This window comes from Mustela erminea, chromosome 14 (assembly GCF_009829155.1).
Source record: "Mustela erminea isolate mMusErm1 chromosome 14, mMusErm1.Pri, whole genome shotgun sequence".
Taxonomy (NCBI): Eukaryota; Metazoa; Chordata; class Mammalia; order Carnivora; family Mustelidae; genus Mustela; species Mustela erminea.
Window position 1 is genome coordinate 3361870 of NC_045627.1, and position 143808 is coordinate 3505677.

Sequence of the window (143808 nt, forward strand, 5' to 3'; positions counted from 1 at the left end):
GTCGGGGCTGCCGGTGGTGACCGCCATAGCGCCACGTGGCCAGTTGTTTGACAAAGGAAACTTTTCTCCCTCGGAGGAGAAGCCGGATTTAGGACCGAGCCACTCGCCGCGTCCTTCCTTTCCGGTCCCTTTCCCTGAGGAGCCTGGGGAGAGAGAACTAGCGTCGGGGCGTTCGCGGAAAATTAGTTCCCGCTGCTCCTAAAAGGACGGAGGAGGGAAACGAAGTGCCCGGTGACTCGCGGCGCCTTTCCCTGGAGGGACTACAGGACGAGCTCAGGGCCGGCGGCCGGCGCACCTGCACCTGGTCTTCCCGCGCGCGTGGAGGTTTCCCCAGGCCGGCTGCGCGGTCGTAGGCATGCTGCCAAAACGCAGACGGCGGGACAAGATTCACTCTGGAATCTCAAAAATCAGCAGCAGTTCCATGTTCGCAAACGCTGAAAGAGGGCAGAAAGTTTTCATAGGCAGAGAAGCAACAAACATCCCAACAATACTGGGACCGGGTCTGTCCTTTTGAAGTCTGTCCCAGACCACAAAAATTAAAATTACACAGAGCCCTCATCTCATTGCTATCAGGTTGGGGTTTTTTGTGTGTTTTTGTTTGTTTGAGATTTTATTTGAGAGAGAGAGAGAGAGCATGAGCAGGGAGGGGGAGGGGCAGAAGGAGAAGCCGACCCCCTGCCCTGGCCCCGGGTAGGGGGTCCATCCCAGAACTCCAGGATCATGATCCAAGCTGAAGGCAGATGTCTAACTGATTGAGCCACCCAGGCACCCTCTCAGGCAGTTTTGAACAGGACTGTAAGGTCTCAGATGATGACCTCCACTCTTAGAACAAAAAAAGTTGCATATCAAATTTTACTTAGGGTCTTTGCCTCTAGAGTAAAACTTTGTTAATTCTGAACACAGTCCTAGAAATCACTGGCAAATAACTTGTTTTAAATGTGGGATAGCCTTTCATGTTCTGGCCCAGAAATCCTAAGAAAATATTTTTGGAATGTCATGAACTTGTCAAGTTTACAAGAAAAGATAGTGCTATTGCCAGTGTTACCAGCATAATATACTGAAGCAGTGGGAACAGCCACCAGATAATGGCCTGGGCTACACAGTATGGAGGACTATTTATGAAGCCACCAGATTGAGGAGAGTTTGATATTATTATTCTCTATTTAAACCAGTGCTTGCATATATGCTAAGTACACTAACCTGAATCAACCGAACTTCAGTGTCTTGTTTACTGCTGGGAACAAGAATGCCCAGCTCCGAGTGAGTGCTCAGTGACTTTATTGAATGAATCATGAATAAATCCATGAATGTAACATAGTTTGCATTATTATCCCTCTAATCCTCGTTTCATAAAGGGTGTGGGTCCTGTTTAAAGATGTTTTCTGGAAATTTAACTAACTGCTTCTAACTTGCTTTGAAATTCACACAGGAAGGGTGTCCCTTGTGGTTTACCAAGCAGTTGCAAAAATAAATGTTGCTTTTATAAAAGCACAACCTGATTAAGTATACTTCAGATCAAATATAACTTATTGCCGGAGAAGTCATGATCTTTTTTTTTTTTTTTTTTTAATTTGTCAGAGAGAGAGCGAGCGAGAGCGAGCACAGGCAGACAGAGTGGAAGGCAGAGTCAGAGGGAGAAGCAGGCTCTCCACGGAGCAAGGAGCCCGATGTGGGACTCGATCCCAGGACGCTGGGATCATGACCTGAGCCGAAGGCAGCTGCTTAACCAACTGAGCCACCCAGGCGTCCCGGAGAAGTCATGATCTAAATATGATATGGCATAAATCAGGGACATCAGCCCCAGTAGGTGAAGTCCGTGACCTGGGTGATCAGGCGTAACTAAAAGACAACTTCTTCCAGATTATAAGAAGAAACTCATGGGAATTAAAGCTTTCTGGCAAAGACTTGCCTGAATCTGGGGGTGGGGTGGACTTTATATACATATTTAGCTATGTTTGTCATATTTACCTACATAGAAGTTCTGTTGCTGTTAATGTGCGGCTATTTCAAGACTTTGATCTTACTTGAGGTTAAGGGTAGGGTTCGTTTCTGTCGCTCATCCCATGGGACCTCCTACACAGGTGAATGTCGGCTAGGCTCTCAGCACGATGACTGTTGAATGAATTTGTTGTCCCAAACAAGTCACTTGAGTGCCCACTCTCCCCGCGGAGATGCCCCACAAGGTACTAGAAAACCATAGGGCAAGCCTTCTGTTTCTAAGAGTTGATGGACCAGCTGTAACATGTAGCAAGTCGGTCGCCAAACCCAGTGGTGAAATTCCAGACACTGTGGCAAACAGATGACCGTTTGGGGAAGGGATCCTTTTGATGACGCGGCGATGGGGCAGGGTACTGGCTGGTGACGCCAGCCTTCCTTACACGCTTCCAGCCTGGATGCAGGCAGGCTCCCTGAGTGCGATGATTCAACCCTGCATCTGTTACTGGTTATTCCAGCTGCTGCCCTGGAGGAGGATTGTTCTCGGCTGTTCACTCCCTCACCCAGAGAGAATGAGCATGGGCCAGAGTGAGCCTGGTTGATTTAGAAGTCTGGTACCCTGACCATTGAAGGGCAGCCTTCGTGACAAAGACAAGGGAGAAAGAATATAAAGAGAAGGAGATGAATGTACAAATCTCCTCTTGGCAGAAAATGTGCTTTGACCACTTTGAGGAGTGGGTTCTTTTTCTAGTTGGAGGGAGTGCTTTCGCTGAGATAGCCATGGTCTGTCACCAAGTCTGGGCAGGTGTGGGGCACTCCCTGTGCCTCCAGGAACACAGTCATCTCCTCTGAGCAGAGCCACATGACCCACATGAGGCTCAAAAGTGGGTCTTTCTCCATTGACATCATATTTTACGTAGCAAGGATGACCAGCTTAGCTCAGCTCTGTGAAAATGCGAAAAGGCCTCTTGAAAATTCCAAAACTCTTCTACCTGCCTGAAAACTTACCAGAGAAAAGCCTCCGAGATTTTTAGCCCTCTATAAGAATCTAAGTAAGTCTCGAAGCAATTGTTCATTCTTTTTTCCCTTCATCTGAAATTCCCACCCCCCCCCCAGCTCCAAAAATAGGAACCTCATCCTTAATTAAGCCCTGGCTCAAATGCCCCCTTCTCCGTGAAGTCCTTGTGACTGCCCACGCTCAAAAGAAGTAAGTAGGCACAAAGGAGACAGTTCCCCTCCTTTACAGCTTGATCTCAGATAGACTTCAGTGTCCCGGAAGAACAATGCCAACATGTTGTGTCCCCCACCCCCGTACCACCATCCCCAAGTTCATGTGTTGAATTCCTAATTCCCAGTGTCTGGCACTTGGAGTTAGGGCCCAAGCTCCCACTTGGGAGGTGATTGGGTCATGAGGATGGGGCCCCCATGATAGTAGGTTGCCTTCATAAGAAGATGGGAGATCGTGTGCCTCTCTCGTTGCTCTTTGCCCCATGGGGGAGGAGGCAGCCATCTGCAAAAGGGCTTCAAATTCATGTCAAGTCTTTGGTTTATTGAGAGTACATAAAGGTAGCTAAAGGGAGAGAGAATGGGGAGGGGCGCAGATAAAAGTGGCTGTTGGAGAGGAGGGTGTGAAAGAATGGGCAATGATTTATGGGCTGAGAAGTCAAGGGAATTCCTCTCTCCGCTGAGCTGTTCTTGACTTCTAAGCACTCCTTGATGTGGAATGCATTTTCCTGCCTTCTGTCCCTCTCTTCAGGCTGCCCTGACATTTGTGAAATGGGCTCCTGGTTCTCGGCTTCTCAACGTAGACGGCCATCCCAGCTGTCTCGGGGAGCTTAGTGGAATCCACTAGAGCTCTCTGCTTGGCAGGAGACACGAGTCTGTTTGTTCCCAGACCGCTTTCATCATTAGCCAGAGCTCAGGGACCGGGTCAGAACTTCATGTGGTAGAAAAGACAGGCTTCCGGTTACCATAATATTTTCACTCTATGCTCCCTGCAGGGATTGAATCTATGTCCTTAAACCCCTTGAACCTGAAATGCCACCGAAATACCAAGATGCTCTAAAAAAAAAAAAAGGAAACAAATATGGAAAAGTGAAAAGAGTTGTCTGTTACGTTTCTGGAATTATATTTTACATTTTAATTCCTGTAAAAATATTGATTTAAATTCTGTGAAAATATAGAAACATGAAAATTGGCAAGGGCCGTGAGTCATTCACGTTTCCGGAGGGTGAGATGCTACGGCACACTGAAAATAGGAACGGTGCGCGCTGGCATCAGCGAACCGGTCACCTCTCTACTGTCCGGCTGGAAGGGAGGTGCCTCGCAGCTCTTCCGAGGGCCCCTGCTTCTGAGTAAGTGAAAGTCACTGGCCGGTACCCAAGGGGAGCCCTCGATAAATACTTTTTTAAATGAGAGGTGGCTGGAGGGGAGCATCTTGCCGACAACTTGGCCTTCACATTTCAAGCTGCGGTCCTGCTCACCACGTCTTCCTATAGGACTGCGCAAGAAGCAACTTGTGTCACGTTTGCAATGCTCTACGCCATCTCTCTTGTCCACTTCCGCCCCGGCCACCATACAACGCCAGGTCTTCCCGTCCATCCTGGCGCAGCGGACCTTCCCACCTCCGCGCCACTCCCTCGGAGCCCATCCCTGCCAGCTTCTGCCTCCCTCCCTCCCAGCGCATCACCGGAGTCTCAGATAAGCAGGTCCGTCCTTCCTTCTAGCTCTGTGCCCATCAGTCCATTCAGTTGGAAAACTCTTCTTCCTTGTGTCCACTCATCCAGATTCTACTGACTCTTGACCCTTTGGCTTAAATGCCATCTGGATGGAGGTCACCATGTCCCGTCTACACTGGAGGCTTTGGCATCCGTGACCACCAGCACAGTAGAAAGTATACCATAGGTGTTAACTGCAGATAAGGACAAGGTCAGGTGGCTCCAGGGACATCCATGAGACTCCAAGGAAGCCATGGTGGTCATGAGGTGGCTCTGTGCCCACCTGTGGGCAAGCTGTCCCCAGGGAGCCTCTCTGCCACCTCTTTGTCCCTCCTCCCTGCTGATCTGGTATCTCCAGCCTGGCCCCCTGCACATGGCCAAAGTCAGCTCCCTGTCCACAGGGTAAGGCGGAGCTCCTCTGCGTTCCTAGAAGAAGTGCTGCCCTAGAGACGCAGAAATATGGGCAGCTCTGATTAAGCTGTTAGGAAAATGCCATAAAACAGAGACCAGCGAGCTCAGGATAGATTTCAGACACATTACTATGTTCCTACATTAGTAACCAAGAGCTGGACGGCATCAGCCAGGGACAACGTCTGCACTCTTGCCTAAACCAGTCCCAAAGGGCAAAAGCCAGGCTTTCCGTGTATCATATACGTGGGGGCAAAGTCGAGGAACTTCTCAGCTCTTGCAAGGCTCTCCGCTCGTCTGGCTCTGCCCCCCTGCACCACCCCCCTCCCCAGCGCCACCTCCTTCTGGGACAAAGGAGCCAGGGCTGGGGGACAATGCTGGGGCTTGTCTTGCGAGATCCGTACATACAGCGTTCGCCTCATGACGCGCAGAGCCGAGTTTCGGACACAGAACTAAACACTCTCTTTCTCATCTGGACACTTGGAGCCTGGTACTAATAAACCAGAGCATCTTGGTTATCAACTTGTCTGCTTTTCCTCGGAGCTTGAAATGTGTGGAGAAAGACAAGTGGCCCTTTGTTCTGCTGGGTACACTTGGAGCTGGCCGTCCTTGGCGCCAGTCTTTTCCCAGCTAGAAGGCTGCGCGTCCCTCCGGGAGGGGTTGGGGGGTGGGGAGTGTCTCCGCAGAGCCATGATGTGGGCTCTGGAGCCAGACCACCAGTGCTTCCATCACTGTGCACATGCCGGGATGCAATCGCCCCCCGTGCCTCAGTTTCTAGATGTGTTCAGGAAGGAGAATGATTCTGAATCAGCTACTGCAGAAAGTCTGTATTTGGGTTTAAAGAGAGAAACCATGTATATAAAGTCCTGAAAAAGAGTGCCTGGCAGGGATGCCTGGGTGGCTCGGTCTGTGAGGCATCTGCCTTCTGCCGGGGTCATGATCTCAGGGTCCCAGGATCGAGTCTGGCATGGGGCTCCCTGCTCAGAGGGAAGCCTGCTCCCCCCAACCTCTGCTGCTCCCCCCACTTGTGCGCTCACTCTCTCTAATAAATAAAATCCTAAAAAAAAAAAAAAGAGAGAGACTGTTTGTTTACAAGGAGATTGTCACCCCCCAGCCCTGCCCTAACTCCCCCCACTCTTGGGGACCGGAGAGGAAGCATGGGAACTGCTTCAGATAGGCTTTAAAGGTCTCAGATAAGCTATAGAGTGGCCCTCAAGGGTGGAGGAGTGAACGTCCAGGACACTGCGATCCTGGGAGGAGGGTGGGGAGGGAGGGAGGGAGGAAGAGGAGGGCTGTCCCTTGCAGGGGAGGAAGGTCAGAGCAGAGGATGGGTGCCTGGGGGAGCTTGGTGGGTGGGAGACGGCTCAGCGCTCCAAGAGGGGCCCTGGCTTTCCCTGGGAGAGCTGCTGTTGCCCCAGGCCTCTCCAGTCTCAGAACATTAGGCAAGGGAAGGGGCGCCTGGGTGGCTCAGTCTGTTAAGCGTCGGACTCCTGGTTTCTGCTCAGGTCATGATCTCAGGGTCCTGAGATGGAGCCGTAGGTTGGGCTCTGGCCTCAGCGGCAGTCTGCTTGAGATTCTCTCTCCCTCTGCCCAATCACCCCACCATGAGCTCACACACATTCTCTCTCTAAAATAAATAAATCTTTTCCTAAAAAAAAAAAAAAAGAAAGAAAGGAAGGAAGGAAGAAAGGAAGGAAGGAGAGAGAGAAAAGAGCTTTAGGCAAGGAGTGTGGCCCCCAGAGAGATCCTCGGGCGGCACCCACCTATGAGAGCACAGCCTTCTGCCGTGGGGCCCATCCTAAATCCCTCAGACCAAGAATGTCCTTACTAGCCCAGGCAGGCTGGCCAGGGAGGAAGGCCCTCTGTGGCTTAGCTAGGGGCACCTCTCAAGGCTCAGGGGCCTGGGCCCAGGAAGACAGACACCCGCTGTGGACAGGGCAGCCCGATGTGGGCAGAGATGTGGGGCACACAGGGTTATTCTGGGAAGGCCAGGCATTCCGGCCTTGTGAGGGACCAAAGCTGCCCTTCTCTCTCCAGGCGACCAAGATTGTTGGCTTGACCCAACTTCCATCCGGCTCCTGAAACTGTGGCCTGTCTTCAGCAAGAATCCTGTGAAATCTGTGCAGGCAGACCCTCCCCCACACCCCAACCCCTGATGTTTCCTCTTCCTTAATTCACACCTATTTAGTTATAGATGCTCAGCAAATATTTTTTTAAGAATTTAAAGGACAGGGCCAGAATGGGAAATGTTACCTGCCATCCTTTCCGTAAGCATGTGTCCAGAGTGAGTGTGAGAGATGTATGAATCGGCTGTGCTCTTGGTAAACCTTGAGGGGCGGCAGAATACACCAACCTCCAAAAAACCATTTTGGTATAAGGATTATTTTGAGCTGAAGATAACTGAAAAGAAGTGAATGCAAGAAAAGTCCCCTGGTCTCCCTCTATGTGCCTAAAAGCAGGACATCAGTTTACAAAGGTGTCCCTTCTACCACCTGGTGAGGAAAGACAAAGGCTAATCGCCTGAGACAACATTAAGTCCTTATCGATGGAAATGGTATAGACTCTGATCTGCAGGACAAACCTTACTGTAGATTTCCATACTTCTCCTAGTACTCTCTCAAAACTCTCTTCCCCCACACTTTTTTCCCTTGTTTAGTGGAAGATGGTATTTTAGCCAGAGTTCTAAGCCACCTCAGAGTATCACTCATTTTTCCCCGAGTATCTTCCATGTATACGGGACGTATACATGTCAATAAACCTGTTTCGTTTTTTTCTTCTTAGTCTGTCTTCTATTACAGGGGTCTCTGCCAGGAACTAATAAGGGTAGAGGGAAAATTATTTTTCCTCTGCTACAGTTTCAATTATTTCTTGTTCACTTTTCACAGAAGGAATATTTAAAAATACATCTGCCCTTCCAAAATGAGTTCTAAGTACAAGCCAACTACCTTGTGTAGTGCTGGACAGAAGAAAGCACCATCTATACCCTGCTAGAAGAAAAAAAAATTATATCTTATTATTGTTGTATTTGGAACACTTGGGTGGCTCAGTTGATTAAGCATCTGACTCTTGTTTTCAGCTCAGGTCTTGATCTCAGGACTGTGAGTTCAAGCCTCACATTGGGCTCCACACTAGACATTAAAAAAAAAAAAAAAAACACTTCATTGTTGTTGTTGAACTTTTAGAGAGATGGTTTGTCAGACCTCAATATAGGATCTTCCTAAGGGACTTTCAAAGGTAATTTGAACCATGCTTAATATCCACCTTATACATGGCCCTCTATAATTAAGACAGAATAGAAACTATACCAGAATAGGACCATCCAGGAGAGCCACTGGAGACCTGGAACACTAGCTGGGATGCTGTTGGTCCTATAACAGAATTGGGGGGTGGGAAGGGTCTCAGATAGGCTGGCTGCAGTTGGACTGGGAAGCCACAGATGCCAGAAATCACAAATAAATCTTGACAAACTTGAATATGGGTTGAACATGAGGGCCAAAGAAAGGTGGAGGTAACATCCAGCAAACTCTGAGCTCAAGTAGCATGGAGAATGGTTGGGGGAAAGGCAGAAGTCAAGAGTCAGGGGGAAAAACTGAGTATTGGGAAAAGGAGTTGAATTTGGCTACACATATTGAGTTTGAGGGAATGGGGGTACACAGGGTTAGCATCTACCTGCAAACGCAAGGCTAGGGTTGACAGGGAGGTCGGCACCAAGAATTGTGTCAAGATGAGGGTTAAAACCATGAGAACAGATGTGGGACAAGAAAAGGCCAGGACAAAACCACGGAAGAACACAGTCCCTGTTAAGGATCTGACTGGGCATGGGAGGGCCCAGGTTGCAAAGAGAGTCAGGGATGGGGGTCGTGGGGGCCACCCTTTTTCAGCCATGCTTGGTGATGCAGCCAAATCATCTTTTAAAATGAATCTAATCAAGCCCTTCCCATGCTTTAAAATTTTCCTTCAGCAACTGCAAGATTCTCCAATTTCTTCTGCTCCACGCTGTCTATGCAGCCCTATCTATAAGCCATCCCAAGGATGCCATGTGCTTTCTCATCTCTGGTTCTTTTGTCCCAGTTTTTCTTCTTCTAGGAGGCTCCTTCCATCCTACCTAGCAAACTCCTACTTACCTGCCAAGGTCCAAAAAACTCATCACCTCCTCTGGGTAGCCAACTCCCAGTAATGCACCTCAGGTGTAAATCATTAGGTCCTTTTGGTTTTCTCACAGCACTTTTTATGCTGTTTTTTAAAGTTACTGTCATTTTGTATTGTTATTATTATGTCTTCTTTCTGAATCAAGCCAAAGATCCAGCCGTGCAGGGTAGGGAAGCAAGAACAGGTACCAAAGTGGAGAGCAGAAGCCCTGCCAACACCAGGACCATGGACAGAGAAAGAGAAGGCATCAGAATGGGGGCTAAGAAGGAAACAAGAGACCGTCTGAAGCCGATGTTGGAGCACACTCTATAACTAGCAGATCTGGGAGTGAATGACAGCATGTGGACTTTTAATTGCCTTGATTAGCTGGTGAGAAGGGTTTCCGGAAGTCCTCCCTGGTCTTCTAGAAGCTCTGCCTTCATAGGTTTGGGGAACAGAATGAAGGCCTGACATACTAGTCTCACCTGAGATTTGATAAACATACTTTTCTAACCCATGTTGACCCTTCTTGTGACTTTTCCAGGTTTGATCACACCCCCAAGACTCCTAGTAAAATCTTTACCAAAACCTCTTGTAGGATGCTCCCATCAGTGGCTTTAGTCTTTTTAAAGCTTCAAATTCCAGTTAAGTAATGGGAAAGGCTCTAACAACCTCTCTGTTAGTTCTCATTGAGTGAGAAACTCTCTGGATGTTTTTCTCGCTTCACCGTAAAGAAAGAAAACCAGTGGTTTATGTGGAACAATGTGATTGTCCTCTTACCCTCAAATATGTTTCTCTTTCTGACTTGCCCACATTTTTCAATAACACGTATCACTAGAATTATTATTCCCAAGTTGAATGAGATGTTTAATTATGTCTTGAACAGCTTTTCAAGCTGATATGTAAAACAAGGTGACTGCAGGCTGGGAGCTTTTTCAAAATCTTGACTTTAAAGGAAGCATTTGAAGGGGATGTTACAGAAGTTTAAAGTAGTTATTTCCCTAAATGATGCCTAAAAAGAGCCACTTTAGGTAAACTTTATTGCACTTGTTTTTATGATTTTATAAATTATAAAATATCTGATTCAGGATATAAGAGGATTCTTTTTTCATTTCCATTTCATGTAATTTTAGTTAATTTGTCAATCAAAATTAACTTTGATCATAGTTAAAAATTTAGTTTAAAAATTAACTTTGATCATAAAGATAATAAATTTCAACATAAAATATTTGAAAAATAGAGAAAACTATATATAACTATGTAAACATAGTTTAATATAACTATGTAAACATTATATATAACTATGTAAACATTCGATTTTGTTTTTTACATGCATATGTGTGCAAACGACAAATATTCATAAAGCTATTTTCATTACATAATAAAGTTTTTATTATATAATTAAAAAATTGACTCTAACTTGCCCCTTTTACTCAAGAATGTTATGAACATTTTTCTAATTTTGTTAAATATTCTAACACATGATTTTAATAGTCATCTAGTATTCCAAAATAAGGGAATACATAATTTATTCAACCAAACCCATATGTTGGAACTTTAAAAAATACCAGAAGGAAGGTCCTTAGTAAGATTCACTGTTCTTGAAACAGAATCTCCCTCTCCCTCAGTGGGTGGGCGTGGTTCTGTACCGGTGATCCTGTCTCCCTGGCAACGGGGCAGGGCCAATCAGAGCACTCTACTTAAGAACCCAAGTAGAGACCAGGGAGACAATCTCTGGGCAGAGCACGCGCATGAACACACACACACACACTCTTATTCTTTCACAGTGTGATTTGAGGGACAGAATATAAACATCCTGGTTTCTTTCCAGATGGCCCCTCACTTTGGGTCCTTTCCTGAGGCCTGGCTTTAGGAAACACAAGGACCAGGCTGTCCTTGTAGGAAATTCTCCCCTTTCTCCTAAGTTAGCTTGCAAGGGTTGCCTTTGGAGGGTTCTGTGTAATGATAAAGGAGTAAACTTAAAGGAGTAAACTTTAAAGGAGTAAACATTTTTATGGGTACAGACTGCAATGCTTTTCTCCAGAAAAGTCATGTCTGCCTGTGAGTTTCTTGGATTTTGGCACGGAGGCTCTTCACTGGAGATGGATCTCGCTAGGAAGCATGTGGGCTGTTTAATATTACGTGCTAGCCGAGGGAAAGATGCAAACATATCCATTTGCAAGGTATCAACAGAGCCTTAAGTTGCATTCCCAGGGGTGCACATTGTAATCACAGTTGACATGCGTGGGCACAGGACTCAGTACAGTGGAATTTTCCTTTAGGGAGGCCGAGGCTAGGGTAATTTTCCCGACTAATTTGGAGCAGAGAACTATTCCTGTAAATGGTAGTAATCCAAGCCCATTTGCCAAGAGGCAAGGACTTATGGGCTTGTTTCTGTCATCTAGGCTCATTTTAGTCGTGAAATGTTAATTTCTGGCTCCCTGGTAAGGGGGTCTCTCTGGAGAAGGACCAGAACCCAATAAAATGGAGGAAGGTCTCTGCAGAATATTCCGTAGCTACACCCACTGTATGGACTGTAGATGTTATGACCCCGTTCTTCACGAGTCCTCACAGTCAAACCTTCCATGATTTGCTCTTTTCACTTGCCATCTTGCTTCTCGTTATTTCCAACCATTTGTTTCCTAGCTGGGTACTCTGCCTTTCCACCAGGGCAAAGTGAAAAATCTTAAGGGAAAGGACCTCATGTATTAATCAGGGTCTGGCTGGACCCTACAGCTCAGGCTACTTTCCTCATGCTCCTTTATAAGGAGAGATTCCTCAGTGTCTCTTCGGGCTCTCAGGTATCTGCTAACGGACACCTAGACAGGACCACCCCATTTTACAAACAGGGAATCTCTCTGGTGAGTTCCCTGAAGTTAGCAATTGGCCCTTTCCCCAGACTTTAAAATTGGCTTGTTTATAATGCTCCAACACCAAAGTAATGAAACTAAATTAAGGCCAGAAGTGTCTATCAAGGCATGGACTGAATCATTTGTCTACACTCAAGACAAGAGCTCCCTGTTGCTCTGGAGGGCATTTCATTGAACCCCACTACTGAGCCACTCTCGAAGAAGCATTCCAACATGTCGGTGTCACCTCTCCCATTGCCCTCTGTCATTGCCCTCTCCTATTTGGTCATAATTACTCAAGAGATGACTGTTGAGGTTTAAAGACACAGGCTCTAGGTCAGTCTGGCAAGGTTCAAATCCCAGCTCCATCGTCTGGAGGCTGTGTGATCTGATGTTTTCTCTGCTTCCATTTTCCCACAGGTGCTATTTGCTGTCACACTCCGCATGTCTCACATAAGGACTAAATGAGGTAATACCAGCAAGTGCTTAACGCAGTGCCTGCCAAATTGTGAATGCTCCACAATTCAGAGCTATTATTATTATTTACTTGTCTATTTTTTCTTTATTAAAGATTGTATTTATTTGAGAGAGACAAAGAGAACAAGTGGGTGGGGAGAGAGGGAGAGGGAGAACCAGGCTCCCCGCTGAGCAGGGAGCCCTGCTTGGGGCTTGATCCCAGGACCCTGGGATCATGACCTGAGTGAAAGGCAGAGGCTTAACCAACTGAGCCACCCAGGTGCTTCCCTACTTGTCTATTTTTTTTTCTTTTTTTTTAAAGATTTATTTATTTATTTGACAGAGATTACAAGTAGGCAGAGAGGCAGGCAGAGAGAGAGAGGAGGAAGCAGGCTCCCTGCTGAGCAAAGAGCCCGATGCGGGACTCGATCCCAGGACCCTGAGATCATGACCTGAGCCGAAGGCAGCGGCTTAACCCACTGAGCCACCCAGGCGCCCTCTATTTTCTTAACTTGGCTGTGAATGTGCAGAGACTGTGTCTTCGTTGTTTTTGTTTCCCGGCATTTAGCTCAGTACGTGGCACCCATGGTGGGTTCTCAATGAACATTTGTGGGTTGGATGGCTGGGATGAATGACTGACGGAATGAATGAGCTAGAGACGGACACATTTTTGTAAGCAGTGTCCATGTCCCATCTTGTTCCTTTTTCTTCTATTCTGTTTTCTTGTATCGGAAGGACAGGTGTAATGCTGCAAAAGGAGCACAGAGAAAGGTTTTCGTGGCACATGCTCTTCCTCATCTCTGTCAGGCAGACACCACGTCCCTTGTCTACTATGTGATGATCTGAGAGCCATCTTTTAGCCATTGTCACCAATGGTTTTCCCGGTCTTCATGTATAATGAAGAAGGGAGACTAGATATTGAGCTACAGGGATTAGGCTATGTCATGGAAAGCGTGGTTCTTCTATAGGATCTGTTTTCTAAGGATGCAAATTGCTACAGATACAGCCATAAGCAAAAAGAAATAGTAGAAAAACACATACATGGAGTAAAAATAGAGATGTACGGGCCATATGATCTCATACCTGAGGGTCAAGGTTACCTCTTGGGTAAGGCAAGGGCTGCTGCTGAGATTAGGGAAGAGTGCACAGTGGGTTTCAGCTGCATCTGATGGTTTCTGAAGCCAGGTGGTGAGCCCCTAGGTGTTCACGTGTCTTTTTTTATACTTTGTAGGTTTCACATATTTCTTAATAAATCAGAATTGACAGCCAAAGATCACGAAGACAGTTGAAATACAAAGACTAATAAACGCAAGAAGAGATGTCCAAGTTGGATGGGAGAGGAAGAGATATCTACCGACCTGTGTATCATCGACATAGATGTAGATATATGGGGGTGGGGAGACAGAGATATCAAGCAGAAAGAAACCCTAGGCGAAGCAGATAATAGCGCTACCAGCAAGGGAAGTACCCCTGCAGGGACAGCTTTCCTCTTATTGTGCTTCTGGAGGGCGCCTGGAGGTCCAGAGGACAAGGCAATCAGTCAGACTCACACAATTTGCCTTCAGCTCCCAACACTAAGGACAGAGAGAGGGATTTCAAAGGCTCTCCGGAGAGTGTTTGAGTTTTGCTTGTCTACTCCGAAGAGGGAGAGGAAAAAGCAAAGTTGTGAAGCAGGGGAGAAAAAGCCTCAGTGAGTCCCTGGTACAAACAGGGCGCGTGGCTGGCCTGAGGAGGAGCATGTGACTTGGTATCAGGACTGTGGGTTCAAGCCCCACACCGGGTGTAGAGATAACTAAAAGAAATAAATTAAAAAAAAAAAATAGGAGGAGTGTGTGGTTAGAGGCTATGGGTTTCATTTTAGGGCAGTGAAAGGCCAGGAGGGATTTAAGTGCAGCCGCAAGAAGACAAGCCCGAGACTACAGAAGTGATCCAGCAAGAGTGCAATCTGGGGAGGTAGCAATGCTGCCAAGGAAGAGTGGGGTGCAGTTTTGTAGGAGGGACGTTAGAGCTGCCTTTAGCAAGGACAGTGTTGACCTCGAGGAAAAGAGTTGAATTCTGGGTGACATTTCTGGACGAATCCACGGTCCCCTCTAACACGTTTCAAATTCTCCAGTGGATAAAGGGATTCTGAGACCAACAAGTAGAGGTAGATGAGTTATCTGAAGTCCCTGTATTGGTAATAGCTGTAGTGTGAGAGAACCAACCCCCACGCACACAACTGAACCGACCTGCGTTGGGAACACAGCCTCTCATGCTCGCACCTGACCGGGGCAGAGAGGCAGCCCTAACGCGGGGTTTCTAGATTCTTCATCACAGAGCCAGAGGGGGAAAGAGGCTGAGGAAGTCACCCACGTACCAGGAGGGCCTTAACTCTACACCATAAAATCAAACGGGTAAGGGTCGCTAGCAAGGCAAAAACCAAACACAGACAAAAGAAACATGGTGGTCTTGTTTCCTCAGAATGACCAGAAAGTTTTGATATGAAATTTTAAGGGTAAAAGCGAACTAAATTCTAATTTTTAAGAAATAAATTAATGTTTTTTTAAAAAGCTTTAAACAGGGGCGCCTGGGTGGCTCAGTCGGTTAAGCATCTGCCTTCAGCTCAGGTCATGATCCCGGGGTCCTGGGATTGAGCCCTGCATCAGGCTCCCTGCTCAGCGGGGAGACTGCTTCTGCCTCTCCCATTCCCCCTGCTTGTGTTTCTTCTCTCGCTGTGTCTTTCTTGGTCAAATAGTAAGTAAAAACCTTAAAAAAAAAAAAAAAAAAGAAAAGCTTTAAACAGAGAACAGCTTGTATGATGAAATGTGACTGTTTTTTATGTGCAATTTTTCAACTTAATACTGAAGAGGTGATGAGAAACTTCAAATATCATGATATAAAAACACATTTCAGATCTTCCTGTGACAAGAGCCCTCAAAGACGGGAACGGGAGTGCCAGTGGTTAGTACCTTCTTGGTCACCAAACAGAACTACTTGTAATATTTTGTTCAGACCACCGCCAACTGGGCCCGAGCATTTTGGGACTTGGGGCAGAAGATGGAATGTTCTCTGAAAACATCTTGAAGTCATAGAATTTGGCATGTTAGTATATCTGATGATGTGATGATCACCTTATCTGAATGAGGAGAAACTGGGCTATCTAAATAAAAATTGAAATGTAGGAATTTGGAGATGGTTTCAAGAAAAATATGTTCTAATTCTGGGGTTTAGACATTATTGTCATATTTTAGAAAAGTCAAGGGGCGCCTGGATGGCTCAGTCGGTTAAGTGTCTGGCTCTTGGTTTCGGTGCAGGTCAGGATTTCATAGGTCGTTGAGAGAGCAAGTGTGGTACGGGGCTCGGCACTGAGTGGGGAGCTGCTGGGAGATGCCCTCCTCTGTCCCTCCCCACACTGATGCAACTAGGCACTCTCTCTAAAATACAGAAATCTTAAAAAAAAAAAAAAAAAAAAAGGAAAGAAAAAAAAGAGAAAAAAGGATGGTAGCTGCCATGTTGCTTTGCCATCGCGTACAGCGTCTCTGGGCACAGCCCTTTGGTGGTTTCGAAAGTCGTCAGCCACATCAGTTTGGTCAAAACAGCACAAAGCTGAGAGCACAGGGAGAAGGGACAGACAGGAAGGCGCCCTGTCATGCGTTCTCTGAGTCTTGAGAAGAGTCTGTGATTGGAATCTTTGGTCCTGGAGGCCACAGTGGGGCAGGGCAGGCCTGGGCAGAGTGGCCTGGCTGTGCGGCTGGAACCAGCACCAGGGCATCAGCAGCCCGGGGGCCTGGAGCGTCAGTGCCCGCCTAGAGTCTCAGCCTTCTCCTCTGTGAAATGAAAACGGACACTTGTCTGCGGCGAGCATCAGGCTGGGCTCCAGAGGAAAACGGACCTGGGGGTGTGCAATGTGTCATCGGGTGCGGTGTGCCTGACACGTGGGGTCACTATTCCCCTGCCTCAGAGGAGACTAGAGCAGCGGCTGCACGCTGGGTGTCCTGGAGCCTGTGTCAGGAGTCGGGTGGGCACAAGTCCGAAGGGCAGGTCGTCGCAATCAAACAACCATGGTCTGGCAGGTAACTGCTCCCGTCCAGAGGGGACTATGCTCGGCATGAGCCCCGACACCCCGGGACACTGGCCTGCTACTCTTACGTGAGATTTCAAGAGCAAAACCAAGTAGCAGAAAGCAGCGAATAGTTTAACTCTTTAACGAAAACCAAAGAAAAATGAAAGTGACTTGGAAATGGCAACGACTGAACGAACCCATTACTCACTGTCATTTACCCTGTCTTGGGGGAAGAACAATCAGTCATGTTCTGGTGGTTCTTACACCTGAAACGGAAACCAGGTCACAGAATAAAAACATACATAATCCAGTGTCAAAAACTGGTGATTTATAGCAATCACCCCTCGTTTATTTTTTCCAACACAGAGAAAAAAAACAAACAAACATGGTTCAATAATTCAGTGTTTGGGTCACTGGCAAATACTGTCAAATACTGTCATTCAAATAAACGTTGCCGGGGGTGAGCTCTGCGGCGCGTGGTGACGGCGCGTGAGTCTTCCATCATTCAAACACAACGGAGAACCCACTCGTGAAGATTATGTGAGTGAGAAACATGATGCCTTATCCCAATGTGCATAAAAAGGCCTTTGAAAAATATCCCGCTCTTTCAAGGAATGAAAACACTCCGTTTTGTTGTTGGTTTCATTCCTTTTAATGATTACTTTTTGGTTTTTGAAGTCAACTTTTTTGCTGTGAGAGAGGAGTTTTAGGGCTTTGTAAGTGGAAACCAACAAGGCCACTGGCCTCTGCACACACTTTCCTGCCCCAACATAGAGCTTTCTCGCCCCCCTCCAAAAAAACCCTCTTCCATGATTTTTGTTATGGTTCCAAAAGTAAAGAAAATGATTTCAAGTATTCAATTCCTATCAAAAATTGGTATCAAAAGTAATAAAGGACCTAGTTTCTTTATAATTCCATGTTTTAAAAAATAACTTAAGAAGCAAGAGGTCCGGCCCTTTACTTGTATAAATACCACAGCGTAACTAGAGTTTCTTAAGACAACGTGGAGAGGAGTCTGTGTTTAGCACCTCGATCATTGATCTTAATGTTGGGAACGTCTCTGACACGGATGGGAGAGTCTTATAAGAAGGTGAAATACTGGAAAAGAAAAACACAAAGAAGGAATATGAAGATAACACAATTTCACAAAAAAGGCATTATTCCTATTTTAATATTCTCTTTCCAATGACCCCGTGTGTACGCTGTCAGACAATTCTACAAAAGCAGGGAGGAGCTGTGAACAGAACAGATGCCCATAGGGCCGGGGACTTCTGTCCAGAGGCTCCCATAATGGGCTGCTGGCCAGTTCAGCCAGAATGTTTGCAAAGGAAAATTCAGCACTGCTGTACGTGTGATTGTTCACACATGTCCCGCCAGGGAGCCACTGGACTTGAACCAGAGACACTGGGTCCAGGCCCGCCTCGCTCCGTATTGGCTACAGCCCTTTCCCCGCCCCCCTGCCCGTATCAGTAGCACCAGCACAGTGTTCTTAACTCACAGAGGGGCCCTGAGCCCAGAACAAGATCATGCATGCCAGAGGGCGGTATGAAATGTACCTGCACAGCGGGAGGCAGGCTTTTATTCATTCTTAAAGAACTGTTGGAAGGTTCATACTGTAAAACTAAGGAAGTGACAGAAGCAAGATGTTTGACGCTATGGTCATATTCCTAAAACACACGTGAGCCAGTAATCCCGAAACAGGAACACACTGCAGCGAGATGCGACTGTCAGAAGAGATCGTTACAAGGCTAGTGGTGCACTCACACACTGAACAAGAGTACACGACAGACCTTAATTTCTCTGTTTTAAACAGAGCACAAATTTATCTGGCCATTCTCAGAGCAGTTGCTGTGTCCTATAGACGGGAAAGGCAAAGTTGGAGGGGGTTATCATGGAGAAAACATGGAGGAGCAAGAATGAAGGTCAGTGGCGTGTGCTTGTTCTTTATTAACTATTAAAGCATCTGAGCATCTCTCTCTCCCAGTCAAAGAAATAAAATCTTAAAAAAAAAAAAAAGAAAGAAAACCATCTATGGGTTTAATTTCATCCCAAAATGAAATTTTGGACTCACGTGGACTCCTCGTCCACACTACAATGAAGTACCACCTTCTGAAAATCTACCGTGCGGTAAAAATGTGCTCCCACTCAGAGTAAGTTCGAAATGGGTCCAGCTCACAGTTTTCAAATTCCTCCCTGAATACTGAACCAAAGAGTTTGGGATAAAGGGTAAATTAGCCAAGAGTGAGAAATGCCTGATTGTACAAAGAGGACGTGTGTCACTTTCCTTTCACAAACCTTTTTACTTGTTTATTTTTATCCGTAGACTCACCCTTTCAGGGGTTCTTTCTTTCTCTCTTTTTTTTTTTTTTTTTAAAGATTTTATTTATTTATTTGACAGAGATCACAAGTAGGCAGAGAGGCAAGCAGAGAGAGAGAGAGGGAGAAGCAGGCTTCCCACTGAGCAGAAAGCCCGATGCGGGGCTGGATCCCAGGACTCTGGGATCATGACCTGAGCCGAAGGCAGAGGCTCAACCTACTGAGCCACCCAGGCGTCCCTCTTTCAGGGGTTCTAATTGACAGGAGAACACCTCAGCCTTGGAAAAGGATTGCACTCCTTGCAAAGTAAGAACTCAGGGAAGGGGGCGTACTCCCAGAGTCACACAGCGAGCTCCAAGAGCAATAGGATGTCCCCAACCCCCTTTACTGACCGTCACCAAGTAATTACCTTTTTAGGTTCATCCAGCTTTTGGCTATTTTGCTAAAGGCCTCTGAACCAGGGGCTGTCATAGCTTCAAAGTCAACTAACTGAAAAAGAAAGAAATTTAGGAATGAGATTAATTTGGAGGAGAGAGGCTCACTCTGAGAACAGTTTCACCTCTGGGTCTTAGCACAAAAATCCAAGGGCTGGGATTTGAACACACAGCCAACTACCCGCCCTTCCAGCTTCGACGTACCTTCCCTTTGGGGATTTTTCCTGCTACTTCTTTTCCACTTGCCATCAGCGCTCCCACGATCACTGAGTACGCTATTACACTATGCAAATAAAGAATAATTACCAGTCAGTCCTGGTTTCTGAGCAGGGGTCATATGAAAAGCTCATTATGGATTTTCTATCATAAAAGATGAGATTTTACTTAAGAAGTCCTTAGAAATTAAACTAAAAAATATTTTCGTGTCTTAAAAATATTTACTAACAAAAATATTTAGATTCATTATTTTAAGGGTAAATGTGACCCAGAATGTTCTTTTTTTGAGGAAAGAAGGTGTTTCTTTTAATTAGGAGTTTTCTTATACTTGGTTTTTCTATTCTTATGAAATAATGAATTAGAAGATCAGTCTGCTTCTATTTCTAGCAACTTCACAAGGCTTGGCTTTTAAAATGCACGTATACGATATACTTTGTAATACAAACATATTAATCTTATTGTTTAAGCATTAAACACTGCGGTCCCCAGAGAAGAAAAGCAGAATGCAGTCTCAGAAGCATCAAGAGACTGGTTTGAGGACTGAGGTGTTATATAAATTCCCCTCTTGGCCTATAACAAACTCATTCCTGCTTCTGACAGACCAACTACACACCGGCCGTGTGTGCCCGTGCAAGGCCCTCAGTGTAAAGATAACCGGAGGCGCTCACCTGAGAGCAGGCTGGCCGCGGAGGCAGAAGCAGGCACGCCGCCGACAAAGCCTGCACATGCAGTGAGTCAAGCCTGGGGGGGCGTCCATGGAAAGACCCCATGGAGGCCAAGGGCACGCGAGCTGCGTCTCCAGGGCCCAGGTGGGGCCCGGGGGGTTCGAAGGGAAGGAAGGGAAATGACTGGAAGGGAGGTGTCCTGGAGGACCAATGGGAGGGCCTTTGAGAAGTCCCAAGACAAACCAGGACAGGACACAGACACACACTGTGCCCGCTGTCCCTGAGCTTGTACCTGACGCACCAGGTATGAAGAACTGGGGCAAAGTTCCTGAATCTCTACACTGTATACCCGAAGCCGATATAACACTGTATGTTAATTATCCTGGAATTAAAAACAAAAAACAAAAAACTGGGGCAGAGAGGGGAGGGAGAAAAGCTTAGAAGCAGGGAGACAAGTCAGAGAGCACGGGGTGACACGGGTCTGAACTATGGCGGTAGCTCTGAGCACAAGAGGACTGAACCAACAGGACCGGGGACTGTAGAGCCGCAGGCTCTTAGGGAAAGAGTGCGCGGGACAAGAGCTGCTCTTCCTTCCCCTTCACCTCCTTCCTCCTCTGTCACCAGGAACCAGCAAAGGTGCAGTGACGACCGACAGGAAACTGCTGGGTATCCGCACGGCACCTGCCTAAGTGCTCGATCAAAGGGGGCGCGCGGAGGGCGTGGGCACATCAGAAACTCCACGCCTGCGAGTAACCGTTAGGCGGATACTGCAGTGTTTATGCGCCTCGCTGGTTTCCAGGCCTTTTCACTGTAACAACATTTACTACCACGTTGAAGAGAGTTTTACTTTTCAAGCGTTGAAGACAAGAACATTAGCTCCAACATCTTAAATTCAAATTTCATGATCTATGGCTCATCGTACTGGCTGACAGAGAACAGGCAGAAACCCTGGTGTTGACGACACTGGGAAGTTCCTGATGGCTTCAGCAGCAGCAGGAAGGGGCTCGTGGCAGCGCAGGCGGTACAGAGCGGCTGCTGACTCGAGCGTATGAAGTGTGGGGGCTGGAGGTCGAGGGATGGACAAGAACCGGGGGCAAGGGGAGAAGAGTGCAGGGTGACAGTCTGGGCCGATCAGGGAGGGCGACGCATGCACACAGTAGGCCTTCAAGCCACTTGAGCTGTCGAATGAATGGACCCCAGCCTGTAAAACGTTTCATAATTCCTTTGACGGTGTGGTGGGTCAAGGACGTAATTTCTGGGTGGATTTTGAAAAAAAGCAAAGGGGATTTCTTACGATTGCTTGGGGTACTTTTGTACCCATGGCCACAACCAGCACTGCAAGCAAAAAAGAATGTGTTCTTCAGTGTAAAAACTTTCAGATTATAGGTTATCACTCACCTGGACCCTCGAGAGAGTGGCATTAGGTTATAAAAGTAATAAACTAAGGATAAGATTAAGTTGCAAACAGCATCGGCCTCCTGGAAAAAGAGAAGATACACGCTCATGAGTTTAAAAGCTAGATTATAAACTAGTTTTTCACAAGGTGACAAGACATAAGAACTTACCTTGGGAAGAGGACTAGTTCACTTTTCTCCTATGGGAACCTCCTTTCATATTCCTGGATATTTTATACTCTGCGCTACCATTTATTCCCTAACAAAAGGGCATATATGCGGTTCGGTTTAGGGCAATGTCTTCCGAGCTGTTTTTAAAACTGAAACCTTTTCAGGCACCGGGGTGGATTGGTCAGCTAAGCACCCAACTCTTGGTTTCGGCTTAGGTCTTGATCTCAGGATCCTGAGATCGAGCCCCGCATCGGGCTTCCTGCTCAGCAGGGAGTGTGCCTCTCCCTTATACTCTGCCTCTGTGCATACACTCTCTCTCGCAAAGAAATAAAATCTTTAAAAAAAAAAATAAATAAATATGGGAATTGTTTCTACAAGAATGTTAAGAAGTCACTGAAAGCCGATCTCAAGCGTCAGATTCATACTACCCACGGACGGGTAGAGGCTTTGCAAAGGTTACTGGTGAATGCTAGGAAGCAGGGATAAAATGGAAAAAAACAAAAACCTACCCCAAATTCTGATGAAAGAATCAGTACTTTTCCTTTTGCTGTGAGGTCTTTATAAAGTGCGTCTATCTCAGCATGATAGAATTGTGTTCGTTCTTCTGTGGTTTGCGTTTCCACAGAAAACAGTATGTTGCCAACCCTAAAAATACAACAACGTGTGTCAAAGGCACGTATTATACAATTCAACAAGCCAAACACAGGGAGTAAAAAGAAGAAAGGAACTGGTAGGCTGATGTGGCACAAAACATAGCTGAGAACGTGTCCCACCTTTCTAACCACACACACTGAGGTATGTTCCGTACATAGGCAAGTTTTCCATAAAACACGGTATTTTGTTCGGTCTAAACATGCGTACATACTACAGGAGCTTAAGCTACTACAGAAGTTAGTAACTACACATGGTCAAGAATGAATGCAGAGTAAAGACTTTCTCAGACAGCCACCCTGCTATAATTGAAGACCAGAGCCAGAACTGTGTGTAGAAGTACTTCAGGGACTCTACTGTGTTTTTTTAAAACCTCTGCTGCATGCTTAGCTCCACTCCAGGCTCTACAGAGGAGACAAAGACGATGCAACAGACATTACTATACAAATAAATGGCTCTTAGATCCTATAAAGAGTGTGGCAGAGCTGCTACGTTTACCGAGGAAGGAGGGAGACCTGAGGCCATGAATTATTTTAAGACCACGCACAAGGCGATCACACAGCACGTCAGGGTTCAAAAGCAGCAGATCAGGTCCAGTTTGGAAGATATTTAAGACAACAGGAAATGCTTCACAGGGGAAGGGGGAAGGGGCCTGAATGTGAGATTCAGGATGGAGGAAGAGAGGCTCAGAAACAGGAGGTGGGAGGTGACCTCAGGGAACAAGCAGTCCAGCCGAGTTAGCAGGCCAAATTCTGGGAGGAAAACAGCGTAGGCAAGCAGGAAATGTTGCAAGGGCCACATTATGAAAGGCCTTGAGTGCCTGGCAAGGGAGCTGGTCCTGGTATCCACGGGCATGGGGAGGGTGTGGAGTGGGGAGTGGTTTAACAGTCTGTGGAATGGGGTCTCAGGGACACTGACAAAGCACTGTAAGCCACCAGGAGATCGGGGACAAAGGCACCAGAGACTACTCGAGAGGACCCAGGGCAGGAGGTGACAAATACGGTGAGACAACAGGGAGAGAAGCCACGTTTCGCAGGGAAGGAACCTGACGTACTCTTTCATACCACCGTTCCTTTCTGCCTGGAGATACCATCTGATGAGATCTGTATCTCACAAGTGGGTGGAAAGGCAGGGGAGTCGTTTTTACATTACTAGCAAGCCCTGGAATTCCTTCCGGGGTAGAGAGGGTTGGGAAAAGTCACAAAATCTGGAAGTTACTAAGCTGATGCTTACTCATGGAGGCCTGGGTATGTTCTGACAAAGAACTTGACAGAGAGGCTCCTGTGGTTTGAGAGTAAAAGCATATAAGAAAAATTTAGCCCCGGAGGCTGAGGCAAGTCACAGCGGTACGATGGAGCCGGCATAAATCAAGCTGGAGGTCCCAGTGCGGGAACCCTGCAGGCGGAGCAAACTGAGGGATGCCTGCTGTGGGGGAGGGGCGAGCATCCTGCCCGGATTCAAGGGATATGGAGGCTCCTGGATGAAGCTTGGGCTTCAGAGACAAATCAGACTGGTTAATGAAAAGTCACTGCGGGGCTATTTATAAAGTGAAAAATGAGAAAGACTCTAAAATGGTCAATGTCAAAAAATGTATAGGAGAAATTCTATAAGACCCACAAAATGGAATACTACACAAGCATTACAAACACTTACAACAATAAAGGAAAATGTTCATGATAAAGTAACTGTAAGACACAAGAGGAATAGATTATAAAACAATATGTGGCGTATAATCTGTTTTTAAAGAAAACAACTCAGTGATTTTATTTTCTATCTCTGCTTATCTGTGTATTCTAAGTTTTCCATAGTAAGGCTGCACCGCTCTCAGAATATACTAAAACCTGTATTTAAAAACTTACAATGGCCTTCAGTCTGCCAACCCCTCATCTCTTTTCATTTTATTACTAAAAGTGTTGCCCACAAGGAACGTGAAGAACCCGGAAGAATGCTTTCCACGTTCGATATGATACCCGGTATCTAGAAAGCCATTAGATCCAACAAGGTCAGAAAACGTATCTGCTGGCAGAGTAGCCTACAAGTCACATTAACAAAATGAGTAGTTTATAGCTACATGCTGGACCTTGGTAATTTTCGTTTCAGGATAAAGCAGAAGCCGGTGTGTCCAACCTCCCGGGGCAGTACCGGACGCCAGCCCGCCCTTATACTCCCACTTAGGAAGCATACATACTTGTCTCCTGTAATGGTGATTGTGAACCCATCGTATTCCTTCCCTTGCTCTTTGAGGCTGGGAACTTTTGTGTTCACCGTGAACCCATCCTTCGTTTTAGTATTAAACTGCTTTCAGGGAAAAAAAAAATCACATTACTAGTGTGAAATTCACTGTAAACCCCCAGGAGGTCATCTGTAGCGGTGACTCTGCCTTCCACATCTTGGAGAAGCGTCACAGAAGTTCCTGCTTCCAGAGGCCACGAGCACGCACGCCTGTCCGGTGACCGAGGACGCCTCTGCCTGTCCCCAGGGCCCCACACGAACTCCAGGCCCCCACCAGAGGCCGGCACAGAGCCTCAGCCACGCGCTCCCTCAGTCAGCGGGGTGCCGGCCCTTCTGAGAGTGCCCTTTGGGTTTTCCTCATGGTCTTTATTGGCAACTTGGATTCTTAGCAGAATGGTTGCACCCCAAATCCCCTAACTCCAACACCTGTGCTCACGTTCGTGGTTCCTACAAGGCAGTCTCATTTGTTCTGAGATGTATTCAGACTTATATTGTCAACTGGAGAATCACACACACACTCCAACTCTGCGGACCACAGAAATGTATGTTAAAGGAATTACAGGGAGCCAAGAATGCCCTTCAGGGGTGACAAGTATGAAGGTAGTTTCGGATGCCAGCTTTTTGTTTAAAATACTTTTTGACAGGGGCACGTGGGTGGCTCAGTCGGTTAAGTATCTGTTTCACTCAGTTCATGATCTCAGGATCCTGGGGTCAAGTCCCCGGCTCCTTGCTCAGCGGGGAGCCTGCTTCTCCCTCTGCCTCTGCCTGCTGCTCCCCTAGTTTGTGCTCTTGTGCTCTCTCTGGCAAATAAATATATAAAAATCTTTTAAAAATAAATAAATAAAGATATTTTTGACAAAGCCAAGATGCCAGTAAATAGATTTTGTCATTACTCCAGAAAAAAAATCCTCCCACATTGTTTAATGTTGCCGACTTTTTTTAAAGGACGGATAGACTTGAATAAGAGAACCAAGGATAAAATAAGAGGAGGCTGTGCTTCACGTAAGCCACGACTGGGGGAAAGGCTATCTACAACCAGTAAGACCCAGCGGGTGCCATAAACAGTCCAAAGGACCAAGGACCAATGGACATGAGGCACAGGTGACCAGAGCCAGCATCAGGAGCTGGGACAGCAACATCTTCCACGGGGAAGGGGTTTCTAGAGGAACACGTGTGAGCCCTCTATGCCAATTCTCATCTGATGCTCACACCATACCAGTAAGACAGGGCATGGTCTCCATGTTACAGAGCAGGAGACCAGCTGGGAGGGCAGGTCCTGTCTGAACCGAGCAGGGAGTGGCAGCGTGGAAACATGAACCCAGGCTTTCATGACCTTCAGCCACATTATTTGCCCGTAAGCTGACTCAAGGGGAGCTGAGGTATATGGTTGACCTTGACCCACTTGAGGGGTAGCTGAACTCCCCTGCAGTAAAAAAAGCCATGCATAGCTTGACTCCCCCAAAACTTAACTGCTAACAGTCTATTGCTGACTAGAAGCCTTACTGATAACATAAAAGGTTAATATTTATTTTGTCTGTTGTAAGTATCCTATACGGTATACTTAAAGTAAAGCCAGAGAGAAGAAAAGGTTACTAAGAAATCATGAGGAAGATGCACCTCCAGGACTGTACTGTATTTATTGAAAAGAACCCACATATAAGCGGACCCATGCAGTGCAAACCCATGTTGTTCAAGGATCAGCTGTATTTTAACGTGGTTTTTCACCGAAAGAACATTTCAGTGGGAGCTGTCATCACATCATACTGCACCAAACGCTTTAGAATGAAAGGTCTTTATATACTTGTGTGTGTGCCTTTAAAAATATGAGTATGCCCTCACTCCGGGAGAAAGCCAGGTGTCCACTGCAGCTGGTCCAGTGTGCAGGAACGGTCACCTGCACACCACGGCTGGACACACAGTGACCTTGCACCGGGAAGGTGGCCCTAGGGGGGCGATGCCTGGCCTCGCAAGTGCACTGAGCCACCGCAGGCTGGGAGCCCACTAGGCTTTTCTTTTTAAATGAAGACACACACAAAAAGGTCAAAACCCCCCTCAGCTGACTTGGCCTCTGCTAACTTTACCTAGTAGAGTAAATGTAATGCTTAAAATACCATCAAGAAAGGAGGACATTAAAAACTGAGACACATGCTAGTTTTCTTTCTGTAGGTTTGTCCCAGGGGCCCTCTGTGGAGCGGTCCTGCCCTCTGGGGGGCATCTGGGGAATTTATGGGAGAGCTTGGTGGCTACGGGGACAGGGTGGCACGGAAGGCTACCATTGGAACTTAGCAGGTGGGGTCGAGAACACCAGACACTCACATGTGACACATGACTGACTGTGAATGCCCTGCTGGGCTTTCATGTCCATGAACAACCTGTTTATAACTTAATAATCACCAGCACCTGGAACCAAACTCCATTTCACACTTAGACACTAAATATTTTACATGTTTTTTTGTTTTTTTTTTAAGTTTTCTATTTAAGTAATCTCTACCCCAATATGGGGCTTGGAACTACACAGTTTTAATATGCACTGAATTTTCTATGAATATTAAATTGAACATCTGAGGGAGGAGGGTGTCAGGCATTGTTGGGAAGGTTACTGTTTCAGAAAACCCTGGGGCCACTAACACTATAGCTCATGATTCTTAAGTCAGCAAGTGACATACAGATACAGGGCCGCGTCTGCCGCTGTCAGGTTCAAATGTAAACAGGTGTAAACAACCAGCTCCTTCCTTACGGTTTCTCATGAAGACCAGCCTGAATGCTGACATCCTGAACAACACACACGCTGGTCTATTACAGGTGATCTACCTGCCAGACCTCCTTTGTGGCAAGATGGTGACGTTTGGAAGAGTTTTTTGAGAAGGTGTGATATATTCTCTGTGAGTTTCATCTGAGTGCAGGAAAGGGGTCATGGAACATGGTTACTGAGTCAACACCAGTGTGGCTCTGAGAAGGTTACCTTAGTTCATCAGCCACCTTAGTTCATCAGACACTCGCTATAGGCCCCTGAGGTGAGGTCCGGCCAGAATCATTGCTCCTGGCAGACAGAGTCTGGGGTCTAGACAGTGGAAAAGGCTCAGCCAAGCCCAGTGTGGCAGAGGGGGCCCTGGCATGCAGAATCCTAGCTCGCTGCTTTGTTCACGATGTGATGCTTCCTGGTTATTCCTCAGAAATGGACAAGCTCTGGTCCTACCCGTGTCTTAAATGTTGTTTGATGGAATCAAACCTCTCTACCAGAGCTGCAAGAACACTGATTCAACTTTTACATTAAAGTTCAAAGCAGGAGTTGGAAAAAAGAAAATCCCCCTGCTGATGGCAAATATTTGAATAGTTCTACTCCAAGGCAGAGAAGAGGTTCCTAAAATTATAACTTCTTAAAGGATTAGACTTTTAAACAACAAAACTTCTGTACCTTGAGGTCTCCACCTTGAACTACACTGTTTCTGATATAAACATCACCACACCTGCGCTTCCTTCGCCTGGTGTACTTTTTTCCCTTCTACTTTTTAAATGTTCTCTTGTTAAGTGTGTCTGCTGTAAACCCCATGTAGCTGGGCTTTAAAACACCAGTCTGAGATCCTCCATCCCCTGCGGATTGATCATAAAGCCATGCTGACTTCTCATTGCCATTACACCATTTCCTACCCACCCTCCTTTTTTCCCATTCTCTTTTCGTAAGCTCTGAGCGAAACTGACTTTGTTGTCTTTACGCCGTTTCCCTACCTTCTAGGCGTTTATTTTTTTTTTTAAGATTTTATTTATTTATTTGATACAGAGAGAGATCACGAGTAGGCAGAGAGGCAGGCAGAGAGAGAGGGAAACAGGCTCCCCACTGAGCAGAGAGACTGATGTGGGGCTCCACTCCAGGACCCTGAGATCATGACCTGAGCCAAAGGCAGAGGCTTTAACCCACTGAGCCACCCAGGTGCCCCCCTTCTAGGCGTGCAGAGGATTATACATCCCACCACTGTCCTTTCAGTGTTGCCTTTAAATTTTTAATATAAATATTTAAACCTGTATTTTCCTGTCAATATCATGGGTCAGCCAGTGATTATATTCTCACTGAAAAAAAACAAATACCTTAGTAACAGTTTTACTTCCTCTCTGCTTTCTTCAGACTCTGAGGTTGACATTAGCTGGTACTTTAATTTCAGACATGTATTTTTTAACATCAGACATTAACAATTCATGCCAGTGGCTTATTTGTTCACCATGATTTCTTGTCTCTCATGTTTTCTTCTTTCTTGGGCTTCTTTTGTGAGAGTACTCAGGTCCTTCAATCATTTTGACAAAGAAAATCTAGGCTTGATGAAATTCCTAAATGACTGTTTGAAACAGTTTTCATTTGACCTTCACACCTGAACACTGGAAGAGTGGGTGCAAATAAATTTCCCTTAGTTGTCTTCTAGAATCCGCTATTGCTGGAGGGAAGTTGGGCATCTATGGAATTCTCCTTCCTTGGTATTTGTTTTTTTCTGGAAGCTTCAAGATGTTCTTTTTAATTTTTGTGTGTGATAAAATATACATCATATAAATCTGCCACTTTAACCATTTGTGAATGTAGAGTTGATAGCATTAAGTACATTTCCACTGTTTGCAACCATCCATCCACAGAACTTCCCAAATACAAACTCTGTCCCCATTAAAAACTGACTCCCCATTCTCCCTCCCCCAGCCCCTGGCAGCCACCATTCTTCCTTCTGTCTCTATGAATCTGACTCCTCTTGACACCTCACATGACTGGAATCATAGGGCATTCGTCGTCTCGTGACTGGCTAATTTCACATAGCGTTATGTCCTCGGGCTTCATCCATGTTGTAGCCAGGGTCACAATTTCCTTCCTTCTCAAGGCTGAATAATATTCCACTGTATGGCTAGACCACATATGACTCATCCATTCATCCATCGGTGGACACCTGAGCTGCCTCCACCCCTTGGGACCATGAACAATGCTGCCGTGAACACAGGTGTACAAGTATTGTTCAAGTTGCTTCTTTTGATTCTTTTGAGCATACCCCTAGAGGTGGAGTTGTTGGATCATATGATAAGTCTCTGTCTAATTTTTTTGAGGAACTCTCTTTCACCTTGAAGTTCCCAAATTTTATCAGAATATGTCTAGAAGTCAACGTTGAACATCATGTTGAATACCCAGGGGGCCCTCAACCGATCTTTTCATCTCAAGTTTTCCCTTCTATTGTTTTGTTGACTAATCGCTCTCCTTCTTTATCTTTCTTCTCTCCTTTCAGATTTTCTATCAGATAGTCCATTCTTCATCTTCTGTGTTCATTGTCTCTCATAGTTCGTATTTCTTTGTCTTTTACAAACTATATTCTGGGAGACTTTATTGGTTTGATCTTCTCACTCATATACATATGATATTCAGTTTTCTTTAATGTACTAGCTTAACTGAAGTTATATTTTGATTTATGAGAATTCTATTTTTTTATAACTAGAGCCACCTATCTAACTATCATAGTATGCTGGCTCAAATCTCTCAGGACATTAATTTATGTACTTTCTATTGAAGTAAAATTTATAACCAATAAACTTCACATGTATAATCTGATGCATTCTGACAACCGTATACACCCATTTGCCCATGTACCCACTATTCCATCAAGATACAGTGTACTGCCGTCATTCTGGAAAGCTTCCTCCTACCACATTAAGGTCAATCCCACTTCTCCTAAGCCTCCATTGTTCTGATAACTCTCCCTGCAGATCAAACTTCTTAGAAATGGAATCAGACTCTTCTGTATGTGGCCTCCTTTGCTCAACATCATGTTTTTTCTGAGGTTAAGCCCAGCTGCTGTGGGTGTAGCAGTGCCCTTTCTCTGTTTTGTTACTCAGTAGTGTTCCATCACTGGCCTCCCCTGAGAAACGATGGGGGCCCCTTGTAAAACATTCTGATCGGGAAGATGGCCTCAGAACAGGGAAAGTGGGGAACCCACACACCAACCTTGGGCCATATGCAAAACCCAAGCAGTGGCTTCTCTGTGAGGGTGGGCACCAACCTTGACTTCACTCACCCTATAGAGAAAGGTGGCAGGACCCATGTCTGGGTCCCTGCTGGGCCTCATGATGAGACTGAGGATGCCACAAAGCCTCGTTCTCTGTCCAGCATCCTGCTAAGTGAACCGAGTGCTGGATTACAAACAACACGTCTTGTGAGCTGGTTACCCATCTGAATCTTTCGGGTCCTCCAATTTTCTTTCAGTCTTCTCATAGTTTCTGTTTCCTCGCTGCAATTCTTCAGCATTGTGTTCATGTTTTCCTTTAAGTCCTCGAATACGTTTATGAAGCGAAGACTGTGAACCAATTCCCATTTCTGGATCACGTGGGGGTCTGTTCCTGTCAAATGGTTTTGTTTTTCTTGGTTATGGGTCACACTCTCCTGCTTCTTCATTTGTCTAATAATTAAGTCTAGATTGTGTTTCCTCCTTTAAAGGGTGTGAGTTTTGCTTGGGGAGGCAGTCAAATCACTAGAAGATCCATTTAATCCTTTCAGACTTTTTTTTCTCTTTGAGGATGATCTATTTAGAAACTGCCCTTTGTCCTAGGATGTAAACCTCATTCTAGGGGGGTCTTACACCTACAGTGTGTCCTTTCTGGGGTTGTAATGAGACAGCCGAGGTGCTCACAGCCCTCCATCCTGGCAAGGCCACAACTCCAATGTCTGTCAGTGGTGTCTAACCGCCGATATCTCTGTCCAGCTCTCACCCCCACGGCGGCCACACCCTGCAGAGCCTCTTGGCCTCACTGCACGCCCACAGTTGAGCTCTTAGCCCAGGATGTCAAGGACTCTCACACTGACCTCCAGGAAATCCTCACCTTGAGCAGCTCCCTCCTCTTCTGCACTCCGCCTTGTAAACTCCAGACACTTGAGCAGGTCCCAGCTCCAATCTCTGCCTCCTTAGCTCAGTAAGGCCTCCAGACTCTGCTTATGCTCTACACACACAGTGGTTTAGTAAATAATCCCGGGTAGAAAGCTGGGGTGAACATGAGGCTCACCTCAGGTGTTTCCCTCTTCTCGAAAAGCACAGTCTTATAATTGCTGGTGCCTGAAAATAGTTGCCTTGTATTTTGTCCTGTTTTAGAATTGCTGTGGTGTTGGAAAGGCAGTCAAGTACCAGGTACTCCACAGTGGCCAGGAGCAGAATTCAATGGCAGAGAATTTTAAGTTTCCTTCTGTTCCCTGTATCAACTGCTTCCTCACAGATTTGCTTCATAGTTTGAGACTGATGCCTGTGTCTTATTTTGGTTCTTATTCAGAGTGTGTTTCCATTAGTGTTTTCAGGTAGAATGCTTTATAAATTTTAAAATGCTTATAAAGCACAATATTAATAAACATGCATTTAAAGTTATGAATTCTTTTTAAAAAGGGCTCTAGTTTATTTGTTTTTTTTCTAAAAACACCTCCCGGGATTTTGATAATAAACTTACCTTCATAATCGGAAGGAGGTCTTCTACTTTGTGTACTTTTTCCAAAGCTTCTCTAACTTCCAACAATCCTTTAGGATTATTAGCTCTTAAAAAGAGAAAGAGCGAGAGACAGAGAGAGAGGGAGATGGCAACTAAAATTAATACAGAAATGTAATAATCACATTAATTGCTATTACCTTTAATTTAAATAAATCATCCCCAATTGTGAATAGCTCAATATTTAAAACGTTGGGCCAGAACAGAAGTTTCTAAATAATGGGGTGATTTAATCCTCTTGAATTTGGGGCTGCAGATGATAGTTAAGAAAATACCAGCCCTTCCAGAAAGTCAAACAGGGAAAGGCAGAACAGACTCTCAGTCAGTGTTTGTGTAACACGTATGGATCTTGGTTTGGCCACGAAACCTTGATTCTCCTGTGCCACCTCTGAAATTAGAAGTGAATTTTTTTTTTCCTTGCTGAAGTCGCTCAAATGGAAGTATCCTGCTAGGTTTTCACATGTACTGGGTAAGAGCTTTCCATTTAGAATTCTTTTTCCCCAGTGTTTTGTTCAGTATGGTATCTATGCCATATGGCCTTTCATGGGAGGGAGAATGAATGTGATGGCTGAAGTCCCTAAAAAAGAAACTCAAAGAAATGTCCTACTCTCTGGAGGAAAGAGATGAGAAAAGTCACAACACTGTAAGATTAGAAACACCCTGTGGATTCTGAGAAGCTGTTCAAAGAAGGATGCTAGGTCATTACGGAGAGACTCTCTGATTTCGAACACCATGTAAACAGCTGATACACTTTGTTTAGACTGTCAGTGGGCTTAGTGTCCAAGTTTCACAAATATAACTAAAGCAAAATAGACCACAGCTAGCAATTAGCATGGGAAAGAAAACCAAAGGGTTACCCGTGGTAAACAAGAATCCGATCTTTAATGAAATGAAGAATCTTCTCAAAATACTCCAGGTATCTCATGTTAATCACCTGACCCCTGTAAGGAAAAAAAAAAAAAAAAATTAAGGCTCTTTTTACAAAGTGACGTATCTGAAACAGCACCGGATTGACAGGTTAATTCAAGAAAACAATAAGACAGCCAAGACAATAATGCAGCAAAACTTTGGGAACTTCGCTTGTTTGTAGCCCATGAACAGAAACAGCAAAGAACTGTCTTAGCAAGACTGCCGGTGAGCTCCTGCAGCTTCTTCTGGTAGGAAAGGCACCAAACTCAGCCCCGCAGATGCCAAAATGAGAAAAAAAAAAAAACCCCAAGTACTTGCATGCCAATGTCCTGCTCGGAATCCCTTTCCTTTTCCTCCTCTCCCTTGGTTCTCCCCGTAGCATTACCCGTTCCCACTCCTTCTTGCAGTCCAGCTCACATGCGGCCTTCATCTCCTCTGCCCGCTCTAAATATAATTTTGCTCACACTTCTATCCCTGCCTTCTAGTTTTAAAACTCCCAGAACTTCCTGTAAAGCCCACACGCTGATGCACACGTCCCTCTGGCATACATGTGTCTAACGGAACCCACCCAGCTGCACCCTTATGCATTCCCTATAGGCGTCTCAAACGTCAAGTTCCTAATTGTGAGCAGGAAGTCACTCCCGTACCCTGCACTGCCCCCAGCCCCAGCCCCACACATGGCCACCAACTTTTTGTCCTAGTGTCACCTGGCCTACTAGAAGGACCACGCACCCGAGCCAGAGAGGGGGCTGCCTCCCACGGCTCCCCACACTCTCCCCAATTTCCAACCTGCCACCTGTGCTCCTGAGTCTACATTCTTGATATCCATCTCGTCCCCTCCCACTCACCTCCACACAGCTCTCCGGACCTGGTATCCACTCACCTGATTTATTGCACAACTTTCCAACCACCTCCCTTCCCTCCCGGGTCACCGCCTTCTCTCCCCTATCCTGGCACCTACAGCCCAAGCGACCGTCTGAATGTGCCAATCTGCTCTGCCACTTCTCTGCTTACGATCTCTGACCAGTTCTCCATCATCCTTGGTGGGGGTGGCGGGAACATTAAGTGGCATATAAAGTTATTTATATTTGGAAAAAAAGGTTTTATATTTTTATTTCTGCCTGTCTTTTAAGCCTCAATTCCTGATGCTACTCCCTTAATTATAAGCTAATCCGCAGTCCTAATGAAGGAGTCATCCTCTCCTGACCATGCCTGACTCACTTGTGTGGCCATGCCTCACCCACTTTTCTGCTTCCCACCCTCCCGAACAGCTCAAGCATCACCTGAAGGCTGGACTAGACACCCCTCTTCTGTGTCCCCTGCGTCCTGTACACATGACCACCATCACTCTTAACACACCATGTCGTAGTTCATCAGTCTGTCCTCATTAAGCTACGTCATTAGCACGTAGCACGACACATGGATGGTGGCCTATCCCCACGTCACAAATTATTCCATAAGAAACAGCGATACACCAGCCACAAGAGGAAAATAAATTATTGTTCTAGGAAGTAAAAGAAAAATATACAAACAACATTTCCATTAAACTTAAACATCAGAGTTGTATTGAATGACATCTCGTTGATCAGGCTTCTGGAAGGAGGTAGAAGCGTTTTAGACGTGACACGATGACCACATTTGCAAATTTTATCTAAAAGTAAGTTCAGGGCTCCCCTTGAAGCTGATGGTCTTTAATATCTGTCTGTCACCTACTTCGAGGGCAGCTAAGCACATGAAGGTCACTAAGTACCCATGTCCCGAATTTGCAGAGCCTCTGGACAAGACAGGGGCTCTCCTGTTAACGTGGCTCGCCCTTTCAGGAAGGCTTAGCTACCGGAGTGTTACTGAACCAACCCCTCTGCTTGTTGGGGTTTTGGTGATGGGACAGGGGAGCCCGTCCCCCACTAAAATTCTTGTTCGAGAATTCTTTGAGCCACGTAACATCACCAGGATATCATGGGAAATGTCATGTTCTCCATCTAATTACTTGCTGTGATGTTTTAGGATCCTTTGAGAAGGACATCCCAAGCAAAAATCAGGCCGTCTTCCCTTCAACAGAGCTGTGCATCAAGAGAAGAGCCAGGGTAAGGAGCATGGGATGTTCTGCATTTTCCCCCACAGCTGGATTAGCTGAAATGAATGCAGGCAGGACCCTGCAGGTGCAGAGCTAATTTGTGGATGCCCCTGTCAAAAAGTGAAAGTCACCAGGGAAGGAGCAAGGGTCGCTCACGGTCTCCATGACCTCTTGAGAATAAAGTCCTGTGAAAACAGGAAAGACGCACAGAAGGTTTGTACCTGATTAAATTGATGTGGTTGTTAAAACCTCTGCTAAGACTTCGCGCTGGCATCTGGTCCAACCACAGCACGGGCTGGTCTGGGTCAGCAATCCTGTAAAACAGAGCTTGTTAAAGACGAAGACTTTGGGAGGCCTGGGTGGCTCAGTCAGTCAAGCTTCTGCCTTTGGCTCAGGTCATGATCCCAGGGTCTTGGGATCGAGTCCCGCGTCCGGGGCCTTGCTCAGCAAGGAACCTGCTTCCCTCTCCACCTCTGCCTGCCTCTCTGCCTGCTTCTGTGTACTTGAGCGTGCACTCTCTCTCTCTCTCTCTGACAAATAAATAAATAAAATCTTAAAAAAAAAAAAGATGAAGACCTTATAAAACATACAAATGCTCAAAAGCATTCACAGTAGAACAGGAGAGGTCTTTGCACAGTGGGAGAAAGCAGCTGCTTGGCGCGTTACATCTCAAAGTATGAAACCCCGACCTGCAGATTCCAAACAGGTGCTCCAAGTGGACCAAGGAGGTCAGTACAGGTTTACCAGGAGGGCAGTGTTTTTCTCATATAAATGAGTATTAGCGGTTTCCCCCACTAAACTGTAGGTGGTAAGGCAGGCACACACTTCAACTATGGAGGGACTGGGACACTGAAGTTCATTTGAAAGTACAACAGACCATAATATACTCTCTCCAAGAGACGGCTTTTTCTAAAACACTTCACTTAAAAATATGCTTGGTGGGGGCACACCTGCGTGGCTCTGCGGGTTAAGTCTCTGCCTTCGGCTGAGGTCATGATCTCAGGGTCCTGGGATCGAGCCCCACATTGGGCTCTCTGCTCAGCGGGGAGCCTCCTTTCCCCCCCCCCTCTCTCTGCCTACTTGTGATCTCTGTCAAATTAAAAAAATATATATATGCTTGGAAACCCAACAGCACTCAGTCCCTATAGTTCATAAACACTAGTTGAGTATATGTCAAAGAATGAGGATGCCAGCAATTTCGGACAAACTTGAGAGAGGAAAATGAAACTTACAAGGCTTACTGTTAGTAAACAAAACAGGATTCCAAACCTGTTAGCTAAGTGGGAGGTACAGGCCCCCAGTTATGGAAACAAGCCATAGGGATGAGAGGCGCGGCAGGACGACCCGTCAGTGATCCTGTAACAGTGTTGTATGGGGACAGATGGTGGAGACCCTCACGTGACCCAGTGTAGCATACAGACTCATCTGATCTCTGCGCCATACACTGGAAACTCATGTACATCGACTACACTACTCAGAAACACCCGTTGACAGGAGGAGGTTTCTACCCTTTCCCAAGGATAATACTTTGAGTGTATTTTCACTTAAAGATCAGTCACCGTCTCCACTTCACGGCGATGTCAAACATGTCTCTCCACTGCATCAGCCGTGTCTTCCCATTCATGCGAACTTTTGAGTTGGTCCACGTACGCTGGACAGCTTGCATGACCTCCAATGCTGCCAAACCCATGGCTAAAAGAAGGAAATGTTGAGAAAACAAGCGTGTGAAGGTACACATCAGAGGAACTGATTTCCACCCACTTTACAGAGTCTTGGGGATTAACTCCAGGGTCATCGTAGAAAGAAAGACTCACGAGTATTGGCAGTTTAACAAGCCCAGAGATACATTACAGCCCTGATGGTCCTAACAGAACTAAAATCTATCAGGGGAAACTAGGGGTGCCCCCAAAGTTGTCTCCTCCCAGCTCTGCTTCCTACGGATGCAACTGGAGGTTTAAATTCTCCCTTGCTCCCACACTAAGCAGACGGCATGCACGGATGGACCATCCGATCTGAGACCCAGCTTCTCCATCTACACCACAGCAACAGCATAAAAGCTATGCTGGCAGCTATCTCCTTTCAGAATTCACTGGGACTGAATCTCCACATTCTTATCCTAATCAAATAGAGATTCTGAGTCAGCCCAAATGATTATTTTTTCTTTTTTTAAAGCACAACATGCTTTGACAATGTCAGAAGTGTTTCTATTTTCAGACTGTTTCAGAATACCTCTGTGTATTCTCTTGTTTGGCAGGAAACCAGGTGTCTCATATTGCATCAGTGATCCCAGACGATCAGCTACACAGATCAGCTCTTGGACCTCAGGCTTGTAGCTCTCAAAGTTCTGATGTAACACGTCTCTGGAAGAAATATCACGTACATGGTCAGGACTTTCACAACAGATGTCCTGCAATCGGGCTTTACCTGGAAAGCAGTCACTTCCTCCACCGGAAAACTAATCAAGAAACCTACAACCACAGATTCTTGACTTCAGTGCTGGGCACCCAACCACATACAAACTGAAAGACGGAATCTTCGTGAGTGTGTGCACATACAATTATCATCACACACTTGGAACACCGATAACTGGAGTGAGAATCAGAAGATACCTACGACCATTATTTAATCTTCCCCAGAATACATAAACTGCAGGGACTGTCTTTATCAACAAGCAACCAGATGTCTGCCCCATGTCCATCCCCTACCCCTGCCCCAAGTTCTATTACACCAAGTATACTTGGAAATGGCCTATGAGCCTAGTAGGACTTGCTTAGCTGCCAACCTCCTTGAAATCTGCATAACAAAGTTTGCAGTTTTAAGTTAGAGGCTGTGCAGGGGTCCCAAGACCACTGTCGGGTTCAGTAATTTACTAGGAAGACTCACAGGACTGCACAGTCATCATTATGGCTGGTATTTATTACAGCAGAAGGACACAAGCACAATCATCAAAGGGGAAAAGCTCATGGGGTGAAGCCCAGAAGAAACCAGGCAGGAACCAGGTGGAAGCGTCCAAGGATCCGTTCCCAGGGAGATGACACAGGATTAAGCCCCCCGGGTGAAATGCCACAAACCATGGACACTCACAAGACATGGACTGCTTAGGGTTTCTATCAGGGGCTGATCATGTAAGCAGCCTCTAGCTGGTAAGTTCCTATATTCCAGACACCCAGAAGGAAAGTTGGTGTTTAGCACAGACCATGTTGTTTGTGCAAACAGCTTAGGTACAGCGAGCCACTCGTCAGTTCAGGGAACGGTGGGAAGTGCCTAAAACCTCAGTTCCCAGACATCACCCAGGGGCCAGCAGACTTCCAGAGACTGCAGTGAGGCCTGCCATGTTATTGCACTTCTGCACACAGATAATTCTCTAAAAAGGAGTGGCAGAGAATACATATAACCTCTTTGGCCAGCCTATTTGAATGCTTCTGATTATATAGTTAATTGATACACACAAAAGCATACAATCTCATTAACCCAACTTAAGAACTAGACCAATTGTCTATCTACTTGTATGCTACCGCCCCCATCCTACCCTGCCCCCCAGCGAGAGCTTACTTATCTTTAATTTTATATTCATGATTCCTTTCTTTAAAAAAAAAAAAACAACAAAAACCTAGGTTACAAATGTGTGTCCCTATACAATATATTCTATAGTTTTGCTCAAGAATTTTATGGGGAAAATGATAGGACATTGTAGTTTACTGACTCGCAGTTTTTGCTAAACTTTATTTTTTAGGATTAATCCACACACTCAGATGGGTTGTTGCTTATACTGTTGTACAGTCCCCCACTGTGGGCTGGTATCACTTTCATCCACTCTTCTGCTCTTGGACATTGGGATGATTCTCGGTTTTCCATCTGAACAAACACCGCCATCAGCAGTCTGGTACAGATCTCCTGTCAGACATGTGCACACATACAAGTTCCTCTACCGAATTCACATGGCCGAAGTGTAAGACTGTACCATGTCCCAATGTTCAGTTTTACAAGATAATGACAAACAGCTGGCCAGTGTGGTTATAGCAATTTCAACTCTCACCTGGCATGTATAAAAATCCTCCTTGGCCTGCACCACCCCCCCCAGTCAATATTACTATTATCGGACTTTGTAATATCTGTTCATTCTTGCGAGTGAGAAACGGGGTCAGATGTACTTATCAACCAAATTAGCCATTCATCCTTTCCCTTATTCATGTGTTTTACACAATTTTCTACTGGTTATTTGACTTTTACCTTTAATTTATAGACATTTTTCATAAATTCTGGACATTAATTTTGGATAATCAGTTTCCAGGTTGCAAGTAGCTTTTCATTAACTCAGACTTAGCTATTCATGATTCATGGTGTCTCTTGTCAAACAGTAGTTCTTAGGTTCAATGTAGTCCAATTCATTAGTCTTTCTAAGGTCTAAGCTTTGTGTGTCTAAAGAAATCCTTTTCTAGGGGCGCCTGGGTGGCTCAGAAGGTTAAGCGTCTGCCTTTGGCTCAGGTCCTGATCCCAGGGTCCTGGGATTGAGTCCTGCATCGGGCTCCCTGCTCAGCGGGGAGCCTGCTTCTCCCTCTCCCTTGCCACGCCCCTCTACTGTTCACACTCTCTTTTGCTCATTCTCTCTCTCAAATAAATAAAATCTTAAAAAAATAAAATTTAATTTAATAGCTTTAAATCTATTAATATTAATACCTACATCAGGATTCTTATAGTGTTTCCCACATAGAACTTTTTCCATTCCTTTACTTTCAATTTTTGTGTTCTTATGCATTGTAAAAAGCATTTAACTGGATTTTAAAAACATTCCAATCCAACTATGTCTGCTTTTTGACATTTAGTCCCTTTATATTTATTGTCATTATTGATATATCTGGATTATTTCAACCTATTCTTATTTTTTTTCTTTTCATTTGTCCCACTTACTTCTAATGCCTCCCTTCCAGTCCTTTTTTATGCTTGATTTTAGATTTAATTTTTTTGCTTTTACTTTTCTACTAATATAGAAGCTGTATACTTTTAGTACTCACCCTAGATATTTTAAATATTTATGTAGAACTTAAAGCTTTAACATAATATTTAACCCATATTCACTTACAATAATTAATTCTTGCTATCCCTCAACTTATTTGTTATTGTGCCCAGTATAAAGCCCCCAAATAAGGTATTATTTTATATAGACAATGCTTATTTAGACTTACCAATTTATCAGGCATACCATCTTTCTTTTCTCATTATTCCTTCTTTTATCTCAAATCTTGCCTGAGGTTAATTGCCTTTTTCTTCAATTACACACCTTAGAAGGTTTTTTAGTGAATGGCAAGTGGTGGTTAGTTCAGCTTTTTATTGTCTGAATATATATTTATTTGGTCTTTATTCATAAAAAGATAGTTTTGTCGGCTACAGAATTCTAGGTTGAAAGTTATTTTGTTCTTTCAGCACTCTGAAGATAGTCCATCATCTTCTAGCTGCCATTCTGACACTGAAAGGTCAGACATTAATTAGGTCAGTCCAATTACTGACCTAATTAAATAGGTGGTAAGATTTTTCTGTTTAAAAATTTTTTCTCCTTATGGGTTCTTTTATTACTGATGATGTGTCTGGATATGGATTTCTTGCCATTTATCTTGCTTTTTAAAAAAAATCTGTAAATTTATGTTTCCTTAATTCTGGGAAATTGCTAGCCATTATGTCTTCAAAAATAGTCTCTCCTTCATTCTCTTCTCCCAAGATTTCATCTAAATATATGCTAGACATTTTTTATATCTTCCACATCTTCTCTCTCTCATGTTTTATAATACCTGGATTCTCTGTGCTACATTTGAGATGATTCCTAATGCTCTGCCTTCTGATTCTGCCATTTTCTCTCAGCTATGTCTAATTTGCTGTTTAGCTTATATACTCATTTCTTTATTTCAATGATTATATTTTCCATTCCCAGAGCCTCCAATTTATTTTTAACCTGCCTGGTCATTTTTAATAATCTCTTGTTTCTTGTTTGCTATTTCTTCAAACATTTCATTTGGAGTTAGAGAATGTATTCAATAATTCCAATATCTGAAGTCCTTGAGAGTCTAAGTCTGTTGTTTGTAATTTTTGTTGATTTTCACATATTGTTTTGGTCATCTTGGTTTTTGACTCTCATACTAACGATCTTGATCTGTGAGAATACTTACACCCCAAACTGGCACTACAGTCTTCCCAGGCAGGATCTGCATTTGCTCTTGTTGAGATCCTGTGAATGTGGTCCAAAATCCATCTTGCTTATGCCTCAAGGCATTCCACTGCAGCGGCTGTTCAATGCTCTCATCTCTAGGACACTTTCTTCCTTTCAAATGTACCTATCATGCGCCACTCTAGCCTGAATTTGTCCCTTGTTTTCTTTCTTTGTAGGGAGGAAGGGGATTGATCTTGGCAGATTTTTCTTAATTTTGAAGGCATTGCTCAACTCCCAGGGATTAATTTCTATCCTAGATCTAATCATTTTATAATCAGCCCTTTAGTCATCATGCAGCAGTAGTCGGCCATCACTGTAATTTCAAACTTCTGGTTTTGAGTCATCTGTTTGTTTGAAAAGTAACATGGTCATAGTAATGCATATCAACAACTGCCAATAACTACATTTCAAATTTGAAGGTTGCATAAAATTAGCAGGGAAGATCAGGCCAGAAGGAAAAGGGATATCCAAAGTTAAGTTTCAATGTACCTAGGAAACTAAAAGAAGTATCTACAGGCATACCAAATCCAAAGATAAATTCCCGAGAAACATGGACGGGAAGCCATTTGCTGAGTAAGAGTTACCACTACGAGCTGATAGCTCAGCCTGAAAAGCAAAAAAGGTCATTTTCATTTAAAGCACTTACTTTATGTGGGGCTGCAGCCCTGGCTGCTCCTCGTAGTCTTCTAGGAGGAAAGGCAGGTTTTTAGCCCAGTGGTCTTTAAAGCTTCCAGGCAGATCCACGTCAATGTTATATTCCGTAAGAGGAGTATCAAGGTGCGCGTGAAGATATCGAGAATACTCTGCAGACAGGAGACGAGATCTGACACACCCACATATTGCCAAAGAAATCTTTTTTATTGCTGGTTGCCACACAAATACTTTGTAACAAACCATTAATTCCAAGAATTCCAAGAATTCTAAATGGAGACACCAAATTATAGTAAGTCCCTATTACTATATGATACAGGGCAACTCAAAGTACCAGATCAGACATAAGCCAGTCAATCTGGATCCACTTTGGCTAAGTTTTAATCCTCTTTCCATGAAGAGCACCAAAGTTCTCACTTTCCAGTTGCAGAGCCTGAGAATCCAAGTTCAGTGTCAGACAGAACCTGGTTCTCTGTCAATTGATGTGAATCAACTATGTATATGATTTCATCAACCGACGAGCTGCTGCTTATCTCTAGAGAAGCAGTGCAGAAAAATGCCGGGATATGGAGTGGCCCTCCTTCAGTCTACGTGTTCTACTAAACCAGGAAACAAGAGGAAATCACAGGCAGCCCCTAGCCACCTGGCTAGTGAACATTTAAATCATGGTCAGTGTGTAGGGTGTCTGGGTGGCTCAGTCGGTTAAGCAACCAACTCCTGATTTTGGCTTAGGTCATGATCTCAGGGTGGTGAGATTGAGCCCTGTGTCAGGTTCCATGCTGGGCGTGAAGCTTGCTTGAGATTCTCTCTCCTTTTCCCTCTGCTCCCTCTCCCACTGCTCACGCTTGTGTACATACTCTTTCTCTCAAAAAAGACAAAAAAGTAAAAAACGTGGCCAGTGTGACCAAGAAATTACATTAAAAAAATTTTTTTTTACATTTTAAATTTTAATCTAATTAATCTAAATGTAAAAATTGATATTTGAGTGAATTGTTAGAAAACTTCAGTATGTTTGGAACAACTCACACATATGAATCTACTTTTTCAACTTTAAATTTCTTGAAACATGAGTTCAAATTAAGAATTTCCAATGAAAATTTAACAACCAAATTGAGAAGTAAATATAAAGATGTTCTGTAAGTATAAGATATACATCGGGTTTCAAAGACTTGGCACAAAAAATAATGTAAAATACCTAATGATATTAATGAATAGTGTTCTCATATTAATTATATGCTAAACTGATACTATGCATATACCAAGTCAAATCAAGTGTATTATTAAAGTTAATTCTCCATGTTTACTTTTACATTTCTCACGTGGCTACTAGAAACTTACAACTCCAGGGCTACTAATTTTTTACAGTTGGACAGTACTGGTAGGAGATGGTTAATGATGACAAAGGGAAGAGCAGAAGCAGAAGTAAAGATTTGTGCTCTGTGTGAACAATAAAAATATTATCGTGATGAGCACAGAGAATGTACAGAATTACTGACTCATTATATCATGTGCCTGAATCAAACATAACACTGAATGTTAACTGCACTTTAGTTAAAATATCCATTTGAAACAAAACAACCACTAAAAAAATTACCATTACGTATGGCAAAGAAAAGGTGAGACTCTGACAAACCAAAGACAGCTTAAAGATTGGCTTTCTTCCTCATCCCAAATGAATGTCTCCAAAGTATGTGAGAATTGTGAAATGAAGGAATGACAGATCAAAGATGCCAAGTTTACATTTAACAGTAAAAGCCTCAGAAAATGTTACTTTCCTCTGACTCTTAGGTCTCTAGACAAGATGTGATGAGAAACATCGATACCCAGATGACTGTCACTTTCAGCTCAGAATAGGTTTTTCTGACTCTAGTAAAATCTTTTTCACTTTAAAAAGAAAAAATATATAGGCAGTGGCAGACAAAGTAGTGGGCCAGTCTTTAGGAGACAGGGGCCCAGGGATGCCTGGGTGGCTCAGTTGGTTAAGCATCCACCTTCCACCAAGGTCATGATCCCGAGGTCCTGGGATCGAGTCCCACATCAGGCTCCCTGCTCAGCAGAGAGCCTGCTTCTCCCTCTGCCTACTCCTCCCCTTGCTCATGCTCTCTCTCCCTCACTCTCTGACAAATAAGCAAATAAAATGTTATAAAAAATATTTTTTAAAAAAACAGAAGACAGGGGCCCTTATCCAGCCCAGGTATGGCTGCTAACCAAGGGCGGAGCTATGTTCAAGGTACCTCGTGTCTTCAAGACTCAGATGCCTCCTACGAATCCTCAGAGAAACAAGCAATATGATTTCTGCAGCTCTGAGCATTAAAATTCAATGACTGGGCCATTTCATGTCTTACCTCGGAGATATTTCACTTTCAGATACTCCGGGCTAGCCTTCTGGCCCGGGAGAGGATCATTCAGCATGACTTTAGTCTGTGCTTTTATGCCTTCATAGAACTGTCCCATGGCAACATGACTGAGTCCTTTCATGTACTGGCACACCTCGTTGTAGGGCTCCAGCTGCAGGCACCGCTGCGAGGAAGGAGAAAAGGCTCTATTAGCATCAGTACAGGCGCCCATGACTTTTAAGTGCTTTATCCTTCAGTCTCGAGTTGGAAACGTTTTCCCTCCAGGCTAAAGCAGACCAAATACACGCTCTTAAAGTAGTCTATAGGACGTGGCAATGGTTTTCTCCCTTTTTGTTCCTGCAGAAACACGATTCCTGGCCCTCCTCCCCGTTCATCCCGCTCAAGGTCCTTCGCTTGTCACTGAGGCCCACCTTGAAGTTCTTCAGGGCTTCCTGCAGGCTCCCGTGGTGATAAAGCATCATCCCCCGGAGCTGCAGGGTCTGCACGTGGTTCTGGTTGAGCAGCAGGGCCTTCTGAAAGCTCTCGGTGGCAGCTTCGAAATTGCCCAGTTCTCTAGGTATTGGGCAACAGTGATGAGCACAGTGCAGAGCATTTCAGTGAACACACGGAGTACGCTGGCTTCAGGATTACGGTCCCACATGTGAACCCGACCACACCTTGATGCGGATGTTCCCGTCTCCAGTTTGCCATTTTACGGCTCAGCTACATCCCACTTACTTTTCCTAAATGCTACCAGCTTGTAGACATGCACAAAGCCCTGGGAAGTCTTTGGGGGATGAACTTACTGATTCCCAAAGACAAGCACCTATTCAAAATCTTTACCCCAATTCATGAGCTCCAATCCCTAAAAAACCGCGTGTAAATTTTAGTATTTAGATAAAACCATGCTTCTTCCTTGTGGGGGGAAAAACCATGTAGTTTACAATCATACATAGGTTCATCATTCTGAATCAAATTCAGAAGTTTATATTTTATTTTTTCTGTCACAGAAGTTAACTTCACTTAAAATCTGGCAAATCATTTCATAATTTAAAATTTAAAACAAAAGTCTACTTTAGAGTTGTGGTCATTTCAGAATAGAAATGATTACTACCAGCCTTCTTTTATGTATTACGTGTTTACAAATAAAAAAATCACCTTCAAAATGTTCCATGTGTCAATTTTCTGTTAATAATGAATGTTCTTAAATAATATAACATTCACTTAAATTTCTACATTTTACTAATTACTCTGGGTGCTTTCAAATCTGTTTTCAGTGTGCGTCCCCAGCAATTCTGTGGGACAGTAAGGATAAAGGTCATCACTTAAACTCAAAACAAATCCAAAGACACTTTCCTCAAGTTAGTGTAAGAGGGCTTCTCCGGCTGCCGCCATCAGATAAATAAGCTCTTGGATTTGACCCTGGACCTCTGTCACTGTGTCTTTTCTAACTTTTACAGTAGCTTGCAAGGGAGAACCCCGAAACTCAGGGAAATCAAGGACATCCAAGTATAACATGGGCCAGCTAGAACTGGAACCACACCGCTTGACTCCCGAATCCCGAGCCCCTTCTTTCACGCCACACAATCTCCTTTTCAGGTCAGAGTGTAAAAATGTTTGAAAGTCAATACTGGTCAGGGTAATGCATGGAATCGGATGCCAGAGTCTAGGTACAACTTCTCAGTCCTGATAGAGATGCGCCATAACTATCTCATAATCTATCCTGTTAGTGATAGGGAGGCAGCATCATCATCATGCCATCATCATGGCAGCCTTCCATCTAGGAATCTTCAAACGATCACAGTGATGTGGGAATCCAGCTTCCTTATTGCCTAGAAAGCAGCAGCAGCATCTGTGACTCAACAACGTATAAGGCCACTATTCAAAACGACAACCCTCGAAGAACTAACATTTTCTAGACCAATATATATGAAGAGAAGTTGTTTAAATAGGTAATAATATTATGGAGAGAATGGTTGGGTGATGGACACTGGGGAGGATATGTGCTATGGTGACTGCTGTGAAGTGTGTAAACCTGATGACTCACAGACCTGTACCCCTGGGGCAAATAATACATTCTATGTTAATTAAAAAAAAAGTTCACAATAAAGAAATAAAAGAGGGGAAGGGGTAACAATATGTATTATGATATCCTCTGACACAGTTCTTTCTGTATTACAGAGAACGTCTCAACAAGCTTGTAAGTGCTTATGTGATTCAGAATGACAATCTCTTTTGGTTAAGAAATGGAATGTCTTTTAAAATATCACTACGATGTGAGGCTCTCTTGTCCCCCCCACTGTACGCCCTCCCTCCTATCCCGACTACTATTGCTTTTCTTACCTATAGGCCTGTCCCAGACTTTTATATGCATCAATAAAATCAACTTTCTGCTTCAAGGCTTCTTTGAAGGATTCAATAGCTTCCTGAAAAAAGTACATAGAAAATTATGTCATTGGCATAATTGTTGAAGTCGAGTTTCACTTAAATCACTAAAGGACTTAAAAATATAGTACACATGGTCTCAGAGTGATTTTTTTAAATATGAGGACTTCAAAAAAAAGACAGGTAGAGAGTATGAGGCAGGAGGACTTAATTTCAACAGTAAACAAAGGCATTGCTATGAATAATAACAGAGCCGTAGAAATATCTCCCTTCCAGATGGGAAAATGGCTTCTTACTACCTTTTTCATTAGGGCTTTGATTACTAATGATATCACCCTTGTGTCAAAATCATTTCTTTAATTAATAAAGGCCTTGCGAAATGAAAGTCAGCTTACTAACTGTGTGAAGTATAGTCTTAAATGACCGTAACCAGCAGCCCTTAAAAAGAACCAACAAAAGAGAAAAAAAAGTAAGCCCAGCCTGACGTTGTTCATAAAAAAAGCAACAGGGCTCCCAGACTGACTGGGAATCAGAAGGATTCCCATGATCTACAGGAAAAAGAGAGAGCAAAAACAAATCAAACAGAAGCCTTGAGTTCGGGGCATCTGGGGCATAGCTCCTGCCGGCAGCGGAGAAGGGAGCACGGGTGCTGTGCTCTAGGGAGGAGCCCCTGGGACACAGTGCAACTGGCCACTGTGGAAACCTCTGGAAACTGTTAATGAAATATACCGTTCTGCTTCACGATAATAGTCTTAAACTGTATTCAGTGTACTTTTCATTATGACTTGACTACTGTAATAAAAAATTATAAAGACATTTCACACATTTCCCAAGGAAAAGACGTGTCTTACTTAAGTCAGTGGCTATAAAGTTATCATGATCTCTAATGGCTTTGAAGAGAAAGGCTAAAATGTCTGTGTATTTCACACCTAATTAGATAATTCATAGCAAAAAAACTACGAGAGATGTCGTATGCCTTGCACATGGTAGGCACTCAATAAATATTTAATGATTTCATAGACACATAATCCTAATTCTTTTCCAAAAATCACCCATTCCCTGCTTCCTGATTTTCTCTGTAGGGGGAGCAGGGTCAGAGGGGCTGACTTCCAAACTCTTCTAAGGCAACGATGGGGACAACCACCTACTCTTTAAGGGAGTCCCACCGAACGTGTTCTGTTTGGTAGAAGGATGAGAACAGATAAATTTTATCACTTCCGAAATGAAGACTACTCCTCATTAGACTTCTGGCCCTGGCCTTGTCTTGGATCTTTTGGGAGCATTACAACTGTATTTTAAATTCAACAAACATGTATTGAGCGCCTACTATGTGCCAGGGGCAGTGTGAGGGGGTAGAGGACACAAAGAGGAGCAAGTCATTCTCTCTGGCCTCGAAGAACTCAGTCTAGTTAGAAAGCCAATTACTTAACCAGGTTATTAGAATACAAACTAAGAGCTACGATAGAGATATGAGTCAAAGTCTCGGGGAATAAAGAGAAAGGAAGAACTGAGACGGGGACACCAGGAGAGGTTTCATGGAGGAAGTGGCAACTGAGCTGGGTCGGGGAGGAGAAGGAGTTTGGTAAAGAAAAAAGAGGGCATCGTGGACAGGGGGGACAGTGGTGCAGTGGCAGGGTGCTTCAGCAGTGGCGGGGAAGGCAGGAGTGGAGGAGAGGGAAAAGATGGGGTGCAGGCTGGTGTGGGGAGCTGGGGCCGGGGCGGTGGGGGTGGGGAGAAGGGCCTCTGCCATGCTCCACAGTCGGGACATCACCTGCCAGTGGTGAGAACTGGGGGCTGTGAGTGGCTGTGGGACCTCACCAAACTGACTCTTTAGAGAAAATGCCACGAGCCACGACAGAGCAGATGGGTTGGACAGGGAAGGAAGCGGAGCCCCACGAGGAAGTGACTACAGAGGTCCACGCAGGAGATCATGGAAGCTCAAACTGAGACTGTGTCCCTGAAGACAGAAAAGGAGGGTCAAACTCCGGAAATATTCTTAAAGGCCAACAAAGAATCTGCTGGCTGTGGATATGGGGAATGAGGGAGAAGGAAGGGGAGAAGTTCAAAGCTGGGGAGCCTGGGTAGTAGGTGAGAGCGTGAACGAACATAAGGAAGTAGGGGGGACAGCTGCGGGGCGGGGCGGGGCGGGGGTGGGAGGAGGTCAGGGGTCCAGCCGGGGCGTGCCGAGTCTGGGGTGTTTGTGGACGTCTAGGAGAGATGCCCGGGAGACATCTGCTGCCCACTGCACTTACAGCATGCTGGGACGCCACAGTTCTTCAAAGTCTGATTTCTCTTCAGCTTTTAAGAGTCTTTGGTTTCGGGGTTCCTGTCTAATCACTGCACAGCTCTCTACCTCATTCTGCCAAAGAGGGGACATAGCAGAATCAAGATCTGAAGCCACTGGGAACAAAGACACTACGTTCGAATGAGTCAATGTCTAAGCACACGGACTGGCTGTGAGTTGATCTGCACCGCCAGCAGGAGCGTCGCCACCTTCATCTGCCACCGTCTTGGCTGGCGGCGGGCAGTAGTCCCTCACGCGTCCCTCATTTATTGCAACGAAGAGAACAGTCTTACGGAACTCTCTAAGTGAAGGCTGACCCAAAAACAGGAGCTCAAGATACACAATGTTTGAAGTATCTTTACACCACAGATAAAAGTCTTCGCTGTGTTTTCCCCAGGGAAATCCAAAACGTCTGCTGTATCTACCTGATCGGACAGTTGTGATATTTGTCATGGAATATCGCCTAAAAGATTGCTAATGTATTATACCGTAAAGTAACTAAACACATCACCCACTTAATTAATTTCTAAATTGATTTGGCCTAAAGAGACCAGCTTTAGGATACAAGGATAGCTCCAATTAATGGGTCCATGTAATATGTTGTCTCTACGGTTAACAAGAGAAACTAAAGAGAGCTAAACTAAGTTCATTAATTTAATGAAGGCATGTCACCACTGACTCAGTTTTCCAATCTGTGTAACTGGGACACGCTATGCTCCTTCTACACTTCACGGGGATCCCGCTGGGATGAATGAGATAATATGTAAACTCTCTGACCACCTCGGACAGCAGATCTAGAAAAATGCAAAGAAAAAGTTCCCATCTATTCCAAACGCTGATATTGTGTTTATGAGCACAGTGAGGAGGAGAAAGCACCAAATCATTTGGCGAGACCGGTTCACTGAGGGGCTTCTAGTGCTCGTGGAACAGAAGTACTAGGTCTGGGTTCTTATCCCATGGATTTGGAATAAACCAAACTGAGTGTCAGCCCTTGTCCGATGTGCAGTTAGCGTCTCTGTTACGGCTCTTTTCGGAAAGATTCTCATTTCAAAGTAACACAAAGAGCCCTCCCTACCCACATTCCTAAACCAGCTTTAGAGTCTACGGTGAAATTCTCTGTTTGCATTTGCTCACTTCAAAGAATATTTTTTTTACCTCTCAGTACTGATTGCTGGTATTTTTTTGCATTTCCAATCTTGTTCTCCTCCATGAGATATTCGAGGCAGAGACTTTGACTATAGTATTGTGATTGTGAGTTTTTTAATTTAAGGCAACTGAGAGAAGGTAAGAGGAATAGCGGGCAGATACAAAAGAAGCTGGAAAAGCCCATCTGGCAGCTGCGCAAAGCACATTTCAAATACCTGCTCTCAGTGCCTACAACCGCGGGTCTGAACCCGGGCAAGACAGGAAGAGCCTCGGTGCGGACCACCCTCCACAGACTCGCAGGAAGGACAGAAGGAAAGGAAACCTGCATGCAGTTCCCTCCAGTTTGGGTTTTAGTGGATGGGAGTTATCTTTCTAGAGTCCGTGAAACTGAGATTAAATGAAACAAAATCTGTCATCACGGAGACCTGATCCGTGCTCACAGCCCCTGCACACACACGATTTTACTGAATCCCCCCGCAAGCCCTTCCAGAGGTGGGGGGCAGAATCCTCTCTCTGCCACAGACGGAGGGGGAGGGGCTGAAAAGCTGAAGTCCCGTGGCCAGTGGCAGAGTTCGCAGGATGCAGGGTGGACACTTGAGCCAAGGCCTTCCAGCTTCAAGTCCAAGGCTCTGTCCTTGAGATCATTTATTCCTCTCGGACTTACTGAGCACCTTCTACGGGACAGGCACAGCCCACAACACTGAGGGTTTACAACAGAGGCCTTTGGGAAGGTAAGCCGTCCCTGCCCTCCAAGAGTCTGCGCACGACCCCCGAGGAACTACTTTCCACAATCAAATGTGTGTCCTTCCTGCCAGGTGCTATTGAACTTCTACACAACTCTCAATGCTCCGGTGACGAACAACCCGTCTGGGAAGACTCTGTTGAGCTCCTGGTTAGCGGGAAGTGTTTCTCGCCTGCAGAGGCTGACTCTCGGGCAGCCCGTTTTCAATCAGATGGGGATGGGACCTGCATTAGAGCTCCGACCCTGTGCGGGCCATGGGCACCGAGGACCAGAGCTGGTCCTCCCTGTGAGGACCAGAGCTCCACTCTCGGCTCCTAGCCGGGTGTCTGCCCCAAGGCCAAGCTGCTGCACAATAGGTCCTCAGCACCCTCAGGGACCGACCAAGGGCAGGAAGCAGAGACAGTTTGGAAGGGACGTCGTCACCCCATATGTCAGTCGGCTTGGATGACCCCTTTCCTGTTTCCCTCAACCCCGTCCCAGCTAATAGCGGTCTCCAAGCGGCAGCAGCAACGTGCTTGCTGGAAAACTGTCTCCAGACCTGCTCCTGCAGCCCCCGGAACACTGCCAATGTCTCCCCGTGGCCCTCTGTCCCTAACCTCTCCAGCCACTGGCGTGTCAGAACCCCCTTCCTAAGTGGCAGATGGGGTCTCGGTGATATGCTTTCCCCCGAATCTAGATTTGCAGCTCCTCTGGGCCTACGAATTAAAGTCAAGGTGCTCTGCATATAGCACTGGAGACAGCTGAGGGCCTCCCCTTGGCCCATGGGCCCGCTCAGCAGCCTGTGCTCAAGCCTGACTATGCGCTACACCACAGCCTGGCCGCCTCCACGCTCTGTGCCAGTGCTTGTGCTCTCCTCTCTGCCTGAAGCAGCTGCTGCCCCCAGTCCGCTCCGCCTGCAAGGCCCAGGACAAGGTGTACTTGTTCTCTGGAACCTTCTCTAATGCTGCAGTTTCAGTGAATCTTTCTGATCTCTGTTACCAAAGCACTTTCTTTGTTCATGCCACTTTTTTTTTAGTGTCTCTACCAAATGATAAATTATATGTGGAAGAAAACTTTGTAAACTGTATCCTTCCTCAGTGTCAAGTGTGATGAATTCTTTCTCCCTCTCACTAACCCTTTATCCTTTCTCCGCCTGCACCTTCCTCCAAGTACCTTCCACACAGTAGGAGCTCAATAAGTATGTAGAATCCAACTCCTTCCTAAAATAAACCGATTAGATAGACACACATGAGTTGTCATTTTTAAAACACACCAAATGAAACCCACTAAGATCCTCCCACCCGCAGAGAAAATCAGAATCATGATACTGTATACACAGTATACAACACTTTCACCTTCAAAAGTCCTCTGTGAAAGAAAGTTAGACCTTTGTATAGCATAGCTATAGGCTGGTTTTTGTTCAGTTCTAAGGACTGCTGAAAGTCTTCGTGGGCTGTTGCATAGTCCTACAAAAAGGAGAGCGGGGGAAAAAATAAAGTAGTATTCATTAGACATTCAGACATTTCTTACTTCTGACTGGTCGAGAAGAAAAAAAAAAAAACAATTCATTCTGTACCCTTTTTGGCTTTAAAGGGAACATTTCATATCCACAAATATCAGTTGAATTCTTATCCTCTTTGTTGAAATAGTTGATCTCCTTAGGAAACTGATTGGGAAAACCCCCCAAGCGTTTAATTTAAATAGACTTCTCTTGGGGTGCCTGGGTGGCTCAGTGGGTTAAGCCTCTGCCTTTGGCTCAGGTCATGATCCCAGGGTCCTGGGATCGAGCCCTGCATCGGGCTCTCTGCTCAGCCAGGAGCCTGCTTCTCCCTGCCCCCCTGCCTGCCTCTCTGCCTACTTGTGATCTCTCTCTCTCTGTCAAATTTAATAAATAAAATCTTTATAAAAAAATTTAAAAAATAGACTGTCTCAACTACAAAAAAGATTATTTGTAAAAAATAGTATTAAGGTTATAATCTGTTAGAGAAACTTGACAACTTACCGTTTCTGGTACTAACATCTTATTACACTGGACACTTGTACAATAATTATGCCATAGGTCAACCTTAAAATGTGTTATGCTGAGAATTTTTCAAACCTATTTTCTTGGGCAACAGGGAATTGTTACTAAAATGATGTAAACCCACTATTTACTAATTGTGACAACCATAAATACCATTATAATGATAAAAGAGAACCTTGCCAGATCTGGCCACTTCCACAGAGAAGCTCCAGTCTGGGAACCCACATTGGTTTTGGTTAAGGCTCTTGGGTGTGATACCCAAGGAAATTCAAACTGTGCTTTTCAGCTTAATAATCACGTCAAAAACATGAACATCTGTTTCTCTATGCTGACATTTGCAGAAAAAGCGGAAGTATAGTCAATGAACCAAATTTCTCTTCTCTTCTTTCTTTTCATCCCTCCGAGTCTAGAATTACTTACTGCTGACAGCTCAAGCAAGAAAATGTGTGCTCTTTGTACTTAACATTTCTCTACTCGGTTCAATTTCAGCTAAAGAAAGTGCTTTTTTAACTGTCTTGTATCACAAACATGTTATTATAAAGCCCCAAACCCAAATCTACTAAATAACAGCTTTTGGTAATAAATGGAAAAGTCCAGTCTTTATCACCACAAAAGGGAATGTGTCCAGGTCAAAACAACTTGCCTCTGATATGAAGTACAGTGTCCCCCGGTGTCTGTACAGCCGTGCTGAGGGCTGAAGCTGGATAGCTTTGGTGAGATCATTCACTGCTTCATTAATTCGTCCCAGAGGGGACAGAATCTATAAATCCAAAAATGTGATTAGGGACGAAACCTTCCAGGGATCAACCCCAAAACTGCCAATGCGTCTGACTTCTCAATTCCACTTCACCACACTCCACTCACAGGATTACTTTCTTGGCCCACAAGGAACCTGACTCCACAGACTACACAGCAAGGTTCAAAGTCAACAGGCTGAGTGGCCCCTAGTCTGTCTAGCCGAGGGGGAGGCTGATGAACTAACCACGTAAATTGCTTTGTCACGGTCTCACAATCTGGGTTACAACAGATGTTGCTTTTTTTGAATTGGGAATTTTTTTTCCTCACCCCCTTTCAAAACAAAATTTAGCATTTAGATTAACCCCAAGGTTAATCTGAAAGATAACTTTGAACTACTAAAAGCAGAGAAATTGTTGGACACAGAGTGGAGTTCCCCATGGCCTTCGCCCTGCCCTCTGTGGTAGAAAGTGCTGGCGGACCATCTAAGATTCCAAGAGCCCCTTTCTGTTAACTCCCAGCTCATTGGTCACCATCTACAGAGCAGAAGAACCTATGTCTGCAAGCTTGCTTGGGAAGCCCTTGTGATCCAGCAATGAGCTCGTGCAGGTGACAATGACAACAGAGAAGACAGTTCAGAATGCAAAAGTACAGCAATAAGACATAAGAAGATCCAAAATGGGTATCAGTACTCATGCATTCAAGCTCAAGCATTTCACCCTGAGCGAATGTCCTAAAATTAGGCTGAATTTTGTTCTCATGATACAGTGATACAGGTCATTTCCATCAGGTTCTACTAGGTGGCTTCCTACTCTGCAGGAACTTAGAGCCGGCAAAAGAGACAGGATTCAGGAAGGCACATCAACAGTGGCAAGAATGGCAGCTCAGAAAAGGGAAAGAAGTGAATTAAAGAATATATAGCTGAGAATTCAAAAAGCATAGCAGTCGGGGGTTATATTTTGGAAGGAAGAACATCCCTACCTAGTTTATTAATTCCTAGGTATATAAATGAATTATCACACCCCAGCATAATAATTAACATGCATAATAATGACCCGAGTAACTAAAAAAAGGTTAAATTATGTTCATTAAATATAGACTTTCAGCAAGTAGGAAAGAGAAAGCACTCTCATTAAATGATTTCTGACATATATAAATGATATACTATAATAAGCTGCAAAAATCACTCAGTAGTGATATTATTGCCCAGTAATGCCAGAGAAGGGGAATATTATTATATATATATCTTAAGATCACCAAAAATTACTTTTTGGATTACTGATATTATTTTTGGGTACACAACTAGCTTTTTATTTGGCACACAAATCTTCTAAAGCTACTATATAAATCTTTTTATGCACACTTAAGTTCTTGCTTTAACATAATATTTTAATGTAACACCAGACTAATGGAGGGAAAAAGCATCAGCACCCCCTCCCCACAGCAGATATCACCAAATTGGCCACCAAATGCTCACCTTAAATACCAACAAGGTTCTCGTGCAGTAACAAACAAATTACAATCACTTAACCCTTATGGTTGCAATCCAAAATAGAAAAGAGATAATGAACTATATCATTAATTGAGAAAGATTTTTATTCAGAAACCCAAATTCCCAATAAAACATAAAATTCACTTCAAGAAATGGAACTGTAGAGACTCTAACTTTGCGAATACAAACACCAAAAACACAGTTTTTAAATTACTAAAACATTTAGTTTTTTTCTTTAGTTCTGAGTTTTCTTCCCCTAAAAGGCGGAGGTGGGGGGTGGCGGGTTAATGTCATTTTTCCTTTAGTTGAACTACGGAATCCCATAAGGTCAGATGACTACGTCTTCTCCTGACTGGATACATTAGCAAATTCTAAAGCCCTTAGTATGGTTAAATGAACAGTAAAATGAAATCCTGTAGTTGACTATTAATTACGCAAATGGTAAGATGAACACATTTCATTTAAAAACATTAAAAGGAATGCGTCTCCACACCCCATTCTCCACCTTGTCCCCAAAGACCAGGGCTCTCATTGGCTCTAGCGGCACCTGCTCATGAGGCCTCTGCAGACACACCCACACCTGCCCCTGCCAGCACTCCCCCAGGCCCCCACAGGTGCGCCTTTCTGTCCCTGAAGAAGCACCTCCTCTTCGTGTCTCCTGCCACAAATGTTACCTGGTATCTTCACCGCGTTACCTCTGTCTCCCCCTCAAGTCCTAAGTTCCCTCAAAGACCGGCTGTGGTCACCCTTACCTATCTACGTCTCTATGCACATCTCACAAGAAGTATATGTAAGCGTAAACACACACACGCACATGCATGCTCACACACATACGTGCACACTTTCAGTGGTTATGAATTTCATTTTGACCATATTGTCATAGAGTTTTGCTAAAATATGTCATATATACACATGGCAAACATGATTTGTGATATATTTTTCAGTGAACACTGACAGTGGCACATGTCATAACCACATATTTTTATACTAAATATTACTATTAAGCGTTAAATTGGGAGTACCACCCAGCCCATAGTTTCTAGTAATTTCAACCATGTTTAAAGGCATTCAGTACCTATGGAGGAAAACACAATAGGTATCAGGGAGCTTTAAAATTTACAAGTAATAAGATAAAGGGGAAAAAAAATTCCGAGATTCTAGTCCAATAATGACAGAGGGAAAAAGAAAACCACACTCACTTCTGCTCGCTGTTCAAATACCTCTGGACGATCTGGTTCCAAGGTAATTACTCGGCTCAGTTCGAACAGAGCAAGCTCAGCGTTCTTAATGTCCTTGAAAAGGTATTAGCTCAGTATGAGATACACTGTTCCTCAAAACCAGGTTGAATAGTTTTTCTGAAAAAACTAATAATTTAGTCACGATATAACTACGTATTTAGAAATAAAAAGGAACTTCGCTTCTGTACAAAAGATCTGCTGGTTTAAGTAAGTTATATTATAATTATTTAACTCACTCGAGTCTACCTGCCCATCAACAGCCCATTAGACCTGGTCACATATCACAAGTTCCACTGCTGGTAGGACATTTTCTAAATTTAACCTATTTTAAAACCGAATCAATGAATTTCGAGGGATGAGGATATGGATGGACACCAGCATGCAGAAGAATGCTGACCAGTGGAGGTGTGGGGGCAGCACAGGGCCAAGTCAGTGTTGACCAAAACCCCTAAGCCCACACACCTACACCTTAGCAAGTCTACATAAGTTCACTTTAAAATCTGCATGTTATTCTTATATTAAAAATAGGAGCATGTTACTTTTACATTAGAAACACATTAAAGATACAAGCAAATTTCATGTTGAGATATAATATTACAAATGAGAATTAGGAAGCAACTTATCTCTGACCTTTAGTAGGTCAACTTCTGTCACTTACCGATGTTCTCACTTCCTACCACCTCTGTTATCCCCAAATCTGAGCTTGTTCTCAGTCCTCTATGTCTCAGAATTATACAAATACTATACAAAATTTCTCCAATAGGCCAGAACCCAATTAGTAGAATTTTTTTAAATTGGTGAAGACACAAAAGTGATGTTTCTTTCTCAATCATCATTTTATTTGAATATTTCTAATACACAGTAAGACAAGAGAAAAGTTCATGTATAATGTTCTAGACTGAAAATATGGAGATCTGAATCTTAAACTATTTTATTATTTACTACATAATCTCAGGGAATCTTCCTTTTTATACCACGGTGCCTTATTGAGTAAAATATATTTATTATATTGGGGCACCTGGGTGGCTCAGTCAGGTGAGTGGTTGCCTTCTGCTCAGGTCATGAACCCAGGGTCCCGGGAAGAGCCCACCATTGGGCTCCCTGTTCAGCGGGGAGTCTGCTTCTCCCTCCATCTCTCTACCCACTTATGTGCTCTCTCTCTCTCTCAAGTAAATAAAATCTTTTAAAATATAAATTTATTATAACCTTTCCCCCATATTCCCCCAGAGAAATAAGGAGATGTAGGCTACAACAATATACTTATCTGGCCAGGGTAAGTATCATATATGATAAGAAATAAAAATAAATTTTACCAAAAAAAAAAAAACAAACCCTTTTGTTCTTTTATTCAACCTTTAAAAATTGTGAAAGAAACAAAATTGTAAGTCTTACTGCGCTATAGATGCTAGACTCCATTTTTACCAATTATTATTTCTTAGATATTCAGTCAAAGTCTCACCCTTTCCTCAGTCTAGGTCCAGCTCATCACCAAATAAAGTTTAGGCTGGCAAAGGCTGTCCTTTTGGGAGTAGAAAGTATGGCGAGACTGACTTCCAGAAGCCCTGGATAGAGATCACCAGTCCCACCCCCCACCCTTCCTAGCCATGGGATCCTGAGTACATTGTCTCCTGCCATTTTCTCATCTGGGAACTGGCGTGACACCACTTCATGTCCATCAGAGCTCAATGAACAGGGAGTGGTTCTGTTGGAACCCTGGTCCGGGTCAGGTCATGGAGGCACTATGGCAAACGGAGCTATTCCATACTCACATGTAGTCCCTTCTTTCCATAGGCTATCCCTCGGCCATAAATTGCACTAACCAGATCAGGCTCCTCCTAAGTCAGACCAAAACAGAAACACGTCAAAAACTATAAACAAAACAAAACAAAACAAAAAAAACAGTTTCTGCTTAAAGCACGTTAATGCCCCAAGTGACAAGCTCTACTTTACGCTGCCACCACACATACGTGGACACGCACAGTCCCCAACCAGAAGATGTGTTCTTGAAGGTCGTTTGCATGAGACACGTAATAAGAGTTTTGCACTGAAAAAATAATACAGAGAACCAATATTAGGGAGCCCTGCGTTAGCTTCTGTCACATGGTCATCTCATCTAAAATGCAATCCTCCCCAATCGGAGAAAGACAACTATCATATGATCTCCTTGATATGAGGAAGTAGAGATGCAACGTGGGGGTTTGGGGGTGGGAAAAGAATAAATGAAACAAAATGGGATCGGGAGGATCTCTAACTTTTCTTGAAAAATCCAAACCATAAGAGACTCTTAATCTCACAAAACAAACTGAGGGTTGCTGGGGGGTGGTGGGGAGGGAGAGGGTGGTGGGGTGTTGGACACTGGGGATGGCATGTGCTATGGTGAGTGCTGTGAAGTTTGTAAGCCTGGTGATTCACAGACCTGTACCCCTGGGGCTAATAATACATTATATGTTTATAAAAAATTTAAAAATTAAAAAAAAATGCAATCCTTCCAAAAACTCTAGGACCAGCAGCATCCGAGATCATGTCTCACAGGGGAAACGGAGGCTCAAGGAAGGAAGTAAGGAGTGAAGTGCTGGGTAGTGCCTCTTCCTGGTTTGTCCCCTTCCCAGTCATGAAATAATCTGAAAAGGGAAGAACCTCTCAGTGCCTGCCCCATTGAGCAACAAGAAAGACGTCCATTCCAGTCTGTTTACACTGTGTGTCAGAACAGGAATCAGACCCTTCCTGCAGACTGCCCCAGATGGACTAGACGAAATCGCCCTCCGGCCCAAGGACGGGGTCCGCTGCCCCGCCACTACCTCCCCTAACAGGTGGTATGAGCCGTCCCTCCTCCTGAGGGAGATGCCTCTCCTCTACATTTAGCCTCTGCAATTTCTACCGCTTCTCTGAAGCCTTCCCCTATATTTAAGAAAAAAAGACTGAGCAGCCTCTGGCTATACATTCGGGGGTAAAACTCCTGACACTGCTAAGGAATCTAACAGAACAGGGGCACCGGGGTGGCTCAGGTAGGTAAGTGTCTGCCTTCGGCTCAGATCGTGATCCCTGGATCCTGGGACAGAGTCCAGCATCGGGCTCCCGCTCTGCGGGAAGGTTGCTTCTCCCTCTGTTTATGCATAAGCATGCACGCAAAAATAAATAAAATCTTAAAAAAAAAAAAACAACAATAAGAAAAGAGACTCTCATAGAACAGTACCAGATGAGGCATTTTATAGACTAATCAATCTACCATTAAGTTGCAAATCTGAGAGACGGAGTCTGCCCACACTGCAGAAAAAGACACATCAACCTCAATGATGAGTGGATGAGACGGAATAGAGGAGAAGATGCCATATACTGGAAAACAAAAGACTAAACAGAATCCAGTACACCTGTAGCAAGGGGCAGACGGATGCATCACTGGCCCCAGCCTGGCCAGCAGACCAGCCCATCATGTACAAAAATCGGAAAAATTCAAATAAGTAATTACAGATCTCTAACTTTTCTTGAAAAATCCAAATATGCAACAAAGATAAGCCCACATTTTTGCATTCTTGAATGAAAAAAGAAAAAACAACTAGAGCTAAGTACTGGCCGCCTCCTTAGATGAGGGGTGTGCATTCATCTGCATACCGGAAGCCCACCCCTCACCCATCACCTCTAGGTCATGGCAATGTACTTTGCTCATTTCGGTCACTGCCCTGGCCCTACACAGTTCTCTTCAGAGTTGTGATCTAGAACTTACACATGACTGGTATAAAAGCTCCATGCTATTCACTAAGTGGAAAAAAGCACAAGCTAATAGAACTACAGAGGAACAGCAATTTTATAAATAATACTTATACATGACTGTGTGGGTGAGTACATATACAGAAAAAGGGCTTTAAAACACTAACGGTAATTTTCTGTTGGGAGTGAGATTGCTAGATGTGTTCCCATTCTACTCACTACACTGCTGTATGCCTTTTCATGGCTTTAAACAAACATGCATACATTCATAATCAGAAAAAAGATGTTTTAAGTAATACACACCATATAAAAGAAATTGTTAGCACAAATAAAAATTTTATCCAAATAAGTAGTTGGAATATTTATTATAAATTACAGAAAATTTAGAAAATGAAGAAAAGCACAAAAAGGAAGGTAAAGGGCAACTAATCATTCTGCCACACAGAGATAACACTTAAAAACATTTTAAATATCCTTCCTGGCTTGGGAAAAAAAAAGGCAGAGGATGTCGTTTGGAAGGAGAGGGATCCGGGTACAGAGGGAGAGGAGGAGCAGGAAAAACAGCGACCCGATCACAAAATAAAGTGAAGACTGACTTCATGTGTTTCCACAGCAGTAGCACCTGACAGGAGACAGAAGAGTGTCCAAAAGCCCCTCTTCCAGGTTGGGGCAGGGGGCAGTGAGCCCACATGGAAGACATTCTCTAGTGAGGGGAACACCTCCTCTCAAATTTGTAATGTCTCAAAATAGACTACTTAAGAAGCTTTCCTCCTAAAACAAAAAAAAATTTATGATGACCAAGGGGTATATCGGGAAAAAGTGTACCTAACAAACCTACATAAACAGTTCTTCTACTGAAGGGGCATCTACATACACCCCATGGCCAGAGCCAGCCACTAGGTGAGGGAGGGTCATCCTCATCTCCCCATCGACATGCCTACTCAGGAGATCCCAACAGTCTCAATGTACCTGCTGCCTCTCCCCCTCCCAATGCACTGCCCTATTGGACTCCTCCCTCACCCACTTATGCTACTGCAACCATCTTAACCACGTTCCCGTTCCTCCCGTCCAGTCTCCAGACCCACACTAAGAGTCACCTAACAATGATGTTCGATCAAGTTACCCTGGATGAATTATTCCTTGGCTCTGCAACACCTCCAACAGCCCCATTCAAACACGTTTTTACTCTAACCCACGGTAAAACTCATTTTACGTTGTAACCCAGTACACACACATATATATGTACATAATGCACGCACACACACACACACACACACACACACACATCAGGAGCACTAAGTCAAACCTAGTCTTACTATTTACACTGCAGCCTATTTTCTATTCTAGTGTATTTCACTTTTTGAAAAGCACTAGTCTTCACTTGCCAATCAATTTCAGCCCCTACTAAAAAGGTTGCAACTCACAATTGGAAAAACAATGAGGTTACATCTAAATGCTTTTATAGAAAGTACTGATCATTTTCCTGCCTTACGGTTGCATCTCATCTCCTTCCACTTTCCACCCATACTTCATACTCTAGAAATCAGCACTACTTCACAGCTCTCTGGACACAACATGCTCTCCCCGGCTCAGGGCACAGCCCACCTGCCTAGAATATCCACCTGCAGCCTCAGCTCCAACACTACCTCTCCTCTGACTCCTTCCAGACTCTCCTGAAAGGTAAATAGGCCTCAGTTCCTAGGTAAATGGGCCTCGGTTCCTCGGTTCCTAATGTCTGTATGTTGTACAGACATTAGTCACTCAGTCAACAAATATTTACTTAGGGTCAGTTATTACCATGTCCGGTTCCACATGCTAGAAATACTATAGTAAGCAAAAACAAGACAGAAGGCAAGACTCTTGTCTTCTTGGAGCACAGCCAGAGAATCACAAATACAAATGCAAAGTTAACATCTGCAGTAAGTGCTGTAGTGGTAAGTGGTACCTTTGGAAAATGGCATAAAGATTAGACACGGTTAGGAGGGCTTCCCTGAGAAGTACCGGGCTCAACTGTGTCGGGGGTGAGGGAAGCTCAGAGCAGCTGGTCCAGGCAGAGGCGGCCCAAGACAAACAGGGAGCATAGGATCTGCTCCAAGACAAGGCTGAAGAGGTAGTCAGGGACCTTAGTAAGGACTTTACTCTTTAACCTAAAAGCAACAGCAAGGTGTGTGTGTGTTTCAAGTGCCCATGAATGGATGGCGTGCATGTATGCGAAGGGTATGAAGTGATGAGGCAGTTAACAGGGCTGTGCCAGACTGGCAGCTAGCAGTGGCGTGGCTGGGGTTTGAACCAAGCCAGGAGAAGTGGATGGACGCCAGGGGTACTTGGAAGGTGTCCGGATGGAGGGGATGCTGAAGGAAGCAGCACACAGATGTGTGGAGCAGGGGCACTCATGCCCGCCGCGGAGAGCGTGCCACCCACTGACGTGGGCAACTCTGGAGCCGGACTGGGATCCTCTCTCACTTATGGTCGGGGTGTGCAGGGATCCGGGGAGGACACGCAGTTGAGTTGGAACCTCTTAATGGCTAGAATTCCATTAAGGTAGTTCTCTTATTATTCGTTATTTTGCATTTGCACTCTTGTCACCCACGGGCACACAATATTGAGGCAATGTCTTGTCATGTTTGGCTCTGCGGCCTCCATCACAGTGCCTGACACATGAAGTGTCATATATAACAGTTCCTAGTCAGCCACAGACAAGGGCCATTTCCGAGGCGACTGAGGAGATCTCGATGCATGTTAAAGACTGTCAGATTGAAGTCAGCTCAGCCTGGCCTGCCCTTCTCACAGGAGAAGCAAGCAAACGACCTGGACAGAAACGACGGGGTAGTCATTGGTGAAGAGCCAGATCCGGGCTTCCGTAAGGCAAAGGTGTATGACGGTGTGCCCCAGGGGTGCCTTCACTTTGCTGGACAAAATTTTAAACCTTTAGGAAACAGCCATTCACAACTTTGCAACAGTCAAAATATCTGAACACTGACAACTTCCCGTGCTCAGCCATCATCATTTCAGCTCGGGCGGTTCTACGTGTGGCCCCCTCCCGGCCGAGAGCCTACCATGACCCTACAGTGGCCTCCTGATCCCCCCTACGTGGTCTCATCATGACCACAGCAGCGCCTTTCCATTCCGCCAGTGACAGATAACAAGTCGCATCAACCAGGAAAAGAAATAAAATCTATTATTTAACAACAACAGTAAATGATACGTCCTATGCTGTTGAAAAAAAGTTCTCAAAAGAAAGAATAAATGGAATAAGAAAACCTAAATCAGAGAAAGATCTGTAAAGGATTGCTGTGGTTGTTATCTCAGTCGTAATCTAGTGATAAGGGTTCCTAAATGTAGATGGTGGATTTTATTACTTTCCTTGATTGATACAGCTTTATTACTTTATTTTATCTGTCATCGGCTTTGGATGTTAACAAGAAGTCAAAACTCTTTATGAAATGTCATAATGAACTATACTTTCAAATAAAATCCAGTGTCTATTTCTAAAAGCAAATTGGGCTCAGAATATCCATTTTTCAAAAATACTTTTTGAGTATATACATCTAACAATATTTGCATTTTATCAAGTGTTCAGAAATTTTTTCAATATTGTAATTTTATCTTTTTCTAGTGTTCCAAGATTCACTGTTTATGCACCACACCCAGTGCTCAGAATTTTAAATGATTTAAATGAAAACTAGTATTTTAATCTTCCAATCTTACCTACTTTATGCAAATGCAAAATCATGGTATAATACAACAGTTACCTTATTGGAGTCATGTCCATTAGATGTCTCATTTCCCAAGACATCGATCTTTTTACATCCAAAAAGGTCTCATTTACTGTCCTCATTATACCATTTACACAGTGACTTAAATTTTACAAATATTTATTTTTCGACCAGCAAGGCTGGCTTTTTGATTATAATTCAAAAGTCACTGAATCGAAGACAAACGAACTCAAGCGAGCCCCTGCACAGCGCTGGCAATGAGGAGTCAGGTTTGCCCAACTGGCAGACCCACGCACCTAATTACAAGAAGGATGTTTACAGATCGTAGGCAGAGGCAAGTTCACATTTTGTCTGCTGATGTAAAATAATAAACACTTTTATGAATTCAGTTCTACCCAAATCAGATGAGCTCAAGTTCACACAATTAATAACAAAGGCCTCAGTCGATTTTTGCACCACTAATGTTACCAAGCCCTGCCTGGGGACCAAAGCAGCATGGCAGCTGGGGAATGTCCCGCTTTCCCAGAGCACCGTCGTCACTGCACGGACACCGGAGGAAGGACAGTGATGTATAGACAACACGAATGCACAAGCTTTTCAATCACAAGTTTTCAGTGCAGTCTGACACATCTATTACACTTGAAGCTGTGTTCAGTGAGAAACCCTGAGGAGCATTTCTGTTTCCTTTATACATGTACTGCATATCCCATAGTTAAATAACTACTCAAACACAGCTCACAACAGCAGAGACCAGGGATATATCGTCTGAGTTTGCTCCTCGTGGTACAGCTAAGACAAAAGGAAGGTTTCAGAGCTTTACAGCAGAAGGTCATTCTGGAATTCTAGGCAGCCCTCACGCACAGATCCCAATGTCACACTAAACGATGTTGTAAAAATGGTGACTCTAATACAAGCCAAGCCCTCATGGTTCCATCAGGTATGCTGCGGCATACTGGAGTTCCTGGGCTGTCCGAAAGATAAGTTTTATCAAGCATATGTGAACTCAAAAACCCTGAAAAGTTTGTGTACCAGGGGCTGCCACTGCAGAGCTGCTAGAGACCACCGGCTGGCTTACAGATCGAGAGTATCAGCAGGTGTGTGGGCCCCACAAGCAACAGGAGGACACCCGGTGGCGGCGGGCTCTGCAGTGGTACTTGGGCCAGTCCAAGGACAAAGAGGGCAAGGCTGCAGGGTGATAGCAAACTGCTCTCCTGAACCCGGGCCATGGAAAAGCAATGCTGGGACAAAAACCTATGTCATTACCACAAGAAAGAGTTCCACTGCATTTGCCCGTGAAAGAAAAGGAAGCACAGTCAGATGTGAAATATAACCTGAAGAGACTGACTTCTGCAAAATCTGATTCATGGTACGAAAAGGAGTTTTGGTCAACTGGGGAAAGAGCACTAACTCTTCTTCGGACACCTGCTACTCCCTACTTGTGCGGTTTCCTGATGAGATCGGCTATCAAGAATTCGATGAAAATGGAAAGCTCTTAAATAGGAATCATGTGCATCACTTTTGAACATAAAACCTCAGTCCTGGAAAAACAGGACTGAGTTTCTTATTAAAATTTTTGAACAGGGGCACCTGGTGGCTCAGTCAGTTAAGCGTCTGCCTTCAGCTCAGGGTGTGATCCTGGGGTCCTGGGATCGAGTCCCTCGTTGGGCTCCTCGCTCAGTGGGAATCTGCTTCTCCCTCTTCCTCTGCCCTTCCCCCTATTCATGTTCTCTCTATCAAATAGACAAATAAATAAAAATCTAAAAAATTAAATTTTTAAAAAATACTTTATTTATTTATTTGACAGAAAGAGAGATCACAAGTAGGCAGAGAAGCAGGCAGAGAGAGTGTGGGGGAAGCAGGCTCCCTGCTGAGCAGAGAGCCTGATGTAGGGCTCGATCCCAGGACTCTGAGACCATGACCTGAGCTGAAGGCAGAAGCTTAACCCTCTGAGCCACCCAGGCGCCCCTAAAAAATTAAATTTTTTGAAAAGAATTTTAGTGTATTTTATCAATCTTTATTATATATAATATATATATAGTTATATAACACAAAGAAAATGTGACAAATTTTCACTGAGCTCCATCCAGATGCGTCTAAATTTGGTCCTGTGTTTACTCCCAGGGTGATGCAAACAGGATTATCTACCTGTGTCATGATGTGGAAAAGGCTGCGAAGTACCAAAATAAAAGGAGAGAAGACAGAAATCTAAGAAAAGCACCAGCAGGACAGAAAAAGGCACTCTTGGTTCTTCATCAAAATATGTTACTAAGTGGTCGCCCAGGCTGTCTTCTGTGGGCCGGAAGTATTTGAACTTCGGCTGCTCCCCATCCTCTGCTCCTGCCCCGTCAACAGCTTACATCAGCAGAAAAGGAGTCCCACCTTATGAACCACACATTCTCAAAGAGAAATTTCCCACTTAAAAGCAACCCATTGTATTGCAGACTGATGAACATGATCTATCAAATTTCAATATTAAGACCTTTTCTTGGCACAAAGAGAGAAATTCTGACCTACTTTCGAATGCAGTTGCAAGAGAAAGAAGTTTTACAACAATAAACGGACAACACGAGGGACAGTACAGAGCTATTAAAAGCATAAGATTAGAAATACTGAGAAAAATTTACAGTATAAACTCCAGTGGAAAAGTAATACAAAATAGCAGACATTCAAATCACGAAGCACAAATGCATACTTTGAAAAGGTCAAAAGCAAAAAACTTCAATAATGGTAGAGTGGCAGAATTAGGAAATTTTTTATTTGGGGTTCTTTCTTTAACATTGTTATATTCCCTTCAACTGCAACGATAATATTTTTTAAAAAGTTGAATGCACTGATAATATATAGGCAAGTTCTCATCATTTTCTGCTATTAGTTGCCATACATTAACCAACATTTCTCCTATAAATGTACCAAAACCTCCCTGCCAAACCAGGGCCGAGTGTTAACTGTGTGAAGTGCTTGCTTACCTTTTTAAGTACTGCAATGCCTACCAGAAAGGTGATTTGTAAAACTACTAAGAATCTACCCTTCATACTTTAAACACTGCTGAAGACTGTCATTCCATACAAGCACTCAAACACACAACTGTTTGGATCTGGGGACTTTGAAGTCATCCCTAAAACTATCTCTGTGACTTTTTTTGGGAACAAAGACAGAATTGTCAATATAATTAATTCTATATTTAAAGAAAAAAAAGTAGAGCAGGAATTAAAAAATTAATATTTTTAAATGAATTTTACCTGCTGGATTGTAAATTATCTGTTTGTTCTATGAACAGGAATTTGTTAGAACGGTGCTTTGAGGAGCTAAAATTAACTGAGCACTTATTATGTGCCAGGCATTAGGTACTAAGGACTTTGTCAATTCTCAATTGAGATATTTGTAGAATATCTCATTTAAACCTAACAAGAGGGGTGCCTGGGTGGCTCAGTGGGTTAAAGCCTCTGCCTTCAGCTCAGGTCATGATCTTAGGGTCCTGGGATCGAGCCCCACATCGGGCTCTCTGCTTGGCAGGGAGTCTGCTTCTCCCTCCCTCTCTGCCTGCCTCTCTGCCTACTTGTGATCTCTGTCTGTCAAATAAATAAATAAAATCTTAAAAAAAAAAAAAAAACTAACAAGAATAGTTTTGGAGGTTATGGTTATTATCTCCATGAGCCAGGAGGTAAAATAACTTGCAAACAACCAGTACAGGGCATTAGAACATGGGTATCTTCAACTCTAAAGGTCACATTTCTTCACTGTAGTCTACTGTACAGACTTATCGACAATGTATCGATAATGGTCTGCTCCACAAGAACACAGCTAAATAAAGATAAGGGGTATAAGGCCAACAATGTTAGGCTGCATTACGGGTCTCCCCTGCAACTCTTAGACCTTTGTTCAAGACTTTTATCTTAATTTATGCATTTTTAAAGCAGCCATCCATCAGGAAAGGGTCAGTACTTCTGCTGAAGAGTCCCACAGTTACACTTTGGTGAGAAACAAATCCATGAGTGGAACCATGCAGATCAGCTCCTGCACGGAAAGTAAACATATGGACGTCCAGGAACTTCCAGCACCCACGTTTTATGGGAGATAGCATGGTAGAGAGGAAAGTGAACTAAGCTAGTTTTTGGTTTTTTTCTTTTAAACTGCACTTGCGTCCCCTGTCTTCCAGCTGATGGTTTGGTGGGCGGGGGGGGGAGCAGTGTGGAGACTATGAGCAAATTGCTTCATCTCCTTTGATCTCATTTTCCTCATTTAAAATAAAGTTAATACTGCAAAGATTAAATGAGAGCACTGTTTCAAGGCCTGCGCCAACAAAGTGCTCAGTCAGGGCTAATTTCCTTTACCTTCTTCTATGATCCTAAAAGCAATACATTCTTGCAGACTCTAGCCACGCATATGTCTGTATTTCTGTCGTAACCATCAACTTGAAATTTCATAATTAAGAAGAAAAATTACCTGAAGCATTGTTGAAAAATGTCTTATCGCTTCATCATAGAGTCCACTGCCAATCAACACGTAAGCAATAGCTATGAAACAAAATACAAAAATATGAAAGGAAAGAATGAAGGCTCGCCAAGCAGAATCAGTAAATAAATTCTTTGCCGAGTCCTAACAGGCAGCTCCGAGGACCAGAAGTAGTTAAAGAAAACCGGGAAGTTAATAAGATGTACTTGAATGCTTCCACCACTTGGCACCTGCTATCAGTCTTCCAGTGCTCTCAAGAATTAAATTATTAAAGCCATCTATAAAACATTGCCTACAAGAAGTAATTATCTTTTTCTGGGTCCATCACTCACTTTCAAATACAAATAACCTTTGTGATGTTTCCTCTCGATCTATCAGAAGAGCTAGTGAGGAGCCTGAATAAGTCCAGAACATGGCAATGTGATTTTACTGCGACAGTTCCAAGAAATACCCAAACAGCACCACGGATCTTAGCCTCTGGGGGTGCTGAACTTACTGCCAGTGACTGAGTTACAAAAGCTGAGGCTCAAATTAATACATATTAAGAGAATGCGTAATTCACACCAGTGCAGTGCAATAGTGGTCTTTTTCCTACTTCTTCTGTTCAAAATATAGTCAAACACTACTCAAAATATACACTAAAGATGAATACACAGTTTCTGATCAAATGGTGTCAGTAACTGGTATTTTGAAATTCGAGCCATGACAACCTCTTAAAACACAGCAATAGATGAACTAAATTTTTTCACCTGTCCAAAATGCAATAAATTATTGGCAGTCTAGATTACATTTCATCTATATTACATTATTATATTATTGGTAATCTAGATTACTTTTCATATATAAAATTTACCCTAACTCCTTAAATCTCCAAATATCCCCGAAAAAACTGTATTCCTCACTCAACACAATACTATTTTGATCATATTTCTTCACAAAAAAAAAGCCTTTATCCCAAGACTCCAGTCCTAGAACCTAAGAGGTGTTCAAGGGGACAGACAACTAAAACTTCTTACTGGCGTGAAGAGCTGAAATGTCCTGAGAGTCAAAAGGAGTAAAAACATTCCATGCAGAAAGAGACTTAGAGTGTCCCCATAACTAACCTGAGAAAAATAAACTTCAGAAGCACTGAATGTCATAATAAGACAACAGCTTTGGGGGCATTCTTCAAACTAAAGAGGGCTGGTTTTGTCACAATTTGTTTAAAAAGATAAAATTAAGGTCAAATTCATATTTGGAATGATACGAATGGACCCCATTCAGATGCCTCAGAGAACAAGAAGAGCAGAGACACTTCTGGTGGGGGGGCCAGGAACATGAGCAGTCAAAATAAGTGTGACACGTGTGTGCGTGGCACTCTGTCCATTTCCATGTAGTAATGATCGCAGGGAGGCAGGTACAGTTCTTATCCCCGTTCAAAGTCAAGCAGATGAAGCACAGTACAGCTGAACACGACTGAAGGGAGACAAAGGACCCAGGCTGCCTGCTCTGGGACCTCCCCTAACACACTCCCCTGAAATAAATCAAGTCTGTACTGAAACTGCTGTGTGCTGGGCTAGACGGCAAAAACGGTTTGAATTTCTGGATGATCACATAAAAAGGGATGGAAACGCAGACGCGACCTTCTTTGAAGGCAGGAAGATGGCCATCTCTCAGAAAGCCAGGATCTGGGCTCGGGTTCTGGCTCTGCTACCCAATAGCAGTGTGATCATGGCGACCTCAACCACTTCTCACCTCTTTCTGGGTCTTGCTTAACAAGCTTCTAGGACATCTTCTTACATTCCTTTCAGATCTGAAGTTTTAGAATTTTCCTAGCTCTCTCCCCATAACCAGTATAAATATCTACTGAACAAACAAATGAATAAGTGACCCATAAAAACGAATATAGTTTTAGGGCATAAATATTACTGTACTTAGGAACATGTTTAAATTGTTCTCCATGGCTAGGCTGTTGAAGTCCACTTAAATAAAACCAAATGCACTTTTCAAATCTTTCTATCTAAAAGTAAACACTTTTTCAAGAAAAACGCAAAAGTACTCATTAAAAAAAAAAAATCCAAATCTTGCAAAACTATAAAATAGCTATTAGGATCTAAATTTTGTTGTAGAAGTCCAAAGACATAAAGAAAGCACTGGAGGGGCGCCTGGGTGGCTCAGTGGGTTAAAGCCTCTGCCTTCGGCTCAGGTCGTGATCCCAGGGTCCTGGGATCGAGCCCCGCATCGGGCTCTCTGCTCAGCGGGGAGCCTGCTTCCCCCTTTCTCTCTGTCTGCCTCTCTGCCTACTTGGGATCTCTCTCTCTGTGTCAAGTAAGTAAATAAAATCTTTAAAAAAAAAAAAAAAGAAAGAAAGAAAGCACTGGAACTCTCACAGAAATCATTACTATCCAGCAATTCCACATCTCCTAGCAACGTGTAAATTGACAGAAGCTGCTCTTCCAAGGAAAAAATATTGTGATATGGAAGATCCTAAGGCAGCTTAGGGCCTAGAGGTCTAGCAGGATTAGTCTTAGAGCACAGAATAGGCCTGGCACATCCTGGGCTCTTAATTCAGGACATAAAAAATGAAGACGCTGACCAGAACCCAGGCACCTCGGAAAAGACAAATCTGATTTCTTAACAGATAATTAATTCTCAGAGCCTACTCAAAGAACATCACCAAAAATTGATTAATACTTTCAAAACAGTCAACTCTTAATCATCTGCACTAACAGAGCAAAGGAGCCAATACAAGAAGTGCTCAGGAATTTTTTTTTTTTTTTTTTAGTAAGCTCTAGGTCCAGTGTGGGGCTTGAACTCATGATCAGAAGTTGGGAGATCTACCAACTGCACCAGCCAAGCACCCTGAGGTGCTCCGCCTTAATATAAAATGCACATGGCCACAGAAAGGATAAAATAATTACATGTAAATCAGATAGAAAAGAATTTCCAAAGGTGCTTCAGGCCACCAGGCAGGAGCAATGCTTCTGTGAAGTCTGTCCAGATGCCCTCTTCAGTCCTGTATTCAATTTTGTTTTCACTCCTTCAACAGCGAGCTGACCCGACAATGGGCAAGGCACACCCAGTGTGTTTCAGACCCTGGAGGAACCAGCCTGTTTGAAAACAGGCCCCCAGCAAGACGAACTACAGGACCCCTCTGCGGATCCGAATGAACTCAACCTTTCCACACCCACAGTAAAATTAACTTATACCTGGCTATTTTATTACACAGAAGATTGCAGTAGGTGTGAGTCTCCTCTGCTTTCATGTCTGTGTTGTTCCTGTTCAATGACAGCACAAGTTACCTTTAATCAATGATAAGCATGCCTAAGGACCCGTTACCATCATTGTTAATGTCCAGAGAAACACAGAGGTTCTTACTGATCATTTTCTCCAGACCCCGTATTTTCAGTATTTCCTATTATACTGACATGTAACGCACCGACCTGCACAGGGTTGAACGCCCCACCCAAGAACACACGGCTCATGCTGGCCAGGCCCACGTCCGTGTTCTTTCTCCCCCAGCACACTGCTTCCCTGCTCGGCACTGAATCATAAAATCTAGGCAGATGACCCAGGCATGCTCCCTCCCTCAGACTGAAATCTCACCTAGCTCTTCGTTTGTGCTGTCATTATCTGTAGCAAACGGGAATCTCTTTTGTTCTGCAATTGACTTGGCCTGGCTCTGAAAAAGAAACAGACGAACATACATTTTAGCTTATTGCAGATGAAGACAAGGTTTCAAATGAAGACCTGCATTTTTTAAAAAAATTAAAGCTCCATGGGACGCCTGGGTGGCTCAGTTGGTTAAGTGGCTGCCTTCGGCTCAGGTCATGATCCCAGCGTCCTGGGATCGAGTCCCACATTGGGCTCCTTGCTCAGCAGGGAGCCTGCTTCTCTCTCTGTCTCTGCTGCCACTCTGTCTGCCTGTGCTCGCTCTCTCTCTCTCTCTGACAAATAAATAAATAAAATCTTTAAAAAAAAATTAAAGCTCCATTGGATTGATATGGAAAAAAAGATTCACTTTAATAAATACCGATCGTGTACTTCATAGCTACGTGTACCACATAGCTTGTGGTGTGACTGATGTGTTTCCTCCCCTAGCATTAGTGGATCTGTTTCTTTTTTTGACTTTTTTTTATTTGAGAGAGGGAAAGACAGAGCGGGAGTTGGGGGAGGTGTGGCAGAGGGGGAGGGAGAGGGACAGAGAAACTTAAGCAGACTCTGTGCTGAGCTCAGAGCCCGAAGCAGGGCTCAGTCCCATGACGCTGAGATCCTGACGTGAGCCGAAACCATGAGTCAGGTGCTTAACCGACTGAGCCACCCAGGCACCCCAGTGGTTCTGTTTCTAAGAAAGAGTTTCTTTTCACTTCCACGGGGACTCATCCTGCCAGCTGCCTCATAATCCTTCCACGTTTGCAGAAACTATTTAGTGACCTCGATCATGTTGCAAAGATCACATTCTAGCCATCAGTCCTCCCATGGGGCTGGATGACAGAATGCCGCTTTTTAAACTAAAAATATTTTAGAAAGAAGAGCTACAAATTGTACGGAGATGATGCCACCAAAGGACCAACACAATCTGACCAAGAAACAAGCCGTTCTAGTGAAAAAGCACAGCAGATGAACACCTCCCTCCTACTGAAGACAGTAAATCTGCCTACGAAGAAATTATACAGACATACGCACATTTGGCAGGAAAGCTAAAACAAGAGTGGAAACCAGGGGAATACGAAGTAAATAAGTTCGCTTAGGAACTGGAGTGATTTTATAGGCAGTACTGGTCTACTGTATAATGACGGCTCTGTAGTGTTTTGGAGACAAATCATGTCTGATACAACAGCTGTCCCTTCACCGGAAGATTCAGCTGGTGATGCTAACTTGTGATGTGTGTAGTTATAGGGCACATGTTAATGTGATTCCTCCACACCAGATTCGCCTAAGACATAATTAAAACGTGTACACACACAAGAGACAGCAAAAACTAAGATAGAGATTGAAGATTTGTGGCTTTTGGCAAAACTACAGGATTAGAACCCAGTGACATCCCAATTAACCGAGTTCCTCTTTCTAAAAATGCATAGTAGACACCTATAGGCATACATTAGCCAAATAATTTTACATGAGATGCTCTTCCAACTACTGTATGTGCTCTTCAGCTAATGACTGGTGTTTATTAGCAGTAATGAACTGTGGCCCCTTGCGCTTCACTGAGTCAAATAACAGTAACAAGGCATTTCCATTTAAACACCCTGTACTCTCAAAATCTAGTCTATGTTCAGATACAGTGTGGTATTTAGTACGCCTATAAAACGGGTCAAGAAGAAATCAGAGAGGAAGGCAAAGCATAGGAGACTCTCAACTATAGGAAACAAACTGAGGGTTGCTGGAGGGGAGGCGGGGGATGGGACACATGATGTAATGAGCATTGGGTGTTGTTTGCAACTGACGAATCACTGAACTCTACACCCGAAACTAGTAATACACTACATGTTAATTCACTGAATTTAAATTAAAAAAAAATACGTAGGTTAGACAGGTCAAGAAGAAGCTACCTCTGGGGTTAGAACACGAGTTAAAGCCTATAGGCCAGAAGGGCATCCCAGGTCAGCAGGATGCTCACTTCACCCCATTCAGGACCCCAGACAAAATGAAACATCTGAAAATTCTACCGGCAGATTTAACAACATGTGAAGACATCACAGTGCATACTTCCGGGTGTGACCAGACATGAGACTTTCCTCTTTGTCAGATGGTCACAGATAAGCACACAGAGGTAAAAGATTTTCCTGCTTAATAAATGGCTTAAGAGCCCAGAAAAGGAGTCTATGAATAATGCTTTTAGTGCTTAAAAAAAAATCCAGTATTCAAGCAGAGACGCCCATTTGCCAAACCTTTGTGCAGAAAGATATGGGAAGGCCACACAAATGAAATCCCATAAAAAGGAATCATTTACCAAATAACATCAAGACTCTACTGGGGAGCCTATCTGAGCTAAGTGCTTTTATATTATTAGAAATTAAAACCTGACAGAAGTGGGCAGGAAAGTATAGTATGGACAAACTGACTTCTTGATCAGATTCTTTCCCACTTCTGACCCCAAATCTATCGATACCCTCCGGGGACAGTAGTGAGAAGCTGTGACCAAGGAAGTTTCTGCACGCAGCCCGACTTCCCTTGGGCGACTAACTCCAACCCAACCGTCAGGTCCCTGCTTACGTTTCCATTACTGAAAACTGTCCTACCTGCTCCCCCTAATTTAAGGGAGATTACCTTTTGTGTAATTATTGGGTTAGTGCCTAGGAGTCGCGAGCATAGGGACTGAGGCTAGCTAGCTCACTATGGTATTCCCAGTACTTACTTAGCACAACGCCTGGCACATAATAGGTGCAAAATAAATATCTGGAGAATTAATGAAGAAATGAATAGTCGGACTCCCATATTTCCAACCTAGGGAAAATGAAAGGCCAAGATTGATGAGCTTTCTCCCATAGGTTACTGGCTAGTGTCATCTTAAACTAGAAATGCAACACATAGAAAATATTTGAACTCCTGTCAATAAGAAGGTAGGTCCCTAATAATTCTAAGAATCTAATCATCTATCCAAGGTGGGGATCACCCAATTTCTACTTAAATGCTTTTAGTGATGGCCATCTCAGTACTTTACAAGGTAGCGCACTCTGGTTTGACACCAGTCTAACTGAAGTTTTTCCATATATCAGGTTGACTGCTAAGCAGTGAACTAGGTAAAACCTGTTGATCATTCTCTAGCTTGCAATTTCTACCTGTTTTCAGTAGTTCTCACATGCAAAGGCAAAGCTCTGTCTGGAGAAGAAAGAGTATCTATCCTAAAGGGAAATTTCAAACGAAAGAAGCAAACAGTATCTACATGGATGTTGAAGGAAAAGGTCTGGAGAAAAAAATATGTTAGCCTTGGGCACCGAAAGAACCACTCAGCTTCACCGAATGAAGTGTGAGCCAAAAGCAGGGCCTTCCACCTCAAGGCAGCAAGCCTGGAGGAGCGCATGTGCTGCCATGGGAGGCAAAGAGAGGCGTTACACAGCTCCCAGTGCTCACCGCTGGAGTGGCGAGGTCTCCTACACAATTTGGCTGGTACTGATAATTAAAAACATAAAAGATTCCCACACAGGCAAAGACTAGAAAAAGAAGATACATGATACCTTCAAATACATGAAGTTTCTAGAAATAAGATCCTGCCATGATCTCCCTCTTTATTCCTGGAACTTAAAAGTAAAAAATCTAGATCTAGAATGATCTAGAAAAATCTAGAATGATCAACCACCCAATGCATAAGTCATAATAATTCAATGAGACTAAATACCAGACGCTCCATCTTTATCTGACCCAACCAACTCCTAGTTGACAAACAGAGGTGACCTCCTCCTTTTGAAAGCAGTACCATTGTGCTGTAGTTCACAAAACCAGAAGGCATGAATGGAAGACACATACCAGAATCTTTTCAGTGTTGAGGGAAAGCAATGAGTCACAGGGTGGTGGTCCTTTGGGTTCGCAGTCTGAGTCGTGGAAGTTCAAAAAGGAGGACTCTGAAAAGCAAACATTCCTGGTTATTCTCCTCACCTTAAATGTATGGCTCTTAGGTGTCTAACCATGAATTATAATGTAAAGAATCCTCAAAACCAAACTAAGGACAAAGCAAAAACACTAAAAGGGGCATCTTGTCTTCCACTTTATAGCTGTGTAACATTCTGTGGTTTGCAAATGCCCTCATGACCAATCATTAATAGAGTAGTTGATAAGATCCTTTTGGTAGACATCTCCTACCCCATAGCTCTTACTAGAGATTTTTAAAAATCACAAAGGGGAGACCCAAGTCGAGCCAGGGGGATCTAACGTTAAATGATAAGTACAGGGATGCCCAGCTGCACTTGATCTTAGCCAAAAGGCCGAGAAGCGATGCCCAGGTGGCTCAGGTGGCTGGAATGTGCGACTCTTGATCTTGGGTTTCTAGGTCCAAGCACCATGTCGGGTATAGAGATTATTTAAAAATAAAATCTTAAAAGAAAAAAGAATGTATGTACTAAGTAAGGGGTCTAGTATCCTGAATATATAAATTATCTCCTGATTTCAACAAGAAAAAGACAACCTAATTAAAAACTGGGCAAAGGAAGGGTGTCTGGGTGACTCAGTGGGTTAAGCCTCTGCCTTCGGCTCTGGTCATGATCTCAGGGTCCTGGGATCGAGACCCGCGTTGGGCTCTCTGCTCAGTGGGGAGCCTGCCCGCCCCACCGCTGCCTGCTGTTCTACTTGTGATCCCTATGTCAAATAAATAAAATCTTAAAAAAAAAGATGCTCTACACCATTGTTAATTAGGGACTGCAAATCAAACAATAATGAGGTATCACTTCATGCCCACAAGGATGGCTACATTATTTTCAAAAATGGGAAATCACAAGTGTTGGCAAGAATGTAGGGAAATTAGAGCCCCCTGTGCACTGCTGATGAGGCAATAAAGAGGTTTGGCTGCTGTGGAAATCAGTTTACTGGCTCATCAAAAAGTTCAACACAGAATTACCATACAGTCCCACTAGTCCATTCCCGGGTATACAACCCAGAGGACTAAAAACAGGAACTCAAACAAGGACGTGTACAGGCATCTTCACAGAAGCACTATAATAACCAGAGAGTAGAAAGAGCTCAACAGATGATGGGTAAATTGTGGCATATACATCCAGGAGAATATTATTCAGCCTTAAAAAAGGAAATACTACAATCATGAATTAGTACAACACCTTACTCCTATAATAATAAACCTACATTTATACTTCAGCTCACTTACAGAATTTCACAGTTGGGAGACTTCACTCTAAGCAACATCTAAAATGCTTGCCTGTTTTTGGAAATATTCAAAGGTGCTGCCCATATAAAAGTCCTTATCACTGTTTACACCCTTTGCCTCAGCAATAACATTTGCTAGAAATCAATGTAATTGCCGTATTGGACGAATTTGCCAAAAGATGGGTCGAGCATATTTATGAAACACTTTAAAATGTTTCATTTGAATTTGCATATTCAATATTCAAATATTAAAGATAAGTTTTTAAAAAGAATACTAATTCATACAATAGGAAAGAACCCCCCCAAACACGAATAATATGTAAGAACCTCCAAAACAAAAGTGAAAGAAGCCAGAAACAAAAGGTCACCTATTGTATGATCCCACTGATAGAAAGTAACCCGAACAGGTGAATCCACAGAGGCAGAATGCACATTGCTGGCTGAGGGAGGGAAGGAGAGAAACTGCTGAGTGGGTAAAAGGGCTTACTTTGGAATGACAAAAATGTTTTGGGGTAGTTGTACAACACAGTGACTATATTCAATGCCACTGAACAGTTCACTGGAAAACAGATAATTTCAGGTTATGTGAATTTAGTCTCAATAATTATTTATTTTTATTTATTTTTTAAGTAGGCTCCATGCCCAGATTGGGGCTTGAACTTGTGATGCTGAGATCAAGCGTCACATGCTCTACCAACTGAGCCAGCCAGGTGCCCCCCAATAATTATTTTTGAAGATGTGATGTAACTCAGCAGCCATTAAAGAGAATCAGATTATGTTCAAGGGACCACGTGAACTGACTGAGATAAATTCTCAGTTGTGTCTGTCTTAACAACCGGAGACCCGACCTGTTAGGCCAAAGCAGGCCGGGATGGTGAGCAACTACTGAAGCTGGAAGGGTTAAATTTCACAAGGCACAGGCAGGGTTTAAAAGGATGGGTGGGTTTGGACTGGGGTACAGAAAGGCCGTGGGTGCTCCAGGTGGGATGCGCGGTGCACGCACAAGAACAAGGGTAAGAAAATATCACGGGGCAGCAGGCAGACAACGCTGGTTGGTGGGAGTCGGGTGTTGGAAAAGAAAAAATATGAGGTTGGAAAGGAGCATTCAGGCTGGGGGAAGTCCCGCACCCATGAAAAAGAATGTAGTCTGACAAGGGTGAAGAACCAGTAGTAGTTGCGGGTAGCTAACTGGATACGCACTGATTTATAAGCCATTTCTTTTTAAAGCTACATCGGAGAACTTGACATACGCTAAGCACTTGGTAAGCACGGCACATAGGTGGCCTTATTTCTAACAATCCCTCCACTTCATGGAATTCATTTCTGTTTCAGTAAATATCCATCTGTATAATTTCAAGTGGCCACAGAGCATTTCCTCGCATGAAACTTACCTATCCCCCTGTCTTTGGGTAATTAGGATGTCCTTTGCCCTTTAACGTCAAGTGTTTCCTAAGTATGCTTGACCCGGTTTTTGCAAGATCTTTTTGCAAAATCGCCCAGTTTGGCAACTAAATTGAATGTTAACAAGTACAGCTGGTGAGGCAAAGGGTGTAAACAGTGAAAAGACCTGCACCTTTCACTCATTTTCCTCCCAGCAGGTAATAACAATTTTATTCCACCTACCAGTGTCGAAGACAGTCTGTTTCCCTCTCAGAGTACTGCTTTTTTTTTTTTTTTTTTAATCTCTTCCTAATCTGAAAATAGCACTAGTGGGGTCCAACTTTTGGTTTACAGGCTATTTTTATCTCTTCTTTTGTAAATCATGGATTTCCTTTGGTAAATCTCAGATTACTTCAACTCTTCTGGCCTAAGATAGAGAAGAGAATATTATCTCCGGCCACTCAATAAATTATTAATTTGAATACCACCTTCACATTATAGTCACTGGGGGCTGTCCTCTAGACTTTTATTTATTTATTTTTTTAAAGAAATCTTTGAGACTATTTACATCCTGTGACAACAGCTCTGACAGATAACTGTCCCATCTACATGGACACTGATATTTTTAAAATGACAATAGTAACTCATGTCCATTCTAGAAAATACAGAAAACTCACAAAACATAAATAAAAGTCATTTAGAATACTACCACACATTGAGAGCCAATGTGAAAATTTTAATGGAATTAATGTAATTAAGAGGGACAATGCTAAAATCAGATGGCCTGGCTGTGAATTCCTGCTGTCTGCCACTACTTACTAGCTCTTGGTCACTGACCTACCTTAATCAATCTTTGGTTTCCTCATTTGTAAAACAGGGTCAATGAGAGTATATACTTCACAAGAGTGCTTGATTTAAACAAAGAGATAGAAGTAAAGTATTTGGTACTGTTTCTGGCACAAAGAAAGAACTAAAAGATGTTTGCTACTATTGTTACCATTAGGTTGTGAGAATGGAAGGAGATACACTGTTTTGTAACTGCCCTTTTAATGTAACAGTATAAACACTTCCCCATATGAGCAAATTTCCTTCTGCATTATTTCAATTCAAACTTAGAGAGATTGAATACGATTTTTAATTTAATATCTTTAAAATTCTAATTCTCTACAATAAACCTGTATTTTCTTGTTATGGTTTCTAGACTAATCCCTTATAATGATCTGCTTATTCTGATTTCAGTAGTACCACATTGTTTCAATACTGCATCCTTTTAATAAATGCATACATTTTAATGTAAAGCAAAGTCTCATCATTTTTTTCCCCAGAAGTTTCTTGGCTACTTGGATCAACATTCTTCTTTGAGATAAACTCCATTTTGTTTAGGTTGCAAAACAAAAAAGTCCCTCTGTGACTTTTTCTTGTATTTTTTTGTTTGTTTTAGGTAGGCTCCACGCCCAGCATGGAGTCCAAAGTGGGGTTTGAACTCACAACACTGAGATCAAGACCTGAGCTGAGCTCAAGCTTCAGACGTTTAACCAACTGAGCCACCCAGGAGCCCCCACTCTATGATTTTTACTAATAAAAATTGTTAAAACTATAGATTAATGAGGGGAGGAGTACTTCTTTACAAAATTTAATCTATTTATTCAACTCTTATTAGCCTATGCAAAACTTTACAGTTTTTCTACAGAATTTACACATTCAAATTTGTTTTGATTAAAAAGAAAATTGGTGGATGACCACTGATTCAGTCCTTATTTGTTGAGCATCTACTACATTCCATGCACTGCTCAGTGGTTTTCAACACCAAAAACGACCCCTGTCCTTCCATATGACGATTATAGTTCAGGAGTGCCTGGGTGGCTCAGTCTGTTAAGTGTCTGCCTTCGGCTCAGGTCATGATCTCAGGGTCATGATGCAGGATCGAGTTCTGCATCAGTCTCCTTGCTCAGGGGGAGCCTACTTCTCCCTCTGCCTGCCACTCTCCCTGCTTGCGCTCTCTTTTGCTCTCTCTGGCAAATAAGTAAAGATAAAATCTTTATTTTTAAAGATAAAAAAATTAAGAAAAAAAATTTGTTAAAAATATTATAGTTCAGTGAGGGAAACCAACAGTAATCAAAATCACACAGGGGCACCTGGGTGGCTCAGTGGGTTAAAGCCTCTGCCTTCGGCTCAGGTCATGATCTCAGGGTCCTGAGATGGAGCCCCACTTTGGGCTCTCTGCTCAGCAGGGAGCCTGCAAAAAACAAAAAAACAAAACAAAAAACAAAAAAACAACACAGAAATGTCAAGTCACAGCCCCTTCAAGAAACAGCTAGAGCAGAATCAGTTGTAGCAATAGGCAGGGACAGTTTCTCAGCTCATTCCGATAGAGTTCACCTGTTGGAGGAACACTTCTGATCCCCACTGCAAAAACAGGGAAAATGAGGCTGAGAGGCTAAGCGACTTGCCCATGGCTACCCTCTGACAAAAGCAGTGCAGGTGGGATTTGAGCCCAGTCTGGTTCTGGATCTGTGCCAGAGACAGTGAAGGGAGACCAGAGGGAAGTTTCAGATTTAAAAAGTTGACAGTCCACAGACAGCCGGCAGGATGGGTAGAGTAGTCCAGACAGAAAGAGAGCACATTGTAAATCTTCTGTCTTAACCGGCTAGAGCTCCATATTTTATCTACCCACATTACTGAATTCTTAATAGCTCTATTAATGCTTCCATTTATTTGGTGGATAACTGGATCATCTACATGTAATGATATCAAGGTCTTTTTAATATTTATACTCACTTAGCATCTTACTTTACTAGATAAAACCTCCAAAAAAGTGCTCAATACTAGTACACCTGCTTATTCCTGACATTAGTACTTCACGGAACAACCCAGAATTCCTTCAAGTTTTAATGATAAGACTTTTCATTTAAGTATCGTGGGAGGATGCTCTATATGGTGATGGGTTAACATTGATATATTTTACCATATAAAGGAAGGAGTCTCCTATTCTTTGTTTTATCAAAGATTTTAAATCAGGAAAGCTGGCTGAACTTTCTCAAGTGCTTTTGGAAATTTCTTTATGATAATCATATGATTTTTCTCCTTTGACGTGTTATGGTGATTAATTTGATTTAAAAAAAAAAGTTGAGCCATCTTTATACTTCTAAAATAAATTCTAATTGGCCAAGGCACATCATTACTTTAATTGATAGCTGGCTTTAGCTTATTAATATTTTACTGAGGATTTATGTAACTATTTTATAGCTTTCTTCCCACCCCCTCACAACTATATTAAATTCTGGCATCAGTATTTTTTGCTGCTTTGGTAAGATCTGTGAGAGAAAAATGGTTTGTTATACTATACCCAGAGTTGTCTGGAACAGAAGGTTAAATTTGTTCTTCAATCTAAAATTGTTTAGCTCACTATGGCTTTGATTACTTTACAATAACCACCCAACCATCCGTATTTGGATGGTATAAATTTCCACAGGGTCAGGAAAACTTTGTTTTCCTCCTTACTCAGATAACGCAAATAATACTTATTTTATATATTTTTAAAGATTTTATTAGAAAGAGAGACAGAGAGAGCATGAATGGGGAGGAGGGTCAGAAGGAGAGGGAGAAGCAGACACCACCCCCTACACCACCCCAGCTGAGCAGGAGCCCGATGCGGGGCTCGATCCCAGGACCCCGGGATGATGACCTGAGCTGAAGGCAGATGCTTAATCGACTGAGCCACCCACGGCCCCACAAGTAAAATGTCAAGATAATTACTATAGGAATAGTCTCAAAACACAATACAGAATCTTATCTTTCTCTTCTAGATCATCTTCTTAAACGTTTATTGATTGATTCATATTTTCATCTTATTAGCAGGAATTTCTCCACATTTGTGTCTAAATTCTCATGGCCTCTACAACTGTCCACATGGCCCCTCATTCCTCTTGTACATTTGCCTCTGCTCACCTATTTATGTGTTAGCTGAGCAGGATGATGTATTTTAGTGTTTTTTAAAACACCAACTGTTAGATCTATTTATTGATTCTATTGTTGCTGTTTCTCATTCATTTATTCTGGCTTTGTTCTAGGCATTGTCTCCAATTTCCCTTATTTCCTTTTCTTGTTGCTCAAGCTTAGTTTCCAAGTCATTTATTCCCTGTCTTTTTTAATACGAATAAGCTGTCAAAGGCTTAAGCAGAAGAAAGATCACAGGCAGTTGTGCGAGAGAAGAGGCAGAAGACGAGAGGAGAGAGGCCAAGTGGGAAGCCGCAGCTCACTAAAAAAGGGGAAAAGTCAAACAAAGGCAGAGACTACTGGGTTGAAATAGAGGGTCAGACTCCAAAAAGGTCTGTGAAGTAAAAAAAGACAGGGCTGTGAGAAAAATCAGGCATGGAAAGAGGACAAAGGCACTGGTTTTCAGTTTGTGCAGCAACACAAGATGCGGGGACATTAACCGAAATGGGAAGTTTAGGAGGAAGAAGGGTTCCGGAGGGCTGTCGAGAGCCCAGTGCTCAGGAGATACTCAACCAGCTGTCACGCATATACTTGGGAAATTCCAAAGAAAGATAAGAGCTACAGGTATGAATTTGACCATCATTAACTTAACAATGGATGAGTAAACAGGGGACGGAGGTAGAATCTCCAGGACAACACGGGAAGCTTAAGTTTAACAAGAAAAATAAAGCTGACCCTGGTGGGGCAAGGTATTAAAGAGGACGAGAGAAAATCAACTTGGTAATTTGTCTTTTCTTCCTAAAGAACTATCTGAAGAACATTTCTTTGAATTGTCTTACATCTTTGCCATACAGTTATACACAGAGTTGTTATGGTGATTTTCACGTTCCATTATACTCCCTGATCCCTAAAGTCAAATATTTGTTTCTTCTCCTTTTTCTTGCTGAGCCTTGCCAGATAATTGTCTTGACGTTACCAGTATTTTCAAAGAAGCAGCTCTAATCTAATTAAATGTGATGTCAGAGAAGAGTAGTTAGTTTGGCAAAGCGGGAGAGCAGTTCAGGGCGTGGGCTGTGGAGCCAGACTGACCCCCATCAGACGCCTCACCGGCTGGCTGACTGCACAAGTCCTCGTGTATCTCTTAGTCTGTCTCCTCATTTGTAAAACAGGAACAGCTGCCACCACACACCCTCCCAGGGCTCTTGTGAGGAGGGGATATGGGGCCTACAATTCACAGGAAAGGGTTGGGTTTGAATGGCGTGGGTCCTCTTACACATAGATTTTTTAAATAAATACGGTATACTACTATAAATGTATTTTCTCTTCCATATGATTTTCTTAACCACGTTTCCTTTTCCCTAGCTTATTTCATTCTAAGAATACAGTAATATAACACATATATGAAATATGTTTCCATCAATTACTTGTCACTAGTAAGGCTTCTGGTCAACAGTAGGCTATTGGTAGTTAAGTTTTTGGGGATCAGAAGTTGTACATGGATTTCTGATGCTGTGCACTGGGGGGGGACAGGATTGGTGCCCCTAACCCCCACATTGTTCAAGGGTCCACTGTATGCACATCCAGGCTAAAATTGTTGGGAGGGTTTTCCTGTTCATTTCTTCTTCCTTCTTAAGATTATTTTGGTTTTCACAGCACTTTACAGCTTTCCAAATGCTCTCACAACACTTTCCTTTGGTCCTCCATCCTCTGGGGGAGGTAGAACACGCTTTAGGCTTGTCACACACATGGGGAAATGAGCTCAGCGTGAAGGGATGTGTCTAAGGTCACAAGACGAAGAAATTGCAAAGGTGAGCCCGGCCACATCCATGCTCAAGGACACCACATCACTTGAGAGGCATGGTCCACTTGTCGCCACCCATCCTGCCAATGCCGGGTCCTAGTAAGAGATGGTTTGGGTAGAGCGATGCCATGAAACTTCTTTCCTGTCCTCCCAAGCCCCGCAGACAGCTGATTTTAAGCCAGGTTTTGGTGGAGGCACGAGGAGCTGAGTGTGGTAGGTTCCAGAAATAACTGGAGATGTGGAGACAGTACATAGAAACATCTCCTCTGAGGAAGGAGAGAGCAGAGGGGCCGCTGGAAGGATGGGTGTTCCCGTCTTTGTTCCGTATTTTTTCTAGACAGGAGCTATTACAGCCACTTATGCATGCTGAAGGAAGACAGGAGGGAATGAGATCAGCCACACAAGAAGGTCACACTCACGGAGGCTCCAAGGACGCCACATGGAGACAGGACCAGAAGCAAAAGCTATGGTGAGAGCTGCACGCAGACCATAGCTAGGATCCTGGGGAAGTTCTCCTCTGACTACCTCCTTCTCAGTCAAACCAGACGACCTCCCCATGAGGCAAGGCTTTGGAAGTCGCAGGTATTTGTCATACATTCAGGTCAGCAGGTAAAACGGACTGAAAGCCTGTGAACAGCAAACCTAGAGGCACCTCCGGAAGGAGGACATTTTATAAGGAACTCGACGGCTGCCGGGCTGCATTCACCCCTTGACCCCTTGCTCTAGTTATAGAAGTGTGCCAAGTTCACCTGAAACAAGGATGATCGGGCTTTTCCCGTGGATGGGCTAGAACTTGGAAGTCAGGCAATTCTAGTCCGACATGTAGGGTGGCCAGGGGAGAGCACTGAGCAATACCATGGCTGGGGGAGTGACCCAGAAGGCCACGCAGCTGCTCGGCCTCATCAATATGCTGCCTTTTGCTTTTATCAATTTCTGCATTTGTAAGACAACCACTGTTGAGGACCTCGTACGTCACATGGTTGATGGTCCCGAATGGTTTCTTTAATGTAATAACAGGAAAAGGAGGACGAAGAAAAGTTCTCCTCTTCTGAATTCATACACTTCTTTTGCTCTAACAAAATATTATTCATCTGTACCTGAGATGTGTTAAATTATCATAAAACAACTTGAAAACAGAGGCTGTCCCCTGGGAATTAGATTATAAGGTCAACATATAATTAATCCATTAAAACAAAGATCTGCAAAGGCCATCTTAAAGAGACAGAATGGTTTTCTAACCAAGCATGAATATAATCTGATCAAAGCTACATTAACCCACACAAAAGTATTAACACACGAAAAGAATGTGTACAACCAAAACAAAAGGAGCTGGCCAGCTGTGCAGAATGGAAAAAGAGGCAGGGAAGCAAATGATGTGGCACCGATCCAAGAACAGAACCGCACGGGGGTGCTGGAGCCAGCAAAGTGAGCAGCCAGCCGGAGCCGCGAAGGCTACTCACTTAGCCCGGGGTTGTAGCATGGACTGAAGACACAGCAGATGTTCCAAGTGACACATACTTTTAAGAGCCAAACACTTTCTCATAAACCTACACATGCTCTCAAATAGCATCAACTCTACTGGGAAAGCTGAAGCAAATCTTCGCAATGATGGGAACCCTTAGCAAAAAGGGAACAGTCACTTTGAAGATTTTATTTATTTATCTCAGAGAGACAGAAAGAGAGTGAGCACATACCCATGAAGGGGGCGGTGGGGCAGGGGAGAGGCAGAGGGAGAGTCAAGCAGACTCCCCACAGAGCAGGGAGCCCCACGCAGGGCTCGATCTAGATCCCGGACCCGAGGATCAGGACCTGGGCCGACAGCAGATGCTTAGCTGAGCCTCTTAGATACCCTCAGAGTCACTTTGAACACCACAAACATAGGCAGCAAAGGTTATGAGAGAATTCAATTGCTCTTCCGCGTACAAGAGGCAGACCTGCTGACCCAGCACTTCTGGGTGTCTGTGTACTGAACACCAGCACCTGCCTGATGAAGATCCACTGTGCTGGTACCTGAGCCAGAAATCAAGTCATACCCAATTATCTCCAAATGCAGTGAAGGTAACGTGGCATGAGACTTTATGAGCAAGCTTAAAACCAGCTATTGGTTATGTATTTGGGGTTCTTTCTAGTTACACAGGTTACTCAGTTTGTGAGAAGTCATGAAGCAAACACCAGTGACACATCTGTCTGCATATATGTCACAATCCAACAAAAAGTAAAAATTAAAAAAAAAAGTCACAAAGGAAAATCTTAGCATTGATGCGAAGTGAAAAGTATTAAAATGCTGCTACTTCAACAAGTTTTGCATTTATTCTATCTGCAAGATAACAAGCCCCAACAAAAGATAAAATGGTCCTTAAAACACCACATTGTGAAAAGGGGAAACTTCAAAAGTCGGTCAGTTGGCCACGTATTTGGGGAGTGCAGCGAAGCCAAGCCGTGTCTACATGCTACACAACTTCTTGAAAAGTCTGTACGCACAAAGTGTCCTGCCACTTCCTGAAGGCAGAGGATACATAGGGTAGGTTCTGAAACCCAGCTTTTGCCCTCCTCCAGAGCAGGGCAGAAAACAAACCCTCAGTAACCAAAGCTGAATGTGTCTACCAGCGTACAGACCTTTCAAAAGGTAAATATAATTCTTAACGACAACAGATCTGTTTGAGAAAATTAATGAATATGCAAATACCACAGCTATCATCTTCATAGGGTTCAGGCTATGAAAAGCAGCTCTTAAAGGAGAAACTTTCTGAAAGATGCTATTCAGGTAGGAAAATAGGCAAGCCTCCCCCAGACAACACCACAGGCCCCAGGGCTAGGGGATAGAAATCTCTTTACCGCTCTATCTATGCCTTGGTCTCTGCACCCAAAATAAGCTGCATACCTTATACTGGTAAATTCACTTATGTATACCTTAAAAAATAAAATGGAAGAGACCTGCCACAAAACTATATGCAATAACACATAAAGAAAACCAGGGCCAAGAGAAAAAGGATCAAGCAAATATAACAGTAAGGGTTACCACAGTTACCATGACTGAGCATAAAATTTGGTCCTTAACTTCCTCATAGCCAGAACCAAAAAGGAAATAACTCTCATTATAAAAGTGTCCCTCTACTGATTCTCTGCCACTTTAAAGGCACAGCAATGATTCAGACGCTGTGAGCAATAAGACTGATGGCATCTATTTAAATAGCTGATTTCTCCATTAGGAAAGATATATAAACAATCTTTAAGTCTTATTGTCAAAAACACAGTGAGGTTTGTACCTACTTCCTTATTTTTCTGGCAGTTAACACCTCCCGAATCAGACACAAATGCTCCTTTCTTCACAAAGAACTGTAGGAAAATAAGCTCAAATCTTGCATTATTAATTTCCATGAACTAAAAAAAAAAAAAAAAACTTCTGGTTGTAAATGAATCGTTGAAATTGATCGAGGCAATAGGCACAGGTTGGTGCTAATCCTAGATGATGACAGGCATTTCAGAAGCGCCCTAAAGACATCGAGTACAAGGACTACCTCACTTCAGAGCAGACAAAAGTCTCAAGAAGACAGTAAAAAGAAAAGAAAAAAAAAATCACAAAGTCACCGTTCCTATTAATATTCCATTTTCAAAAAAGGAAAATCAAAGTATTCCCGAAACAATTACAAGAAGTACACACGTTTGAACAATTAAAATACATTTTAGTCTGTAAAGAGCATGTGGGTATATTTAATACACAATGAATGCCATCTTCGAATGAGATGCAGATCAGCTTTGGTAGTAAGAGCAGAGGAGAGAGAGATGAAGTCTTCAATTCTCAGACACACTACAGTTGATCTAGACTGTAACTTACCAGATCGACAACACTGGGGTGTCAAAGCTCACTCTTTCCGGGGCTGTGTTCATGCCACCTTACCAGAGGCTTTCCCTGACCCCTTCGAAGAGTTACACAGTATTTTTTATTGATCAAGGCACTTATCAGTGGGCCTACTACACACTCAGCTCCTTCCCCACCAGAACGCAGGCTCCACGGAGGGAAGCTGGCTGGCTGTGCTGTATCTCCAGGGTCCAGAACACTGAGTAGCAAGCAGTAGGCACATGGATAGCTTTCCTGGGAAAGAACAGACCCATGCTAGCTCTGCAGTTCAAAATACCAGGTGCAGTCAAGCATCCTTCCATCTATGTGGATATAAAATTCCATAGAAGTTATTTAAGAGTGTACCTTTCAACAAAGGTGAAAGGTGTAGGACTTGATCATGAATACTGATAAGAAATTATACTAAGAGGCAAATATTATTGAGGAAATAATACACAAATGGTCAGGAGGCCAGGTTCAAACCCTGACTCGATACGATCTACCATAGAATCATCCCTAATTTCTTTCTGCCTCAGTTTCTCCTTAGGTAAAATGGGGATAAAAACGGTACCAGCCGCTGTGCTGAGGATTAAATAAGAAAGTACACAGTATTTACAGATATGAAACCAGGTGAAAAATTGGGGGGAAACTTCTGTCCCTATTTCTTCCCACAATTCCAAACTACAAAGGGGCAATGGTAACAAGGAAGGGAAATTTCATTTTTATTTGAAAAATATGGGGATGCTTGGGTGGCTCAGTCAGTTAGGCATCTGCCTTGGACTCAGGTCATGATTGCAGGGTCCTGGGATCGAGCCCCGCATCGGCCTCCCTGCTCGGCAAGGAGTCTGCTTCTCCCACTGCTCCTCCCCCTGCTTGTTCTCTCTCTCTGATAGATAAATAAAATCTTTTTAAAAAAGAAAAACACATGGACATTCAGTGTTCCCTCTTTTTAAAAGATGATTTTTCCCACAGGAAAACAGTGAGATGATCTGATGTCTGTGGTTATACGTGCCTTTCAAGCAAAATACAAAAAATTGTGCTGGAAGTGAAAGTTAAAAGGGGCCTGGGAACAGCAAAGTCAGGCTGAGACCCCTGAAACCTGGGTCATCCATGCTTGTCTCTGCAGCTGGACCCCAGGGAGGCCCGGCGACCCCAGGGAGGCCCGGCCCCCTCAGCATAAGGTTGCTCCTGGGGCACTGGATTCCACTTGACGGTGGTCCACATAGCACAGCCATTGCCAGTGCTGTGTTCAGACCTATGGGCTCCCACCAGCTGTTGCCTTTGGCTCTATAATCACCAGGGGTTCTGTCTTAAGAGAGCACCCACACAGCTCATCAGAAGGTGTGCAGGCTTAGACCCAAGCAGGCATCCATTCAGCCATCTGAATCCAAATGCTGTGGGAAGGTTTCTCAAAAGTGGCTTCTGTGTCTGTCCCCTGTACAGGAACTGGCTTGATACGGACAAGCTTGTGACTGCAAAGGGCAGCAAGGGAAGACGATATGATTAACAGACAGCGAGGCTCCAAAAAACTGGCTCATTCTGGATCCTGGCACTTATCTAGTTCCTGGTGTTGATCAGAAGGGACCTCTGGATTCAGAACATGAGCCCCTAAGTTACGATATGGTTAGCTGCAAATCCTGAATTTGTTCCTACATCTGTTTTGTTAGGACAGAAAGGGACCGGGGGCGGGTTTCACAGGGCCCAGCTTCTGGCCTCTTGTCAAGATGAGGAGGGAGAAATGAGAGACACTCCAGGGATTGCTACCACAACAGAGATGGCTTCTGTCACGTACTGCAGCCAGTGAAGCTAAGAGAAACAGCTGGAGTGCCAAGGAGCATCAGCAGCTGCCTTTGGGAATGATTAACTGGGGCTAATGGCAGCGGCAAACCACTTGAGCACCTGTTGGCGGCTCCAGGACACTGATGTCAGCCCAGGGGCGGCCAGCTCGAAGACTCACGCCACACATTTGCAACAGCACATGTGGACTTCCAAACGATGAAAATAAGTAGTACGTGGGGGAAATAAATAGATAGCTGAAACACATGAATAAATTATGCTTAAAATCTCGTAACAGAGTGTCCATCCTCAAGCAGAGAACACCAAGTGATGGTTTCCACATAGGAGAGAATTGCTAGAATGTAAAGAATTCCTCCAAATGCCTAGTTCATGAAAACCTATACAATCTAGGGGGAAAAGCAAAATGCAGGTCAAAACTGGCTCAAATAAGGACGCAAACCCTGGCATAAGCCTGATGCCACAGAGTGAAATGAACCATCTAGGTCAAGAAGATGAAGCAATTTCACAACAGAAATCGATTTTCATCTTCCATTGCCTAGAATCTGGGTCTCCCTGAGCCAGTGAGCACCACCACAGGACTATAGGAAGGAAAGGAAAATGAAGACTTACAGAACAGCGTATTATATGCTAGCAAATTCTACAGATATGGTTTCCCACCTATAAGCACTTAGTGCCTAAGACAAAGTTTCCTCTGGACCCTCCCCGCCTGGGCCCCTCCCTTTACAGCTTGGGGGCTCAGGAAAGTGCTGATTTCACTGTGTCTTAGGTTGCCCATCTGAGGAAAAGGAGCTACCATCCAATGAGGTAGTGGCTGGGATGCAGACTGATTTAAGAGAACAGGCTAACCAACCTAAAGCTAAACCTTACAGAAAAACCCGGCATACAGCAAGCAACTCCATATATGTTGGCTCTTTCTGACTTTCCTCACAGCCCTCTTGTGAAGAAAATGAAACCCTGTAATTAGGTAACAGGGTCTTCAATTTAGAGAGGCGGCAATTTTGCAAAGACAAGCAATTAACCCACACAGAGTCACAGAAAGCGGTAGAGGTACAAAAGCCATTCTTTTCCCACGCTGCAATGTTGGCTGTGTTCTGGATGCCGTTACTAGCCAAGGTCCACCACAAAATAAAGTCACATACCTTCTAGTGAATGACACTTCCTTAAGGGAGTCAGATTGTGCTTAAAGGAAATCAGAGCGTGCTAATCTTAACATTTCATCTCAACTAAAAATTACTTATTGTCTTCAGAGCTACACAATAGTAAAGAACCCTGACATGGGACCATAAAAGCAACCAGCCAGCTTCTAGGGAGTTCGGTAGCCCCAGACCTTTCAAAACCAAATCTTGAGTGAATCCTGGGGAAGAGGAAAAGGACAGGAAGAGAAAAGGGAGGGGAGGGGATTGGAGGAGGAAAAGACCCAGTGGAAAACCTCAAAACAATAAAACCCCACACACATGCATTTTGCCCCCCAGGCGTCTGCTGTGATTTACTAAGCTGAGGGCAATAGCGCCCATCTTAATGAAGGAGCTGGCCTAGATCCAGTACACACACAGCTCGGACATACAGGGGCTGAAGGCCTGCAGGGCCCTTTTTGCCCCCTGGGAGACATCTGACAGGTCACAGGTCAGTCTTTAAGAACCAGAAGCAAGATGACATCGAGCAGATAAAACGGGCTTGAGTTTTTGTTCCCTTCTTTCTCTCAAGCATCAATTTTTAAGAGGTTGTGTTTAATACAAGACATCAACCCAGGAGGTCAGAAAACCTGATTTCTGGCCTAAGACGGGCCAGGCATCCCCTCTCCGGGCGCCGGCCCCAGTGTCGTCCCTCCCTCGCTCCCCGGCACCCGCGGGGCCCAGAGCGGGTACCGGGGCCGCCCCGGGCCACTTGCCATCCTCTCTTCCACCCTTTCAACAGTTGCTAGGACTCCGGAGGGGCGGCTCTGGCTCCAGGAACAGGCTGTCCGCTCTCTTCTCCACTCACCAACCTCCCCACGGCTGCTACGACAGGACCGCGCGCAGCGGCGTGGGTGCGAGCGGCGGGAAGCGGCCACGGCGCGACACCCCCGGGGCCGGCTCCCGCAGGAGCGCACGCAGCGACGCGGCTGCGGGCGGCGAGGCCCGGGCGGCCCCGCACCTCGGCCCCGGGGCCCGCCGTTCCCACGGCCCCGCCGCCCCCGCGGCCCCGGGCGACCCGGACGCCCGCCCGCCGCCGCCCACTCACCGCCGCACTCGACCGAGTACTGGTCTCCCCAGTCCCCGGACTGCGGGCTGCAGCCGCCGCCTGCGGGGGCCTCCTGCTGCTGCCGGTGCTGCAGCTCCTGCTTGAGCAGGGACAGCGGCGAGTAGTGCTCTGTGGCCAGGGTGCCCGGGCACGGCCCGGCGGACAGGACCCCCAGCAGCAGCAGCACCAAGACGCGCCGGGCGGTGTCCGCGGCAGCCACAGCGCCGCCCCAGCAGCAGTAACAGCGGCAGCAGCCGGCAGGTGCCATCTTTCCTCAAGGCGCATGTGCGGCGGCCCTCGCCGCACGTTGCGGCCTCCCAGCCTTAACCCGCGGTGGGCAGGTGGGCCGTGGCAAGGGGGCGGGAAAGGGGTGTGGCGTTGCCTGCTGGGAGTTGTAGTCTCAACTCGGCCAGCCGCGAGCCCCCTTTCCGCGACTGAGACTACGAATCCCAACAAGCACCGCACGGGACAGGCTTTCCGGTTCGGTTTCTGACGTCTTCCCCCGCCGCCACTAAATCGGAAGTTCTCGGCTGCAGTTGCGTGGAAATGGGCACCGGTGGGCGGAGTGGGCTACGGCCCGGCAAGGGAAGCACAGAAGGCGTGGCCGCGGGCAAGGGGAGCGCGGATGGGGTTGCAGCAACTCCTGCAGCTGCCTCGGCCTCCTGCCCGTACAGGTGCATCGAATGCAACCAAGAGGCCAGGGAGTTGTACCGAGACTATAACCACGGAGTGCTGAAGATAACCATCTGCGTGAGTGGTCAGGCGCGGGGTGTTCTTGGGAAGAACCGGCGCGGATTAGGGGGCCGTAGGGGGGGGCGTGGGGTCTGTATATCAGCTTTTTAGGGCAGTAAAACCCGACGACTTTCGGGGTCCCCTAGTATAGCCCTCAGTTCGGAACTCGACGTTCCCGTCCGGGATCGTGGAGCGTTTGCGTGGTTACCTGTCGTGGGAGAGAACCCACCAGCCGACGGCGGCTTTCTCGCGCTCGCGGTGTTTGCTGGTGAGACCCAGCGTGGGGAACGGATCCGCCAACGCAGTTGGGTGTAGACGTCGTGCGGAGAAACTTAGAGACAGGATTAGGTTGACGTCCGAGTTCATGCCCAGACTCTTCGGTTCTTAGCGGTTCTCCGGTTCATGGATGAATGTTATCACCCGTGCGGTCCACACCCGTAGTCAATGTCCCCGGTTTCATCCTTTGTGGTTATTGAACGCACGGTGTGTGTTGGGTGCAGAGCCCCAAGCTTGACCTCGGTGATAACCAAAACAAAAATGATGAAGTACACATTTTGCTTTCAAGGTGTTCATAGTCTAGAGAGGATGGTTGAATGTTTCAAAGGTCACAAAATTGGAGGTTCTTTTTGGGGTAGTACAAGAGAACCCGCCACATAATATGCAGTCCATGTGCTTTTGTCCCATTTCTGTTCTCCTGATGATTTTCTAATAATAATCCTCATTAGAAAAACATGGTCTGCAGTGATACAAAAGAGAGTAGACAAAGTGTGAATGTGTACTTTGTCATTGTTGTCCACTGACATAATCACTTTTCCAATCTCAAGTGGTTTCCCTCCCTTGGAAAGATCTCCACCTGGTAAAATCCAACATACCGTCTGATCTGTCTCCTCACCCTTTCGGCTATACTTCAACTGAGGAAAAATCACCTAAATTCACTAACCTCTTGTAGCCCTTGATGCCATCTGGCCATCACAGTACATTTCACTAATCCATTCACATTCCTACTCTGATGAACCATCCTCACAAACCTTCTCTCAGGTTTCCCATGTATGCCTCCCTGCTTTGCTAAATAAAAAAGAGAGAGAGAGAGAGAACTTGCACACGCTTTGCAACCATATAAACCTAGTATTTGCACCCGTTATTCATATGCTCTTTCTTTCCTCTTGTTAGAATGGATGAACCGTCCATACACTTGTCTCCAACCAGCCTGCTCTTGTGCCCTTGACCCATTCGTCTTCTTCCATTGACTTAGGGACATCTCTGCCACAGTACTCTTCTGCTCTCTGCTGGATCCTTCCCACCAATGTATGTACTAGACTTCCTTTAAGAAACACACGCACGGTCCCTCACTTCCTCCTTTAGCTCCTCCTCTTTTCCCCTTCGCTTTGACAGCAATCATCCTTTAAGAGATATTTGTACTAGCTATCTTTATTTCCTTTCCTACTTTCTCTTGAATCGACTTCAGACACACTTTCCTCCACCCACCATGACACCGGAGACTGTTAAGATCACAATTGCTGACTTGTACTTCACTAAATCCCATTATCCATTCTCACACTGCTGTGTGCAGTTGCCAGGACACCAGACTCTTCTAGTTTTCTTATCTTTTTTTTTTTTTTTCAAGATTTTATTTATTTACTTGACAGGCAGAGAGGCAGGCAGAGAGAGGAGGGGGAAACAGGCTCCCCACTGAGCAGGGAGCCCAATGCTGTGCTTGATACCAGGACCCCGAGACCACGACCCAAGCCGAAGGCAGAGGCCTCAACCCACTGAGCCACCCAGGCGTCTTATCTCACTGGCTATTCTTCTCAGTTTCATTTCTGGTTCTTCCTCACCTGCCTTACCTTTTAACCATGAAGTATCTTAAGGCTCCGATCTTGGGCCTCTACCTCTCTACACACTCTCCTTTGAAGAACTCCTGCTGGCTCGTGGCTTTAAATTCCATCTAAACTTTGACAATTCCCAGATTTAAACCTCCAGCCTGAATCTCTTCCTTGAACTCCGCAATGTCCCCGCATGTCCAACTACCTACTTGATTTCTCCAAATGGATTTTTGTAGTTGCGTCAGACTTTCACAGTTAATAGCAACTCAACCATTTTAGTTCCTAAGGCCAAAAAGCCTTGTACTCAACCTTGATTTCTTTCTCCCACATTCCTCATTCGTTTCCTTGGCAGAGCCTCTGTTAGTCTTTGGATTATGTCTTCAGATTATGTTTCGAATCCCCTGCTTTTGACCACCTCTACAACCGTGACCCCCGCTGTCATCATGTCTCACGTGGGTGATTGTCCTAACGCTTCCCTTACTCTCCTGCAGCTCCATTGCTTCCGGAATGTTCTTAAACCAGACAGGTTGCTTCCTCAGGGCCTCTGCACTCTACGTGGAGCGCTGTTCGGTCATGTGTCTGACATAACTCCCTCCTTCAATTATTTTTATTTTTAACGTCTCAGAGAGGCCTCATCTGACCACCCTGTTATAAATTGTGATTCCTCCTCCGGGCTCAGGTATGTGTATCAACTCTCCCTGCTTTATCTTTCCCATAGCACCTGTCATCTTTGAATATTCTTTGCAATTGACTTATTTATTTATTGCTTACTTTGAATATTCTATACAGCTGACTTATTTGTTATTTATTGCCTATCTCCTCCCAATGAAATATAAGCTACACAAGGACAGAGAGTATGTGAGTATGTATAATTTCTTCATTAATACAGTTGGCTCACCCAGGACAGTACCTGACACATAGTAAGTACACAATAAATATCTGCTGAATGCATGAACCATTTCTAGGTTTTTCAATGCTCATATCATTGGCCATTCTGGTGGCCTTGTGAGTTGTATAGCATCTAAATTTAATGACTTCTGTACTGGCCCAGTTAAATGATCTGTCCTAAAGATGACAACCACATAACTGTGAATACAGTCTTTCATCCAGTAAAGCTGTAACTGTCTCTGCAGTTAGTGATCTTTAATGATACAAATTAATCTTTATCTTTTTTAAAATTATTGGCATTAAGCTAACAAAATCCTTTTCCTACTCACCAGTGCTGGCTTCTCTAGAATTATATTTGGAATACTGAGTGATGATACAGTACATTATTGTACACAGTCATTCCCTGATGACTTAGAGTGCGTAATATCCTCATCTTTGTCGTGATAATACATAGTAATACCCATAGTGGTATTATTTAGGAAAAATCATTTCATGGATGCTGAACTCTGAAAATTAAATTGTAAAATAATTCATTTTTTAAAGGCTCTCCCAAGTCTTGAGAGTAAAAAGTTTTTAGACATCAGGCTATTTGTTCTGGACAAAAATGGCCCAAGTTTCTATAAGCTGGTAACTCATGCACACTTTGGTCTCTTAGCTGCTGTCTTTGGAGCCAGCAGCATACTCATCCTGATCTCCCTGTGTTTCTCTTTCTCTTTGTTCTTCCTATTTTTCCACTGCCAGGCCTCCCCACTTGCCCCTTTGGGTTTCCCTCATTCTCCTCCATCTAATAGAAGTGTGTCCCTTGCTTTTAACCATTCCCTCTCCCTCAGCTGTTCACAGTTTATTATAATTATGTTTAAAGATCTAGTACTTTTGATCTCCTGTAGCAGCTGGACTCTTACCTGTGCTCAGATATTTGATAAGTTCATGATGGTAACAAAACCAGACTCCTTCGAGATCCTCCTAAATTTCGAGTCTGTTCAGTACTACACTATTGAGCTGCCACACTTAGATGCTGGCTGCAGAGATGAGTAGGACACTGTCCTGCCCTCAAGGAACTTAAAGCCTAGGAGGTTCCGCTTTCAAGATTTGTGTTCTCCGGGGCGCCTGGGTGGCTCAATCAGTTAAGCCTCTGCCTTCAGGTCATGCTCAGGTCATGATCCCAGACTCCTTCTTGCTCAGCAGAGGGCGTGCTTGTCCCTCTGCCTGCTGTTCCCTCTCCTTGTGCACACTCTTGCACATGTGCACGCTCTCTCTCTCTCTCTCTCTCTCTTTGACAAATAAATAAAATATATATTTTTGAAAAGATATATATTTGCTTATTGTGGTGCTGAAATGAAACAGATTTGAGAATGAGTGGGGAAGGGCACGGCCCTGGAGATGATGGGGAGGAAGAAGCAGCCAAAATTTTCACAAAATGTTGGCCAGTGTATATTCTAAAAGAGATGTGATTCACTAGAGAACTGGAGAGCATAGCATCAGAGAGTCATTCATACCCATGGTGAGATAGAGATGGTGGAAGTGTTTGAGTTTCTGGGGTGTGCATGGTCCCGTGCTGTAGGGATTTCTTAGAGGACAACTTTCTGTTTCAGGATTTTTGTCTAGTAATTAGTAAATGGAATGGAACAATTTTTTTCAGAATCAGAAAATGTATCTAAATGTAGCGGTCAGTCACTCAGATGTTTTACTATATTTGTTTGTGTGTGTGGTTTCCCAGATCCTTACATTCGAGGTGAAGGAAGCACCCAAGGGAAAAGCAAGTAATAGGAACTGAACAAGGAAAAATGAGGCTGAAGCTGATAGGGAAGGAACCAGCAGACCCTAATGAATTTTCAGTGTTTATGAAATATTCAGAAGGCGAGGAAGGGAAGGCGTAGAACAGAGCATAGCACATGAGGCCAGAAGCTGCTCCTTGATTGCGCTCATGTCCCTGTGTTCATTCCACTGAAACCCTTGCGGTAGCAGGCTTATTCGTCTGCCTTTTCTGAACTGTAAGGTCCTGGAGGATAGAGACTTAGTCTCAAAGTGAATATCCGGCACCTTGGAGGTGCCTGGTCCATAGAAAAGACAGAGATGGCTGTTCTAATGAATGTTGTAGCCCCTCCAAACACATCGGTCCCACCGTGTCCGCCAATGTTGGTTTCTGCCTACCTCCTTCTAAAAATTGTCTAAATCCTGACATAGGCTTGCAGTGTCTGAAGATGAGGTTTAGGGGACTTTTAAAGGACAGAGAAAAGACCCTTGACCCACCAGCAGTTTCATTTTCAATGAAGCAGCAGCGTTTTACAATGAAGCAGCATTACAGCAGGTGTTACAGTGTGGTTTGCAAAGAGGAAGCGTTTTCCACACCGGTAGCATAGGGAGGGTGTCTAGAAAACAGCTCCTTGTCGTGAACATGGGATTTCTGATTCTGTGCCTTCTGTTTAGGCCCTGGCTTACTGTTTGCCCAACTGAAAAACTGCAAAATTATTCACCTCTTAAGCCTCGGTTTTATTAGGTGCATTTAAATTTGGGATAATAGCACATCTCCCTTCATTGGTTCACTTGATTGATGACTCAAAAGCATACCCATTTCTTGTAAATTACATGAGTGAAGTGCAGAGACTCTTCTTAAGTTGGAAGTGATTTGTTCATTACATTTGGATTAGAGAATTAATACCCTTCAGCACACTTCATTTCCCGCCCCAGGGCTTTGATGTAATTAAAAGGCCATCCCCGGTATGTTTCCGTGTTCATCACTTCTGTTTCCATTTTATCTTCTCAGAATTTCAAAATGTTTTGTTGAAATTGTAGCCATTAGAATAGTAGCCTTGATTCAACTTTTGTAACTAAAACTGTTTCAGATGTCACATTTCTGATGAGCTTGTTCTTGTACACCTGTGTTTTATATGTTCTGATGATGCTGGGATTTGATAAACATTGTAATCACATGTCTCTAAAAAGGGCAATTTCACAGGAGTCACAGGAGAGTCTCATAGGAGAGTCTCATAGGAGAGCCCAGGGGTCTTGCTTCGGGTCGCCTAGAACCAAGCTGACCAACCCACTCCTTTTTTTTACAGCTCACGATCCTCCAGGGTCTTCGCTGTCACAGAGACCACCCATTTTCTTTCCATAGTCTCGATGTTAGTGGAGGAGAAAAAACAAGTTTCTCTTGGTATCTGCCATCCCCCAGATTGTTGATGCTGCTCCACACACTTTACCTGCTTTTAGCTTTCAGAAGCTTTGGGTGTGGGGGTTACTCTTCTGAATCCCTTCCTCCAAATCGTGTTTCAAGAACCACAAAGTTGATGGCCATCTAGCCAACAGGGAACAATTTCTCAATAAGAGTATGTTATAAATGTATTTACTTATTTTATAATAAGTCCTACAAATTGAAAGTAGGATTTTCTGGGATACTTTTCTGCCTAAAATCAGTCTTTAAGTCAAATATCTTTTTAGCTTCTTACATATGAGATTAAAAGATTACTGTCTCACACCTAGAAGATTATATTGTCATTTCTGAAACCAGGGCTTCTGTAGGTGAACATTTTGTGTCTGAAGAGAAGTTAATTTAAATTAATGCTGGTATGTCCTTATTGCTGTAGAAGTCCAAAATAGACTCTGCTAGTTTGAAAGCCTTTAAGATTTCGGAATGTATACATTTGCTTGTTCTAATATTATCTCACATTATTTCAGAAATCCTGCCAGAAACCTGTAGACAAATATATCGAGTATGATCCTGTTATCATCTTGATTAATGCTATTTTATGCAAAGCCCAGGCCTACAGACATATTCTTTTCAATACTAAAATAAACGTAAGTTGTGATCATTTTTTATTTTCTAATTTTACTTGATAATGCTTTTGTACTTTTAAAGAATAATAATTTTGAACAGAATTAAAGAGCATTATTTAATAAAAAGATTCTAGGGGCGCCTGGGTGGCTCAGTCAGTGGGGTGTCTGCCTTCAGCTCAGGTCATGATCCTGGGGCCCCGGGAGCAAGCCCCGCATCGGGCTCCCTGCTCAGTGAGGAGCCTGCTTCTCCTTCTCCCTCTGCTGCTACCTGCCCCCCCCCCCCAGTTGTGCTTTCTCTCGCTTGCTGTGCTGCTCTCTGTCAGATAAATAAGGAAAATCTTCAAAAAAGAAAAGAAGAGAAAGAGATGCTAACGAGGATGGGTCTTTTATCTCAACAGCATCTGGAAGTTGCTAGAAATAACAGGCATTGATAAACACTGTGCACAATGTTTAGTGAATATTTAAGAATAGGGTCACTGGGAAGAAACTGACAAACCAGGGCTACTAGTTTGCCTTTTAGTGGGTTACCTTTTAAAAAAGACGTCAATTATTTCTAACAATACAATTAATATAAAATTGTATCTAATATAAAATTAAATATATCCAGGTAGGGAGAGAATTACACCTAGAAGAAGTCAGCAAACATTAAAAGAGAAATATTTTTAAACAATTTACTGCGTTCTTATTCTACTGAGGGAATCCCTCCCCTCCACCCACCAAGTTAAATAACCAGGGTAGTTTTTAAACTGCTGGACCATTGATTCCCAAACTTTGGTACACAATAGAATTGCGTGGAGGAGAGGTAGGGCAGTTAATCTCTCCAAGTGAGGCCTCACCTAGAATCAATTAAATCAGAATCTTTGGGGATGGGTTCAGGCATCAGTATTTCTTAAAACTCCCCAGGTAATTCCAGGGTGGAACCAACTAGACTAAGAAGCTCAGAAATCTACAGTGATGACTGTTCCTGGACTACATCGTGTTTACACACACACACTTTATTTTCCCCACTTTCTATTGACATAGACAGTCCAACTCATAAGAGTAATATATTTTTTTATTTTTAATTTTTTTAAAAGATTTTCTTTATTAGAGAGAGAGAGCGCGCACATGCCCTGGGGGTAGGAGCTGAGCACAGAGCCTGATGCAGGGCTTAGATCCCATGACCCTGAATTCATGACCTGAGATGAAACCAAGAGTCCAACAACCAACCAACTGAGCTGTCCAGGTACCCAGTACAGCAATGTATTTTAAAAAGACAATTCTTCGGTGCCTGGGTGGCTCAGTCAGTTAAACATCTCCCTTCCGCTCAGGTCATGACCCCAGGTTCCTGGGATTGAGCCCCACCTAGGGTTCCTGGCTCAGTGGGGAGCCTGCTTCTCCCTCTCCTCCCAGCTTGTGCTCTCTCTCCTTATCTCTGTCTCTCTCTCTCAAATAAATAAATCTAAAATAAAATAAAATACTAAAATAAAAACCCAGTTCTTGGGGTTCCTGGGTAGCTCAGTTGGCTAAGTGTCTGCCTCCTCATCTCTGCTCAGGTCTTGATCTCAGGGTTGTGATTTTGACCCCCATTCTTGGGCTTCATGCTGGACGTGGAGCCTGCCTAAAAAGAATTTTTTTTAAAAAAAGCTGATTCTTGGTACCTGGTATTTTCTTTTTTGCCAGAATTTTAGCCTTTTAAACTTACAGGGGACTTTCTGCCTTTTAATTTCTGTCTTCAGTAAATGAATTCATTCTCATCAGGCATAGGGCCTTTTTTTTTTTTTTTTTAAATTTATGTTCAGACTAATAGCTTCCTGTGAGGTATGATGGAATCTTCAGGTTAAATCTGTTCTCATGGCTGCTTCCACCTATCCATGAGGCACAGAAATTCTGTGCCTGATTCTGTTCTCATTCAGGACGGATGCTGAAAGCATAGTGAAGGGTGAAGTACTGTTTAAGCAGTGTTTCTTAACTAGGGGTATACATCAGAATCCTCCTTACCCCTAGAACTGTTTCAAAGTTGCATGCTAGGATTACCTCCAGAGATCCCGGATCAGGATCGGGGCCTAGACCTTTGCAGTCTAAAGAATCTTCCCGTGATTCTGATGGGCATTGCTCACGAAGAAGCCCCGGTTTACAGACGACACAATGACCCCCTTAACTGAGCAGTTCTGAATTTGAAGAGCTATGAGATGGGAGCCTCCTCCAAACTGCAAATACTTAGCTGTGTCTGTGCCTGTTTAATATTCCATATAATTGTTTCTTTACCCCGTGATTGGCATTGTGTTTTTGACACCCAGATGCATGGAAAGCTCTGCATATTCTGTTTGCTTTGTGAGGCGTACCTGAGATGGTGGCGGCTTCAAGATTCGAACCAGAACACTGACCCTAACGACTTCATCAGATATGCCAAGGAATGGGATTTCTATAGAATGTTCGCGATTGCCTCTCTAGGTAGGAGGAAGCCGTGCTTTCCATCCTTAGTGAACTAGTAACTGCTGTTCTGATTAAAAGTGTGGGGGGCACCTGGGTGGCTCAGTGGGTTGGGCCTCTGCCTTCCGCTCAGGTCATGATCCCTGGGTCCTGGGATCGAGCCCCACGTCTGTCTCTGCCTGCTTGTGATCGCTCTCTCTCCATCAAATAAATAGATGAATCTTTAAAAAAAAAATAATAAAATAAATAAATAAAAATAAAAGGTAGGTGGTCTTGATCACTGGTAAGAGGAGAGGGTTAATGCAGGACTTGAGACTAAATGTTCAGCTGTGTCATCAGCTGCTAGGTGAGTCTGTCTAAATTAGCTACTTTCTTACTATTTTGTTTGTTACTACACATATGTTACGGAAATGGTTATATATAGCAGATGAGAGAGTTTCATAAAATATCTTGAGGCATTATATTGTTGGTAAAATTCCTCAGTTTAATTTCTCGATTGTCTAATTTAAAGATTACATAGGTCCCATCTTTATGAAAACAGATGGATAATTGCCAGGCATTATCCAATGTACTATGCTAATTGTATAGAACCGATGCAACCTATTTACTAGGGAACACTTCTTATTTATCTGACTGCGTTCAGGGAAAGTGGCTACTGGGGGCGCCTGCGTGGCTCAGTGGTTGGGCATCTGCCTTCGGCTCAGGTCATGATCTCTGGGTCCTGATTCAAGCCCTGCCTCGGGCTCCCTGCTTAGCTGGGAGTCTGCTTCTCCTTCTCCCTCTGTCTGCTGCTCCCCCTGCTTGTGCTCTCACTGTCAAATAAATAAATAAAATCTTAAAAAAAAAAAAAAAGAAAGAAAGAAAAGAAAAGAAAAGGAAGAAAGAAAGAAAATGGCTACTGCCCCCAAATTCCTTAAGTTCCGGAATTGCTTTTCTTCAGAATTCAAATTTATGACTTAGGTCAGAATTGTCTTAATTTTTGTGACTATTTTCTTACTTACTGGCTTCCATGCTTCTCTGCTTCTAAACTCTTTGATTATAAAGAAATATTATTATAATAATATCAAGTCTCCAGTTCACTGCAGTGTCAGATTTCTGGACTAGGTCATCGTTTGTCCCATTTTCTTCTCTGTCTGCCCTCACTCCCTTGGTCTCTTCATGCAGTTCTGAGGTTTTAAAATTTGAGTGCTGGGGCGCCTGGTGGCTCATTCAGCAGAGCACGTGACCCTTGATCTTGGGGCCGTGAGTTTGAGCTCCATGTTGGGTATAGAGATTACTTAAAAATAAAATCTTTTAAAAAATAAATAGATAAAATAAAATCTGTATGCTAAGGAGTCCCAAACATACATAATAATATTTAAAACACCCTTGAGGGGGGCTCCTGGGTGACTCAATTAAGCATCTGCCTTTGGCTCAGATCATGATCCCAGGGTTCCTAGATCAAGCCCCGTATCAGGCTCCCTGCTCAGTGGGGTGTCTGCTTCTCCCTCTGCCTGCTCCCCCTGCTTGTGCTTGCTCGCTCTCTCTTTTTCAAATAAATAAATAACGTCTTTAAAAAAAGAATCCTTGGCGGCGCCTGGGTGACTCAGTGGGTTAAAGCCTCTGCCTTCAGCTCAGGTCATGATCCCAGGGTCCTGGGATCGAGTCTCACATCTGGCTCTCTGCTCAGCGGGGAGCTTGTTTCCTCCTCTCTCTCTGCCTGACTCTCTGCCTCTTGTGATCTCTGTCAAATAAATAAATAAAATCTTTAAAAAAAAAATCCTTGAAAACATTGCCTAAGCCAAGAACTAGAACCTACTATAATTTTAAGCTTTAAAGCAAAGACTATGAAAATTTCTAAGGATAAACCCTTTTATGTCCATAATTTTTAATATAAAAAAAATACAGGCTTATTCCCAAAATTTGGAATTACTGTAGCACCTACTCTGTAGCGGATATTTTGACACTCAATCAGAAATATTTTTCTAGGGCGCCTGGGTGGCTCAGTAGGTTGAGCCGCTGCCTTCGGCTCGGGTCATGATCTCAGGGTCCTGGGATCAAGTCCCGCATCGGGCTCTCTGCTCAGCAGGGAGCCTGCTTCCCTCTCTCTCTCTGCCTGCCTCTCTGCCTACTTGTGACCTCTCTCTGTCAAATAAATAAATAAAATCTTTAAAAAAAAAAAAAAAGAAAAATATTTTTCTACTGTTACTTAACTGTTTTATCCAATATTAAGTTTTGAACCCCTAAAATAGCTTATAGAAAATGTGTTGTATAAATACAACATCTTATCACATAAACACTGCTTTTACAGTTTGATCAACTTAATGTGCATAGTCATCCTACCTTTGGTAGGTAGGTTGGGGTTCTCCCCTGTGTACATCTGTGGAAGCAGAGAAGTAGGAAGGCAGGTGATTTCCCCAACGTTCCACAGCAGGTTAATGTCAGCACGGAGAAGGGTGGCTGTCCGGGCTCCCCACGCGGTGTTTTCCCGTGCCGAACCCCGTAGGCAGGTAGCTGGTCCCACTGAGCCCATCAGATCCACGAACGCCTCAGGAACAGAGGCTGCAAGATACCTGCCTTGTGAAAGACAGTGCAGAGCCCCAGGACTGGTGCAGGTACATAAACCTCTTGAGTTCTGAGTTAGAAAGATAAGGAGGGGGGCGCCTGGGTGGCTCAGTTGGTGAAGTACCTGCCTTTAGCTCAGGTCATGATCCCTGGATCCTGGGATCCAGGGCAGCCGGCTCCCTGCTCAGTAGGGAGTCTACTCCTCCCTCTCCTCTTCCCTCTGCCCCTTCCCGGGCTTGTGCTCTCCCAAATGAATAAATAAAATCTTAAGAAAGAAAGAAAGAAAGATGTGAAGGTTATCTTATCCACCTCTCTGTCCAGTACAAGAAATTCTCTCAGTTCTGCAAGGTAGTCTAGCTTTGTTTGAATGTCTCCAGTGACAGGAGACAACCCATTATTGTTAGATCATTCTTGTTAAGGAGTTCTTTGTTGCTATTATTAAAGTTATTTTTGTGCAAACCCCAGGCTCTAAGATGCGCCTATTTGAGCAGATCCTTGCAGTTGACAAGTCCTGGAGTTACTTCGCAGGGAGATGGGGTGTCTCCCCTGAGGGATATACCAAACGGCTTGTAGGCCAGCCATCCAGAATTATTTTTATTGATTCTAATCACCTATGATTGGAACCTTTTTAGTTTGTCTCTCTTTGGTTATACGACATTTTAGGAAGAATACAGTTGTCTCTCCTATAACTTGATACATGTGTTCCAGAAAAACCTGATTCTACAGAAACCTGAATAACACAGTTCGGGGGAAAAACAGAATTAGGGACAGACCCCTCAAAACATACCCAGCTGGGTAATCAGAGGACTAATAATCTTTTTTTTTTTTTTTTAAAGATTTTATTTAGTTATTTGACAGACAGAGATCACAAGTAGGCAGAGAAGCAGGCAGAGAGAGAGGAAGGGAAGCAGGCCCCCTGCCAAGCAGAGAGCCCAATGTGGGACTCGATCCCAGGACCCTGAGATCGTGACCCGAGCCGGAGGCAGCGGCTTAACTCACTGAGCCACCCAGGCGCCCCAGAGGACTAACAATCTTAATAAACATCATATAACAGCTAAGAACTGCCAGATTCCTAGTTAATGGGAACAGAACAGACTGCTCTGTTCCATGGACCCAGTAGAACTGTGGCTTTAGGTCTGGACTCGGTCTATGAATGCTTCGCGGAAGGATAAGGAATTGCACTCAGATAGTTTGTCGAAAGGAGTAAGGGCAGTTTTAAATGGAGGTCATGGTATTCGGAATTGGCAGGTAATAGGCAACAAATAGTGGGAGACTGAACAAAGAAAACATCTTCGCGTGTAATTTTTAGGGTGGGTCCCATCTTTCGGATTTAAAAATCTCCTCCGTGTCCTCTTTCATTCTTTCCATGGAGATCTAGAACACCAAAGTTGCTTAAACAGAACCTTACTACCTAGAAAGAACTTCAGAGAGCTGATGGTTACCGTTCTCACAGACTTACTTTTACTTCCGGGGACCCTGAAATACTTCATGGAAGACTTGCTGGAATGGGCTTCTGCAGTCTCACCAGCAGGATGTGACACAAAAGGCAGGGGCTTATTTATTTTTTAAAAAAAGAGAGAAAAAAATTTGATCTCGATGAAGCAGTTCAAATGAAGGCAGCTGGAAATGTGGTTTCTTTGTTTCTGGAGAAAGATGGTTTGGAGAGAGACATTCATATTTCTGTTTTCCATTTCCTCCTTAGAACAAACTGCCTTTTTTATTGGCATTTTTGCTTTCCTGTGGGTAGAACGACCGATGACAGCGAAAACCAAACCCAACTTCACTTTGCTGCTGAAAGCGTTATTACTGTCCAGCTACGGAAAACTCTTGCTGATTCCAGCCGTCATCTGGGAGCACGACTACACACCCCTCTGCCTCCGGCTCATTAAAGTGTTTGTCCTTACATCAAATTTTCAGGCCATCAGAGGTATGTCTGTCTTTCATTCTGTCTTCTCAGCCTTCAACCCACATATAAGCTTAACACCTTGTTTCTCCAACACCGTCTTAGAAACCCTGCTAAACACTGGAATTCTCCATAAAATCCTAACGATGCCTGACATTTCTCTAGGACCTCATACACAGCGTATAGTCCGCATTTGCTCAAACGAATGACATAATATTTTTTCGTTTTCAGAATGCTTTCACGTGCTTTAGCTCAGTACTGGGAGGTTGGCAGCGCTGCTCGTCATGAACTGTGAAACTGAGAAATCTCTGGGTATTTTCTGCTAACCTCTTTGTAACCTTAGAATCTGTTTTTGGTTTTTGTTTTTTTTTTTTTTTACCTCCTTTCATATTCATGGAAATCTGTGTCTTGATTTCAGGAGGAGAAGCTTAATGTTTTTGCTAGATGCTGTGTTTCTCTCCAGAGATGAAAACGTGGGGGAAGGTAGCAGCAGAGATGAATAAGAATGAATAGAGATTCTCTAAAAAACAGCTTTACAGAACAATTCCATTCACGTGCCACAGAGTTTACACGCCGATAGCACTTAATTAAACTCTTAAGAACTTACAATTTGCCTTTTTTTTTTGCAGTGACCCTGAACATCAACCGAAAGCTCTCCTTTCTGGCCATCTTGAGTGGCTTACTGATGGAAAGCACCATGGTCTACTTCTTCCAAAGGATGGAGTGGGATGTGGGAAGTGATTGTGCCATCTATAAACCCCAAGACTTTTGAAGAGGTATAAAAGTCTGTTAATGTTCACACCTTCAGACAGGCGTCCTCCTCAGTTGAGACAAACACTGTTTGAAATAAGGAGATGCTGGGCGCCTGGGTGGCTCAGTCAGTTAAGCCACTGCCCTGAGGTCAGGTCATGATCCCGGACCCCCGGGATCGAGTCCCACATCGGGCTCCCTGCTCAGCGGGGAGTCTGCTTCTCCCTCTGACCCTCCCCCTTTCATGCTCTCTCTCTCTCTCTCTCAAATAAATAAAATCTAAAAAAAAAAAAAAAAAACAAGGCAGTGCCCTTCCATGACCCTCCCCCACCCCCTCGAGGACCGTACTGCACATTTCAGGGTCCTTGTCACCCTCAGGGACATCCACCTCTGTGTTTCATTGCTTCTAGGGGCCCTGTCCACTTCCTGATAGCTGCACCCCACACCACTCGCACCAAGACCTCTGAGATCTGCCCCCTCCCTTCCACGGTCCTCGATTTGGGCTGCCTTTTCCCCTCCAATCCCTGACCCCCTTCTGGCCTACCTCGCCTCTCTTTCCCGCACCTGCAAACTCAGGCAGCTGCTGATTCTTCACCAATGGTCCCTTGAGACCATCGGCTTCCTGCCCTTCCAGCAGACGTGCCTTCTTAGAGCCATTGGGGTGAGTCTCAGCATCTGTTTCCCGGAGTCCAGCCCTGCATCCAGAGTCCAGAGCCTCAGCTGCCCTCAGTGTTGCTCCTCTGCCTTTGCGGTCACTGCCAGGGAGCCTGCCATTACATGGTTCTGGAACCTTCCCCACACTCCTTCCTCCCGTGGCTGAGCCCATTACAGACTCTTTGAGCTTCCTTCCTTCTTCAGTCCAGAACTGCTTTGGTCACCTGTCTGCTTCCCTCCCCCGTCCCTCCGGACTTGCGCTCCCCTTCCTCTCTGTAAGTGTCCTCCCTGCTCTGGTCACAGTCAGACTCCTGGCCCGCAACCCATCGGCTGTAAGGTCCGGGAGCAGACTCGGGGCCTGGGTTGGGGGGCGCAGGTGGCAAGGAAGGCACAGAAGCAGCAGGGAAACGGGTCAGCTCTGAACCGTGTCCACCTCTGCGGAAAGGCCATCCCCAGCCCCGTGGCCTCAGTCTCCCCTCATGCTCGGTCAGTGTTCTTCCCTTCCAGACGTCCCAGTCTGTCCCTGGGCTGGTCCTCGGCGCTCCTCTTCTCTCCTGCTGTTCACACACTCGGCGGTGGCTGTGCCCAAGGCCTGGACTGTTCGTTCTCCCGGGGCCCAGGCCCCCCAGACCCAGTAGCTCCAGCTTGCCCTGCAGCCCCGTCGCTGCGCCCTGCCACGGCCTCCCAGGCAGTGCCTGTGAAGTCGAACTCCGCCTCTCCCCACTCTACCCACCAAAACACAATCCCTTCCTGAGGCTTTTCTCTGGAAACATCCCTTCTCCCTCAGACCCCAGGGCAGCCCTTGTTGTCTCCTGCCTAAAGGTTTGTGACAGCCCCTCACAGCCTTCCCCACAGACACTGGGGCCCCAGAACTCTTCAGCCATCACTTCTGGGGCCCTTCCGAATTTTTCGTCATTCCTCATTGCTGACACAGGAGTTTCTAGTCTCTTCCTGAGGAAGTCTTTTAGCTTTCTCGTCACTCAAGTGTGGTCGTCCATATTCTGGTCCTAAGTTCCTCTCCACAGACATGTTCCCACCCACCTCCTCTACTACGGTCTTCTTTTCATCTCCACATATGGCTTATGCTCTCCCCGGGCCCTCTTCTCCCCCTAACCAGATACAGTCAGTCCTCTCTGCTTCTCCGTGGAAGGAAAACTTTTTCCAAAACTTTGAGTCTGTGCTCTCACTCCCACTGACCTGCCGGGGCCCAGCTCAACCCTACAGCCGTCGTGTCCAGGATCTCCTGAGTCCATGCCGGTGCCAGATACATGGCCCCAGCTTCCCCAGGCGCTTCTAGGTGTCAAGCTGCCCATCGTAATTTCCGGTCACGATAATAAGGGCATCTGTCTCTCACAGCCGTTTGAAAACCGTTCTCCTTTATGTTACCTCGTGTTCTCTATCTTCCTTGTCTTATATTCGAACCCCACATGTTAATGCCTGACTCCCCCAACCTGGTAAACAGAGATCAGGAGGTTACACACAAGGAAATACATACTCCCAGAGCACAGGGCCTGCCCTAGTAAGGATTTGATGAATTAACTTCGAGCAGAAAGTGCCACTCTAAATACTTTCATTATCCGCAGTTGGATTCTTTGTTATCTGTGGCATGAACAGCTGCGTCCAAAAAAGAGAAGACATAAACTACAAACCAAGATCCTCGATGAAGCAAAGATTTGGATACACTTCCTAAAGAAAGCGATGCTTGTGGCATCGGAAACCCCCAAAACTATCACGCTTCTGCCTCCCCCCCATCTAAGAGACCACCAAACTACATACCGATACACATAGACAGATGCAGAAACACAGACGCAGAGACACTGCCGTAGGAAGACTCGGGCCACACAGACCCCTTCAGGTGGGCATCGACCTAAAGGAGGAACGTGAACGCACGACTCGCACATAATAAAAGATCCATGTTTCATTCCTTTGACATGTTTATATCTCTTTTAACTTAAATGTTAAGTTATTGGTTCTAAAGAATATATTTAAAATAATATTTTGTTTTCTTACAACAGAAACATTGTTCTCTTAATAAAGTCAAAACAAACTAAGCGGGGCGCCTGGGTGGCTCAGTGGGTTAAAGCCTCTGCCTTCGGCTCAGGTCATGATCCCAGGACCCGGGATCGAGCCCTGCATCGGGCTCTCTGCTCGGCAGGGAGCCTGCTTCCTCCTCTCTCTCTGCCTGCTTCTCTGCCTACTTGTGATCTCTGTCTGTCAAATAAATAAATAAAATCTTTAAAAAAAAAAAAACTGAGCTTCCGTAAATGTTTTGTAAATTTCCGTATCTTTCCCTGTAACTAATTCTTTAGAAATGGCTGCTCCAAAAATAAATAACAAAAACCAGTGAATTGTACGCTCAATGGGGTGAATTCTATCTCAGTAAAGCCAGCACTAGATACATGAATAAGGTAGCATGAACGCCTTTTCTCTCTCTGCATTTCATTTGCTTGTTCTTGTAGTCATCATTTCCATATTCACGCAGCAGAAATTACTGAGCACCTGCTGTGTGCGTCAGACATGGACACCATGGTGGGCAGCCCTCTTAAGGTCTATGGAGCAGTGGGGCGTCTGGGTGGCTCAGTCAGTTGGGCATCTGACTCTTGATTTTGGCTCATATTGTGATCCAGGCTCTCATTGGGCTCCATGCTGGGCACGGAGCCTGCTGAAGATTCTCTCCCTCTTCATCTGCCCCTTTTCCCCCACACTCGCTCACTCTCTCCATTCTCTCTCTTCCTCTCTCCCCCACCTAAAATAAACCAATCTTTTTTAAAGTTTGCAGAGCAGTGATAGATTTGGAAATATGACAAGGTGATGGCAGTATTGGGTAATAAGTGCTTTGAAGGGTGATGGGGGGAGATGCAGAGCAGAGACACCTGTTCCCCCTTCTAGAAGTCCAGAAGGTCCTCCGATAGGAGGGGGAGAGGAGAGAAACTTTCCAGTATCCCTGGAGGGAGAATAACCATGCACGCCAAGTCTTAGAGGGCAGAGAGTGTCTCATGTGTGTGCAGGGAACTGAATATCCCACAGAACTAGTGGCTGGGGTGTGGGCACTGGGAGTGTTAAAAATGGTACCAGGAAGCCACGTGAAGTTGGATAATGAGGGGCCTCGGGGGTTGTAACTTATCCCAAGGATCACGAAACCAACGCAGAATTCTAGAAAGAAGGATCCAAAGTAAAAAAAAAAAAACAACAACAAAAAAAACACAGCCAACTTGAATGACATCACAGAATAGCCACAGGATGAAGCCCATAAATGGAAAGGAAAGAGGGAGTGAAACATGGTGTAAAGGAGTCCAATCAAAAAGAAAAAGTCCACTGAAAAACAAGTATTGGAAAAATGACCGTGTGATATACAGATCACAACTCCTCCAATCTTGGACCTGTCAAGCCAGGTAAGTGAAGATAATAAACACATCACAATTTTTTTTATTTATTTTTTATTTTTTTTATAAGTAGGCTCCACGACCAGCATGGAGCCCAAGGCAGGACTTGAGGTCACAACCCTGAGATCGTGACCTGAGCTGAGATCAAGAGTCGGATGCTCAACCAGTGGAGCCCCCCAGGTCCCTCCATACAACTGATTTATTAATCCATAGGCAATACAACCCAGTCTTTCTTGAGCACCTTAAAAGTATCTGCTAAATTTTTTTTTTTTTAAACAAGTATTAGAAATCCCTTTCCTTGGTATCTGAGCATGAGTCAGCTAAAGGCTGTGCAAGGTATGCCGGAGGACTACGGAGGAGACCCATCTCTCTGATCCAGCTCTGACCTTAGAGCCCATTTGGCAGGCTGTCTGTTGTATCAGGGTAGGACTCCAGGAACCAGAGCAGTAGGTGCATTGGGCAGATGATTAGTTCTCCACACTCCACCCAACAAAGTTCGTCTTTTCCTGCTCATTTTCCAACATTGATTTATGAAAAATTTCAAAGATACAAAAAAAGTTGCAAGGATTCTACAACGAAAACCCATACACCGACCACCTCCCTTTAACAGTTGCTACGTTTTCCCCTGACTTCTTTTTTAAATTTCTTTAAATAATGATTCCTGGGCAGCAGAATTGCCCGGTTAGTTAGACTGGGAAGTTAGAAGAGAGCAGTGGTGCTCAGTGTTCTGGAAAGAGGTCTATGATTTCCAGCTCCCCGTCCCATGCAGAATGGAGATGTGGTCTAACAACAAGTGTAACAGGCATTTCTATGAAAATCCACTGGAAGCTATAAAAATTAAGTCACTTGCAGGGGTGCCTCCGTGGCTCAGTCGGTTAAATGTCAGACCCTTGGTTTGGGGTCAGGTCATGGGATTGAGCCCCAAGTGGGGGTCTGTGCTCAGCAGGGAGTCTGAGATTCTCTCTCTGCCCCTCGCCTCCCCTCAAATAAATACATAAATCCTTTTAAAAATTAAATCACTTTCAGATATCCCTACTTTCACTGTGTTCAAGGGTTCGCAGAAGACCTGCCTCATACAGTCTGATCCGTGATGGCCACACAGTGGCTATGCTGACAGAGCCCACTGCTGTCCCTGGAGTTCTCGGTACCGCTCAGAACCAGAGGAGAGAAAGTGCCCAGTTTGTGAGAGCACAATATGGACTAATACGGCACATGGAAAATAGACAAGTGGTCTTTGATCAAAAGAATTTTTTTTTTAAGGTTTTATTTATTTGACAGGGCACCTGGGTGGCTCAGTGGGTTAAGCCTCTGCCTTTGGTTCAGGTCATGATCTCAGGGTCCTGGGATCAAGCTCCGCATCGGGCTCTCTGCTCAGCGGGGAGCCTGCTTCCCCCAATCTTTCTGCCTGCCTCTATGCCTACTTGTGATCTCTCTCTCTGTGAAATAAATAAATAAAATCGTCAAAAAATATTTTTTAAAAAGGTTTTATTTGACAGAGACACAGCAAGAGAGGGAACACAAGCAAGGGGAGGGGGAGAGGGAGAAGCAGGCTTCCTGCTGAGCAGGGAGCCCGATGCAGGGTTCAATCCTAGGACCCTGGGATCATGACCTGAGATGAAGGCAGACACTTCCAGGAGCCCCTGGTCAAGAGATTTCTATCAGAGTGGTTTGAAGCCCTTTGAACCAAGTTAGGACAAAAACATTACAGTGTATGTAAGAGCCATAGGTACTTTTCTTTTTTTTTTTTTTTAAGATATTTACAAAACAAGAAGGCATCACTCAGAAAAGTTACTTTTTAAATCACAGTGTTATATGAAGAAATTGAAGCTTGGACTGGTAAAAGGATTTGCTTAGGGTCACACAAGCACTTGGTGACAGAATTGCGATTAAAACCTTGGCCTCCACTCCCAGTCTAATGGGGCAGGGGTGGAGTGAGGGGGGTGAGTGGGCAGAGGTTGGGTCTGACCTGCTCTCCACCCTCACTTAACGCTGCGGCTCTGGGTCTACCCCTCTTCTCTTGTTGAGCAAAGGGCAATTTACTGGTCTTCAAACACAGAGTATTTGAGTACGGAGTAGAGAAAAGAGACTTTTGTTGTTGGCTTTTTAAAATACAGAGCTCAGGGGCGCCTGGGTGGCTCAGTGGGTTAAGCCTCTGCCTTTGGCTCAGGTCATGATCTCAGGGTCCTGGGATCGAGTCCCGCATCGGGCTCTCTGCTCAGCAGGGAGCCTGCTTCCTTCTCTCTCTCTCTGCCTGCCTCTCCATCTACTTGTGATTTCTCTCTGTCAAATAAATAAAATCTTTAAAAAAAAATAATAAAATAAAATAAAATACAGAGCTCACATGAACAGGACTAGATTTAAATATTAGTCCTTTGTCTCCGTGGAAGAAGCTGTAGAAAGAAATGAGCATTTCACTGTAGCCTTTTCTCAGTGGAACAGCTGTGAGCCTCGAAGCTTGGGTTTTCTCTTCCTGGTATCTCACACTTCTGGCCATAACCCTTCATTATAAAACTGGGAACACATTCTCAAGGGAAATGTTATTAACCTAGGACTAAATTTAAAATGTTCTCTGGCTCCCGAAGAGTCAACAGAGGAAAAGCACTACAAAAGCAAGAACCCCAGGACCCCAAACAGGATTCTGCCTATTTATTCCTATTGGACAAATATTTATACAGACCGAGAGATCGGCACTATATGTGATTTCTCTAGGACTTACTATATATGTATTATGTGTATATATGTTTACTTTGAACCAGACACTATTTTAGGGGCTTTGTAATTAACAAGTCATCTTACCCTTATATCAACCCTAGAAGGTGCCCGTCAGTGAAACTGGCTCCAGGAGCCCACCAGGAAGTGTATCTAAATACATGGGAAGGGTGAGCACAGTGTGTTCAGCCAGCGACCAAACGGTGATGTCCCAGAATGACACAGAGAACGAGCAAAGGCAGGAAGAGAACCAGTGTGCCCAGGAATCTGTGGTAGTTTCCTGCGGCCGTTGCAACAAATTAAGCTTGGTGGCTTACAACAACACGTTTATTCTCCCACAAATCTGGAGGCACAAAGTCCAGAACCAGTTTCACTGGGTCCTAACCAAGGTGTTGGCAGGACCATGCCCCTCCAGAGGCTCAAGGCGGAGAAGACATTCCTTGCCTCTTCCAGCTTTAGGGGGGCTGCGGTCCTCCCAAGACTTGTGGCCACGTGTCTCCCATCTCCCTGTGAGATCGACATCACCTCCTCCTCTGTGTCAAATATCCTTCTGCCTTTCTCTTCTAAGGACACTTGCGACAGCATTTAGCAGCCCCCCACCCCCGGATAATCAAGGATAATGGGGGGATCTCAAGATCCTTAACCTCATCACCTTTTTTATAAAAGGCCTTTGCAAAATTAAGTAATATTTACAAGCTCCAGAGATGCTATCTTCGGACAAGATGTTTTGGGGGTGCCAGTTTTCAGCCAACCACAAAATCACCTGGCAAAGAGCAGACCCTTCCACCTAACCTATGCGCCCGCGCGCGCATCCTCATATACTCACCCGCCCAAATTTGGACAGGACCCTTCTGGGAAGCATAATCCTTTATTTGCAGCTTCATCAAAGGGAAAGCAGACATCAGAGTCCTACGAGAAACTCTGAAAGGCCCCTTGCCGCCCAGCTTCCTAGTTCTGGAGTTGCTACAGCAAAAGCCCGGTGATGGGGGCGCATGTGACGGAGATCCCTGCCTTACCTTGGAGCGGGTCCCTGTACCTCTCGAGAATTGGCAGAGCAACACCAAGGTAAACACCTGCTCCGAAGCTGAACGTTCCCCATCCACCTGTGGCTTTAATTCGGATGCAAGGTCAGAATCGGCCCCATGTGCGTTCTGCTGGCAAATAAGACGACTTGCATATCTCGCAGAAGGTGCTTCTTGTGCTGATTTCTGTCCTGCCCTTGTATTCCCTTTGTGCTCATTTCTAAACCCACTTTTTTAAAAATTGCATTTTATTGTGTTGTGTGAATTTTTATAAAACAACCAAAAGCTGCCTTTGGAACAGAGGTGGCGTATAAATCCTATCAATCCATTTAAGGCAAATAAGTGTGTGACCAGGCACATGTCTATTCCTGAGTCTGTCTCCTGCCCTACCGAGCATGCTCCCCTTCCTTCTTCGACAGCAGGGGGAGATAAAGTCAACCCATCTGAGGTCCCGGCACCATGGAAATGCTTTTTGGCAGGAGTGTCAGAGCCAGGATGGGTTTACTCATCTAGGAGACAGTCAGGAAACAATCTCCTGCGTGGAGAGGAGTCAGTCACGCAGCGTACGACGACAGGGGGACTGAGTTGAACCTGTCTTCCCTGGTGCTTCTGCCAGCAGGATGGGTGAGGGTCAGCCACAGAGAGAACCAGTGCCCGGTGGGGCTTGTTGCTGGCCGTGGCATGCCGGGAACACACCGCTCCTTGAGTCTGGCGAGTGAGCCCCATCCTCAACCTCCAAATTATCTCCATCTAGATGCCCGGGGTTCTGTGCAGAGGGACACCCCAGACAACTCAGCCAGCTTGCCCTTCAACCTCCACTTCCCACTGTTTTCCCACCTTGTGAAATCCCTGGGATCTCGAAGGTGCTTTCTTGTTTCTCACACAATGTCTTAGAGGCCATCTTCATGGCTTCCCCTTCCATCCTTTCTCCTGGAGCCCCGCTCTGGCATCTTATTACCATCCTGTGGGCAGGAGAAAAACAGGAGATGGAGGGTAAGGAGCTCTCTTCCCTGACGTCTCGGTACAGAGCTGTGCCCTCTGAAGGGACCCGGAGCATGCTCTCCACCGTGGGGTGACTGTGATCTCGGTGATTTCTAATGTAAGTGCTCCTCCTACCCAAACCAGCGTTCCCAGGACCAGTGGTCTCTGTGTGCCTGCAGGACTTTCATTAGAGATCCTCCGTCCTGGAAACAGAACAGGAAGCAGGGAGCAAGGTCTCTGAGCTTCTGTCTGAGGTTGACAACGGGTAATTCTCCAGATGGCATGTGCCCCCGTCCTCTTCTCTTGGGCATCGGCTCTCTGGGGCCATAATGCATCCTTACTGCCTGGCTTCATGCTTTCGTTTTGCTAATACTGCTCAGTTAGTGCATTTAATAAAGGTTTTTCCCAACATTCTCTAGGTACTCCGTTTGTCCACGCTCTTCAGGGAAGCAGGAGAACCAGACAGGAGAATGGGTGTCTAGGGACCTGTCCTCAGCTGACTGATAGCCGGCGAAGCGGGGTGGATAGTAATGCATTCTTGCCACAGCTGGCCAGCATGAAGGCATCAGGCAGGCTGCTGACCCTTCCAGAGCCCGCCCGCACTCAGTGGTTGGAGGCCCACACGTTCCCACAGCATCTTCGCCCCCCGAAACCATGGTCCAGCAGGCGTCAGCTACCCTTCAGGGGGAACCTCCAGGTACCATCCTTGCAATGTAAGCTCCACCATCTCTGCAGAGAATGAGCCCAAGACACATCTGTCCGAACTCAAAGGACAATCTTCGCATGAAGACAAGCAGACTAGACGTGTTCAGGCTTCTACGATTGGAAGGTTTTCTCAGGACAGAAAGATGAAATTCAACTGCCACCTGGCCCAACGTTGGTGGCTAGAGAGCCTTTGGGTCTCCCGCACGCTTGGCCTGAGTCCGTGATCACGGGTTCTGAGAGAAATTAGGCCCATGCACGTGGAAGTCAGAGCAAGATCCAGTAGAAAGTGCCGCGCAACGCATCCTGGGAGACTAAGGCGCTGGGATGGGAGACGGGGGACCAAGGCCCATAATCTCCTCAGACTTTGCTCGGTCCCAGCACCTGCTTAGGCCTGAAACGTCAACGGAACACAAACTGCCTCTCAGAACTCCAGCTCTGTCATGTAGCCATGACCTGAGGAGGTCACATCACCTGTGCTTTTAATCACAGAAATGAAAAATGTCTTATGAAAGCAACTCATTGTTATACGTAAGTTTTTGGAGAACTTATGCCCTCCCCTCCATCTGCTCGCTCTTCTTTTTTGAAGAATTCATTCGTCCCTCAGGGGCACCTGGGTGGCTGTCGGTTAAGTGGGCCGGCTCTAGATTTCAGCCCAGGTCATAATCTCAGGATCTTGGGATCGAGCCCCACGTCGGGCTCTGCGCTCAGTGGGGAGTCTGCTGGAGAGTCTCTCTCTCCCTCTCCCTCTGCCCCTCCCCCACTCACACTCACTCCCTCTCTGAAATAAATCTTACAGAAAAAGAAAAAAACCAAAAACCTTGTTCACCCTTCAAAAGCAGCTCAGATGTCCCCTCTGCCAACGTCCCCAGGGTTTGTTGGGTCTCCTAGGCCTCAGTGGCCTTGGCGCTTCCCTGATGACGACACTTGCCCTCCATGTTGGGCTCTTTGTGGAAATGGCATCTGCCAGAGGCTCTTCAGGTTCCCGCAGCCTGTGTTCTCGGCTCCTGACTCAACGTGACCCAGACCAGCACTAAATAAATGTCCGTTGAGTGAATGGCATCCCCCTGGGTTACAGGAAAATGGGAGCCAGGGGTCGAGTTGGTGAACGGACTCTGAATTCCCCTTGGGGTGTGACAGGAGCTGCATCATTTGCGAAATGCCAGGTTTAAATGATCAGGAACTCTGGGTTCACGGCACCAAGGCCGTAGGAAGCTAGAGGTGATTTCTCCAAGTGCTCTGTGCATCGCCTTACACGGGGGCTCTCTGCTTCAGGAAACGTCGCACTGCCTTAGAGCCTGCCCGGCTGTCCGTTGGCCACTGAGCCTGGAACAGTGCCGGCTCCAACTCAGAGGTGACGATGTACGCCGGGAAGCAGGAAAGGACACCAGTGCATTTATTTCCTAATGGACCTTCATAAGGACAGTGTATTAGAAAACATTTTATGGTTTGGGATAATGTTAATATTTCTCACCAAGCTGCATTTACAACAGTACACTCTGTCTGGAGTGAGAGGAAGCGTGAGGCAGTGCATATGAACTTCAGATGGTGTACTAAGAACTGTGGTAGGTTTATATGCCTCTTTACCATCGGGCTGAGGAATGTGTCAGCCCTTCCCACCCCACCCCCAGCCAAGGAGAGGCCCCTTGCTTGCCTTGATTCATTCCACTTCTAGTTCTGATGGCCCATCTCGTAATGAGACGAGCACCCCAAAACCCAAAGGCACTATGAATCTAGGGTTGTGGTTCCAGAAGAACCCAGAGGCAGCAGACCCAGGGAGCCGTGCATTCTCAATGTGGGGGCTCCCCCAAGCCTGAGCCAGCCCTGCAAGCTTCCCTCCCGGAGATGGTACCGTCCTCCCGCGTGGACAAGAGTAGCGCCCCCTGAACTTCGTGTGAGAGGACCACCGGGCCGTCCTAGGAAGATGCTCCATAGGTCCGGGTGGAGTAGGAGAGCCGGCAGCTCTCCTGGGTGTCCCACGATGCCCTCCTCGAGGGCTGGCCCGGACACTAGGTGGTAACTGGATCCACGTTAGTCTCTCCTGCGGGACTTCTCGAACCATGCAGAGACCCAGGCCTCACCCCTTATTGATTAAATCAGAACAAAGATGGAGGTTCTTGAGCCACGCTCAAGATTCTTCTGAAACCTCTCCCTGCCCCAAGTGGCCAGGGCTGAGCACAGCAGATCCAAGGTTCAAGCGTGAACCTCTCACTGTCCGAGGTTCTGGAAGATGACCAGTCGTCACCTGGTCCGATCACTTTCACTGCTCTCGCGCCCCCTGCACAGCTGGGCCACACGCTAAAGGCGATGTGCTGCCGTCTCTCATCGAACTACTACTTTCAACACAGGAAAACAGCAGGAACGCTTTTCCCTCTCTGCACTCAGCCCAGTTCCCAACACACGGTCACGTACGGAACAGGCTGTCCACATGCTGGCCCGTGAGGGTGAGTTTTACTTCCTCTCGGCCCCCAAAGGTGGTGAATAAGTAATTACCACATCAAAAGAAAGAAGGGCCGGGGGTCTGAAGCAGTCAGAGACATAACAGCACTGAGAGCTAACTATAAATGGGGGCTACCGTGGAAAACACGACCAAGAATAAGTCAGTAGAACAAGAGAAGCTGCTTCCAGATCCCTCCTGGCAAGAAAATAAATTATTCTCTTTCAGTAGTTGATTGGACTCCATGCATTCAAGTTCTGAAATTGGATGATTCAGAGTTCAGACCAAAATAATACACAACTACAGTCAGGGGGTTTAGCATTTTATCCTCATTTTTAACCTACAAAGTGTAAAGCGTTCATAAAAGATTTTAATAAATATATTAAGGCTTAAGGTGATCGTTGTGTCGAGTGGAAGAGGCAGGACTGCTTTCTAATAGACTAGTTCACACTGAGAACCTTCCAGAACAAAAGTTTGCCATCTTACAGTGAATGACACCCCATATGAGCGTGCCCCTGTTTCTTTCTGCCGACATAACACGCCTCCGTGTTCTCTTCCTCCCTCCTCCACCACCGGATAGACAAAGAAGGATCCAGATTCTGAAGAGAATGGTGTTGATTGGTGTGACCTGAAATGTTTAGGGGTTTTTTTTGTTGTTGTTTTGGGGGGGGTTTCTTTTGGTACAAAGCTTTCACTGAGTCATTGGGACCATTAGTAATGCAGCTGGCAATTAAGAAAGCCCAACCAAGAGCCTTAAACGCTCACAAGACGGAAGCAAGAATGGCTGCCAGATGTAGAAGGAAGGGGGCCGCGAAGTGGGAGTTTTCCTAGTCGGCAGCCTGGAGCCAGTTCCTACAGCAGAGCAGCAAACCGTCTACCGGCAAAGTCGTCTTGGGGGAAAGATCTTTGGGAGGGCCTTTGCCCCAGGATCCTCCTGTTAGGGTCCCAGCATGGACAGGACTCGTGGGCAGGAGGGTCTCTGCATGATAGTGTCGCTGAGCACCTCAAGGCCACCCAGGCTGAGACTCCAGCCCTGGCGACAGATTGCCACGGCTGTCCTCCAAATTAAGCTGGCAGCGCTGGCCTCTCGCGCCCGGCGACTGCCCACGATGGAGGAGCGAAGGAGATTTCTTCGAGAGGGGGAGCTGAGGCTGACAGTGTGTCCGGTGGGCAGCAGTGGCCTCTGCTAAGATCCCTTTCTAGATGGACTCCAGAATCCAGTCGCTGCCGGAGATCGAGGAGACAGGCAGAGACAGGTCCCTTGGGGGGCCCCGTTCCCTCCCCTCATGGAGGGCGTGGTGCTCCGGGAAATACTCCTCCTCCTCATCGAAGAAGCCGTTCTCCAGGGCGTAAGTGCAGTCCGGGCTGGACGCAGCCTGGCACGCCCCCTTATACTCCTGAATGGACTCGTAGAGGCTGTAGAGTTGGCAGAGCAAGGACATGTCCAGCTGTCGCAGGCCGACCTTAAGGGAAGGGGTGGAGAGGTAAAAACGAGAAGTCAGCACTTGAGTTTAATTTTAGTGGGACACTCAGCCTGCCGTCTGCCTATGCCAGCACATTTTTTCCAGACAGTGAATGACTCCAAGCATCACTCCAGTGCTTCGGGTTTCCAATTTTGAGAAAACCTTAATTGTGGGATGCCCACACCTCAGACGTGACTCAGTGGGGCAGGGAGGGATCACACCTGCGGGGCGGCGGGCCCCGGCCTGCGGAGTTTACCCCGGCATGCGGGCACGCCCTGGGAAGGCACGGAGCAGCACTCCTACTTCGGGTGGCCCCAGCTGGTTTCACTTTGGACGCCAAGAGGCAAGTTTGTCATTTCCTCTCGCTAGGATCAGTTTCAGAGAGGACCCACATGTGCCTTCCCTGATACCACAATCATTCTCAACTCCCTGGGAACAAGAGTCCCCTTGCCAGTGACAGTGGCTCACAGGTCAGGGTGACACACACACACACACACACACACTCACACACCCCGGAGCCCCCGCCCTCTGGTCAGCGCGGCCTCCGGGTTCCCAAGAGTGGTGTTTGGACTCCCTCTCCTCCGGACAAGGTCAGTCATACCCAGAGATGATTGGGGCATCACTCCCCAGAGCAAGCGATTGAAGAAGTGCACAGAGTCTCCTGGGAACCACTTTCACCAGTGGTGACAGAACAAAGAATGCTGGAAAGCCACATACTTGCTTATCTTCAAGTTTCCCTCCTGCCATGGCCAGTCCCTCAGGATAGGGCCAAATCAGCACAGGAAATGCACTGTTTCCATCAATCTCAAAGAGAGAAGGGTTAATCCGCTTGGAAATGCAGCCTAGACGATGGCACCGACACTTGCACACGCATGAAAATCACCCGTGTTTCTTGTGAACCACGCAGCCTCCGGTTTGGCAAGTGTGGGGTCCCAGGTGACAGGGCTACTGAGCTCTGGTGAGGGGCAGCAACCTCCCTCCCAGTGGCAAGGGGAGAGACTCGACACCGGAGGCTAGGAGACCTGCCTTCTGCTTCTTGGCCCTTGAGCAAGTCACGTATTATCTCTACCCCTTGGTTGATGACAAAAGGGAATCATAATTTCTCTTATGGGGTACAGGGAGGATTCACTGAGAGATCCATCCATTTTCACCAACAGTCATCAAATGCTACTGGGTAGCAAGTAAAGGGCTAAAGCATGGGAACGTGCAGCAGAAAACAGAGAAAGAGGAGCTCTATGGTCTCTAGAATTCCCCAGCGACGAGGTCTGCCGCACGAGACTCACACAGGGGACGCTGGGGTCCAGAAGGCAGCAATCCTCTCGTGACAAGATAGGTGTTAAACACCAAGTCATTCTTCACAGCCTCCAACCACACTAGACTGCCAAGCAGACAGCGGCCCTCTCCCACAGCTGAGCACACCATAGAAACAGAACCAGGCCCCACTGACTTGGTGTGTTTTGCCATAATGTCCAGGGTCTGGGAAGGCAGACCAGCTCAATGGCATCCCATTCTCGAAAGTAAACCTTGAACAGGGAAAGCCACGGGCAAACCAAGAGAAGCCCAGGCCTGCCACAAACGGGTCAGATGCCACCACTCTCTGTCCCGACTGGTCGTGTGCGTGTGTTGTCCGGAAGGAAAGATGGTTCCTGACATCTGGGCTGGAAAAAATACCCAGACGATGCCGATGCCCAGTTCCAGCACACAACACAGCATTCTCGACACAAATCCCTGCCCTTCCGGGGTCACTTGTATGTATTCTCCTGTGATCCCTGACTTCCAGGCCAGCCAGACAGAAAAGCACGGAAGGGAGAATGCTTTCGGGCCCCACAGCCTGCCCAAGCAGGTCCACATGCCGGCTCGCCTATGCGCGAGTGTGAGACCGTGGACATCCTGTTTGACTCCTGGAAAGAGTAACAGCTGCTCTGGTGGTTACTACGTTCATGATTCTCTCCAGGCTGCCAGCCTGTGGAATATCGACCTGGAAAGGCCTGGCCGCTATGGGACTTACCAGGAGGCAGGGTTCCCGGAAAGAGCAGTGACCCTGGGGCACCACGTTCCTCCTACCCCAACTCGATCACAAACACTGACCGGGAATCACCCGAGCACAGTCAAGCCAGATGACAATTAGCCAGCAGACCTGCTTCTTGGGGACCAGGGTAGACACCATAGACTCTCGAATAGGAAAGGACCTCAGAGGTCTCCCTTTCACACCCCCAAACCCTTCCACACCAGTTCATTTATTTCCGGGCAGACATAACGCTTCCCTGCACAGAGCCAAAATTTCCCAGTCTGTAGTTCTAGGGCCCTTGATGCTACGTGGAACCGTTCTGCAGACCCGCACATCTCATTTCCCTCTTAACTGCCTTTTACACATTTGAAGGTAATTTTCATTCTGTCACCTCTCCCCACCGGAAGAAACGATCTGTCTTCTCCAGACCATACCTTCAGGCCTGTCACCTCTTACAACGACCTTCTGGCCCATTTTGACCACCTGTCCCTTCCCCTGAACTGGCTCCTGTTTCCTGGGGCTCCTCCAGCATCCAGATCTGAACCCGGTAACCAGACTGCAAGGTTCTGTCTTGGCAAGGTCACGTCTACCTATCTGTTCTAGAATTTAACACAAGGAATGTAAACCTCAGTGAAGAGAGTCGCACCCTCCCAGAGCTGCACTAGTGTTTGCTTAAAAAGTCACAGACTCATGCAACACGGGATGCTAACTACGCAGGAATTAAAAAAAAAATCATAGAAAAGATTCATCCAGTGTCCTGGAGCGATTTCTACTGAGTCACTTGGACAGCCATAGGGCTTGGGCTACCCCAAGCCCATTTCCCACCTTGGAAATGAATGGGAAAACAACAGAAGAGGGAAGGGAGCAATGTGTTCCTGGACCAGGTCTGACTCTCATCCTGTGGGCAGGTTGGGAGCGGGGGCAGGTGACAGCAGGAGCCTGGGCTCCATGGCCCCTGAACTACCCCACTGGCTTCTCAGGAGCCGGTGTCCTCTGAACATGCAGTTCCCAAAGCCCTGGGGTCCCTTTCCTCTTCAGGTGCCACATCCAAGGTCCTCCAGGCCTTGAGTTGGATCGTGTTCTGGGTACCTGTCTGCATTGCAGCAACAGATGACTCACAAAGCTGCCCTGTCCTCAGGTGCAACGCTGGCCTAGAAACGGAGGGCTGACCCACCTAGGAAGACAGCTCGGTACCACGCACGCCCATCAGACAGCGGAGCAGCCGCCAAGTGCTTAGGGTGATTGAGCAGGGATCTCAGCACACGCGTACATGTCTCCGCACATCCCAGCTTCTCGGTCCCTTCTGCAGGCACAGGCCAGAGCTCCTCGGCTTACCAGCAATCCTCCAGATCGGCACGGCGGGCGGGAGTAGCAGGAGCCAAGCCGGCTCCCAGCCTGGACGCTTTTCCCTCTCCCTTGGCTGTGGTTGTTTCAACACTTGCTCTTAAATTCTCTAGAGGCACATTGCAAGTCCCGATGCAGGATTCCACTTTTTCTACCTGCACCTGATGCCACAGTTGGCCGGAGGTCCCCTCCCCGAGACGGTCCGGGACCCGTCCCCACTGTGTCTGTCAAAGCCTCCTTGCCCGCCCAGCCCGATGCCAGCTTCTCCTCCACTCTCTGGACTCTGGTTCCGTCGCAGGGGCCACTCACTCCCTCCACCTGCTCTGCCTGCCCTATTTATTATTCTCCACCTGTTGCACATGGTCAGCACATGGGTCTTCTTTCTTCGTATGTAGGACAGCCCACATGCAGTGGCCCCTTCTCCCCCTGGGATCCCCCAGCACCCAGCACAGAGTCTTGCCGTGTAGATAACGCAGGTACTGGCTGACCGTGTGAATACACGTCTCAGTAGAGACGCCCGCCCAGAGGACACCTGGCTGCAGCAGCAGCCTGGCAGGGGGCGTGCGGGGACCAGACGGCCCCTTGCTACATCCCGCAGGTGCCTGCAGGGGTGGCAGACATGAAGAGGTAGCCCTTTGAGCCCAGAGCACCCCCACGTGCTCCCGAAGAAGGCCCCAGACCACATGGTCATTGCCACATTGACAAAAAAAAACCTCACCTCCTGCTTGACCAAAGACCCAAACCCAAGTTTGGGGCTAGAAAGAGCTCCCTCCCCGAGTGCTCTTTCTAGAGTCACACTGTCTGCAGCTGGGGCAGAGACTCATGACAGCCCCAGAAATCAGCCTCTCAATCCTGAAGACCCAGGCGTCTGGGAATGTGGGAAGGGCAGAGAGGGGTCATGCTGGAGAATTAAACTGCGAGTTGTTTCACAACGTGATTAAATCACCCACAAATGGAGACAAGTCCTTCCAGAAAAAAGGATGGGGGGTGAGGAACGCCCTCTGCACTACCCCCCCACACACTGTCCCGTTCTACAACTGGGGGAAGGCTGTCGTCTCAGTGATGTGTTCCCACATGGCCCTGAAGGACAGCTGATCTGATTCACAGCTGCATTCAGGGGGGGAAAAAAAAGCTCATTTTCGGAAGCAGATTTTAAAAATTCAGGTACTTTTAAGAAAAGTACAGAATTCTAAGATCCTGTCATGTGTAGCCCTTATTCTAGACCTTCAAGACAATTAAGAACAATCAACTAGTTTCCACTGCTTTAAATTGCTAAGGTCATTCCTTCCTCTCTCTGTCTGGGCTTCCTGCTTAACTTCCTGATCATTTTCCTCTCTTTCCCTAGGCACAGAGCTCGCCTGCCCCCCTCCCCCGCAGCACAGGTGGCTCATCAACCTACAACATCTCTAACAATCCTGAATCACCCTCAAAACTATCTCAACCCACAATGGACTAGCCACGTGGATACACCTCAGACGGGGCAGGGGGTGGCTCCCAGCTGGGTTTTGGGTGATTAAGTTTCTGACTATCTTTGGAGGGTGCTGTGGGGGACAGAGTTCTTCCAAACCTTCAAAAAATTACAACAGACACAAGACAGTTTGGATACAAGGTTTAGAAGATGGAAGGTACTTTTTAAAAGGAAACTTTGGTTGGGACCAAACAAAGCATCGTGAAAAGCTTAAGGATACTTTTAAGAAATTAGTTGTATTTAAGGAAAAGAGTCTGTTTTTATGCACGAAAATAAAAATGAGTTGGTGTCCTTCCCTAGTCCATTTAGGAGACGTGAACAAAAGCAACCTCTTCTCAGATATAAGGAGTAGAAAACCGAACAGACATCAAAAGAAATGGTCTTATTTGCACCCTGCTCCAAGACCCCTGCTGAGGCTGTGGGCTAAGCCAGGCAGAAGCAGGGCATGGTGTGGGGATGGCTTAGATCAGGAAGTCATACTGAGGTCAGCTCCGAAATGATGCCCACCCGCCCTTCCCCCGACCTGACCATCCATCTGCCTACCACTGCATTCCTCAACCGAAGATAATAAATATCCCACTTCATACTGGACAGGAGGGATGTACAGATTCCCAGTGAAGCTGCAGAATCGTGAGCTGTATGTAGTGTGGGAATTGGGGGGTGGGGTCCCAAAATATGGGGACAGATACGGAAAAAGTTAGTTGCATGAAAGTTTACATTGAAACATAAGGCAGGAGGAACGTGGTTAGAAAACTTAGGGATTAGTCATACAATAAAAACTGGGTGGTCATTTTAAAGGATGAGCCGCTGGGTGTGTGCTACAGTAGAAGCGACCCATGCGCCTTGCACAAAAGCTCAGGTCACTGACAGTATGTTAGCAGGAACTCCCTTCCTATATATGCACACACCCGTGCAAGCCTCTGACGGGAGAAGGAAAGGTCTGTTGGCAGAACCTGCTTCTAGAAAGCGGGATCGGTATTTACAGCCTTCTGCACGGCTCGGTTTTCTCAGCAAGCATGAGCACACTCTCAATTGTAAAAACTATCACGTAGGCACACTGTGGCGCGCTGCTTGGCAAGCTCTATCAAAAGCCTTGAAATAGCCCAAACTCTCAACCAGCTAACTGTTCACTTCTTTTCTTTTAAAGATTTTATTTATGTATTGGGGGTGGGGAGAGGCAGCAGGAGAGTGTCCCAAGTGACTCCGCTCTGAGCGTGGCACCCCCCACGGGGCTCGCTCTCCCAACCCAGGGATCAGACCTGAGCCAAAAACCATGAGTCTGAGGTCCCCCAGACTGCACCACCCTGACACCTAGGTTCATCCCCAGGGATGGGCTGGAGAGAGAAATCTCGGCTGGACACAAATACGAAATCCTCACCCTTGCTCTGTGAGGCAGATACTGACTCTGTCATGAGGAGGAAGTTGGGATCCTGGAAGATGAAGCCCCTTGACAGGTGGAGGGGGGCGGCTTGTGGTGGGGGCAGGGCAAGGCAGGGCAGGGAGCGGCCGTCTGTCCTGGCCATGCCGCTGACCAGGCCAAGGAGACGCCCAATGTCCTCTGTCGTAGGTGGCAAGCTGCTAACATCACAGGTGAGTCTGATTTTGGGCTTTTCTGAATTTTCTGGATTTTCTACCACAAGTATGTATTAACTTACAATGAGAACACTTGGAAGTTATCTTCTTAAAATGTAATGAGTGCCTAAGCATATACTCGGCTCATGAATTTATTTTAGAAAGGACCAGGAAATGCCCCAAGTCTAATCAAGGTGTCTAGCACGTTATCGGCAGAGCCGAAATGTAATAAAAGTGATGGCCTAATGCATCGTAACCTGATTTCTGAATAAAGGAAGCGACAACAGAAGGACACCGACCCGTCCACTGTATACTGTTTTCAAAGGAAAACGGAAGAGAAAGACTCCTTGGGTGTTGATCCAGTGGGGAAGGGGTATCAACTGACCCCCACAAGACCTGGAAGGTCCCGGCCTGTCATGCTGTGCTCACGGCAAGCTTCCAATCCATCCCGCGGCTCCTGGGCTGCACTCTGCTCTCCTGGGCAGAAAAGCATTCACGCTATCCGGTCTGCTTCATCTCCTGCGAATGCTCTGAGCCCACCGGGCTGAGGACTAGGCTCTGCAGAGCCCCGGTGGTTCAGAGACAGAACATCCTGTACAGCTGCACCCCAAGGGTTAAGCCACGCCCAGCGCTCGCTCAGCCCTGCACCTGCCCATACACCCTCTCGACCAAGTAAGGCAGTTTCAGTTGTGTTTGTCTGCTGACAGCTGAGGGTATCCACGTGGACAGAGCCCATTCTGCGACGTCTCCCGGGATGTGCTTGTTTCTCTCTAACCGCAACTAATACTGGGACCAGTGAAGCCCCTTTCCTCTTCCTCGGCTCTAAGCAGAGCCAAGGAAAAGCAATCGACCATTTTCTCTAAGCAATGGCTTTGCTCATTCTTTCTCGCTTTTTGCCCACTGTAAAAATAAAACATTCTTTTTTTTTTTTAAGATTTTATTTATTTATTTGACAGACAGAGATCACAAGTAGGCAGAGAGGCAGACAGAAAGAGAGGGGGGAAAGCAGGCTCCCTGCTGAGCAGAGAGCCCCATGTGGGGCTCGATCCCAGGACTCTGGGATCTGACCTGAGCCGAAGGCAGAGGCTTTAACCCACTGAGCCACCCAGGCGCCCCAAAATAAAACATTCTAATTAGATTAAAATTTCAATGGTTTGGGATGCCTGGGTGGCTCAGTGGGTTGAGCCTCTGACTTCCGCTTAGGTCATGATCCCAGGATCCTGGGATCGAGCCCTGCATCATGCTCTCCGCTCAGCAAGGAGCCTGCTTCCCCCTCTCTCTCTGCCTACTTGTGATCTCTCTGTGTCAAATAAATAAATAAAATCTTTTTTAAAAATCTCAATGGTTCATACTTATATAAGCCATCCTTCCCACATTCCACGGTCTAAAGCAGCTTTCTATCTTCGTGTGTTTGAGTCTCGGGACCTCTTTACACTCTTCAGTAAAGCTACAGAGGGCCCCTACGAGCTCTCTTTATGTGGCTTATACCTAACAACATTTCCTTATTAGAGGGCAAAACTGAGAAGCTTTAATATAGATCCACTTAAACATAAGTAATATACCCATTACATGCTAATGTGACATTTTTATAAACAATGCCATTTTGTAAATCTTTTTAATGTCTGGTTTATCTCCTGCCTTGGGTCCTTCGGGACAGGTTGTTTTGGTTCAAGGAAATGAAGAAAATCTGGCCTCACATGGGTATGTAATAGCCTTTTAAAAAATTGTGGGTGTTCTTTTTTTGACACAACCCTTTAGTTGGCTGCAGAGTGAAATTTGAAACTACCCCGATGAACTTTTCATCCTGTTATATTAGTCTTGCACTTTGAATGGATCTTTTAACTGTGGATGATTTTGTAACAGCAAGCATTGGTTACGAAAAATGTGAAAAACTGACTCACTGAATTGGGCAGATCTTCCAAAAGTTAATCTATTTCCTTAGGTGGTATTTTATTTTATTTTGTTTTTTAAAGATTTGATTTATTTATTTGAAGAGAGAGACACAGCAAGAGAGGGAACACAAGCAGGGGGAGTGGGAGAGGGAGAAGCAGGCTCCTTGCTGAGCAGAGAGCCCAATGCGGGGCTCGATCCCAGGACCCTGAGATCATGACCCGAGCCGAAGATAGAGGCTTAACAACTGAGCCACCAGTCACCCCCTTAGGTGATATTTTAAAACATCACATTCATTGATATGATTGCCACATAATTATGGACCTGAGAGGGTTTCCAGACTCATACTTTAAGAACTGCTGTTTTAAAGATACCCACTTTTAGGGGCACCGGGGTAGGTTAGGTAGGTTAGGCGTCCAACTCTTGGTTTCAACTCAGGTCATGATCTCAGGGTCCTGAGATCGAGCCCCATGTCGGGCTCCTCGATCAGTGCAGTCTGCTTGTCCCTCTCACTCTGCTCCTCTCTTCCCCCACCTCATTCTCTCTCTAGAATAAATTCTTAAAAATATATATATATATTTTTTTTAAGATTTTATTTATTTACCAGAGAGAGAGAGGGGGAGAGAGCAAGCACAGGCAGACAGAATGGCAGGCAGAGGCAGAGGGAGAAGCAGGCTCCCCGCTGAGCAAGGAGCCCGATGTGGGACTCGATCCCAGGACGCTGGGATCATGACCTGAGCCGAAGGCAGCTGCTTAACCAACTGAGCCACCCAGGCGTCCCATAAAATATATATATGTTTAAAAGAGTAAAGATACCCACGTTTAGCAGTTTAGTATACATCCCTCATGACACTATGCTTACACAAGCTGGTTTTTAGCTAGTAACCACATATACAAATGTATACATATACTGTTTCGTAACTTACTTTCTCATATTGTGAATACCACATTCTTTTCCATGACTGTATAGTATTCTATCACTATTTCATATTATATGATTATCTATCATGTAGATAATCATATACACAATATGCATCTGTGTACAAATATAATTATTCACTGTGTGACTAGTAACATAAGATAAATTTATAAAAATGAAATTGCAGAAGGGGAGAAGAGAAAAGGATGCTTTCCTTCTAATCCCTCCCTAGCCCTGGGGCTGCAAAAGGCAGACCATCATTCATTGAGGATTTACACCAAAGCCTAAAAGCTTGTTGCCCAAGATAGTGAGTGCAGACATGGACACAGCTGAGGTTGAAATCAGCTGGGACTGGAAGGGAAGACGGACTTGCCAACAACACATTGGAACGCAACACACATACGAAGGTTAGTTTGTGTTCTGTCATTTCCTTGAACAATACCCAATTAACTGAAATTCCCCTTCTGCAAGAGGAGATGCAGTTAGGGGAGAAAATCTGAAGTTAAAATCAGAAAACCAAGTTCTAGGGCAATATACAGAAAATCTCATATCAGCAGCTGGTGTTTTGCAGACCTGACATAAAAAAACACACAAGAAACCGTTTTTATGGTGTCTATCTTCCCAAACTCTCACCTTCAGGATGATCATTCTTTTCAATCTCCACTGGTGTTTTAGATAAAACATGATGCCTTATTGTTTTCCTTTGCATATCTGTGATTATAAGGTTGTTAAACACCTTGCAGTTTCTCCTTTAACTGTGTTGGATTTGGCTGTTTTCTCTTCAATTCTAAGCGCAGTCGATAACCTAAGCGCACACCAAACACCCTCTTTCCATGGTGCCTAGTCTCCAAATGGATCTCAGTAATCCTCCTCAGCCCAGCCTCTCCAGGCCGTACAAGGCCTGGCGTCCCCCAGAGGCTGCCCCTGTCTGGAGAGCCCTGGTCAGAGGACAGACTCTCCCTTCTCCCCCAACCCTCTGCAGTCAAGGGCAGGGCCTCCTCCCAGAATCCTTGCAGAGGGAATTTCACACCTGCAAAATGAGGCCAGCCCTTGCTCTTATGGCCAATCAGGGCAGTGAGCAGAGAGCGCTCCTAAAAACAGAAAAGGCTACATGCTTTAAGGAGTTTTCTGCAGCATCATAAGGAAGCCTAAGGGTCTGTCTGTCTCCCAAGTTCCTGGAGGAGGATGTACATCCCCGTGTTAAGTGTCCATGAGGGAAGGAGCAACAGGAAAGGAAAGAACAACCTTTACGCACGCTGCCTACTTATCACTTGGAAACATCTGGAGCCTGTGGGCCACGAATGAGATGAATAGAAGGTCGGGGCTCTAGAGAATGACACTGGGTAACTGGAGGCAAATATCTGGCCCAGCCAGTCTCAAGGCCGGTTTCCTGAAACCCCATCGGCAGGGTTTCAGACACAGGATTGTGAAAACTTTAGCTTTTCCAACTGAGCTCTCAAGTCTCCTGGGCGTTCAGGTGGACATCCCAGAAGCAGAGCTGTTGTAAAGCCTCCAGCCGCTGCTTGGTGGCAGGGAACGACACGAGGGCCACCCTCCTCATTCGCAGCCCTCCCTGAACTTCGTTGCCCACGAGGCCTCAAAGACCTACGGCAGTGCTGGCCCAAGGAGATGCAGAAACGTTCAGGCACTGCTCGGTGGAGGTCCTGTGTCAGGGGAACAGGTGTCCACAGTACCAACAAGCGGAACGCTTTCACGTTCCCGTGCCACAGAGGAATGCCTTTAACCACAGGTGGGGGAAAAGAAGAGGGATTTGCTTCTTGCAAGACACTAGTAAGTTAGGAAAAATATTCATTTATAGTCTCTACAGGTTGGGACAGTAGTAGATAAGATGGTACGAAAAAGTATCTTTCAATCCTCTATTTTCAAATGTTGGGACTGGAAGTATAACCTCACTTAAAGGTAACATCAAAAGTGAATGAAACTGGGGCACCTGGGTGGCTCAGTTGGTTAAGCGACTGCCTTCAGCTCAGGTCATGGTCCTGGAGTCTCCAGATCGAGTCCCGCACCAGGCTCCCAGCTCCATGGGCAGTCTGCTTCTCCCTCTGACCTTCTCCCATCTCATGCTCTCTCTCTCAAATAAATAAATAAAATCTTAAAAAAAAAAAAAAGTGAATGAAACCAGGGCGCCTGAGTGGCTCAGATGGTTAAGTGTCTGCCTTTGGCTCAATTTCATGATCTCCAGGTCCTGGGATCCAGCCCCCTGTCAGGCTCCCTGCTCGGTGGGGAGTCTGCTTCTCCCTCTCCCTCTGCTTCTGTGCTCTCCTCTCTCTCTCTCTCTAATGAATAAGTAAAATATTTTAAAAACTAAAAGTGAGTGAAACCAGGGCGCCTGGGTGGTATCTGGTTTGGGCTCAAGGTCCTGGGATTAAGCCCCACTTAGGACTCCCTGCCCAGTGGTCAGTGGAGAGTCTGCTTGGGGACAAGTACCATACAGAGTAATTACGGCGTCAAAACTTTAAGATCTTAGACAGGGTGCCTGGGTGGCTCAGTCAGTTAAGCATCTGCCTGCGGCTCCGGTCGTGATCCCGGGGTCCTGGGATCGAGTCCCCCATCGGGCTCCCTGCTTCTTCTTCTTGCCCCACCCCCCACTCCTGCTTTCTCGCATGTCCTCTTTCTCTCTCAATAAATAAAATCTTTAAAAACAAAAACAAAAGGAACCTTGGTGACATTTAATTCTTTTTCCCCACAGGGGAGGCTAGAACTGAAAATAGCAAAGCGCTTGCCTAAATTATATCATGTAAACTAATAACAGAATCCAAGCTCCTGATGCCTGGGCTGGGGCCTTCCAGGTTCTCAAAGGACTTGTTAACAAGTGCAAATTGTGCCTTCTCCTAGATTCGGATCCTGCTGGTATAGAAACAAGCCCAGGAATCAGCATTTCGGCAAGCTGACTCGGGGACCCTGAGTCCTTCCAGCCTTTGGGGAAGGTGGTCCAGTCTTTGGGAACCAGCGAAAACAAAAAGACAGAAAAGACAGTATTAAAGGCCACCAGACGGCCCCAATCTCCTGTGATCGGCATCAATCAAGAATGCTATGTTGGTAGCTGACGCTTTTGTTCCAGATGTCATTTCCTAGGCCTCCCTGGGATTGGATCTTTACCATAAAACCTTTTAAAGACTAAAATCCCCTCACTCAGACACTGGCTCCATGGGCAGGATAAGAACTGAAATCCACTGGGATGTGGGCCATTCCAGCTAATGCACATCTCCTAGAACACAGTTCACTACACAAACTCATTAGCCATTTAGTTGCTCTCAACAAAAACGCAGGGACGAGGAGTGTTGTGGGTCTCAGAAATCAAGCTTTATTTAATCAGATTAAATTCTTCCCCTAAACCACTGCCGCTCGCGCACTCAAAACTTCCAAGTGGATGATTTCTCATTCATGCATGGGTTGGTGACCAAAATAACTACTTGACATTTTTATTTTTTAAAGATTTTATTTATTTATTTGACAGAGAGACAGAGATCACAAGCAGGCAGAGGGGCAGGGGGAAGCAGGCTCCCTGCTGAGCAGAGAGCCTGATGCTGGGCTCGATCCCAGGACCCTGAGATCATGACCTGAGCCGAAGGCAGAGGCTTAACCCACCAAACCACCCAGGTGCCCCTTGACATTTCTTTTTTAAAGATTTTATTTATTCATTTGAGAGAAGGGCGAGGGGCAGAGAGAGAGAATTTCAAGCAGATCCAATGTGGGGCATGATCTCAGGACCCTGCGGATCATGACCTGAGCCAAACTCAACCCACTGAGCCCCCCAGGCGCTCCACTACTTGTTGGTTCTAAGGAAAAAAAAAAAAAAAAAAAAAGGAAGCAAGAAAACAAAGGGTTCCAAGTCAAAGCTACTAGAACTTGCCTCTGTGGTTTGAGAGGCAAAACCCAAGAACCCCCAGGGGTGCGGCCCTCAAACATTTGCTGCTCCCACATATCTGAGGATCTTCTGTCTGTGCTTTTGTGATTTTTGGGGAGGGTGTCCAAGCTTGATGGGCTAATGCCACAGAGCTACTAGGCAGGGGGTCTAGTATAAACTTCAAGGAAAGTACCTGTCAGGGTCCCGGCTGAGGCTGAGAGTCAAGGGTGTCCTTCAGCCACGTGCAAGGATCTGAAACGCCAGCCAAGGTCTCTGAGCAAAGGTGATTTTGTCAGCTTAGCAGGTAAGAATCTTTCAAACTGTGGGGCCCTTCAGGGCAAAGTATTCTTAAGGAAGAAGAAGTCTGTGACAGACATCTAATAGTTTGGCTGTCCAGCAGCCCCCAGCTCTATTTCTGCAAACTGGCCTTTCTCTGGGGGAATCCCCAGTGCCCCACACCCACCCCGTCCACGTGGTCGCGCTATCTCAGTAAAATGCAATCCTGCCCTCAGTCACGACTAGCTGGCCCAGACTGGCCCGATGACCCCAGCTGGGCCCACTGGCATCCTTCCAAACTGGATGCAAACTGGATCTAAGAAACACGGCCAAAACAACCCGGTTAGCCGCCAGAGTCCAAAAAGTAGGAAAACAAAATGGCAGGGGAAAGAGGAGACAACAGTGGACTTCCCAGGAGCCCTGTCAGCCCTGTTCTAGCCTGTCTCTGCGTATGCCCAGCCCGTCAAGATTCTCCTTTTGCAAGAGCTAGTTCAGACGGAGTTGCTATTACTAATACAGAGACTCCAGTCAAGAAAACGGAGAAGAGGTCTGAGGCACGGCACCCCTGTTGCTGTGAAATGACATCTTCCAGCTGGTGGCGGGTCCTTACGAGCCAGACAGTTCCATTCATCCTTGTATTTCCACAGCACTCAACACCTAATGCACAGCCCGTAAACATCTGTGGAGTGTGATTGTAAAATATCATCTGATGTTCAAAAAAAAAAGTCGGGGGGGGGGGGGGGACGCCCCGGTGGCTCACTTGGTTAAGTGTCTGCCTTCAGTTCAGGTTGTGATCCCAGGGTCCTGGGATTGAGCCCTACATAGGGCTCTCTGCTCAGCAGGGATCCTGCTTCTCCCTCTGCCTGTCGCTCCCCCTGCTTGGACTCTGTCTCAAATAAATAAACAAAGAAACCTTAAACACACACACACACACACACACATGGCTTTGGGACACATCTGGTTGAGTATGTGACCATAACGAGGTTAAATTCTGAGTGATTTTTCAAAAAATATATGAAACAGGATGCACCTAGAGGGTATTATGCTAAGTGAAATAAGACAGAGAAAGACAAATACCATATGATTTCACTTCCATGTGGAATCTAAAAAGCAAAACAAATGAACAAACAAACAAAAAGCAGAAACAGACCCATAAATACAGAGAACAAAGCAACTGGTTGCCAGAGGAAGGCGGGGTAGGGGGTGATGAGCAAAATGGGCAAAAGGGAATGGGAGGTGCAGGCTTCCCGCTCTGGAATGAGTTAAGTCACAGGGATGAAATGTACAGCAGAGAGAACATAGGCAATGGTATTGTAACAGCATCGTGTGGTGACAGATGGGAGCCACGCTACCAGCCAGCACACCTTTGCAAACAGACTTGAGTCACTGTGTTGCACACCTGAAACTAATGTAACAGCCCGTGTTAACCCCACTTTGATAAATACCTAAGTAGATAAATAAATAGAATAGACTTTGAGTATCCACCGCACAGACAAGTTACGATGTATAGTTACTGGGAGTAATTTTTAATTGTTTTGCTAACCCCCACTTTCCATACAAACGCTGAAGGCACCTCCCAGACTCTAATAGGTAACTGACAATTCCTGCATTTTCTATATCAGAGCAGCGTCTCCCACCAGATTCCTGTTTCCAATTCACTGGCCCCCACCCCGCTGGAGGCTCTCACCCCCTCCCAGCACTCATCGAGCATTTCCCACTCCCGCTCTCTATAGTCTGCTACCACACTGGTGCTAGTCCCTTATTCCAGCTTTGCTGCTCTTTTCCCACTGCCCTTGTCCCTTGAGAAAATTCTGTTGCCTTCAGAGACCTTCCCACACCATCACTGCTTGCATAGGACTTAAAAAAAAAATAAAAATAAAAGATTAACCACATTAATCTGTGATTGCACGGGACTCTTTCAAAGAGGGATTAATCACATTCTGCCACGACTGCTAGTATATCCCCAGACACAGATTTGACCTCAGGCCTTCCAATTAAACAGATCAACACAAACCATTCCATAGATAATTCAGGAATGAACTCAGCTTAGGTTACCGCTCAGACCCCACTGCCGCAGGTTAGTAATCTCTTAAGGGCAACAGACCTAGGGCTCTTTTAAAACAGACCCTGTGACATTCTGTGAAAGGACTTGTCAGGGCCTGTAGCCCTATCTTCCTTATCTCTCTCGCAGCTAAACAGCAGACTGACCAAATATGGCTGTTTATTTTCCTTGTGCTTCAAACAGGCTTAGGGAGAGCTCTGGTCCAAGACATAATTATAAGGTTGTGACTGTTCTGCAGTACCACCAGGGGGGACCCAGAAAAATACTTTCGGGAATGGCACATTGACTCGAAAGCCACCAGAGCAAGTTATAAAGCAGAGCTTCACAACAGGAGTGGCCCTGAGGTTTTCCTGTCTGTTCCAGCATGGGACTTAACCCAGGATGAGTCTTCCCGCTGAACCCCTATACTTATGCTACATCTAACTTCAGACCGTAAACATACTAGATGTAGGCTTATCTAACTGAAATTCAGCTCTTTAGCTGTGCAAGGCTGGTGTCAATGTTTATTAATAAATAAAAATGGTTGTCTTGGAATTTAAGTCATTCTGTAAGCAGCTTAGAAAATCTATTCAGAGAGGATTGGAAATCACAATTTCAATGCTAGCTACAGAGTGGGAAAACAGTATCTAATTGATTTTAAAAATGTTAATTTAAGGCTCCTTTTCTAGATTTAATTAAGTCTTACCTTTCAGAACGGATATGCTCCTGAAAAAAAAAAGGAGGCATAAACTGAATGTTTCTAAACAATCTCTTAATGTACTAGATGCGTATTTAAAGAGTTTCTGTGATAAGGTTTTGGCAAATTTATCCTTGGGGAAAAAAGCAGCTTTCATATACTAGATTTCCTTAGGGAAGTTTTTACCTGTACTTAGAACCTGCGCTAAGAGAAAGGAAGAGGCAGATTCCAAAAAGCCTGCGGGTGGCCAGGGGTAGGTGATCAGGGGTCAGCGAGAGCATAGGAAGAAGGAAGTTTTCCAGCTCTCTGCGGGCCTGGCCTAAGCCTGCAGGAAAGCCGGGGAAGGGCTCCGTGCCGCCTAAATCCTTGCCCTTGCCCTGCTTTCGGCGTCGCCTGAAATCGGCTGTCCCGATCCACGCACACCAAACGTACCTCCCAAGGACTGAGAACAACTAAGCCCCGTTGTTTGGCGCCCGGACACTGCCCGAAGCACGCACGCGGGCTTCACCCAGACGGGCAGCGCACCCCTGCGTTCTTGTCCCGCGGCCTTGGGGCCTCGGCCTCACGCGCGGAGGGGATGGGCCGAGCGCCCGCCTTCACAGCCGTCTGGGGCCGGAGCCATCCCGCAGTAATCGGATTCCGCACGCGGCGCCTGGGGCGCGGGGGAGGGGGCGCGGGCTGTTCCAATCCGCTGTCTACACTCGCGCGGACAAAACTGTCCTCTCCGAGGCAGGAAAACACAGCTCTAAACACACAGCTCTAACCCCCCGCCGCAGGGAACGCCTCTCCCCGACCCGTGCTGTCTCTCTCTCCGGAGACGGGTGACCGAGCCGCACCCGCCGCCAGCCGCGAGGGAACCCCACGCCGCGCCTCCCGCGGGTTTCCGAGCCAGCTGGGGCCGGACTGCAGGCGGCAGGACTCCGAAAACTGCCTTTTCACTGGGGGCGGGGGGCTCCCCGGGTGAGGGTCCCACCGCGGACAGAGGACTGGTAACAGGGAGCACCTGGGAGGTCAGTGCCCCTCTTTCGGCGCTGGCGCCACAGAGCCAGAAAGCGGCGGCGGGGCGCGAGGACTTCCGGAGCAGAGCGCGGGTCCCGGCGAACTTGCCCCGGACTGCGAGCCCGGACGGAGCAACACCCCCCCACCCCGGCCCCCGGCCCCCGGCCCGGCCCGCGGAGCCCCCCTTACCATCTCCTTGCGGAGCAGGGCCAGCGCGGCGTCCAGGTTGGGCGGCTTGGCGGGCAGCCCCGCGGCCCGGGCCCTGCCGCCGCTCGCGCCCCCGCGGCTCAGCTCGTCCTGGATGCGCGACTTCTGCGCGTACAGCCGCTCCAGGTGCCGCCAGCCGCCCGCCGCGCCGCCGCCCGCCGCCGAGTGCAGCAGCCCGCTCAGGCTCTTGGGCAGCGGGGGCAGCCCGTCCACCCGCAGCCCCCGGGACGCATCCGCTGCCCCCTGCGCCGCTCCGGCCCCGCTCATCGCGCCCGCCCCGGCCACGCGCTCGCCCGCCGCTACCGCCGCGGCCACCGCCACCGCCGCAGCCGCCGCGCGGCTCCAGCCCCGAGGCTCTCCCGGCCCGCCCCCTTCCCGGCGGCGCCCCACCCACTTCCCCCCGCCCCGCCGCCCCGCCCCCACCCTGCATCCCCGCCCGCGCCCGGCCCCCCTGGCGCCCCCCGCCCCCGCCCGCTCACCTCCAGCGCCGCCCACGAGCCCCCAGGTCCCCTGACCACTAAGCCTGTTCCCGCGTCCCGGCGCGCCGCCAACCCCGCCCCTTACTCCCGCCCCGCCCCCACCTCTGTTCACTTCCAGCCCTTCCCCCGTGCCCAGCCCCACCTGCACCCCTGCGCCCATCACGGCACCCCTTGCTCACCTCCAGCCCCTCTCGGGGACTCCCCCCTCACCCGCCCACAGTCCTCCCGGAGCGGATCCCTGGCCCCGCTGCCCCACTCCCGGCGAGATGTGCTTCCCCGGGAGCCCCCCTGTCGGATGCGACCCGACCGACGGCTGGCGGGGGGCCGGGGGGACTGGGGACAAAGGCTCCCGCTCCAGGCGGGCGGGACGTCGGAGAGGAGGTCAGGCAGTGCTGGCGATCCCGCCCGCGGTCTCCGTCCCCAGAAACGGCCCCGCCGGCCGAGGTGGGGGAGGCGGGGCTCTGGCCACAGGATCCCCGCCTCTCCCCGAGGGCTGAGACCCGACCGCTTCTTGTTACATTCCACTCCCCGCCGGGAGGGTTGGGACACCCAGACCCGTGCAAGTCATTTACTCCCTCCAGGGCAGGCTGGTGGCCTCGGTCAATGACAATGTCCAGCCCTACCGACAGCAGCCAAGAAGAGCACTGGGTCCACTTTTGGAACTTCGAAACGCAAACAAACCTGTCTTTCAGCCTGGCCTTGAACACAAGAGTAATTCTAAACAGAAATGTTACAAAAGGAGAGAAAACTTAAGTCTCGGGACACTATCCATCAGCTCTGAGGGACAATAAACACTGAAGGCTCACACCTCAGGGAGAGAGAAACCGACTGGACACCTTTTAGGAAGAATAAAAATGACAGCCAGTTATAACTGAATTAGAGGAAGAGAAGTGAGGGATGAAGGACGGATTGGCAGACAACAGCCCCACCACATATGAAAAACCAATGCGGAGGGACGCCTGGGTGGCTCAGTAGGTTAAGCTGCTGCCTTTAGCTCAGGTCAGGATCCCAGGGTCCTGGGATCGAGTCTTGCAGTGGGCTCCTTGCTCGGCAGGGAGTCTGCCACTAAGTCTGCTTGTGTGCTCTCTCTCTATGACAAATAAATAAATAAATATTTTAAAAATAACCCAATGCGGTATGCATAGAGTGGATAACTTGAATGCCCACTGATTACTGACTTCAATTTTCGAGGGGATTAAATTGTTCTAAATACCCAATAAGATCATAATTATAAAGTGTCCTGTTTTGTTTTTTTTTAATATTTCTTTTTTTTTAAGATTTTATTTATTTATTTGACAGAGAGAGACACAGTGAGAAAGAGAACACAGGCAGGGGGGTGGGGGGGTGGGAGAGGGAGAAGTAGGCTTCCTGCCAAGCAAGGAGCCTGATGTGGGGCTTGATCCCAGGACCCCAGGATCATGACCTGAGCTGAAGGCAGACACTTAATGACTGAGCCACCCAGGCACTCCTAATATTTCTTTTTTATTTATTTGACAGAGAGAGAGAGAGCACAAGAGCAGGAACACAAGCAGGGGGAGTGGGAGAGAAGCAGGCTCCCCCCTGAGCAGGGAGCCCGATGTGGGGCTCCATCCCAGGACCCTAGGATCATGACCTGAGCCGAAGGCAGACATTTAAGGACTGAGCCACCCAGGCACCCCTATTATAATTATAACGTGTTCTGAGCGCTTCAGACACCCAAAATAAAAGAGGCCTGCATTTGGGGAGGGGTCTTTTCCCCCCTTTAATCCACCCCCTTCCCCTGTGCCCACCCCATGCATAATCAGCTGTGTTTCACATTAGCAAATGTTCTCTGCTGGACCCTGGCCACTGCGTGAGATTGACATGAAGAAGCCCCAAGGCAGGCGTGTGATTTGAGGGCATCAGAAAACCTTCCCACCCCACCCACCGCCCAGAATTTTCTACCTCATTAGGGTGCCTCGCCTTGCACTAATTACCTAGTCACATTTCCGGATTTCAGGTATTCATTCATTAGCCTCTTTAAACAGTGGGTGTCTTTGGGAGAGTTACAAATTGCTGTGTGGGGATGGGAAATACGTTGATCTTTTGCTCACACCCTGGCATGAATGCTTTTCATTCCGTGTGTCACATTGCTGTCTCTCCTGCCGTGCCTGGCAGAAATCACTGAGGTTAGCTGATAGGGGACCCATACGCAGCGGTACAGTGAGAAAAGAAATCATTTCAAAGCTTCAGGGCTCCAAATGCATTTTAACGCACGTACTTGAGGGGATTATGAATGGTAAGGAGAGAAGGTTAAGACTCGCTAAGATAGTAGGTCCCTGGTGCCAGGACATGAGGAATAGTTCCAGTGATGCCAACCCAGTTTTGTTTTGTTTTGTTTTGTTTTAAGATTGTATTTATTTATTTGACAGACAGAGATCACAAGTAGGCAGAGAGGCAGGAAGAGAGAGGAATTTATACAGAACCTCATCAGAAGAACTGCAAACTTTTTGAACTTTCAAGCCAAGCAGGCTCCCGGCTGAGCAGAGAGCCTGATTCGGGGCTCGATCCCAGGACCCTGGGATCATGACCTGAGCCGAAGGCAGAGGCTTAACCCACTGAGCCACCCAGGCGCCCCCCAACCTGGTTTTAAAGGCAGGCTCTGCGTTCTGGCACATACTAGAAGAGGTAAGCATATGGAACTAGTCCCCCTTACATCAACACAGGTGTGACTAGAAATCACCACAGAATGTCTATGGCGCTAAGACTTTATTTGTATAAACCCAAAAGGCAATTGAGCAAGAGCTCCCCAAATAGTTTAACACCCATGGAAACGTCAGTCAGTGTCGGCTTATTCAAAGGCCAATACAAGGTACCATTTAAGGTCTTTGCTTGTAAGAGGAATGAAGTAATAAATAACTTCTGAACATACAGTTAACCTTTGAACAACATAGCGGTCAGGGGCACCCACCACAGTAAAAAATCCATGTAAAACTTTTGACTCCTCCAAAACTTAACTACTACTAGCCTACTGTTGACCGGAGGCCTTACGGATCACATAAACTGTGAATTAATTTGTTTGTACGTTTATGTGTTCTATAGTATATTCTTACAATAAAGCTAGAGGCAAGAAAACGTTATGAAGAAAATGAGGGTCACCTGGGTGGCTCAGTGGGTTAAAGCCTCAGGTCATGATCCCAGAATCCTGGGATCGATCCCCACATTGGGCTCTCTGCTCGGCAAGAAGCCTGCTTCCTCCTCTCTCTCTGCCTGCCTCTCTGTCTACTTGTGATTTCTGCCAAATAAGTAAATAAAAATCTTAAAAAAAAAAGGAAAGAAAATGAGAGAAAGAGAAAATGAGGAAGAGAAAGTACATTTACTGTACTGTACTTATTGGGGGGAAAAGTCTGCACAAAATGGACCTGTGACCTGTGCAGTTTAAACCTCTGTAGTTCAAGGGTGACTGTATGTGCTTTTTGCTTTCATTCAGTTCTGAAAACACCAGTATTCTGACCTTGAACCAGAGGGAGATGTACCCATCTCATCTACAACTATCAACCTTTTTTTCCCTATCTTTTTGTTTTATTGTTCACAAATTCTTAGAGGTGGGGAAAGGCAGAATTTTTTTGTTGTTGTTAAGATTTTATTTCTACAACAGGGAGAGAGCATAAGCAGGGGGAGCTGCAGGCAGAGGGAGAGGGAGAAGCAAGCTGCCTGCTCAGCTGGGACCCCGATGTGGGGCTCGATCCCACGACCCTGGGATCATGACCTGAGTCGAAGGCAAACGTTTAACAGGCTGAAACACTCAGGAGGAGTGTTTCCATTAAACTGTAGACTCTTTTATATAGTTGTTTAAGTTGCTGCTTTATCCTCTCAACAGTATGTCGACTAAGAAAGAATTCACTGAAAGTTCAAGCAAACAGATATTTGTGGGAGCCATGAGAATTGTAATTTGGTAGACACAGTTTCAGGTCGAAACCTGACTTGTGCTCCCAGGAAGACAAAGAGGGAGGTGAGAGTTATAAAGGGGAAAGTTTACACGTTTAGTTTTCATCTAGGTCCTCTGTGTAAGGGAGGGATTGAACCAAGGTTAACTGGGATTGGTTGGGTCAATATCCAAATGAGGGATAGAAGTTTGTTAAACTGAATCTGCTCCTTTCCAAGAGAAGGGAGCAGAGGATCTGGTTGCCCTGTGTTGTGTCCAGGCTGAGGACTTGACGCTGGCTTGAAAATTCAAAAAGTTTGCAGTTCCTCAAAAAGTTTGAGGTTCTGTATAAATTCCTCCTCCCTTGTGGCCTCCCTGTCCTAACATCATAGAGACTCTCTTAGCTAGGCTTGCTTGCCCCATTACATGATCTCCTTTTCCAAATATTTAAATTTACATAGTTAGGAATAAGGGCACAACTTTTTTTTTTTAAGGAAGTTTATTGAGGAGAGGATATTAGGGGTATTTTTGGTGAAGTTTTTATTTAAATTCCACTTAGTTGATGTACAGTATAACATTAGACTTGGGCGCACAGTCTAGTGGTTCAGCACTAACAAATATTACCTGGGGCTCATCACAAGTGCACCCCTTAATCCCCATCACCTTAATGCCTACCACCTATTCCCACATCCTCCCCCACTGCACCTCCCGGGGACCATCAGTCTCTTCTCTATAATTAAGAGTCTATTTCTTGGTTTGCCTCACTCTCTTTTTTCTTTTTCTTTTTTATTTTTTTAAGATTTATTTATTTATCTATCTATCTATCTATTTATTTATTTATTTATTTGACAGATGGAGATCACAAGTAGGCAGAGAGGCAGGCAGAGAAGAAGAAGCTGGCTCTCTGCTGAGCAGAGCCCGATGAGGGACTTGATCCCAGGACTCTGAGATCATGATCTGAGCTGAAGGCAGAGGCTTTAACCCACTGAGCCACCCAGGTGCCCCCCTCTCTTTTTTTCTATGATCATTTGTTTTGTTTCTTAAATTTCACGTAGAAGAGGAACGATAGGGTATTTGTCTTTCTCTGACTTATTTCACTTAGCATAATATGGGAAGATTTCATTCTTCTTATGGCTGAGTAACATTCCATTACACACACACACACACACACCCCACATCTTCTTTATCCATTCATTAGCTGATGGACACTTGGGCTATTCCCGGATCTTGACTTTTGTAGATAATGCTGTTGTAAACAGGAGTACATGTATCCCTTTGAATTTAGCATTTTTGGGTAACTACCTAGTAGTGTAATTGTTGGATCATATTTTTAAGGGTATTTGGGTTTTGGTTTGGTTTCGTTTTTTTTTTTTTTTTATTAAAGATTTTATTTATTAATTTGACAGAGAGAAATCACAAGTAGACGGAGAGGCAGCCAGAGAGAGAGAGAGAGGGAAGCAGGCTCTCTGCTCAGCAGAGAGCCCGATGCGGGACTCGATCCCAGGACTCTGAGATCATGACCTGAGCTGAAGGCAGCGGCTTAACCCACTGAGCCACCCAGGCGCCCTGGTTTCATTTTTTTAAGCAAACTCTATGTGCAATGTGTGGCTTGAACTCACAACCCCAAGATCAAGAATCACAACTCTCCCAACTGAGCCAGCCAGGAGACTCGCAAGGCTTTTTTGTAGCTGCTGTAGCAACCAGCCCACTGCTAGGCGCCTAGTCATATAAAAATTTTTTTTAAAAATTTATCATTAACTTGTTGAGTACGTACTGTGCACAAACCACAGCATTAAGTCTAGGATGAACATAAAGACAGATGTGGTTCACTCCATGAGTCTGAATCATTTACCGTCCATCAGGAGGAATTACATTGTAACAGTTGCAGAAATCAAATACTGTGGCAGTCCCAGCAGAGAAAGAGTCCTTGTGGGGTTCAGAAAAGATGCGACAGAAACATGTTCCCTCAAATAGGGTTTGACTTGAAGTAAGTGAAGCCAGACCAGGGATGGGTAGGGAGAGTCCTAGTTAGCTGGAAGGTGGGTTGCTTTTG

At 45.6% G+C, this 143808-nt stretch overlaps 3 protein-coding genes across 12 annotated transcripts; 1 reads left to right on the forward strand and 2 right to left on the reverse strand.

The window, feature by feature from the left end:
• Positions 1-16841: 16841 nt before the first annotated feature.
• Positions 16842-92302, reverse strand: TTC13 (tetratricopeptide repeat domain 13). 10 transcript variants are annotated; one of them, XM_032313713.1, is made up of 24 exons: positions 91928-92301; positions 77324-77395; positions 75609-75703; positions 71748-71823; positions 68154-68224; positions 58059-58124; positions 56251-56343; positions 53468-53584; positions 52157-52267; positions 46609-46691; positions 44697-44838; positions 44275-44449; positions 41925-42081; positions 37309-37439; positions 36639-36771; positions 35301-35393; positions 32954-33037; positions 32061-32145; positions 24571-24677; positions 22241-22376; positions 21565-21644; positions 19490-19568; positions 19261-19340; positions 16842-17633 (listed from the first exon to the last, which is right to left on the reverse strand). In XM_032313713.1, exons 1-24 carry the CDS (start codon positions 92193-92195, stop codon positions 17519-17521), a joined length of 2649 nt encoding a protein of 882 aa, XP_032169604.1. In that variant the 5' UTR covers positions 92196-92301; the 3' UTR covers positions 16842-17518. The 10 variants fall into 10 exon arrangements, 9 of the variants coding, with proteins under 9 accessions (XP_032169604.1, XP_032169603.1, XP_032169606.1 ...); XM_032313712.1 differs by having other exon boundaries at positions 24571-24680; XM_032313715.1 differs by lacking the exon at positions 77324-77395 and having other exon boundaries at positions 91928-92300.
• Positions 92303-92415: 113 nt separating this feature from the next.
• On the forward strand, positions 92416-109337 carry ARV1 (ARV1 homolog, fatty acid homeostasis modulator). Its single transcript, XM_032313724.1, has 6 exons — positions 92416-92677; positions 99046-99165; positions 101424-101577; positions 105803-106027; positions 106633-106779; positions 108991-109337. Exons 1-5 carry the CDS (start codon positions 92474-92476, stop codon positions 106773-106775), a joined length of 846 nt encoding a protein of 281 aa, XP_032169615.1. The 5' UTR covers positions 92416-92473; the 3' UTR covers positions 106776-106779; positions 108991-109337.
• Positions 109338-119262: 9925 nt separating this feature from the next.
• FAM89A (family with sequence similarity 89 member A) lies at positions 119263-137714 on the reverse strand. The gene is made up of 2 exons (XM_032313007.1): positions 137376-137714; positions 119263-120104 (listed from the first exon to the last, which is right to left on the reverse strand). Exons 1-2 carry the CDS (start codon positions 137658-137660, stop codon positions 119841-119843), a joined length of 549 nt encoding a protein of 182 aa, XP_032168898.1. The 5' UTR covers positions 137661-137714; the 3' UTR covers positions 119263-119840.
• Positions 137715-143808: the final 6094 nt, after the last annotated feature.

Coding starts and splice junctions, on each gene's coding strand:
- TTC13 (XM_032313712.1), bottom strand. CDS start 92,195: ATGGCACCTGCCGGCTGCTGCCGCTGTTACTGCTGCTGGGGCGGCGCT. Junction 71,824..75,608: donor TCAACACTGAAAAGATTCTG/GTATGTGTCTTC, acceptor TTTCTTTTTCAG/AGCCAGGCCAAGTCAATTGC. Junction 52,268..53,467: donor CACTGTACTTCATATCAGAG/GCAAGTTGTTTT, acceptor TCCTTTTTGTAG/GACTATGCAACAGCCCACGA.
- ARV1 (XM_032313724.1), top strand. CDS start 92,474: ATGGGCACCGGTGGGCGGAGTGGGCTACGGCCCGGCAAGGGAAGCACA. Junction 99,166..101,423: donor TTTTCAATACTAAAATAAAC/GTAAGTTGTGAT, acceptor TTTGACACCCAG/ATGCATGGAAAGCTCTGCAT. Junction 101,578..105,802: donor GTTCGCGATTGCCTCTCTAG/GTAGGAGGAAGC, acceptor TTTCCTCCTTAG/AACAAACTGCCTTTTTTATT.
- FAM89A (XM_032313007.1), bottom strand. CDS start 137,660: ATGAGCGGGGCCGGAGCGGCGCAGGGGGCAGCGGATGCGTCCCGGGGG. Junction 120,105..137,375: donor CCCTGCTCCGCAAGGAGATG/GTAAGGGGGGCT, acceptor CCTTCCCTTAAG/GTCGGCCTGCGACAGCTGGA.